General features: G+C 46.3%; 2 protein-coding genes across 3 annotated transcripts; one reads left to right on the plus strand and one right to left on the minus strand.

Moving 5' to 3' along the window:
* The first annotated feature begins 33,764 nt into the window (after positions 1-33,764).
* LOC139276926 (ETS domain-containing protein Elk-1-like) lies at positions 33,765-115,675 on the plus strand. Of its 2 annotated transcripts, none has more exons than XM_070894923.1 (5): positions 33,765-33,834; positions 104,076-104,330; positions 108,139-108,849; positions 113,556-113,657; positions 115,337-115,675. In XM_070894923.1, exons 2-5 carry the CDS (start codon positions 104,127-104,129, stop codon positions 115,433-115,435), a joined length of 1,116 nt encoding a protein of 371 aa, XP_070751024.1. In that variant the 5' UTR covers positions 33,765-33,834; positions 104,076-104,126; the 3' UTR covers positions 115,436-115,675. The 2 variants fall into 2 exon arrangements, with proteins under 2 accessions (XP_070751024.1, XP_070751025.1); XM_070894924.1 differs by having other exon boundaries at positions 33,769-33,834; positions 104,120-104,330.
* An 11,734-nt stretch (positions 115,676-127,409) lies between these two features.
* On the minus strand, positions 127,410-137,876 carry tlr9 (toll-like receptor 9). The gene is made up of 2 exons (XM_070894779.1): positions 137,748-137,876; positions 127,410-130,705 (listed from the first exon to the last, which is right to left on the minus strand). Exons 1-2 carry the CDS (start codon positions 137,874-137,876, stop codon positions 127,553-127,555), a joined length of 3,282 nt encoding a protein of 1,093 aa, XP_070750880.1. The 3' UTR covers positions 127,410-127,552.
* Positions 137,877-144,179: the final 6,303 nt, after the last annotated feature.

The raw sequence follows: 144,179 nt of genomic DNA on the forward strand, positions 1-144,179 counted from the left end.
CAGTATCGAAACCACTATACTATTGCACTCTAATTCTAATAATCATTCCTGTTACCTTCATTGGTAACTGTGATCATATAACCAGGGGGCATAGATGTAAAGTAATTGGTAGGAGTATAAAAGCAGGGAAGTCTTGCTGCAGTTATACAGGGTATTGGTGAGGTCACATCTGGAATACTTTGTACAGTTTTGGTTTCCATATTTACAAAAGGATATACTCGCTTTGGAGGCAATTCAGAGAAGGTTCACAAGGTTGATTCCAGAGATGAGGGGGTTGACTTATGAGGTAAGATTGAGTAGGTTGGGCCTCTACTCATTGGAATTCAGAAGAATGAGAGGTGATCTTATCGAAACGTATAAGATTATGAGGGGGCTTGACAAGGTGGATGCAGAGAGTATGTTTCCACTGATGGGGAGACTAGAACTAGAGGACACGATCTTAGAATAAGGGGCTGCCCATTTAAAACAGAGATGAGGAGGAATTTCTTCTCTGAGGGTTGTAAATCTGTGGAATTCGCTGCCTCAGAGAGCTGAGGAAGCTGGGATATTGAATAAATTTAAGACAGAGATAAACAGCTTCTTAACTGATAAGGGATTAAGGGATTATGGGGAGCGGGCAGGGAAGTGGACCTGAGTCCATGATTGGATCAGCCATGATCATATTAAATGGAAAAACAGGCTCGAGGGGCCATACGGCCTACTCCTGCTCCTATTTCTTATATTCTTATGTGTAGAGGAGCAGAGGGACCTTGGTGTGTATGTCCACAGATTCCTGAAGGTAGATAAGATGGTTAAGAAAGCCAAGGCATAGAATATAAGAGTAGGGAGTTATGCTTGAACTGTATAAAATACTAGTTAGGCCACAGCTAGAGTACTGCGTGTAGTTCTGGTCACCACGTTACAGGAAAGATGTGATTGCACTAGAGAGGGTACAAAGGAGATTTCCAAGGATATTGCCTGACTGGAGAATTTTAGCTATGAGGAAAGATTGGATAGACTGGGGTTGTTTTCTTTGGAACAGAGGAAGCTGAGGGGAGATATAATTGAGGTGTATAAAATTATGAGGGGCCTAGATAGAGTGGATAGGAAAGACCTATTCTCCTTAGTAGAGGGGTCAATCACCAGGGGGCTTGGATTTTAAATAAGTGGTAGGAGATTTAGAGTGGATTTGAGGAGAAATGTTTTCACCCAGAGGGTGGTGCGGGTCTGGAACTCACTGCCTGAAAGTGTGGTAGAGGCAGAAACCCTCATAGTTTTGAAAAGTACTTGGATATGCACTTGAAGTGCTGTAAACTACAAGGCTCCGAACCAAGAGCTGGAAAGTGGGATTAGGCTGGATAGCTCTTTGTTGACCGGCGCGGATATGATGGGCTGAATGGCCTTCTGTGCTGTAAATTTCTATGATTTTCTATAGCTGATAGCATAGAAAGTCACGTATCCAAATTTACCGATGACACAAAGATAGGTGGCATTGTAGGCAGTGTAGATGAAAGCATAACATTCCAAAGGAATATTGCTAGATTAATTGAATGGGCAAAACTGTGGCTTATGGATTTCTATGTAAGCAAATGTGAGGCCATCCACTTTGGACCTAAAAAGGTTAGAACAGGATACTTTCTAATTGGTGAAAAGAGACTTGGGGGTCCAGGTATATAGATCATTAAAATGTCATGAACAGGTACAAAAAATAATCAAAAAGGCTAATGGAATGCTGGCCTTTATATCTGGAGGACTAGAATACAAGGGAGTAGAAGTTATGCTGCAGCTATACAAAACTCTGGTTAGACCACACCTGGACTACTGTTAACAATTCTGAGCACCACATCTTCGGAATGATATATTGGCCTTGGAGGGAGGGCTGGGTAGGTTTACCAGAATGAAACCCAGACTTCAAGGGTTAAGTTACGAGGAGTGATTACACAAATTAGCATTGTCATCCCTAGAATTTAGAAGGTTAAGGGGTGATCTGATCGAAGTTTTTGAAGATATTAAGGAGAACAGATAGGGTAGATAGAGAGAAACTATTCCCGCTGGTTGGGGATTCTAGAACTAGGGGGCATAATCTCAAAACTGGAGCCAGACCTTTCAGGAAACATTTCTATACACCAAAGGTTGTAGAATTTTGGAACTCTCATCTGCAAACGGCAATTAATGCTGGATCAGTTGTTAATTTTAAATCTGAGATTGATAACTTTTTGTTAACCAAAGGTAGTAAGGGATATGAGCCAAAGGTGGGTGGGTATACTGCGATATGTGCCCACACTGTGATATGTGTGCGCACTAGGTCCGTGCAGCAGAGCAGGTCTCCAGTCGTCCTGGTTAACCCTTGCCACTGGATAAAGGCCTAGCTCTGTCAAGCCCGTGTGGTGGCTGATGTGCAATGGTCACCATACGTTAAAAAAATCCACGCACAGGCATCTTCCACCCCCTCAATTGGAGTTCAGGACTGGAACATCGGGTCCTTCATTGAAACATCTGTAAACTCATGTTTGTGGAAGCAAGTCATCCTCGTTCGAGGGACCGCCTATGATGATGATGATGAGAGGGGATTTGAGGAGAATGTTTTTCACCAGAGGATGGTGGGGGTCTGGAACTCACTGACTGAAAAGGTGGTAGAGGCAGAAACCCTCATCACATTTAAAAAGTGCTTGGATATGCACTTGATGTGCCGTAACCTACAGGGCTACGGACTGAGAGCTGGAAAGTGAGATTAGGCTGGATAGCACTTTGTCGGCCGGCACGAACATGATGGGCCGAATGGCCTCCTTCTGTGCTGTAAATTTCTGTGATTCTATGATTTCCCAAAGTGCAAAACACAGTCACAGCGAAAAGAACAGTTGCATATTACAAACTCAGATTTATGAAATTTAGCATTTGATATTTTTGAAGATTTTTTTTTAATGCTTTGTTTGAGGAACACACTCGGCTCAGCTATGATGCCTCTGTGGTTGAACAGCATGCCAACACTTTGTGTCGAGGCCCCCACCTTTGTTCGGGGGTATCCACAGTGCTGCTGACGCCCCTTGAACTGCACCTCAGCAAGACATTACGCCTTTGGGAAAGGAGGGGACAGAAAAATAAAAGAAACCATCCTCCCAGGTAGGTGTTCCACACTTTTCATGTCAGGCTCAAATGTCAGCGATGACGCATGACATTTGTTAAGGGCCCAGAGGATAATTTAGAAAATGATTGCTCTTGTACAATTATTTTTGTTTCAGAAAAGTGCTTTGGAAGGTTGTGTGGGGGCAGTAGATGTGTTTATTCAGCAGCGAATTTCCAGAAATGCCTTTCCCTCCAGTTCTTTATTGCTCAAAAGTCAGGAAGTACAGTTCGTTCGCTGTCACTTTAAACCACAAGCTTTTATGATTGTGAAATAAGGGAGAGGTGAAATTGTAAACTGGAGAACAGCAGAGAGAGAGAGAGGGGTCAGTGTACACAGCAGCTGTTACTGGAAATTCTCCACTTCCTGGATATGGCTAAGATTATCTTTCCTGTTGAACACTGGACTGATTGTATGAGTCCCGGTGTTTTCATTCATTGCTGTTCTTGAACTCTGGTAAGTTGGGTTGTTTATCATCATTAACAACAACAAAAATTCTCAAGAAAATCCTGGAATAATTCTGCAGTTAGCCAACCAGGCAATGTTCCTGTGTGATCTTGATTGCATAAAATCCTTTCCTAGCTTACGTTTTCAGATGTTTCCTTCAAAGCCTGTGCGTTTCTAAATCGAATCTTTAAGAGCTGTGGAGACATGTCTAATCTGAGACACTGATCTGACTGACTGACTATTTACTTGTTCAACAAAACTGCCTTTGTTATTTGGTGTGACTTGATACTTTCAGTGCTTGATTTAAGCACTGCCTCGCTCTTTTTTTTAAAAAAAAGTAAGTCCTCCTTGGCATTGACTTAATAGACTGCAGTATATTGAAAGTGTCTTATCATGTCATTGAAATGTCCCAAAGTGCTTCAGTTTGCATAGTGACTGTTATGTAGGTAAATGCAGCAATCAGTCTGCGCCAACAACATCCCATAAACAGCCATCAGATAAATGGTTTGCTAATCTTTGCTTTATGGGGTTGAGGAAGGAATGTTGGCCAGGACACTGGAAGAGCTCTTTAGCTTCTTGGTGTCGTGCCATGCGATCTTTAACATGCAATCGAACAGGCAGCTGGGACCTCGGTTTTATCCTTTGCAGGGCAGCACCTCAGACATTGCTGCACCCCCTCAGTACTGCACACGGAGTATCGTCCAAGATTGGCGGCATATAGTGACACCATAGGTCCAGTAAGATGATTGGGTAATTCGCCCGTCAATCACGCCTGGATACCTCACTGCTGTAAGTAACTGGGATTGATTTTACGCACATAATTTTGTATGGTTCACTAAACTTGTTCCTGGGATGAGGGGATTGCCCTATGAGGAGAGATTGAGTAGACTAGACCTATATTCTCTGGAGTTTAGAAGAATGCGAGGTAATCTAATTGAACCATATACAATTCTTAAGGGGCTTGACAGGGTTAATGCTGAGAAAATGTTTCCCCTGGCCGGGGAATCTAGAACACTGGGTCACAGTCTCAGAATAAGGGGTCAACTATTTAAGACTGAGATGAGGAGAAATTTCTTCACTCAAAGGGTTGTGAATCTTTGGAATTCTCTGCCTCAGAGGGCTGTGGATGCTCAGTCGTTGAGTATATTCAAGTCAGAGTTCAATAAACTTTGGGGAATTAAGAGATATAGGGATAGTACAGGAAAGTGGAGTTGAGGTCGAAGATCAGCCATGATCTTGTATGGTGGAGCAGGCTCGAGGGGCCGAATGGCCTATTCCAGTTCCTATTTCTTATGTGACTATGTTCCATTCGCTGCATTTTGCTGGAGAAATAATCCGGCTGTACACAGGAGACTCCGTTTGCTGTACTTTTGGTCATGAGTTCAGAGACTCTGTAAATTAAAACCACAAGTCCTGCCCTGCCTCCGACTAATCGGCTGACACATTGGTGTCAATATTCACACCCGCCTAGGTTATGTGCTCATCCTTGCTCGAGAAATAAAATTAGTGTTTGACACAATGCGTGCAGCCATGTCAGAGAACGGGTTTTATACCCACAATGATACCAAGGATGATAAATTATAGTGACTTCAGATACAGTGACTGCTTCCACTAGAGCAGAGAAGGATAAGCCAAAGTTTATTAGAGATTTTGAAAATTCCCTATCTATGTAATCTCCTCCAGCCCCACAACCACCCTGAGATATCTGCACTTCTCTAATTCTGCCCTCTTGAGCATCCCCAATTTCAATTGCTCCACCATTGGTGGCTGCGCCTTCAGCTACCAAGGCCCTACACTCTGGAATTCCCTCCCTAAACCTCACTGCCTCTAACTCACTTTCCTCCTTTAAGACGCTCCTTAAAACATATCTCTTTGTCCAAACTTTTGGCCATCTGCCCTAATATCTCCTAATGTGGGTTAATATCAAATTTTGCTTTATAATGCTCCTGTAAAGTGACTTGGGACATTTAACTATGTCAAAGATGCTATAAACAGCGCAGAAAGAGGCCATTTCAATCCATCGTGTCCGTGCCGGCCGACAAAGAACCACACGGCCCTCGGTCAGCAGCCCTGACGGTTACATATAAATCTATGAACAATGAACAATGGCAGACAGGTAAAGAGCATCCGGCCCATCCAGTCCGCCCAACACAATTGTTCATACCCTATGTAGCACAACATTTTACACTCCACCCCATCCAGAGCCATGCAATCTCCTGGGAGAGGCAAAAACACAGGTAAAAACCCAGGCCAAATGGGGGAAAAAATCCTCTCTGACCCATCCAGGCAATCGAAACTAGTCCAGGAGATCACTCTGGCCGTATTAGATTCCATGATGTATTTACCATCGTGTCTGCGCTAGCCAACAAGAGGTTATCCATCTAATCCCACTTACCAGCTCTAGATCTGTAACCCTGCAAGTTATGGCACATCCTTCAAGTGCACATCCAAGCACCTTTTAAATGTGGTGAGGGTTTCTGCCTCCACCACCCTTCCAGGCAGTGAGTTCCAGACCCCCACAACTCTGTGCATGAAGAAGCTTCCCCTCAAAACCCATCTGAACTTTCCACCAACCATCTTAAACCTATGTCCGCTCATAATTGACCCCTCCACCAAGAGAAATAGGCTCTTACTATCCACTATATTCAGGTCTCTCAAAATGTTATGCACCTCAATGAGATCTCCCCTCAGCCTTCTCTGTTCCAAGGAGAACAAATTCAGCCTATCCAATCTGTCCTCACAACTAAGATTCTCCAGTCCAGGCAACATCCTTGTAAATCTCCTTTGCACCCTCTCCAGTGCAATCATGTCCTTCCTATAATACGGCGACTAGAACTGCACGTAATATTCCAGCTGTGGCCTAACCAGAGTATTATCCAATTTAAGCATAACCTCCCTGCTTTTGTATTCTATGCCTTCTTAACCACCTTGTCCACCTGGCCTGCTACTTTCAGGGATCTGTAGACAAGCACTCCAAGATCCATTTGTTCATCTACACTTTTAAGTGGCCTACTGCTTAATGTGTATACGCTTTCCTTATTAGCCCTCCCCAAGGTGCATTACCTCACACTTCTCCGAATTAAATTCCATTTGCCACTGTTCTGCGCACCTGACCAGTAGATTGATAGCCTCCTGCTTTCCTCTTCATTATTAACCACACAGCCAATTTTAGTGTCATCTGCAAACTTTTTAATCATACCCCCTATATTCAAATCTAGATCCATTGATGTATACCACAAAAAGCAAGGGACCCAGTATTGAGCCCTGCAGAACCCCACTGGAAACATCTTTACAGTCACAAAGACATCCATCAACCATTACCCGTTGCTTCCTACCTCTAAGCCAATTTTGGATCCAACTTGCCATTTTGCCCTGGATCCCATGGGCTTTTACCTTCGTGACCAGTCTGCCATGTTGGATCTTATCATAAGCTTTGCTAAGGTCCATATACATTACATCTTACGCACTATCCTCATCGACGCTCCTGGTTACCTTCTCGAAAAATTCAATCAGATTAGTCAAATACGATCTTCCCTTAACAAATCCATGCTGACTTTCCCTGATTAATCCTTGCCTTTCCAAATGTAGATTTATCCTGTCTTTCAGGACTTTTTCAAATAATTTTTTCACCACTGAGGTTAGGATGACAGGCCTGTAATTACTCAGTCTATCCCTTTCTCCCTTCTTAAACAAGGGTACCACATTAGCAGTCTTCCAGTCCTCTGGCACCATGCCTGAATCCAAAGAGGACTGGTAAATGATGGTCAAAGCCTCTGCTATTTCCCCTCTTGCTTCGCTTAACAGCCTGGGATGCATTTCATCCGGGCCTGGGGACTTATCCACTTTCAAATCTGCCAGACCCCCCAATACCTCCTCTCTCACTATGTTTATTTTGTCCAGAATTTTACACTCTTCCTCAATAGCAGTATCTACATTGCCCCTTTCCTTTGTGAAAACAGATGCAAAGTATTCATTAAGTAGCATACCCACATCTTCCGCCTCCATATAAAGATTACCCTGATGTTCTTTAATAGGCCCTATCTTTTATTTAGTTATCCTCTTGCTCTTAATATATTTATAGAACATCTTTGGGTTTTCCTTAATTTTACTTGCCAAGAATTTTTCATGCTCTCTCTTAGCATTCCTAATATCCTTTTTAGTTTCACGTCTGAACTTCCTCCAGAGATTTAGCCGTTGGTATATGACATAAGCTTCCATTTTTTTCTTTATCCTCCTTTGTAAGTCCCTCGACATCCATGGGGCTCTAGAATTGTTATTCCCACCCTTTTTCTTTAAGGGCATATGTTTGGCCTGAGCCCTCCGGATCTCCTCCTTGAATGCCTCCCACTGTTCCGACACTGATTTACCTTCAAGTAGCTGCTTCCGGTCATTTCTCAACTTATCAAAGTTAGCTTTTCCCCAATTTGGGACTTTTATTCCTGGTCTATCCTTGTCCATATCCATAACAGCCTTGAATCTGACTGAATTCTGGTCACTGGCACCCAAGTGCTCTCCCACTGATACCTCTTCCATCTGCCCAGCTTTATTCCCCAAAACGAAATCCAAAACCATCCCCTCCCGTGTTGGACTTGTTACATACTGACTAAAAAAGTTCTCTTGAATGCATTTTAGGAATTCCGCACCCTCTATACCCATCACACTATATTTGTCTCAATCAATATTAGGATAGTTGAAATCCCCTACTATTACTACCCTATCGTTTTTGCACTTCACAGAAATTTGCCGACATGTTTGCTCTTCTATCTCCCTCCCACTGTTTGGGGGTCTATAATACATACCCAGCAGTGTGATCACCCCTTTTTTATTTTTCAGTTCGACAAATATGACCTCATTTGATGATCCCTGTAACATATCATCCCTGATCACAATGGTAATAGTTTCTTGAATCAATACCGTGACCCACCCCCACCATTTTAACCCCCTCTCTGTCCTGTCTAAAAATCATGTAACCAGGAATATTGAGCTGCCAAACCTGCCCCTCTTTCAGCCATGTCTTTGTAATGGCTATAATGTCATACTTCCAAGTGTCTATCTTTGCTCTCAGCTCATCCGCCTTATTCACTATACGCCTTGCATTGAAGTATATACCAGTTAGCAGAGGAAAACCTCCTTGATTACTACTTATTAACCCTTGTTTCCTTTGTCTTACAAATTCACTTTCTACATTCTTGCTTTGCAATTTCAGCTTTACTTCCTTTCCTATTGAATTTATTCTCAGCTTCCCATCCCCCTGCCAAGCTAGTTTAAACTCTCCCCAACAGCACTAGCAAAACTCCCCGTGAGGATATTGGTCCCGGCGCTGTTGAGGTGCAACCCGTCCAGTTCGTACAGGTCCCATCTCCCCAGAAGCGGTCCCAATACCTCAGGAATTTAAAGCCCTCCCTTCTGCACCAACTCTCCAGCCACACGTTCATCCTCTCTATCCTTCTATTCTTGTACTCATTAGCATGTGGCACCGGTAGTAACCCGAAGATTACTATCTTTGAGGTCCAACCCTTAAATTTTTCTCCTAGCTCCCTAAATTCTGCCTGTAGGACCTCATCCGTCTTTCTACCTATGTCATTGGTCCTGATATGGACCATGACCTCTAGTGTAAATAATAAGTTGTTGTTTTGATAGGGTGAATAGTGAAATTCGATGGAGAGTTGGTAACAAGGGCTCATCAATTTAACATTTCACTAAGAGTGAAGAGCAAAGTGAGATTAGCAGAAATGTCTTTATACAGACAATTGTTTGAGATTGGAATGCTAATCATAGAATGATACAGCACAGAAGGGGGCCATTTGGCCCATTGTTCCTGTGCCGGCTCTTTGAAAGCACTATCCAATTAGTCCCACTCCCCTGCTCTTTCCCCATACCCCAGCAAATTTTCCCCTTGAATTATTTTTCTCATTCCCTTTTGAAAGTTACTATTGAATCTGCTTCCACCACCCTTTCAGGCAGCACATTCCAGATCACAACTTGCTGTGTAATTATTTTTTCCTCATCTCGCCTCTGGTTCTTTTGCCAATAAATCTGAATCCTTTGGTTACCGACCCTTCTGCTTGTCATAGGGGATAGGTGAGGTCGACACCATTGCCTCTTTTAAGGGAAAAGGAGATGAATGTTTTTGAGCAGTGGACAATACAAGGTGATTAGGAGAGAGCTGGGCCGTAGGGTTACTTTGGGATAGCTCTAACAAATTACTGGCACAGCCACCAAGGGTCAATTGGCCTCCTTTTGTGTTGTAAACCTCTATGGATTTACATTTTCACCGTGTAATGAGTTCCTGAGGTCTGCAATACTTTCTGGAGCAAATTGAAGGCTAGGCTGTTGTCCCACAAGAAGGATGGGGAAACTGGATGAAGAGGTGGTAGTGACTAGTGAGCAGAAGCAATAGAGGAGCATTAATAGAAAGTACCCTGTTGTTGAATGTGGAATTTATACATAAAATGGAGAATTGCTTGCAACGGGTTTCCAGGAAGAGCAGAAAAATGGAATTAACACATTTATGATTGCATGGCATTTATGGCAGAATCATCACGTCATAGGCGGTCCCTTGAACGAGGATGACTTACTTCCTCATGAGTTCACAGATGTTTCAATGAAGGACCTGATGTTCCAGTCCTGAACTCCAATGGAGGGGGTGGAAGATGCCTGTGCATGGATTTTTTTAATGTGTGGTGACCATTGCACATCAGCCACCACATGGGCTTGACAAAGCTAGGCCTTTATCCAGTGGCAAAGGTTAACCAAGATGACTGGAGACCTGCACTGCTGCACAGACCTAGTGCGCACACATATCGCAGTGTGGGCTGGTCCGTGCTGCCCCTGGGCCCTCGGCTCTTCTGGGCCCCGTACGCTCATTCGCCACACCTCCGCCACGATCTCGCGCTGCTGCTCCGCCACAAACATTCGCCGCACCTCCGCCACGATCTCTCGCCGCTAACATTACATTACTCGCACCATTTCTCAAAAAAATATTTTTTTGGTTTTGACAAGCAAGTGCTAATCCGTGAAGCAAAAAGTGGAGTTCGGTCATGAAGTAACTTTCCCTACACTTCACATGAAGCTAAGCTGAGGTAGCCGAGACGTGGACTCTGATCCCGTGAGTTTGCTGAGGAGATGAAACAAACACTCGGTTCCATCCGAACCACAGACTCCTGCATCCCAATGTAAAATGGGTGTGCATTTCCTGACCTCACAGCTATACATATGTAAGTTGTAGATACCATAGTAACAGGCTCTACCCCATCCAAAACCTAGTTGGGGGCGGGGGGGAGGAGGTGCGGTGGTAGGTGGTGGAGGGTATAACAAGTAGTTCTGCTCTTTTGAATCCATTCCCTTCTTTGTAACTGTACTCAAAAGCTCAAGAATATAAGTGGGATGAATAGATTATCCAGCAATTGCGCTCTCTAATTGGATTCACATGTAGACTAAGACAAAGGTCCTCCACCAATCTGTCCCCACCGCACAGCACTGCCCCCCAGTCATCAAGATCCACGGCGCGGCTCTGGACAACGTGAACCATTTCCCATATCTCGGGAGCCTCTTATCAACAACGGCAGAAATTGACAACGAGCTTCAACACCGCCTCCAGTGCGCCAGTGCAGCCTTCAGCCTCCTGAGGAAAAGAGTGTTCGAAGACCAGGCCCTCAAATCTGCGACCAAGCTCATGGTCTACATGGTCACTGGAGAAATATCACCAACGATGTCGCCGTAAGATCCTGTAAAGACTAGACCTAGTAGAGGTTGGCTGATTCCGCTCTCTGAACAGCATTAGTAAAACCAGAAGGGTTTTTGCAACACTCAAGTAGCTTTCATAGTCACTTTTTCCAATACCAGTTCCTACCATTTTGGTAGGAAGAAAAGGGAGGTCACTTATTACTTGTGATGTGTGACTCTAGGTGGGGTAGAGGAGCAAAGGGATCTCGGAGTACTCCAATCGCTAAAAGTTGCGCCACAGGTTAGCAAGACCATTAAAAAAGAAAACCAAGCACTATGGTTTATTTCTAAAGGGATAGAATTGGAAAGTATGAAAGTTATGCAAAACCTGTATCGAACCTTGATTAGACCACACTTAGAGCACTGCGTGCAGTTCTGGTCGCCATATTATAAAAAGGATATAGAGTCACTGGAGAGGGTGCAGAGAAGATTTACAAGAATGATACCAGAAATGCGAGGGTATACATATCCGGAAAGGATGAACAGGCTGGATCTGTTTTCTCTTGAAAAAAGAAGGCTGAGGGGTGACCTAATAGAGGTCTTTAAAAGATTTTGATTGAATGAATACAGAGAGAATGTTTCCACTTTTGGGGAAGAGCATAACTAGAGGCCATCAATATAAGATAGTCACCAAGAAACCAAGAAATCCAATAGGGAATTCAGAAGAAACGTCTTTGCCGAGAGTGTGGTGAGAATGTGGAACTCGCTACCACAGGGAGTGGTTGAAGCAAATAGTATAGATGCATTTAAGGGGAGGCTAGACAAGCATATGAGGGAGAAGGGAATAGAGGATTATGCTGATATATTTAGATGAGGAAAGACAGGAGGAGGCTCGAGTGGAGCATAAACGCTGGCATGGACCGGTTGAGCCAAATGGCCTGTTTCTGTGCCGTATATCCGATGTAATCCTCTGTAATAGTCTCAAAATGACCAGATTTCAGTATCACAACTTGTCATGGTGGGATCTAAACTCACAATCCCTAGGTTGCTAACAATGTTCCCTTTAAGCTGCGAGGCCGAGCAGCGCTCTGGAGCTCCCGTGCGGGCGGCTCAACGGTTTTTAAAATGGAAAGAAACGCGCATGTGCAGAATTTTGAATGGGCCGTGGGGCCCAACAAAAATGAGAGGGAAAACTGATTTACGAGTCAGGTTCCGTAACCTCTACACTACTGTATTCACATGCATGTGCAGTTGTGCATTTTCTATTTCTAAGTATGGTTAGCGTAACAAAAATTGCATCTTTGGCCATGGTTTTTACTCAGTGTTAAATAGCAGTTTTAACTAACACAGCCGAAACCTTCATTAAAAATCGGCGTGTTTGCTCAGAGAAGAGAGGTATGATTTTCTGACTGCAAACTTCTGACAGGTCGCCTCAGCCACCAACAGTGCACATCCAGACATTTAGACGTTCAACTTACTAACAGAGTCCCTCTTTGAAGGAGCCACTGTGCTTTGACGCGCTCATGTTTTGATTGCAGTTAAAAGTTGATATACCGATTTGTAAAGAATCTATTCTTTGTGATCTCGTTGGGATGAGCGGATTGGAATGACTTCCAAGCAAACTGCTCTTAGATCAAAGTGGACATAAATGTTACAGAACTGCCAACTATAATTCAGTTGGAGTTTGACTTGCTATGACACACAATGGGGGAGGGGGGGGAGTTGGAGGGCGAGGACTGTGTGAATTAAGTTCAGTCAGATTTGCTTATATAATTCATACAAAGACTGTATTCATGAGTACACTATCACATTATGCTAAAGTTTGCTCATTTTTAGTGTATAGGTTGCGCTTATCAAGGTAAGGGTTGTCACCAAGAGAGAGCGGAAAACATTTTTACTCATTACCCCCACCAGCACCTAATGTCCCCAGATCATGTCTCGCATGAGTTGGATGCACAATAAGGGTCACCATGCCCTGTCCCAATACTGCTTCAACCCCGCCCTCAAAAGAGGACCCTCACCCGCACCAATGTGAATCTTTTGTTCTGTCGAATGCCAGCATCTTTCTTGCTATTTTTTGAGTGAGCCTGGTGCAGAATATTGGGCGGTCCCTGGAAAAGAAAAGTGGGCGTAGTGTAAACTAGGCAGCCGATTCACTGTCACCTGGTATGCGCTGCTGCCCAGGACAGATTTCACCTCCGTAGACTCTTCCACCTTGAACAAAGGCGCAAGAAAGGTTTCCTTATAGAAGACCTCTTGACTCGACTCATCCAACGCACTCCTGGCCGGCCTCCCACGTTTTACCCTCCATAAACTTAAGCTCATCCCAAACTCTGCTGCCCGTGTCCTAACTCGCACCAAGTCCCGTTCACCCATCGCCTCTGTGCTCGCTGACCTACGTTGGCTCCCGGTTAAGCAATCCCACAATTTTAAAATTCTCATTGTCATGTATCTCACATTACTGTATATAACTGTATCTTACCATGCTATACATGACTGTAACTGGATATGACCTGTAACAATAAGCATATCTTACCACCACGAGTGCACTTGCAGGAGACACTCCATACCTGTCCCACTGTGGTATGTAAAGGGAGGTCTCAGGCAAGTGCAGCACTGGAGAGCTGGAATTAAAGGTGCAGGTCCTGAGTGACCTTGACTTCAGCATGTGTCTCGTGTAAGTCAGTACATTAGAGTCAGGACTGAATAGTGGCGACGAGTTACGGGATCACAGAATCCACAGAATGGCTACCAACAGCTCAGATGAGAAATACAATGCTGGAGACAATTGCGATGACTTTATAGAAAGGCTCCAGCAAAGCTTTGTGACCAAAGACTGGCTGGGCGACGATAAGGCAGACAAGAGAAGAGCCCATCTCTTGACCAGCTGTGGCTCAAAAACATACGCTTTAATGAAAGACCTGCTGGCACCCGAGAAACCAGCAAGCAAGTCGTTTGAGGAGTTGAGCACACTGGTGAGAGACCACCTGAAGCCAGCGAGCAGCCTACACATGGCCAGACACACCCAACTTCGTGGCGGAACTTCGGAGGCTGGCTAGTTCATGTGAGTTCCCCGATGAACTAAGGAGAGAAGTACTGAGAGACTTTTTTATTGAAGGAGTAGGCCACGCAGACATATTCCGAAAGCTTATAGAGACTAAGAACTTGACTCTAGAGGCAGCAGCACTGGTCGCACAGACGTTCTTGGCAGGCGCAGAAGAAACAAGGCTGATCTATACTTCGGGTACGACAACCAACGAGGCATTGGGACAAGGGGTTCACATTGTGAAACAAACCGCTACCCCCCACACACAGACAAAGGCAGGAGAGCAGGCCTTCAACAGCAGACAGTGGCTCCAGAAGCCATCAAAATCAAGGGCCACATGAACGGCCGATCACACCTCATCAACCCACAATGCGAGCAATCAACAACAGATTGAGAGAAGCTCAAGGGAGATCAGCCAGACGCAGCTCATCCTTCGGAAACAATGGAAATGGTCTCTGTTGGAGATGTGGGGGAAGGCACTCAACCAGAGTGTGTCGATTTCAGCATGCCGTTTGCAGAAACTGCGACTACACAGGGCATCTGGCTCGCACGTGCAGAAAAACAGCAGCTCGGCTGGTATACGAATCGGAAGGGTCGGAAAGCGGACCAAAAGACGGTTGGAACAGTGCACGGGACGCCAAGGTACAGCGGGTTAACGCGATCAATGTCCACTGTTCTTCCACCAAGACGCCTCCAATTATGATGAGGCTTCTACTCAAAGGGATACCCGTCAACATGGAACTGGACACGGGGGCCAGTCAGTCCCTCAAAGATGCGTTTTAACCGGTGACTGGGAAGAGGCTCGCGATGCCTGCCCCGAGGAGGTCAAACCCTTCCATAGGTGCATGCATGAACTCTCACTACAGGCAGACTGCCTGATGTGGGGCAGCCGAGTAGTTATGCCCTTACGAGGCAGGGAGACATTTGTCCGGGAGCTCTATCGTGAGCACCCGGGGATCGTCCTTATGAAGGCCATAGCCAGATCTCAGGTCTGGTGGCCTGGCATTGACGCGGACTTGGAGCTCTGCACCATTTGTGCCCAACTCAGTAATGCCCCCAGGGAGGACCCCCTAAGCCCCTGGCCCTGGCCCACCAAACCGTGGTCGCGGGTGCATGTAGACTATGCGGGCCCATTCATGGGCAAAATGTTCCTCGTAGTCGTTGATGCATTTTCAAAATGGATCGAGTGCACCATTTTAAACTCGAGCACCACCTCCACCACTGTGGAGAGCCTTAGAACCATGTTTGCAACGCACGGCATTCCTGACATATTGGTCAGTGATAATGGTCCGTGCTTCACCAGTGCAGAATTTCACGATTTTATAGTTGACCACGGTATAAATCACGTTAAGACGGCACCTTTCAAGCCGGCCTCAAATGGCCAGACGGAGCGAGCAGTGCAGATCATTAAACAAGGCATGCTCAGAATCCAAGATCCCACGCTGCAGAGCCGCCTGCTGCGACTGCTGCTGGCATACAGATCTCGTCCGGATTCGTTGACTGGGGTTCCCCCCGCGCAACTATTGATGAAACGAACCTTAAAGACCAGGCTCTCGTTAATTCTCCCAGACATGCATGAAATTGTTGAGGCTAAGCGTCAAAAACTAACTGAGCACCATGACCGAAATTCGAGGGGGAGGTGGAATGAGATAGGGGACAAAGTGTTTGTGCTAAACTATGGCCGGGGTCCCAAATGGCTTGCAGGGACAGTAACAGACAAAAAGGGAAACAGGCTACTGGTTGTACAAATGGACAATGGCCAAACCTGCCGGAGACATGTAGACCAAGTAAAAAGTAGATTTACTGATAACACTGAAGAACCAGAGGCAGACTACAATGTGGAACTCACACCACACCTGGTGGACAGACAGAGGGAACAACCTGAGGAAAGGGCAGTCTCAACAGACAGCCCAGGCGAGATACCAGTAATCACACCGAACGAAACAGACAGCCCAGGTGAGATACCAGCAATCACGCCGACCGAAAAACAGGCACCAAGGCAAACAACTGAACCACAATTAAGACACTCCACGCGACCACCTGAGAGACTGAATCTATAAAGGCAATAAGACCTTGGGGGAGGGTGATGTCATGTACCTCACATTACTGTATATAACTGTATCTTACCATGCTATACATGACTGTAACTGGATATGACCTGTAACAATAAGCATACCTTACCACCAGGGGTGCACTTGCAGGAGACATTCCATACCTGTCCCACTGAAGTATATAAAGGGAGGTCTCAGGCAAGTGCAGCACTGGAGAGCGGGAATTAAAGGTGCAGGTCCTGAGTGACCTTGACTTCAGCATATGTCTCGTGTAAGTCAGTACATTAGAGTCAGGACTTAACATTCATCACTTGTTTTCAAATCCCTCCAACCTCACAACCCCCCTAAGATATCTGCGCTCCTCTCATTCTGGTCTCTTGAACATCCCTGATTATAATCGCTGAACACTAAGCTCTGGAAATCCCTGCCTAAACCTCTTTGCCTCTCTACCTCTCTTTCCTCCTTTAAGACGTTCCTTAGGTCATCTGCCCTAATATCTCCTTATGTGGCTCGGTGTCAAATTTTGATTTGTAATGCTCCAGTAAAGCACATTGGGAAGTTTTATATGTTAAAGGCGCTATATAAATGCACGTTGTTGTATATAATATGCAGAATAGCAAAGGGAAATCTGGAAAACTTTTATGTTAAACTTGCCTTTATTAGTCGAGGCATGGAATACAAGCGCAAGGCGGTTATGCTTGAACTGTATAAAACACTGGTTAGGCCGCAGCTGGAGTACTGAGTGCAGTTCTGGTCACCACATTACAGGAAAGATGTGATTGCACTGGAAAGGGTGCAGAGGAGATTTACAAGAATGTTGCCTGGACTGAAGAAGTTTGACCATGAGGAAAGATTGGAGATGCTGGGTCTGTTTTTTTTGGAAATGAGGAGGCTAAGGGGAGACCAGATTGAGGTGTATAAAATTATGAGCAGCCTGGTTAGAGTGGATAGGAAGGACCTATTTCCCTTGGCAGACGGATCAACAACCAGGGGGCATAGATTTAAAGTAATTGGGGGGAGGTTTAGAGGAGATATGAGGTGAAATGTCTTCATCCAAAGTGTGGTAAGGGTCTGGAACTCACTGCCTGAAAGGGTGATAGAGGCAGGAACCCTCACCACATTTAAAATATACTTGGATGTGCACTTGCTGCTGTAACCTACAGGGCTGTGGACCAAGAGCTGGAAAGTGGGATTAGGCTGGATGGCTCTTGGTCGGCCGTTGCAGACACGTTGGGCCGAAATGGCCTCCTTCCGTGCTGTAAATTTCTATGATTTTATGAACTGTAGGATAAGGGTAAAAACTGTTAAAAGGCAAGTTTTTTTTGTTCATGGGATGTGGTTTTGCTGCCAAGGCCAGCATTTTGGAAAGTTCTTACTCTACAGTATGAAACCACACAAGGCACATTCTGGGGACAAGGTCACTCTGTGACCTTAACTCTTTATTCATAGGACTCCGAAGACGATGACCTTGCGTGGGACCTCCCTTTTTATACCTGTGTGATCAGGTAAGGAGTATCTCCCACAAGTTCACCCCTTGTGGTCAAGGTGTGCATCTAGGTTGAGTGTATATAGTAATACAGTGGTGTTACATTGTGGTTACATACATGACATCACCTCCACCCCAAAGTCTTATTGGGATCATAGGTTTAGTCTTTCAGGTGGTCTATGCTCCCTCGTGGCGTGAATGTCCATTCAGCCTGCCATTGTCTCTGTTGAAGTCCTACTCTGGAGTCTATTGCTGCCTGGGGAGTGTCGGACTGCCCCTGCCTGCCTGCGGGGCTCTGAGCCGCATTGATGATGTTGACTTCCTGATTCATCGCCACGTTAGAGGCAGAATTGTGTGCGTATATTATTTTCGTCTCTTCCTCCCCCTCCATGAAAGTTTGAGCTATCAATGCCGCCGCTTCCAAGGTCAATTAATTTGCGGAAAATTCCTGCATGACCGATGCCCTCGATAAAGAAGTCCCTTAGCATCTCCCCCCTGCAGGCGTCTGTGAACTTACTGAGGCTGGCCAAACGCCGGAGGTCCGCTACGAAATCCGGTATGCTCTGTCCTTCACGACGTCGGTGGGTGTAGAATCTGTGTCGGGCCATATGTATGCTACTCGCTGGTTTGAGGTGCTCCCCGATCAATTTGCTAAGTTCTTCAAAGGTTTTGTCCGCCGGCTTTTCGGGTGCTAGTAAGTCCTTCATGAGCGCGCAAGTCTTTGGTCCGCAGCTGGTCAAAAGATGAGCCCTTCGCTTGTCGGCCGCTGCATCCCCCAGCCATTCTTTCATAACGAAGCTTTGCTGAAGCCTCTTGACAAAATCGTCCCAGTCTTCCCCAACACAGTACCGTTCCTCTGTGCTACCGGTGGCCATTCTCGTGGGTCGTGAATTCCCATTTCTCGTCGCCAATGTAAAGTCCTTACTCTACAGCATGAAACCACACGAAGCACATTCTGGGGACAAGGTCACTCTGTGACCTTAACTCTTTATTCACAGGATTCCGAAGACGATGACTCTGCGTGGGACCTCCCTTTTTATACCTGTGAGATCAGGTAAGTAGTGTCTCCAACAAGTTCACCCCTTGTGGTCAAGGTGTGCATCTAGGTTGAGTGTATACAGTAATACAGTGGTGTTACATTGTGGTTACATACATGACACATTTATTGTCCATCCCTAATTGCTCTTGAGAAGGTGGTGGTGAGCCATCGTCTTGAACTGTAGTGGGCAGTTAAGAGTCACCCACATTGCTGTGGGGCCTGAGTTACATATAGGCCAGACCAGGTAAAGACGGCAGATTTTCTTCCTCAAATGACATTAAAGATAGAAAGACTTGCATTTATATAGCACCTTTCATGACCACCAGGCATCACAAAGCGCTTCACAGCCAATGAAGTACTTTTGAAGTGTAGTCACTGTTGTAATGTGGGAAACACGGCAGCCAATTTGTGCACAGCAAGCTCCTAGAAACAGCAATATGATAATGACCAGATCATCTGTTTTTGTTATGTTGATTGAGGGATAAATATTGGCCAGGACACCAGGGATAACTTCCCTGCTCTTCTTCGAAATAGTGCCATGGGATAATTTATGTCTACCTGAGAGAGCAGACAGGGCCTCGGTTGAACGTCTCATCCTAAAATACGGCATCTCCAACAGTACAGTACTCCCTCAGTACTGCACAAAGAATGATCAGCACCTGGAATAGTCTTGGTTGGATGGTGGAGCAAAAAAACAACATCTGGAATCATTCAAGAGGCAATTAGATGCTGTAATGGGGAACCATTGACTTCTGTGTAAGGATAAATCACATGGGCTGAATCATGTCCCTTCCCTTGGCTGCACCTCAACTCCATTTACTCGACTTAGCTCCACATCCCTTGATACCCTCACCTACAAAAAAAAACATTGCTCTCAGTCTTGAAAGCTTCAATTGTCCCAGCATCAACAGCCTTTTGGGGGAGAGAATTCCAGCTTTCCACTACCCTTTGTGTGGAAAAAGTCTTTCCTGATTTCCCTCCTAAATGGCATAGCTCTAATTTTAATATTATGTCTCTGTTTTATTCATAACAGATCATTCTGTTTTCTAGTTTTGACGTAACACGTCCTTAGTAAGATAAAGAATTGACATTGTGGGCTATATTACTTAGAATAACCATGCAGATTAGTAAGTGGACGCATAGATAAAGAATACCTCCGTGAAGATATGAAGCACTTTCTTTTTTTTGCTTGCACATACAGCCCCTTCCCTTTTGAACTGGAACAAGATTAACCCTTTAATCAGCAAACGCTGGAATATACAGAAAGGTCCACCAGTATCTGGAAAGAGAAAAGACAGGTTAACGCTTGAGCTACGGACGCTTCATCAGAATTTAGTTTTTTTTATTCGTTCCTGGGATGTGGGCGTCGCTGGCAAGGCCGGCATTTATTGCCATCCCTAATTGCCCTTGAGAAGGTGGTGGTGAGCCAACCGCTGCAGTCCGTGTGGTGAAGGTACTCCCACACTGCTGTTAGGGAGGGAGTTCCAGGATTTTGACCCAGCAACGATGAAGGAACGGCCGATATAATTCCAAGTCAGAATGGTGTGTGACTTGGAAGGGTACTTGGAGGTGGTGGTGTTCCCACGTACCTGCTGCCCTTGACCTTCTAGGTGGTAGAGGTCGCGGGTTTGTGAGGTGCTGCCGAAGAAGCCTTGGCGAGTTGCTGCAGTGCATATTGTAGATGGTACACACTGCAGCCACGGTGCACCGGTGGTGGAGGGAGTGAATGTTGAAGGTGGTGGATGGGGTGCCAGTCAAACAGGCTGCTTTGTCCTGGATGGTGTCGAGCTTCTTGAGTGTTGTTGGAGCCGCACTCATCCAGGTAAGTGGAGAGTATTCCATCACACTCCTGACTTATGTCTCATAGATGGTGGAAAGGCTTTGGGGAATCAGAAAGGGCTAGCATCTGAAATGTTACCCTCTCTTTCCTCTTTTCAATAGCGGACAGAAGTACAGGGTAATTCCAGCGTTTTCTGTGATTATTTCCAGCATTTGCAGATTTTTTCTCTCTCTCTCTCTTTATCGTGATTGGCAGTCAGGAGGTTGCCTGCATTCATAGGGAGATTATTTTGTAGTTTGCAATGACTCACAATGTCAAGCAAGCATCTACTGAACAAAAAAGAGTGGGGTGGGGGGAGGGGTCATTCACATTGTTCCGCTGTTAATGACTGACCTGAGTCTGGTGCACGGGGATATATTACTTCTAAATTGCACACGGTTAAGAAAATAAACCCAGCAATCCCCAGAAAAGTGGCTGTCTTAAAGAAAAGCTGCAGCAAGGTTTATCAGAAGTTACCAGTCAGGCCAACTCGACACCCGAGTGTTAGAGCTTACAAAATATCTTGCTGGTAAATGGAACGAATACTCAGAGATTTATCATTTGGTTTGATGCGAACTAAAACTCCTTTACTTGACCCCCCCTCAGGCACCTACCTCCAACTTCAGAAGAGCAGCCTTTAATGCACTATTGTCCAATAGAAATCGCTGACGAGCCGCAGCTGTTGCTATGGCGACATTGTTTTAGCCACGTACGGTAATTTTAGTGGAAAACACACAACAACAACAACTTATATTTATATAGTGCCTTTAACGTAGTGAAACGTCCCAAGGTGCTTCTCAGGAGTATTATGAGATAAAAAATTTGACACCGAGCCGGATAAGGAGAAATTAGCGCAGGTGACCAAAAGCTTGAGGTAGGTTTTAAGGAGCACCTTGAAGGAGGAAAGAGAGGTAGAGAGGCGGAGAGGTTTAGGAAGGGAGTTCCAGAGCTTGGGGTCGAGGTAACAGAAGGCACGGCCACCAATGGTTGAGTGATTATAATTAGGGCTGCACAAGAGGGCAGAATTAGAGGGGCACAGATATCACCGGGGGTTGTGGGGCTGGCAGAGATTACAGAGATAGGGAGTGGTGAGACCATGGAGAGATTTGAAAACAAGGATGAGAATTTTGAAATCAAGGCGTTGCTTAACTGAGAGCCAATGTAGGTCAGCGAGCACAGGGGAAGATAGGTGAATGGGACTTGGTGTGAGTTAGGACACGGGCAGCTGAGTTTTGGATCACCTCCAGTTTACATAGCATAGAATGTAGGAGGCCAGCCAGGAATGCATTGGAATAGTCAAGTCCAGAGGCAACAAATGCATGGAGGAGGACTTCAGCAGCGGATTAGCTGAGGCAAGGACGGTGACGGGCGATGTTATGGAGGTGGAAATAGGTGGTCTTAGTTTTGGCACGGATATGTGGTCGAAAGCTAATTTCAAATATGACACGAAGGTTGCGAACAGTCTGGTTCCCTTACATTGACTCACACAATACCGTGAAAAATACCTTGCATTGTGTGAGAAACATCTACCACCGTTCAGTGCAGTAATTTGGTATCGCCCTGTTTGGGGCACTAATGATTCCTCGCGTTTTTCTAAATTTGGCGTTAGCACTCCAGGAAGGAAGTGGAGTGTTAAATCAAGTGCTCCACTTCCTTCCTGGAGCGCGAGAGGACGCAGGCAGTGGTGCAGCACTGCCGTGATCCGCTCCTTCCTTCCCATAAAGGGGAGGGCCGTTGCTGCAGTCTCTGCATTGGGACCAGTGAACTGGTCCCTGACAGCAGTCACGATCCAGCCCGATCAGCCCCATGCAGCACAGCAGAGTGCTGGGCCGATCAGCCCCACGCACCACAGCAGAGTGCTGGGCCGATCAGCCCCACGCACCACAGCAGAGGGCTGGGCCGATCAGCCCCACGCACCACAGCAAAGCACGGCCCAATCAGCCCCATGCACCGCAGCAGAGCGTTGGGCTGATTGATGCCCGGGAAGAATTTTAAAAAAGCGCATTATGAAAATTTTTTTCTCCCCGCACCAACTCCCCCTTTAACTCCTCTTCCCAAGCTCCCAGCCTCCCAAACAACACCTCCTGCAGCTATCGGTGTTGTCACCTGGCAATGCTGCAGGAGGGCAGAACTGAAGTTTGGGTCCGGGGCGCTACCGGGGGCGATGCGCACGGCAATGAGTCGTTCATCTCTCCGTGCTTAGTCGGTAAGTCGTTAACGCCCTGTCATCGACCCCCCTCCCCCCCTCCCCAGAGGCGATAATGGGAGGCACTAAGGACGCCAATTCCTAGGCCTTTCTCTTTCACCAAAGTTTGGAATTCTGTCATGAATTAATTAGACACAGCACATCCTAGTGCAGCTTTTAGTTTGTCATCCAGCGGTCGTGAACGGTGTTTTGGCTTCAGCAGAGTGATTGCTGAGATATTTGACTCGCCCAACCAAGTGGAGCCAAATGTGGAATAGGTGTTTTAAAGGGGGCATGGTAGCATAGCGGTTATGTTACTGGACTAATAATCCAGAGACGTGAGTTCAAATCCCACCATGGCAGCTGGGGAATTTAAAATCAGTTCATTGCATAAATTTGGAATTAAAAAGCTAGTATCAGTAATGATGACCATAATGGTTGGAAAAACCCATCTGGTTCACTAATGTCCTTTAGTGAAGGAAATCTGCTGCCCTTACCTGGTCTGGCCTATATGTGACTCCAGACCCACAGCAATGTGGTTGGCTCTCAACTGCCCTCTGAAATGGCTGAGCGAGCTATTCAGTTGTACCCAGCCGCTACGACAAAGTCCGCACTGTGGGAGTACCGTCACCATAAGGACTGCAACAGTTCAAGAAGGCATCTCAAGTGCAATTAGGGATGGGCAATAAATGCTGGCCTTGACAGGGATGCCCACATCCCGTGAATGAATAAATAGAATAAAAAATATATATTTTCAGCTTCCAATGCTCTCCCCCCAACTAATTCAAGTGTTTCCTACATTGCAACGATGACTACATGTCCAGTGCTTTGGGACGTCGCGAGGTCGTGAAATGTGCGATATAAATGCAAGTTCTTTCTTCCCATTATTTGCTGAGCGACTTTCCAAACATTTCTTGCAGTAATTATCAATCAGTGCGGCTTATGAAAGCCACACAGCTTCCCAGTAGTGCCAGGGAGAAGGAGGGGGGACTGGTGTCATTATTTAAAGAAAGACTTGCATTTATATAGCACCTGTCACAACCTCAGGACGTCGCTTTACAGCCAATGACGCACTTTTTGAAGTGTACTGTAGGAAACGTGGCAGCTAATTTGCGCACAGCAAAATTCCACAAACCGCAATGACCAGATAATCTGTTTTGTTAGTGATGTTTCTTGAGGGATAAATATTGACCAGGACACCTGGCAGAACTCCCCTGCTCTTCTTCAAAATAGTGCCGTGGTTATTTTACGCAATGGGAGTGTCAGCTCAGATTTTTGTGCTCAAGTATCCGGAATGGGGCTTGAACCCACAAACCTTTGACACTGAGGCAAGAGTGCTCCCCACTGAGCCACGGCTGGGATGGGAATACAGAGAAGTGGATTGCCGCTGCACTGAAATGAGGGGATGTTATTTTGAAGGTGAGGGTTCAGCTGCATTGTTGGGTCAGTGTAAACTCTGCCTTTAATTCATGCTGTGGCTGACTTAGGAGTTCTTCCTGTTGATAGTGGGTGACCGACGTGTAAAAACATTTCAATTATCATGGCAGTCCCTCACAACAGATTTGATATTAAAAAAAACACAATTGTTAGAAAGACCGAGATGTGAAAGGTTAAAAAACACCTCTCGGTTCAGTCGGACTCAGCCGTCCTTCTTCCGTAGTCAGCCACACAAGCAGACAACTTTTGTCCTTGATTACACAACTTACCAGTAAAGAGATAGGCGGTAAAATAACATTGTGTTATGCCTGCATTCCAGGGCGAGCCAGTGCATTAAACTAGCTGTGGCAAGAGGCCATCAATTGTACATTTAATCAAACAAGCTGTAACCAATTCAAGTTACATCCCAAAACACAACTGGAGTATTTTATTTTGTTGACCCTCCTCGCATTATAAAACTCAAGCTTCCATTTTAAAGCTGCTTTTGAATTTAAAGGGGCAGTACGCTCTATTGTGTCATAATTTTCACCCCCATTTCTGCCCTCCTCTCCTGAAGACTTTGGGGTAGATCTTGATAACGTGCGACAGTGTAACAGGGGTGATAGCAAGTCAGCAGCCCGTTTTACATCTCCCCCGCTTTTTATTTCCATTGGAGTTGCCCGAGCGATAACTCGTTTTACACAAAGTCAGGATCTAAATCTATCAGCAAACCCTCTATTCCTTTCTCCCTCATATGCTTGTGCAGCCTCCCCTTAAATGCATTTACACTATTCACCTCAACCACTCCCTGTGGTAACGAGTTCCACATTCTCACCACTCTTTGGGGAAAGAATTTTCTTCTGAATTCCCTATTGAATTTCTTAGTGACTATCTTATATTGATGGCCTCTAGTTATGCTTTTCCCCACTTCTGGAAACATTCTCTCTGTATCCATTCTATCAAACACTTTCAAAATTTGCAAATGACACAAAACTTGGAAATGCAGTGAACAGTGAGGAGAAGAGAGACTTCAGGAAACATAGACAGGCTGGTGAAATGGGCGAACGCGTGGCAGATGAAGTTTAACACAGAAAAGTGTGAAGTGATGCATTTTTGTAGAAAGAATAAGGAGAGGACATATAAACTAAATGCTACAAACCTAAAAGGGGTGCACGAAGAGAGAGACCTGAGGATATGTGTGCGCAAATCATTGAAGGTTGGGCAGGTTGAGAAAGCAGCTTAAAAAGCTTATGCAATCCTGGGCTTCATAAATAGAGGTATAGAGTACAAAAGTGTGGGAATTATGATGAACCTGTATAAAACACTGGTTCAGCCCCAACTGGTGTCAATTCTGGGCACCACACTTTAGGAAGGATGTGAAGGCCTTAGAGAGGGTGCAGAAAAGATTTCCGAGAATGATTCCAGGAATGAGGGACTTCAGTTACGTGGATAGACTAGAGAAGCTGGGGTTGTTCTCCTTGGAGCAGAGAAGATTGAGAGGATTGAGAGAATGGCCTTCTTCCGTGCTGTAACCATTCTATGATTTGAGGGGCTAAAAATTCACCTACTGTGCGCTGGTTTTTTTTGTGATATTTTGATGTTTTTGACGAAAAACGGTGAACCTGGAAATTCGGAGGCATTTTTTAAGTATTGTTGGGGAGAGGACCGCTGGTGTGCAAGACTCGAAATAGCGCTTTTACCAAAAATTTGGCTCACAGCGCACCCGTAGATAGGACAAAAAAAATGCCCAGGAAAAATCTGCGTAGCAGCCCTTGGAACAGCAGTAGGTATGGAGACCTGCAAAAAAGGTAAGTTAAAGTTTTAATATTTTAATTATTTTGCAGCGATTCGATAGTTAAGTGTCTTGTGACTGTTTTGTGATTTTTAAAATTTTTTGGTGTTTTCCACCCTCCCAAGGCCTCTCTCGCAGCCGGAGCAGCCTCGGAGAAAAGTTGCAGAAAATTTGCGGTTTGCGCCACGAATCCTCGTGCAATGCCGTTTTTTGCCGCTGAGCGAACTGAAGCTTGAATTTTAGGCCTCGTAGTGGTAGCGAAGTCATAGCAGTAAAAAATACCGCTATCACCAAAAGTGGAATTTCTAGCCCGAGGAATTTGTTGCAGTCCTCCTCAGTATTGACTAGACTACCAACCCTTCCCCCCCACTCCCCAACACACACACAATTTGGTGTCATCCACAAATTTAGAAATTGTGTTTTTGATTCCGAAGTCTAAATTGTTAAAATAAATTGTGAACAACAGTGGTCCCAGCGCTGATCCTTGTGGAACACCACGACCCAGATTCTGCCACTGTGAATAGCTACCCTCTACGCCTACTCTCTGCTTTCTGTCTTGAAGCCAGCTAGCTATCCAATCTACTACTTGTCCCCTGACTCCGCATTTCCTGACCTTATTCATTAGAATGTTTAAGGTGTGCTCGTGTCAACCTCTCTCCTCTGTTTTCTGCCTTTCATTATATTTCTACATGTTTCTCTCTGTATCAACATGTCTGAGTCTCATTTTGACTTTTCTTTTTCTCTCTTTGCCAGCACTCGTCATTTGTATGAACTTCACAATTTTCCAGTGTTGAGATTCTCTGATTTCTGTGTACCCATATTATTAACCCTATGTTTCACTTAAATTGAACCTATTTGCATGAAATATAACAATAGGTTTATGACTATTTTCTCAACTCAGAATCTGAGTATGTACATTACCTAGTAACTACTCAGAGGCTAGTTTATTTGCCATACAGTAAAAGGAACATCATAGAATCATAGAAATTTACTGCACAGAAGGAGGCCATTTGGCCCATCGTGTCCATGTCTGCCGACCAAGAGCTATCCGGCCTAATCCCACTTTCCAGCTCTTGGTCCAAGGCCTTGCAGGTTACGGCACTTCAAGTTCACATCCAAGTACTTTTTCAATGCAATGTGGATTTCTGCCTCTACCACCCTTTCAGGCAATGAGTTCCAGATCCCCACCACCCTCTGGGTGAAAAAGATTCTCCTCAACTTCCCATTAATCCTTATACCAATTACTTTAAATCTATGCCCCCTGGTTATTGACCCTTCTGCTAGAGGAAATAGGTCCTTCCTATCCATTCTATCTAGGCCCCTCATAATTTGATCCAACTCCATTAAGTTTCCCCTCAGCCTCCTCTGTTATAAAGAAAACAACTCCAGCCTATCCAATCTTTCCTCATAGCTACAATCCTCAGTCCTGACAATATCCTCGTAAATCTCCTCTGTACCCTCTCTAGTGCAATCACATCTTTCCTGTAATGTGGTGACCAGAACTGTATGCAAGATCCTGCAAATCCCCTGGGAGGACAGACACACCAACGTTAGCGTCCTCCATCAGGCCAACATCCCCATCATCGAAGCACTGACCACACTCGACCAGCTCTGTTGGGCGGGCCACATTGTTTCCATGCCTGACACAAGACTCCCAAAGCAAGCGCTCTACTCGGAGCTCTACACGGCAGGCAAGCCCCAGGTGGGCAGAGGTAACGTTTCAAGGACACCCTCAAAGCCTCCTTGATAAAATGCAACATCCCCACCAACACCTGGGAGTCCCTGGCCAAAGACCACTCTAAGTGGAGGAAGAGCATCCGGGAGGGCGCTGAGCACCTCGAGTCTCGTCGCCGAGAGCATGCAGAAATCAAGCTCAGGCAGCGGAAGGAGCGTGCGGCAAACCAGATTCCCCACCCACCTTTTCCTTCAATGACTGTCTGGCCCACCTGTGAGACTGTAATTCCTGTATTGGACTGTTCAGTCACCTAAGAACTCACTTTTAGAGTGGAAGCAAGTCTTCCTCGATTTCGAGGGACTGCCTATGATGATGACGCAGTACTCTAGCTGTGGCCTAACTAGTGTTTTATGCAGTTCTAGCATAACCCCCTTGCTCTTATATTCTATACCTCGGCTAATAAAGGCAAGTATTCCATATGCCTTCTTAACCATCTTATCTACCTGTCCTGCTATCTTCAGGGATCTGAGGACATGCACTCCAAGGTTCCTATGTTCCTCTACACTTTTCAGTGATGTACCATTTAATGTGTATTCCTTTGCCTTGTTAGACCTCCCCAAATGTATTACCTCACACTTATTTGGATTGAATTCACTTTGCCACTTTTCTGTCCACCTGAGCAGTCCATCGATATTTTCCTGCAGTCTACAGTTTTCTTCCTCACTGTCAACCACACGGGCAAATATATAATCAATAATTGAGTTTGTTAAAATTCGTCACCAAATATGTTTGGTTCAGATATGCTTGAAGTTGTACCACATCACGGAAACCTGTGAATAATCCACAGACTTTGTTTAAGGCAGATGCAATGTTGTTATATTTTGCGGTTACTTGTATAAAGTAAATGTCAGGAAAGTCCAGAACGAATTGATATTCTCTGTCTGTTTGTCACTCGCCCTGTTTTTCTCTGTATTACTCTGACTCTGTGTTTGATCTCACTGTGGTTTCTCTCTCTCATTATCTGTATTACACTCACTTCTGTTTTCCCTCATTCCTCTCTCTCTCTCTCTCCATCTTGCTCTAAAAGACAAACGCAGCTGGAATTTCCGCCGGGCTTCTTCAAATTGCCCACCGATGCTTGGGCAGAAGATTGGCGGAAATCCTCTAGAAACAGCGTTAATTGCTGCTTGCACCCACGGGTGGGGTAGATTTTGGCCTGTGGCTGGCTAGCCCATTCCGGCGGTAAGAGGAGCCCCTCATCATTTTGAGACTCCGGCCTCCTTTAAATTTGGCAGGGATCTCTAAACAGGTGGATCGATGCAGCTCGTAAGAACATAAGAATCAGGAGCAGGAGTAGGCCACATGACCCCTCACGCCTGCTCCGCCATTCAATAAGATCACGGCTGATCTTCGGCCTCAACTCCACTTTCCCACCCGATCCCCATAATCCCTTGATTTCCTCTAGAGTCCAAAAATACTCAATGATTCAGCATCCACAACCCTTTGGGGTAGAAAATTCCAAAGATTCACAACCCTCTGAGCGAAGAAATTCCTTCACATCTCAGTCTTAAATGGCCTGAGATTGCGCCCTCTAGTTCTAGACTCTCCAGCCAGGGGGAACAACCTCTTCGCATCTAACCTGTCAATCCCCTTCAGAATCTTATATGTTTCAATGAGTTCGCCTCTCATTCTACTAAACTCCAGAGAGCACAGGCCCAATTTACTCAATCTAAGCTCGCCAGACACAAGCCTGAATATCGGGCTGGGGCAGTCGCCAGCAAGGTGCGCAGGTCTGTCACCATGTTGACAAGTGCAGCAGATGTATCTATATTGAACATTTTCCATTGCATCTCTCCTTTCTCTTGTTGACATGCTGGGGTAAAGCTCCTCTGGTCCCTGTCACCCTCCTGTACTTTGCTCAAGTGCCTACTACTCTATAGAGTGAGAGGCAGCAGGTTCTCAATCCTCGTGCCTGTCACAGCTAAGTCCGATCCTTCACCAAATGCTTGGTCAAAGAGGTAGGCTTTGAGCAGGGTCTTTTTTTATTATTTGTTCCTGGGATGTGTACGTCACTGGCAAGGCCAGCATTTATTGTCCATTTCTAATTGCCCTCGAGAAGGTGGTGGTGAACCTCCTTCTTGAACCGCTGCAGTCCGTGTGGTGAAGGTACTCCCACAGTGCTGTTAGGGAGTTCCAGGATTTTGACCCAGCGACGATGAAGGAATGGTGATATATTTCCAAGTCAGGATGGTGTGTGACTTGGAGGGCAACTTGGAGGTGGTGGTGCTCCAATGCGCCTGCTCCCCTTGTCTTTCTAGGTGATAGAGGTTGTGGGTGTCATGTATTCAACTATCATTGTAACCCATGTATAAGCTGACCTAAGTTGTACACCTTGAGAACATTGACCACAAGGGGTGAACTTGTGGGAGACACTCCTAACCTGGACTTTCAGGTATAAAAGGGGAAGCTCCACCCACCTTCATCACTTGAGGTCTTGCCAATAAAGGTAACTGGTCACAGAGTGACCTTCTCTCAAGTATGGGCCTTGTGTGCATTAATACTGTATAGCAAGGACATATCATTGGCGACGAGAAACTGGGATTTAAATCACGTGAACATGGCCACTAGCAGCACAGAAGAGAGGTACTGTGTTGGTGATGATTGTGAAGGACAATAAATCTCTGGCCCTCGGCATACCTGCAAATCTCAAAGGTTGACTGAAGAATGGTAGCACAGGACTTGAAACAAGCTGCTTGTCGATACCCTGGGCTTGGAATACAAAGAAGAAAAGAAAGAAAAGCTTGCATTTATATAACACCTTTCACGATCACCGGACATCCCAAAGCGCTTTACAGCCAATGAAGTACTTTTGAAGTACAGTCACTGTTGTAATGTGGGAAACGCGACATCCAATTTGTGGCACAAGCAAGCTCCCACAAACAGCAATGTGATAATGACCAGATAATCCGTTTTAGTGATGTTGATTGAGGGATAAATATTGGCCAAGACACCAGGGATAACTCCCCTGCTCTTCTTCAAAATAGTGCCATGGAATCTTTTACATCAACCTGAGAGAGCAGACTCGGTTTAACGTCTCATGTGAAAGACAGCACCTCTGACAGCGCAGCGCTCCCTCAGTACTGCACTGGAGTGTCAGCCTAGATTTTTGTGCTCAAGTCTCTGGAGTGGGACTTGAACCCACAACTTTCTGAAGCAGAGATGAGTGTGCTACCTACTGAGCCTGCTATCTTGCCCTACTTCAAATGGTTATCTAGTTTTCCCTTAAAGGAGACAACAGCCTTTACCTCAACTGCTTCTTATGGCGAAGCCGTCCTGTGTCCCAACAACTCGCTTGCATTAAAAAAAACAAATTAACTGTGTTTTGGAAGAAACTTTACCTTGGGTCCTGCCACTTTGCAAAGGTTTGGCCTTCGTGACTGTGATGTATTTATTTCATGGGTTCTTTGCTTAAGAATTCATAGCAAGACATTGCTATTAAGAACTAATTGGTTTATTAGCAAAGGTTTAACAATCACACTACACATTACCAGTTCATCCACTCGGCTCACAACCACCTGCCTCATCATGGATCACCCGAACCCAACTGGTTGGGGTTTTATTGAGTTTTGTGAACATCGTATGATTGGCTAAGCTACTCCCAACTCAACAGCTCTACAACTATTTTAATTAGCAGAAAACCTGAGTGCCCCCTTATTTCAGGAACACTAAAACCCACAAATTACCAAATAAACTTTAAAGGAACCTCTCCGATCAAATTAAAATTTGGTTGTCAGGCTCCCGAGGGAGGTTCAACAGCTCTAAAACTCTTTTGTTAGAAAACTAAAATAAACAGTTAAATCAAGTGCCCCCTGATCTGGGGGACATTCCAAACATTTTTCCAGGCCCTTTTTTGTCTTTTTTGGGGGTTTTTTGTACTTTTCTTTTGGGCACTAAAACCGTAATTTCCAAGTGCTCCCTATAAAAGGGGAGGGGGACACTAAAACCCGGCAATTAAAACAAATTAAACTTTAAAACATATAAAATCAAATTAAAATTTGGTTGCCGGGGGTGATGATGCACTCCAGTCCCTCCGGTGCCCATCTCTCGCGGAAGGCCGCAAGCGTACCGGTGGACACCGTGTGCTCCATCTCCAGGGATACCCTGGCTTGGATGTAACTGCGGAAGAGAGGCAGGCAGTCAGGCTGAACGACCCCCTCGACCGCCCGCTGCCTGGACCGGCTGATGGCCCCCTTGGCCGTGCCCAGGAGCAGTCCTACGAGGAGGCCTTCGGACCTACCCACTCCCCTCCGCACAGGGTGCCCAAAGATCAGGAGTGTGGGACTGAAGTGCAGCCAGAATTTGAGGAGCAGCCCCTTTAAATAGTGGACTAGGGGCTGCAACCTCACACATTCAATAAAAACATGGAACACGGACTCTTCCAGACCGCAGAAATTGCAGGCGGCCTGGGAGCCCGTGAACCGGCTTAAAAATTTATTTCACGGGACTGCTCTGTGTACCACCCTCCAGGCCAAGTCCCCAATAAATAACAGGAGGACTCCCATGTAGAGAGCACTCCATTGGGGACCCCCGCCCCTCCTCTGGATGGCAAGATGGTGCTCCATGGCGTGTCCGGATGGCAGACGAGGACGGCAAAGTGGAGCGTGTGCAAGAGCAGCCCGTATAGGAAACCCCTCTGCGCAGAACTGAAAGGCATGGATGGGATTTCCCCGAGGAGGCTCAAGTTATGAGGCGCCAGCTCCCGAGGGAGGTTCAACAGCTCTACAAACCTGTGAGCATGCTCACAGGTGCATACGTTACAGTGACAAAAATGCATGGCATTTTTTTGTTGTTTTTATGAAATAGAAAAGCCAGAAGAAATAAAATTGGACAATATTGGAAATACACAGCAGGTACACCAGTTTCTGTTGGAGATATGGGTTCAGTCCGAGCCGGAGGGGCCATCCATCATGTTCCCCACAGTGCTCTCCTACAAGTGACAGTCCGATGGCCTTGAAATCACCCTGTGGGCTGCCGGCGTACGACTGTCTTAATGCATTTATCTGAAATTCCTCTCTGCTATTTGAGTGGAGACTTTGTGTTGTTTGCAGTTAAATGGATTAATGTCTGTGCTAAGATTTTAAAAATAAGCGGAGACAGGAATTTCAGACCAGTGCGTTATTCGCATGTCAGTATCCCTCAAATGTCGACATGTTTCAAAGCAATTTCTACATTTACACGGTTGGTTGACGCCAAGAAATAAATAGCTGATCAAACACCTTTTTTCAGCAGGGCAGGGGCCCCCTTAAATAGCCCCCTAGCTATTCAGAAACTTTACAAAATAATAGATAGCCCACAAAAAACTCCCACAAACAACCAAACCATTAAATGAACATTAATGACCATTAATTATGGAGTTTGTGAGGTCTTGCTGACTGCTGTACACGTAAATAGCCTAGCCCAGCCCCGGATCAGGAACGCCTCAACCCTGTTACATTCCTACTCCCCTTGTGTATAAATTTTGTAACATGGCATTTATAATTTTACCCCTCCCCCCTCCTTACACGTGCATATGATCAAGAAATCCCTTCAGTTAGCACTAACTATAATTAGCGCCAAAGTTCCAGAGAATGGAGTAAAATAAGTTTAGAAATGATCCTTCTGGGGAAATCCCTCCTTGGAGTGAAACTGATTTGTCCTCGTTACATTATATCCAGTGGAGATGGCGGATTGTGTGTATGTGTGAGTGTTTAAAAAAATCATTTGCCTCTCTCGACTCTCAAAGTAATTGAAGCCAATGTTTTTTGTTGCTTGTGTGTGTGTGTGTGTGTGCGGGGTTAGGAGGCGTGTCGGTGACAGTGTCTGAGAACCTCATACACCAGGAATGATGAGCGATAGAGGAGGAGCTCAGGCCAAGTTTTTTTTCAAGGCTTGAAACCGACACACACGGTTCAATGTCGCTGGGATTTCAGGCCATGTGCTGAAGACACCGCTCGCCAACTTTCTCTTCGCTGGGATCGAGTTAAAAAAAGGGACAGAAAGGAGGAGGAAAAGGCAAGCTTACTGCCATGTCTCCGTAAGGGAAGGGACGGGCTCTATCCGCCAGGATTACCGAGGTAACAGCCGATACAGTAACATTGGGTTTTACTGTAACATGATTGACATCTGTGTTCTTTCGAGACGTCGGGCGCGCTTTGGTTGAATGTTGTTCTGGGGGTGGTGTTAATATTTTTATTCCAGATTTCTGCAGTTTTTTTGCTTTTTTGTGTATTTTTCTTTCTGTAAATAAAGGTGTATGATCTTTGGAGGTTGGGGAGGGGGTGGGTCGACCCAAGGTTGATGATGTCTGGTAGAAAGCGAAACTTTTAAAAGTTTTTTTTTGGGGGAAAATGTATATTATCTGCCGTTCTGCTGGCTGTCCTCCAAACTGACAGAAAGTGCCAAAGCCAGGGCTGTTTTCTAAACGCTTCCGTCTTCAGCTCATATTTCCACCCTGCTTTTCAGCCTTGGCATTTATCCCGGGGTTTGACTGTGACCGTGTGTGTGTGTGTGTAATCTGTCAACTGAACACTGTTTCTGTAACAGTGACATCAAAAGCTTTCGTATTTTGCTGCCAGTGGCACACCTCCCCAAGGGCGAGGAGAGTATGTTGTGAAAGGATAGATAACCCCCCTGGAGTGACTGGGAGTGGGTATAATCTCATAGAGGGCCAATGGGTGCAATTGTATACACGGCTGAAAATACACAGCATCTATCTTCCTTCAGCTCGATTCCAGCCTGCAACTCACTCCCCCGTCCCAGAGAGTGATTTAAGTCATTACAACTCTTCCAGCCTGATCTCCCCAGGTCAAGGGGACTGATATCTAAAGGCTAAAGGCTGGAGCTGTGAAAGGAGAAAAATAAAGACTTGCATTTATAGAGCGCCTTTCACAGCCACCGGACGTCTCAAAGCGTTTTACAGCCAATTAAGTACTTTTGGATTGTAGTCACTGTTGTAATGTAGAAAATGCGGCAGCCAATTTGCACACAGCAAGCTCCCACAAACAGTAATATGAGAATGACCAGATAATCTGGTTTTGTTATGTTGATTAAAGGATAAATATTGGCCAGGACACCGGGGATAACTCCCCTGCTCTTCTTCGAAATAGTGCCCTGGGATCTTTTACCCACCTGAGAGGGTAGACAGGGCCTCAGTTTAATGTCACATACAAAAGACAACACCTTTGACAGTGCAGCACTCCCTCAGTACTGTACTGGAGTGTCAGCCTCGGTCTTTGTGCTTAAGTTCCTGTAATGGGACTTGAACCCACAATCTTCTGACTCAGACGAGAGTACTACCCACTGAGCCACAGTGGACATATAAAGTGTATATGTTACAGGATAAACACCAAAGCTATGAAAGAAAGCAACTGAGAAGATGGTCTCATAGAAGAAGGTAGAAAGACTTGCATTTATATAGCGCCTTTCACATCAACAGAGAGATACTGCAGGTCTCTTGTCAGTTGCAATCCTATAATATGAAAGAAAGACTTGCATTTCTATAGCGTTTTTTATAAACTCAGGAGGTCCCAAAGTGCTTTTCAGCCAATGAAATACTTTTTGAAGTGCAGTCGCTATTGTAATGTGGGAAATGCGGGCTGCTAATTTGCGCACAGCAAGCTCCCACAAACAGCAATGTGATAATGACCAGATAATCTTTTTTTTAAGTGATATTGATTGAGGGATAAATATTGGCCAAGGACACTGGGGATAACTCCTCTGCTCTTCTTCAAAATTAGTGCCATGGGATCTCATACATAAAGCTATATAAGGTGGTGAAAGATTAGCAAAAGTAAGAGGCGAATAGCATGGACACATTTAAGGAGATGCTAAATAAGCACACGAGGAAGGAGGCTGGTGTGCAACATAAACACTGGCACAGACCAGTTGGGCCGAATGGCCTGTTTCTGTGTTATAAATTCTATGTAAATTCTGTGTTGTAAATTCTATGGGTTAGAAAGAAGAAAAATCAGCCAGGGTTCCTGCTCCTGATCACTGTCCAGTGACCCTTGGGTCAGAGAGAGAGGAATTCAGCCAGGGTCCCTGCTCCTGATCACTGTCCAGTGACCCTTGGGTTAGAGAGAGAGGAATTCAGCCAGGATTCCTGCTCCTGATCGCTGTCCAGTGACCCTTGGGTTAGAGAGAGAGGAAATCATCCAAGGTATCTGCTCCTGATCACTGTCCAGTGACCCTTGGGTTAGAGAGAGAGGAAATCAGCCAGGGCACCTGCTCCTGATCACTGTCCAGTGACCCTTGGGTTAGAGAGAGAGGAAATCAGCCAGGGTTCTTGCTCCTGATCACTGTCCAGTGACCCTTGGGTTAGAGAGAGAGGAAATCAGCCAGGGTTCTTGCTCCTGATCACTGTGAGCATGCCGGTGAGTGAGTGCATGAGCATGAGAGAGAGAGAGAGAGCTCTCTGTGTTACAGTACAGGATGGGAGCAGGAACTGAGGCCATTAAAGCACATTCATGCAAATATTGGTACAAAAGGCACTGTCTGCAATTTCGGTGAGAGACACCATTTCTTGCCCAGCATTTACCAGGGAACACGGTTGGGGATTCGAGTAGAATCGGAGTGAGGTGGTGAAACTGCGATCCATCACCATGAGGGATTGGCTTTCCCTGGTGTTGCTCTGTGTCTGTGTTACTGGGAGCGCCTTTCGATATTCCTATTCCTCCCGTGTGTGATAGTGGAATGAAAGTATAGAGCCTCTGCCATTCAGGGAGTGCAGCGAAGGTTCACCAGACTGATTCCTGGGATGGCAGGACTGTCGTATGAGGAGAGATTGGGTCGACTAGGCCTGTATTCACTAGAGTTTAGAAGAATGAGAGGGGATCTCATTGAAATGTATAAAATTCTGACTGGGTTGGATAGACTGAATGCGGGGAAGATGTTTCCCCTTGGCTGGGGAGTCTAGAACAAGGGGTGACAGTCTCAGGATATGGGGTAGGAAATTTAGGACCGAGATGAGGAGAAATTTTTTCACTCAGAGGGTGGTGAACCTGTGGAATTCTCTACCACAGAAGGCTGTGGAGGCCAAGTCACTGAATATATTTAAGAAGGAGATGGATAGATTTATAGAAACAAAAGGCATCAAGGGGTATGGGGAAAAAGCGGTAATATGGTGTTGAGATAGAGGATCAGCCATGATTCTATTGAATGGCGGTGCAGGCTCGAAGGCCTACTACTGCTCCTATTTTCTATGTTTCGATGTAAACCCAGAATATTACTCAAATTAAACCATGATTGTGGAGCTATGAAGGGAGGGCAAGTAAAAGGCCAATTTTGGACTATGGACAAGAGGTTCTACACACAGAATAGACCATCACGTGAAACAGACTTCTGGTAGATCAGTTGTAGAGGCAAAACCCTGCAATCTTTTAAGAAACAGTTGGGCCTATTTTGATGGCCCAATAAGGGTGACACTGAGATGCCTCCAGTGTCATAAGAACATAAGAAATAGGAGCAGGAGTAGATCATTTGGCCCCTCAAACCTGCTCCGCCTTTCAATAAAATCATGGTTCATCTGATCTTGGTCTCAACTCCACTTTCCTGTTTGTTCCCCATAACCCTTGACTCCCTTATCGTTCAAGAATCTGTCTATCTCAGCCTTGAATATATTCAATGACCCAGCCTCCCTAGCTCTCTGGAGTAGAGAATTTCAAAGATTCACGATCCCCTGAGAGAAGAAATTCCTCCTTATCTCTGTCTTAAATGGGCAACCACTTATTCTGAAACTATGTCCCTTAATTCTAGGTTCCCCCACGAGGGGAAACAACCTCTCTGCATCTAACCTGTCAAGCCCCCTCAGAATCTTAAATGTTTCAATAAGATCACCTCTCATTCTTCTAAACTCCAGGCCCAACCTGCTCAACCTTTCATCAGAAGACAACCCTTTCATCTCAGGAATTGATCTCGTAAACCTTCATCTAACAAGAATCATCACAACAATTGCCCCTTTTAAGGGCACCACTAATATAATAAGCAAATGTATCATCCAATCGAACAAAAAGATGCCAAAATAAGCCACTAATTGCCAACAAAACCAAAAAGAACCATACCAAATAAATTCTAATGTTGTAATAAATGCCAGTAAGACACTTTACTCCCTGCGGTGTCCACTGGTCATGGAAGGCCTCAACCGGTCTGGCGGACACTGCATACTCCCTCTCCGGGGCCATGCAGGCACAGGAGTGCTGGGGAAGAGAGACAGGCAGCCAGGGTGGCCTTCCCCCGCGTCCCCCACCCGCTACAGCTGGGTGCTGAGATTGTGGTGTGTAGCGTTTATTTCTGGGGGAGTGAGCCGTGTTGGGTTGAATGGCTTTCCTCATCCATAATTACATTGTGATCTTCACTAACAACTTACTCCCAGCTATCCATTATTCTGTATATAAACCATCTGAAGCCCTCGATTAGATTCCAACCTGTAACTCGCTCCCAGGTATTGGTTATTTTCTATATATTGAAAAGGGTTTTTTAGTGCTTGTTGAATATGATGCTATTTGTTATTTTCACTTTCAGAATCCTCCTCAAAGCCTATCTCCTCAGCTATGTCTTTGTCACCTCTCCTAACCCTCGTCCCAAATCCCCGTTGGGTGCTCAGTCTCCCCCTTTTGTAAAGTGATGTGGGATGTTTCACTACATCGAAAGTACTATAGAGGGGCAAGACATTGTCTGTTCGTGATATTCTTTGGTTACAAAGTTTGTGTGCCTTTCTTGGCTGCGATGCATTTATTCTCTGACTTGCGGCCACTTTGGCATCAGCGGCTTGTGCTCAATGTTTATCCTTGTCATTCAAAGATGTCACAAGTTGCCGGTGGTTCCCGGCAGCGGAGGTCACAGCTGCTCTGCAGCTTTCAGTTAACGCTATCCATCTGCGAATGTCAGAACTCTGGGAGAAGGCACCCAACGAAGGTTCCTCGTAGCCAGGCCCAAGAACCCTCACTGAGGCTGTGCACTGAGAGTTTGATCGTATTGCTATGAAAGAAACAAGAAAGAACTTGCATTCACTTAGTGCCTTTCACAAGCTCAGGACTGTAAGGATGCTGCTGCTGGTGTTGGGAGAAAAAATGCAGTTTGGGAAAAAAAAATCGAAGTTGACTAAAAGCAGATGAAAGGTGGAAATTTCCAGTGGGTCTTTCAGCACCTGGAAAGATCAAAAAAAGAAAGACTTGTATTTATATAGCGCCTTTCACAACCACTGGACGTCTCAAAGCGCTTTACAGCCAATGAAGTACTTTTGGAGTGTAGTCACTGTTGTAAGGGAGATAGTGATGCTTCGTCAGACATTAAAGGAAAAAATCAGAACCTGTGAGTTTGACCCATGGACAAGTCACTGCTTGAGATTGAGTTAACGAATACTTCTGATTATGAAATGGATTGACTTTTGGATGAGTCGTTAAACCGAGGCCAAATCTGTTCTCTCAGGTGGACGTACAAGATCCCATGGCACTATTTCGAAGAAGAGCAGGGGAGTCATCTCCCGTGTCCTGGCCAATATTTATCCATCAATCAACATCACTAAAAAGCAGATCATCTGGTCATTACCACATTGCTGTTTATGGGAGCTTGCTGTGCGCAAATTGGCTGCCGTGTTTCCTACATTACAACAGTGACTTCAATTCAAAAAGGGCTTCATTGGCTGTAAAGCGCTTTGGGAGATCCTGAGGCCGTGAAAGATGCTATATTAATGCAAATCTTTCTTTCATATTATAGGACTGCAGCTGACAAGAGACACGTAGGTATCTCTCTACTGACTGCATTCTATAGTTATAGATGGCTCCAGACTAGGAGAATTGATGTTGTAGATCCAAGAAATGTGGGTTTACAAAAATGCTGTCGAGTTAAAGGAGCCATTTGCATGAAAGTGAATGTGGGCTGTCGGCCCCCTGACGTTGTCACTGATTTGGTAAGTTAGTCTCCGCAGGGTGTTCCCCCATCCTAACCCACAGCCCCCGACCGTACATAAAGAGGGAAAAGTGTTGCAAAGAAGTCACTCCCTCTCGAAAATAAGGCACCTATATGATGTTCAGCTTGCTAAAAACCAGGAGAAAGCTTTCTTTTAATGGAACACTATGCCACATCAAAATGAACCCGGCTGTCAACGGCATTAGAAAAGATGGCATAAAGCTTAAATCAAGAGATAAAGTGAAACATGCCAGTGACTCAGTCGCACCAATAGTAACACCATCAGCAAAACCCACAGCCTGTTTAATGTTCCGATTTTACACATGCTCTGCTCCTCTATATAACCTAACGGCCAGAGCTCTTGCCTTATGATACTATTACTGCACAGCCAGAATGTGCAACTATGAATAATTCTAAACTACTTCAAACAACAATAAACTATTAATTATATTCAATACTAATTACAGGATACAGTAGCAGAGTGGTTATGTTACTGGGCTAGCAATCCAGAAACTTAGACAAATGATCTAGCGACGTGAGTTCAAATCCCACTGCGTCAACTGGGGAATTTAAATTCAGTTAATTAAATAAATGTGGAATTAAAAGGGTAGTATCAGTAATGGTTACCATGAAACTACCATATTGCTGTAAAAACCCATCTGGTTCACTAATGTCCTTTGGGGAAGGAAATCTGCCATCCTTACCCAGTCTGGCCTATATGTGACTCCAGACCCACAGGTAGACTCTTAAGTGGCCGAGCAAAGCAACTTAGTTGTACCAAACCACTCTGAAAAGAGACCTTCATCACACGGACTGCAGTTTAAGAAGGCTCACCATCTTCTCAAGGGTGGCAGTTAGGGATGGGTAATAAATGCTGGCCTTGCAGCGACGCCCACATCCCGTCCTGTGAATGAATAAAAAAGAAATGTCACATGCGATTGAGGACCAACTTGGCTCAGTTGGTATCTTGAGATGTGTCAGGAGGTTGTAGAGTTAAACATCACTGTGGAACTTGAACACAGAATCTAGGCTGACGCTCCAGTGCATTACTGAAGGAATGCTGCATTGTTGAAAGTGCTTCTTGAGAGATGAAGTCAAGGACTGCCTGGTGCTACCGAGGAGGCTGAAGATCCTATTCTGAATGAAAGAGGGGGGCAGGGAGTTCTCTTGGCTAACATTAGTCCCTGAGCAGATCCAGAAATGGATTAGTGGGTCGTCCATCCATCTCATTACTGTTTGTGGGATCTTGCTGTGCAGAGGATGACTGCTCTGTTTGCCTGCGTGAGAACTGTCACTGCAATACATTATAGGCGGAAGGTTTCAGGGCTTTGGGGGTGGGGGCGGGGGGGAAGAGTGTTCAAACAGCCACCCCCTACAAATACCTATGTTTTGTTTTTAATCGGACCACTCCTTCCTCTTCAATTGACTTTAATGGAAAGAAAAATTGAGTAGGGTGTATAACGTACAGACAATCTGCCTTACTCTGTTTTGTACTCCCTCCCCCCCCCCCCCGGCTCCACACCAAAGTTGATTTTCACCCCCAAATGGATTTGCCTGCTTACCGCAGTCTGCAAATTAGAATTTATTAATACTCAAGAAGGCACTGCCTCAGACATGGTGTTAGATTGTGGCACAATTCACTTCTGATTCCAGGAAACAGTATAAACAAGGAAGACCATCGAGGACTTGCGATGCTTAATTGAAATGTAGTTGAACTAGTAGAGTGTTATGCAATCGCCTCTGAAACAGAGCCAATCAAAATGTTTTAAAGACACAACTACTCTGTAGCCAGTGTTTAAGTCACATTACTGTGTCTACCTAAAGCCAGGAGTGTTTTGGAATACTCTGCACTTGCCTGGATGAGCGCAGCTCCAGTAACAGTCAATATGCTCGACACCATCCAGGACAAAGTGGCCCGCTTGATTGGCACCCCATCCACCACCTTCAACATTCACTTCCTCCACCACCGGTGCACCGTGGCTGCAGTGTGTACCATCTACAAATTGCACTGCAGCAACTCGCCAAGGCTTCTTCAGCGGCGCCTCCCAAACCCGCGACCTCTACCACCTAGAAGGACAAGGGCAGCAGGCGCATGGGTACACCATCACCTCCAAGTTCCCCTCCAAGTCACACACCATTCTGACTTGGAAATATAACGCCGTTCCTTCATCGTCGCTGGGTCAAAATCCTGGAACTCCCTCCCTAACAGCACTGTGGGAGAACCTTCACCACATGGACTGCAGCGGTTCAAGAAGGCGGCTCACCACCACCTTCTCAAGGGCAATTAGGTTTGGGCAATAAATGCTGGCCTTGCCAGCGACGCCCACATCCCAGGAACGAAAATAAAAAAGTAATGTTACAAATTTCCCCTATTTGGTACGTGTTACAATCATACCGCACAGAAGGAGGCCATTCAGCCCATCATGCCTGTGCCAGCTCTTTGAAAAGAGCCATCCAATTGTTCCCCACTCTGCTGCCCTTTTCCGTAGCATGCATCACACGTGGTTCCAGATGGGGTTACTGGATAGCAATTAGGGGGGTGAGAAACACGACTAATTATTCCCTCCCTCACCCAGATATGCCGGATCCTTGCTGGGATCAGCTAGCTCAACAAGGGGCAGGATCAAACGAGTGATGTATCTGGTCTGTATTGCTCAGTACTACACCGTGCAGTGCATCTACCCACTAAGCAAATGGGGACGGTGAAGGGTGGGTGGTGGCGGGGGAACGGAGGAGGGGTGGGAGGGGTGGGGGGGGGAATCTTACGGATTGTAATGTATTTCTTTAATGTCTCCTGCAATGCTTCAAGGCGAACCAGGGTCTATGCTGCACAGCAGGAAGGATCGTAGATGATGAAGCATCTGTTGTAGCAATGAGTAATTCAGCCACTAAATTCCAATATATCTTATCATTTCCTATTCCCACACTCTTTGGGAAATTCTAAGAACAGATTTGTGGCATTAATCTTCATTAAGAACATGTATGTAGTAATTACTTACAGTCAGGACCCTGGTCCATGCTTAACCCTTATGTAATTTTATGAAAAAGGACTATTATACGTATGTGTATTTTTTTTGGATGCATTTTCAGCACCAGATATCGGGAATGGAATATTTTTCCATTTTTCAGAGCCAGGTGAGTTAAGAACCCCCAGATGTAAGACAGTTAGCTTTTTTTAATTCGTTCATGGCATGTGGGTGTCGCTGGCAAGGCTGGCATTTATTGCCCATCCTTATTTGACCTTGAGAAGTTGATGGTGAGAAACACCTCGATTTTAAAATTTTCATCCTTATTTTCAAACCCCTCCATGGTCTCGGCTCTCCCTGTCTCTGTGACCTCCTCCAGCCCCACAACCCTCCCGAACTCTCTGCGCTCCTCCAATTCTGGCTTCTTGTGCAGTCCCGATTTTAACTGTTCCACCATTGGCGGCCTGCCTTCAGCTGCCTTCGCCCTAAGCTCTGGAATTCCCTCCCTAAATCTCTCCGCCTCTCTACCTCTCCTTTCTACATTAAGATGCTTCTTAAAACCATCCTCTGTGACCATCTATCCAATATCTTCTTGTGTAGCTCGGTGTCAAATTCTGTCTGATAACGCTCCTGTGAAGCACCTTGGGACGTTTTACTACGGTGAAGGCACTAAATAAATAGCAGTACAGTAGTAATAGTCTTATTATTAATATAGAAACAAAGAACTTGCCTTTGGCCTTCTGAAAGCACTTTTCACCAATAAAGTACTTTTGAAGTGTAGTCACTTGAAATGTAGGAAAACACAGCAGTCAATATGTGCGGTGGCCCAGCCCGGAAATCGTTGCGGTCCCGGCCTGCAAGACCATCAGCGGGCCGGGGCCATTAGAGGGAGCAACGTGCGGTGGCATACCACTGCAGAGAGCAACGCGTGCTTCTGCAGGAATGCGACGGCTGCAAAGAGGCGACTGGATTTGACATCACCCAAATCCAGGCCGCTGATTGGAGTGCGGGCAGGTGCAGCTGGAGCGACAAGGTCAGGGTGGGGGAGTGGCGAGAGTTCGTAGAGGGACGTGACTGGGGCCCAGGAGAGGCGTGAGTTCAGGGTCCAGAAGAGCCGAAGGCCCAGGGGCAGCACGGGCCAGCCCACACTGCGATATGTGTACGTGCTAGGTCCGTGCAGAAGAGCTGGTCTCCAGTCGTCCTTGCCACTGGACCAAGACCTAGCTCTGTCAAGCCCATGTGGTGGCTGGTGTGCAACGGCCACCACACGTAAAAAATTTCCACGCACAGGCATCTTCCACCCTTCAAGATGTAGTTCGGGATCTGGAATATTAGGTCCTTCATTGAAACACCTGTGAACTCAGCCTTTTTTGGCATGGAAGCAAGTCATCCTTGATATGAAGGACTGCCAATGATGATGATGGTGGTGAGCTACCTTCTTGAACTGCTGCAGTCCGTGTAGTGAAGGTACTCCCAAAATGCTGCTAGGGAGGGAGTTCCAGGATTTTAACCCAGTGATGATGAAGGAACGGTGATATATTTCCAAGTCAGTATGGTGTGTAACTTGGAGGGCAACTTGGAGGTGATGGTGTTCCCATGTGCCTGCTGCCCTTGTCCTTCTAGGTGGTAGTGGTTGGTCGCGGGTTTGGGAGGTGCTGCCGAAGAAGCCTCGGCGAGTTGCTGCAGTGCGTTTTGTAGATGGTACACACTGCACTGTTTAGTTACACTGAAAGGCATGGGGATTTGGGCTTGCTATAGCTTAAGCTGCAGGTATGCCCAACAGTCCATAGACGATTTTGCGGAAAAATAGCAAGAGTACATAAAAATGGATTGCAGCAACAGTGAAGGGGATGAAGGCACCATGGGATTCCGGGGGCACGTCCTTCCTGAAAATTTTGATTTTTGACAGTTTGGTGAATTTCCCAGTGTTTTGAAAGAAAGAAAGACTTGCATTTATATAGCACCTTTCATGATCTCGGGATGTCCCAAAACGCTTTACAGTCAATGAAGTACTATTTTTTTGATGCAAGGGCACCAGTTTCTCTGACATGCTCAGACGGTTAACCTTCCCATTATTTACACATGGGTCAAAATGAAAGAAGGAATGGGTGTTGCTATATACAGCACACAGCTCTGTTAATGTTGGCCAGTGTCTCAATTCCCAAACCAACCCAGACCAAAGTTAGCACTGGTTAATGTGTAAGATTATTTGCCGTCTCCTATCACACTGGACTTCCTTCTTTCGTCCATCCATTTTATAGAAAAGAAAGAAAGACTTGCAATTATATAGCGCCTTTCACAACCGTAGGACATTCCAAAGCGCTTTACAGCCAATGAAGCACTTTTGAAGTGTAGTCACTGTTGTAATGTGGGAAATACGTCAGCCAATCTGCACACAGTGAGCTTCCACAAACAGCAATGTGATAATGACCAGATAATCTGTTTTAGTTATGCTGTTTGAGGGATAAATATTGGCCCAGGACACCGGGAATAACTCCCCTGCTCTTCTTCGAAATAGTGCTATGGTATCTTTTACGTCCACCTGAGAGAGCAGACGGGGCCTCGGTTTAATGTCTCATCCGAAAGACGCCACCACCGACAATGCAGCACTCCCTCAGCACTGCACTGGTGTGTCAGCCGAGATTTTTGTGCTCAAGTCCCTCGAGTGGAGATGGTAGAACTTGATATGTATATAGCAGCTTATCATGTCCTAGATGCCCCAAAGCACTTTGCCCAATGGTCACAGTTGCTATGTAGGTGAACACAGCAACTGATTTATGCAAAATCCCACAAACAGCAAATGACTACGGAATCTGTTTTTTGATGGTGTTGATTGAGGGGGGAATGTTGGACAAGACTCTGTGAGAACCCCCTGCTCTTTTCCTAATAGCGCCATCAGATCTCATACAACCATTCCGTCTGGTGCTCAGGGTCACTCGATTTAACATCTCATTCGAAAGAGAGAGCCACCGACAATGCAGCCCCATTTAGTTCGCTGGTTGATATAGTGGAATATACAGCTGTTTTATATAACAACATAGATAGGAACATACCAATGCAGTCGGTTTTTGCCACATTTTGTCAAATATTGTCAAACTCTGAAAGACAGTGTCAGATCCCCAAAGGAAAACAGGGCAGTCATTGCAGAAAGGGGTTCTTATTGGTGCAGAGAAGGGATGTCCAAGTTTTTTGTCTTTGTGGGCTATGTGCATCACAGAGCCTCAGATGCCAAAAATAAAGTTTAAATCCATGTTCTCATTAATCTGTATATAATAACAGATCTTGCTGACGCAACAATAACAACTTGCATTTATAAAGTGCCTTTAACGTAGTAAAATATCCCAAGGCATGTTATCAAACAAAATTTGACAGCGAGCCACATAAGGAGGTATTAGGACAGTTGACTAAAAGCTTGGTCAAAGAGGTCGGTTTTAAGGAGCGTCTTAAAGGAGAAGCGGAGAGGTTTGGGCAGAGAATTCCAGAGTTTAGGGCGTTAGACAGCTGAAGGCACAGCCGCCAATGGTGGAGCGATTAAATTTGGGGATGCTCAAGAGGCCAGACACAAACAGATGTTGGCAACAGATGTTGGTGCTCTGACTTAGGATTTATCCACCAAATACAGCAAGAGGCAAAATAACTCGTTCTAATTCTCCACGCCCACATAATTCAAACAGGACAAACCAGTGAGTAAGAAATATAAGCACAAATAGGATTGACTTGACTGGGCTTTGAAACTCGAGTTGCCAGGCTCGATGATTGCCCATGGCCCTGAAAGGAAGATGTGATTTTATATAGCACCTTTCACGACCACCGGACAGCCAAAGTGCTTTACAGCCAATGAAGTACTTTTTGAAGTGTAGTCACTGTTGTAATGTAGGAAACACGGCAGTCAATTTGTGCACAGCAAGCTCTCACGAATGTGATAATGACCAGATAATTTGTTTTTGTTATGTTGATTGAGGGATAAATATTGGCCAGGACACTGGGGGATAACTCCCCTGCTCTTCTTCAAAATAGCGCCGTGGGATCTTTTACGTCCAAATGAGAGAGTAGACGGGACCTCGGTTTAACGTCTCATCCAAAAGGCGGCACCTCCGACAGTGCAGCGCTCCTTTGGATTGTCAGCCTAGATTATTGTGCTCAAGTCTCTGGAGTGGGACTTGAACCCACAACCTTCTGACTCAGAGGTGAGTGTGCTACCCACTGAGCCAAAATGATCCCCTTTGTCCTTATTTATGTAACCTATGATCCCACAGGCATTTTATTACCTCAGTGTCCTGGGATTGTTAATTGGAAACCTACGCACTAATTAGCACCCATGCTCCTATTCACTCGTAAACTCAACTCAGTTCGGTGGTTGTGAAAGGCGCTATATAAATGCAAGGCTTTCTTTTCTTTCATACCCACATTCTCACTCATCGGTTCAATCTCTAGATACCCATCCATGTTGGTCATTACACAAACTTTCCAGAAACATATCTATTTTTCAGTTGATTTTGGTCCATTTAAAAACACACATGACAATGGGGTATGTTAGTGTTTCGATTGGAACACTTTCCACTTCAGGCACCCAGTATCAGCACCAAGCATTCCCAGGTTAGGCATAGTGCAACTAGATGCGGAGTCAAGCTCCCTGTATTCGGTCCCAAAAAGGTTCCATCACCCTCAAGCTAAGATGAGTGCCCACTACTGCACCAATGTGATATTTTGCAATTGGACCGGACTGCTGCCAACAAAGCAGACAGGACATCTCATTCAAAAGACAGCACCTCCAGCAGTGCAGCACTCCCTCAGTACTGCACTGGGAATGTCCGCCAAGATTTTTGTGCTCAAGTCTCTGGAGTGGGACCTGAACCCATAACCTTCTGACTCAGAGGCAAGTGTGCTACTCACTGAGCCACAGCTGACACAGAAGGTGATGTGACAAAGTCACTGTGTTTCTGTTTGTGTCACTGACCACAAGACCGTTAGCCAGGGTGACGATGCCACATTGACCTATAATATTATTGTTTTTATCATGGAGGAATCTAGAACTAGGGGGCATAGTTTCAAAATAAGGGGTCGCCCATTTAAAACAGAGATGAGGAGGGATTTCTTCTCTCAAAAGGTCGTGAATCTTTGGAATTCTCTATCCCAGAGAGCTGTGGAGGCTGGATCATTGAATATATGGCCCTTCGAGCCTGCTCTGCCATTCAATAAGACCATGGGTGATCCTCTACATTAAATCTACTATCCCCAATTCCCTTAGTTCCCAAAAATGTATCGATCTGTGTCTTGAATATACTCAACGACTGAACCTCCACAGCCCTCTGGGATAGAGAGTTCCAAAGATTCACCACTCTCTGAGCGAAGAAATTTCTCCTCATCTCAGTCCTAAATGGCCGACCCCTTATCCTAAGACTGTGACCCCCCAGCCAGGGGAAACATTTTCTATGCATCTACCCTGTCAAACCCCGTAAGAATTTTGTATGTTTCAATGAGATCACCTCTCATTCTTCTAAACTCTAGGGCATATAGGCCTATTCCTTACGTCCATATTCACAGTGCCTCACCTTCCCACGGCCAATCGGAAAGTGAACAGACTATTCGATACTGAGTCAAACAACCTTTCTTCCCTAGCTCCAATATTTTTAATAACTAATAAATAAAAGTGTTCAAAGAGAATGATAAAAACACAATTTAATAAATATATTGTAATTTTTTTTCCCAAGTTGCTCTAGGCGGGCTCCAGGAGATTCATTTTCAATTCCTGGAGCGCCCACGTCAAACCTGGAGGGTTGGGAACACTACATGGTGACAGTGCCACTTTAACGCATTAACTCATTTTTTTTTTCTCAGGTGGGGAGGATTTATATTCCCTCTTTTATATTGTGTTTGGCTGCTGCTGCCCAGACTCTCTCCATTTACATTACGGGGTGGAGACACAGTGCCACAGTGCAAGGCAAGTGTGTGTGAGCAATCATGAGCATCATCATCATAGGCAGTCCCTCGGAATCGAGGAAGACTTGCTTCCACTCTTAAAATGAGTCCTTTGGTGGCTGAACAGTCCAATACGAGAGCCACCGATCCTGTCACAGGTGGGACAGACATTTGTCGGGGGAAGGGGTGGGTGGGACATCTTCATTTGCCGCACGCTCCTTCCGCTGCCTGCGCCTGATCTCTTCACGCTCGTGGCGTTGAGATTCCAAAAGCTCAACGCCCTCCCGGATGCACTTTCTCCACCTCGGGCGGTCTTCGGCCAGGAACTCCCAGGTGTCAGTGGTGATGTTGCACTTTACCAGGGAGGCTTTGAGGGTGTCCTTGTAACGTTTCTGCTGCCCACCTTTGGCTTGTTTGCCATGAAGGAGCTCCGCATAGAGCAATTGCTTAGGGAGTCTCTTGTCTGGCATGCGAACTATGTGGCCTGCCCAGCGAAGCTGATCGTGTGGTCAGTGCTTCCATGGTGGGGATGTTGGCCTGGGCGAGGACACTGATGCTGGTGCGCCTGTCCTCCCAGGGAATCTTGCAGAGACATCATTGGTGATATATCTCCACACAGTGCCATCATTGGTGATATATCTCCACACAGTGCCACAGTGCAAGGCAACTGTGTGTGAGCAATCGTGAGCAGAACCAGCTCGATTCCATCGAGGGTCCGTCTTTGCTGGGCTGTTTACTGAGGGCTCCACTTGTGGTAGATCAAAATGGTGTCTAAAACTGTTGCTGTTTGGGCATTGTTTCGAAAAGCTCCTCAGATGCCCATCCCTTATGTTGTGGATCTCAGTGCCTCCAGAGACACAGCTACAATAAACGTGGGAAATTAGATGTGGGGGCTGAAATTACCCCATATCTGAATTCCGTTAATGCTGCCGGTAGGCGCTAACGGGGCGCAAACCCCTTTTTTGCCCGGGGCGGGCGGCTGTGGGCGCCTCGACTGAAATTTACCCGTGGATTTTGGGGGCAATTGGCAGTTGCCATGATTAACATCGCCGTGTGTGCCGACCCCTCATCATCCTGCGCTAACCCCTCTACGTCCCGCGGGGGAAATTGCCCTGTGGGTTGGTAGGCTGGCACCGGGCCGATGTCAGTGCCAGCTTCACGGGGCGCCCCTTAAAGGGGAGGGCGTGTGCGTCCCAGGCCGCCATGTTTTATTGTCGGCCTGATAATAGCACCCCTCGTTTCGGCCGGGCTGCCATCATGCAGCCTAGCACGCACTGCGTTTTGTGTGCCAGGCCGTTGGCCCGGATGACAATGCCCCTGGTAACCCAGTGGTGGCCACCAAAGGGGCTGCAGAGTCCGCAGCGGCCTTCCCCTTTAATTGAAGGGAAGGGATGTTGTGGCGCATCAGTGCTATGCTACCGCCCCAAAGGGGCAATTTCATGCCAGGGCAGGACCTCCGCCCGGGCGTTAACTGACCTGGGCCGGGAAGGTTAGCGCCCCCTGGATGGGCCACGGGACAATTTCACCCCCGTGGTGTCCTGCGAAGGATTTAGTACTTCCAGGATGTTCCCTTTTGGATGGCTGACAATTCTTCCCGCACAACCCCATTGAAAGGCTCATTACTATTCCCAATAGTGAGACTTTCTAGTTTTTTTTCTTCTTGACTGCGGTAGAACTTAAAATCAGGCGCAGTGCAGGGGTGGATTAACCATGGGGGCAGATGGGGCTGCAGCCCCAGGCCCACCAAACAAATGTAGGAAAAAAAACTATAAGGCCTCCCAAATAGGCTGAATAGAATAGACAATAATAAAGGAAAAAGAAGACCGAGGAAAATAGATTCACTTGTTTATACCTATATACCGATGTACCAATATACTCTAATGTACCTATATACAGAAGTATCTATGTACACTAATGTACCTATATACAGAACAGAATATGTACTAGCCTGTTTTATTTCACATGTTATTGAGAGAACTTTGCATATGTGCATAGGAATCTAGTATTGCAATGTTACAGGAACCAGAATATATACCTACTTGATACAGAATATATGCTTCATTGTTGAATATACTGGCCTATATTTTCATACTCAGAATCAGACTCAGACACGTAATGTAATGAACATGAACAAACATAACTATAGGCCCATTTGGGTCAGTTTGCCCCAGGCCCATCAGGCCCTTAATCCGGCCCTGCGTACAGCGTATACCGCCCGTTTTACGCCATCGCCCGAGGCAAATTTCTGGGCCTCTGTGTTTTCCCCTCAAGAGTTCAAAGCCCCGGCCCTGAAGGACGAGCCCAAGTGGCTCGGGAACCATGAGATAGAACACTCTCCTCCGTGTTGGAAACCAGAACAGAAATGTGTGCCGGTGATGTTGGCGTTCCTGTGTAACAGGTTTTCTCTCCTTCAGATGTGACAGCTGAATGAGGGGAGGATTTCCAAAGTCTTTGTGCTGGAGATGAAAAACCAATTCAATACTTTCCCTTTTTACTCTCTTGCTTTGTGTGTGGATAAGGGCTGCACTGTGTTCGGGAATAAAACCCATTGTGTTTGGAATACAGTTGTCTTTTCATCTCCGTACGTGTCACAAAGGAAGTTCTGTCAGTCAGGTCCGTTCTACTGATTCACGCTGTTGCACTGTACTTCAAGGCAAGGCTCACTCGATCTGCTCTGCAAGTATTTGCTAGTTATTATGTTCCAGCCCTAAACTGATGACATTTCACTCACAGGAAACATAATTTTCATCTTTGACATACTGGCCCAGGGACTCAGCCAATCCAAGGCCAGCGAATTTTCATTTCCCAACAGTGTAAACATGAAGGAGCTAGGACTTTGCACAATGCAAGTGGGAGGGGTGGCCTTTTGGGAGGGCTGCCTGTTATGTTTTTTTTTAGTTCCCATTTTGTGTCGACACAATGCTGAACATGGGTCAGTTGGTTTACCATCAGTCCAATGCTGCAAACTTTTCGAATAGAAATATTCCAGAATGGAAAGTTTTTTTTTAACAGACTGGGGAAGAAACTGTTTCCAGTGGCAGGAGGGTCGGTAACCAGAGGTCACAGATTTAAGATAATTCGGAAAAAAAACAGGGAGATATAAATTTCAAAAGGGGAATTGGATGTATACTTTGTGTTTGAAGATAAAGAAAGACTTGCATTTATATAGCGCCTTTCACGACCAACAGACGTCTCAAAGCGCTTTACAGCCAATGAAGTACTTTTTGAAGTGTAGCCACTGTTGTAATGTAGGAAAACAAATTCAATTCCATAAAACAAGATGGGGCTATAGGGAAAGAGCAGGAGTGTGGGACTTTCAGACAGCTGGTACAGGTATGATGGGCCGAATGGCCTCCTTCTGTGCTGTATGATTCTCTGTTTATGTGGCTATTAATGAGCATGGCCGCCATGTTCATATAATCTTATCTCCTTCATCCATCTGGCCAGCAACCTCTGCCGCTGACAGGGTGGGAACCATGGCCTGTTCCTGGGCTGCCAGGTGGCATCATGATCTACCCTTGGCATTGCTCCCTCTCCTACCGTTTTCCTTCTCCTGCCTCCCTTCCCCTCCCCTCTCCTCCTCAGGCATATGTCACAGCTCGGCGTTCAACAATATGCAGATTGGGCCTACAGAGCAGAGTACGACCTGAACGCCTGTGTCTGCCCCTATTCTGTGGCACTGAGCATTAGTGCTGTCATACAGAGCCCCACACCATCCTATTAGCACAACATAGCAAGAGCACATTGTACGGCTGTGCCATTGGGTCTCCTGTGTCAGCTGTGGCTCAGTGGGTGGCGCTCTCACCTCTGAGTCAGAAGGTTGTGGGTTCAAGTCCCACCCCAGGACTTGAGCACATAAATCAAGTATGACATTCCCAGTGCTGCACTGTCGGAGGTGTCGTCTTTCCGATGAGATGTTAAACCGAGACCCTGTCTGCTCTCTCAGGTGGACATAAAAGATCCCGTGGCACTATTTCAAAAAAGAGCAGGGGAGTTATCCCTGGTGTCCTGGCCAATATTTATCCCTCAATCAAAATAACAAAAACTGTTTGTTGGAGCTTGCTGTGCACAAATTCACTGCTATGTTACAACAGTGACTAAATTCCAAAAGAACTTCATTGGCTGTAAAGCACTTTGAGATATCCAGTGGTTGTGAAAGGCGCTATATAAATGCAAGTCTTTCTTTCTTCTCCACACAATGAAAGTGTTGATGCACAGACAGGTTAGGCAATGTGTACCAATGTAATTGTTTGACATTTCTAATTACTGTTCCAACGAAGAAAGACTTGCATTTCTATAGCGCCTTTCACAACCGCAGGACGTCCCAAAAGCACTTTACATCCAATGAAGTACTTTGGAAATGTAGTTACTGTTGTATATGAGTAGGACGGTTGATGGCATGGGCCAAGTCAGGGGTGTGATGGGATACTCTCCACTTGCCTGGATGAGTGCAGCTCCAACAACACTCAAGGAGCTCGACACCATCCAGGACAAAGTGGCCTGCTTGATTGGCACCCATCCACCATCTTCAACATTCACTCCCTCCACCACCGGCGCAATGAACAAGATGCACTGCAGCAACTCGCCAAGGCGTCTTCAGCAGCACCTCCCAGACCCGTGACCTCTACCACCTAGAGGGACAAGAGCAGCAGGGGCATGAGAACACCATCACCTGCAAGTTCCCCTCTAAGTTACACACCATCCTGACTTGGAAATATATTGCCGTTCCTTCATTGTCATTGGGTCAAAATCCTGGAACTCCCTCCCAAACATAAAAAATAGAAACATAGAAAATAGGTGCAGGAGTAGGCCATTCGGACCTTCGAGCCTGCACCGCCATTCAATAAGATCATGGCTGATCATTCCTTCAGTACCCCTTTCCTGCTTTCTCTCCATACCCCTTGATCCCCTTAACTGTAGGGACCATATCTAACTCCCTCTTGAATATATCCAATGAACTGGCATCAACAAATCTCTGTGGCAGGGAATTCCACAGGTCAACAACTCTCTGAGTGAAGAAGTTTCTCCTCATCTCAGTCCTAAATGGCCTACCCCTTATCCTAAGACTAAGTCCTATGTCCCATGGTTCTGGACTTCCCCAACATCGAGAACATTCTTCCCGTATCTAACCTGTCCAGTCCCGTCAGAATATTATATGTTTCAATGAGATCCCCTCTCATCCTTCTAAACTCCAGTGAATAAAGGCCCAGTTGATCCAGTCTCTCCTCATATGACAGCCCAGCCATCCCTGGAATCAGTCTGGTGAACCTTCGCTGCACTCCCTCAATAGCAAGAACATCCTTCCTCAGACTAGGAGACCAAAACTGAACACAATATTCCAGGTGAGGCCTCACTAAGGCCCTGTATAACTGCAGTAAGACCTCCCTGCTCCTATATTCAAATCCCCTAGCTATGAAGGCCAACATACCATTTGCCTTCTTTACTGCCTGCTGTACCTGTGTGCCCACTTTCAGTGACTGATTAACCATGACACTCAGGTCTCGTTGCACCCCCCCTTTTTCTAGTCTGCTGCCATTCAGATAATATTCTGCCTTCGTGTATTTGCCCTCAAAATGGATAACCTCACATTTATCCACATTATACTGCATCTGCCATGTATTTGCCCACTCACCTAATCTGCCCAAGTCACCCTGCAACCTCTTAGCGTCCTCTTCACAGCTCACACTGCCACCCAGTTGAGTGTCATCCGCAAACTTGGAGATATTACACTCTATTCCTTCATCCAAATCGTTAATGTATATTGTAAATAGCTGGGGTCCCAGCACTGAGCCCTGTGGCACCCCACTAGTAACTGCCTGCCATTCTGAAAAGGACCTGTTTATCGTGACTCTCTGTTTCCTGTCTGCCAACCAGTTCTCTATCCATGTCAATACATTACCCCCAACACCATGCGCTTTGATTTTGTACACCCAGCATTGTGGGAATACCTTCACCACACGGACTGCAGCGGTTCAAGAAGGCAGCGCACCACCATCTTCTCAAGGGCAATTAGGGATGGGCAATAAATGCTTGCCTTGCCAGCGATGCCCACATCCCAGGAAAACATTTTTTAAAAGTACTAGCTAATTATGGAATACACTTCTTTTGCTATGGCCAGTATGAATTAGGATAGTCAACAGTACTGAACAATGACAGGGTTGTTTTTGTTCAGACAGACATTTTTATTAGCGAGAGAGCCAGAAGAAACAAGGTGAGCCTGACAGAGCCTGCAGCAGGGTTTCACTGCAGCCCTAGAGCACCGAGCCTGCAGACGCAGCAACTGCCGGAGGGTGCACTTCAAAAACAGGCACAGGTTGCAGGTGCTGCTTGTTTCCAACACCCTTTGATCGCGTTTGGCCCTGAATGGAATCTGTGGTGGCAGCGCAGGGAGATAGTCACCATCATTTTTCCGTTGCGTGTTGACCACATCCTATTTTTACCTCAGTCGTGGTTGGCGACAGTGACGTCGATGTGCTCGTCTGTCAAACGCTCTCGCGCTCAGCGCACGACCACAAATTCACTCAAGGTCACCTAAGCAATGAAGGAAGTCTTTTTTTAACCTTTAGGTTTCCTTCCTGAGGTACAAATTCCACGCAGCCTACCTTGTCCATTATTCAAGTGTGAATCTCGACATTACATAGACCTTATAGCACAGAAACATAGAAACATAGAAAATAGAAGCAGTAGTAGGCCATTTGGCCCTTCGAGTTTGCACTGCCATTCAATATGATCATGGCTGATCCTCTATCCCAACACCATATTCCCGCTTTTCCCCCATACCCCTTGATGCCTTTTGTTTTGAGAAATCTATCTACCTCCCTCTTAAATATATTCAGTGACTATAAAAACAGGCTATTCGGCCCAACCCAGGAGGTCGCAAAGTGGTTTAAAAAAGAAAGAAAAACTTACATTTATATGGTGCCTTTCACGACCACTAGACGTCTCAGGGCGCTTAGTTCTTTTGAAGTGTAGTCACAGTTGCAATGTAGGAAATGCGGCAACCAACTTGCGCACAGGAAACTCCCACAAACAGCAAAGTGATAATGACCAGATAATCGGTTTTAGTGATCTTGATTGAGAGATAAATATTGGCCAGGACACCGGGGATAATCCCTACTCTTCTTTGAAATAGGGTCGTGGGATCTTTTACATCCACCTGGGTCTTGGTTTAACATCTCATCTGAAAGACGGCACCTCCGACAGTGCGTTCGCTCAGCACTGCACTGGAGTGTCAGCCTAGATTTTTTGTGCTCAAGTTCCTGGAGTGAGACTTGAACCCACAATCTTCTGACTCGGGGCAAGGTGCTACCCACTGAATCACAGCTGACACTCCAATTTACAGCCAATGAAGTACTTTTGAAATGTCGTCACTGCTCTAATGTGTATGCTCCGGCCTGCGAGCACCATCGGAGCAGGCCGGGGAGCGGAAGGAGTGGTGTGGCGGTGTACCACATGCTGGAGCAGGAGAGCAATGGCAGTGAAAAGGGACGTCATCAAGGTCCAGGTCGTTGATTGGAGCGTGGGCAGGTACAGCAGGGGCGGCGTAGTTGGGGCGAACGAGCGGCGAGAGATTGTAGAAGGACGTGATCGGGGCCCAGGAGAGGCATGAGTTCGGGGCAAAGGAGAGGCCAGGGCCCAGGGACAGCATGGGCCAGCCAACACTGCGATATGTGTGACCACTAGGTCCGTGCAGCAGAGTTGGTCTCCAGTCGTCTTGGTTAATCCTTCCCACTGGACCAAGACCTAACTCTGTCAAGCCCGTGTGGTGGCTGGTGTGCAACGGCCACCACATGTTAAAAAAAATCCATGCTCAGGCATCTTCCACCCTTCAAGATTTAATTCGGGACCTGGAATTTTAAGTCCTTCATTGAAACACCTGTGAACTTTTTGACGTGGAAGCAAGTCGCCCTCGATTCGAGGGACTGCCTATGATGATGATGATGATGATGATGATGCTGGTATATCAATAGGATCGTTGGGGGCGTGAGATAAGTACCGGCTAATAATGGAGAGCTTTTTCTTGCTATGGTCAGTATGAATTAGGATAATCGACAGTACTGAACAAAGACAGGGTGTTTTCTCTCATTTAGATTTTAAGTAAGTGTAGTTATTTCTAAGAAGACACAATGGCGTAGCCATGCATTGTGCTATGATGGTGTTTATGCTCCACACGAGCCTACTCCCACCCTACTTCATAGAAACACAGAAGGAGGCCATTTTGGCTCACCGTGTCTCCACCGACTGAAAAATAGTTATCCAGCTTAATCCTGCTTCACAGCACAGGGTCCGTAGCCCTGCAGGTTACGGCACTTCAAGTGCCTATCCAAGTACTTTTTAAATGTGATGAGGGTTTCTGCCTCTGTCACCCTTTCAGGCAGTGAGTTCTAGACTCCCACCACCCTCTGGGTGATACAAGTTCTCAACATCCGTCTAATCCTTCTACCAGTTACTTTAAATCTATGCTCCCTGGTTATTGACCTCGCTGCTAAGGGAAATATGTCCTTCCTATCCACTCTGTTTAGGCCCCTCATAATTTTATGCTTCCCACATTGCAACACTGACTACATTCCAAAAGTACTTCATTGGCTGTAAAGCGCTTTGAGACGTCCGGTGGTTGTGAAAGGTGCTATATAAATCCAAGTCTTTCTTTCAATTAAGTCTCCCCTCAGCCTCCTCTGTTCCAAAGAAAACAGCCCCAGCCTATTCAATCTTTCCTCATAGCTACAATTCTCCAGTCTGGGCAACAGCCTCGTAAATCTATATAACCCTTCAGCATCACCTTCTATTCCTTTCTCATGTGCTTATTGAGCTTTCCCTAAAATGCAGCTCTGCCATTCACCACAAAGCCTAGATTTTCAGATCACTCGTTAATCAGCTACAAGTAAACGCGACCCTGTCCTCACACAGCCGGGGCCACTGGAGCAGGAGCAGGAACCGCTCCATAGCCCAGGGCTGGTGAAGCCAAATGTAGTACTTGCACTGTCGCTGAGGGTGAGCTCAGTTATTTAAAACAAGTGGGGAAATCCTGCTGCCCTGGCCAACGCACATTCCTCAACCATTCCTCAACACGTGACAGAGAGCATTAACGCAGAAAAGCGCGAAGTGACACATTTTGGTAGGAAGAACGAGGAAAGGCAATATAAAGTAAAACGTACAATCCTAAAGGGGGGGCAGGAACAGAGAGACCTGGGGGCATAGGCGCAGAAATTGTCGAAGGTGGCAGGGAAGGTTGAGAAAGTGGTTAAGAAAGCACACGGGATCCTGAGCTTCATAAATAGAGGCATGGGGGAGAGATTCCCCAGCGGTACCTGGATCGGGGAGGGACTTCCTGCACCTGGCACGGTCGTCCCTCCCTGCTTTAGGAAGGATGTGAAGGCTTCAGAGAGGGTGCAGAAAAGATTTATGAGAATAATACCAGGGATGAGGGACTTCAGTTACGTGGATAGACTGGAGAAGCTGGGTTTGTTCTCCTTAGAGCAGAGAAGGTTGAGAGGAGATTTGATCGAGGTGTTCAAAATCATGAGGGGTCTGGACAGAGTAGATAGAGAGAAACTGTTCCCATTGGCGGAAGGGTCGGGAACCAGAGGACACAGATTTAAGGTGATCCAAAGACGACATGAGGAAAAACTTTCTTACGCAGCGAGTGGTTATGATCTGGAATGTACTACCTGATAGAGTGGTGGAGGCAGATTCAATTGTAGCTTTCAAAAGGGAATTGGATAAGTACCCGAAGGAAAAATATTTACAGGACTGCAGGGAAAAGGCGGGGGAGTGGGACTCACTGAGGTGCTCTTGCAGAGAGCCGACACGGACTCAACGGGGTGAATGGCCTCCTTCTGTGCAGTAATCATTCTATGATTCTATGATTGTAATACCTGATCATTTATTCATTGTTTAGGGGGATCTTGCTGTATGCAAATTGGCTGGGGCATTACAAACATAACAACAGCGACTGTCCTTCAAAAGTAATTCATTGGAGGCAAAGTGCATTGGGATGACCTGAGGATGGGATAAGGTGCTTTACAACTGCACCTTCTTCCTTTATTACACAGCTAAAGTCTGCTATTGTCCTGTAACTAAACTGCAGCTGAAGCTGTCATTGTATAAGTCTGTGGTGCAGTGGGTAGCACTCTCTAGCTCTGAGTCAGAAGGCTGAGGGTTCAAGTCCCACTCCAGGGACTTGAACACATAAATCTAGGCTGACACTCCAGTGCTGCACTGTTGGAGGTGTTATTTTTCGGATGAGGCTTAAACCAGGCCCCGATTTGCTCGCTCAGGTGGATATAAAATATTGAAGAGCAGGGGAGTTATCCCCGGTGTCCTGGCCAATATTTATCCCTCAATCAACATCACAAAAAATGGTTATCCTGTCATTATCACATTGCTGTTTGTGGGAGCTTGCTATGCACAAGTTGGCTGCTGCGTTTCCCACATTACAACAGTGACTACACTCCAAAAGTACTTCATTGGCTGTAAAGTGCTTTGAGACGTCCGGTGGTCGTGAAAGGTGCTATATAAATCCAAGTCTTTCTTTCTGTTGCTGGCTGCTGTGCTATTTGGGGGGTGGGGGGATGGGGGGGAGCTTCTGTGGGAGTTCTCCCGCTCATCCCTCATAGCTTTGGCAGAAGAGCCTCGGAATTCCTGGAAAAATGGCGTTCACCCCTTGAAGCTTCAGGCAAAAAAGCATCCTGTCAAAAAACACAACTACACCCGATTCAGAATTTCCGCCTGTTTACCCACTTTTATAGAAAGGTGGCCTGTGTTAGAAGGATATAAACACGTCTCACGGTGAAGATAATAATACTGTAAAACTCAAGTGTTATCAAACTTAATGAACTATGTACGTTTTATCAGCCTTACTTGAACCTTAACATGGGTCACATGCTTGGAACACACACAGACAATGTGTTATTAAGTATCAAATAGCAACATTGAAGCCCATGGGATAAAAAGGGCAGTACATGGATACAAAATTGGCAAAGGGATAGAAAACAGAGAGAGTTGTAGTTGAGACTGAAGAGAGGTATGCAGTGGTGTTCCCCAGGGTTCAGTACTAGGACCATTGCTGTTTTTGATATACATTAATAACTTGGACTTCAAGGTACAGAGAACAAATTTGAAAGTTGCAGATGACACAAAACTTGGAAGTGTAGTAAACACTGAGGAAGATGGTAATAGACTTCAAGAGGCCATAGACAGGCTTGTGGAATGGGCGGACACGTGGCAGATAAAAATCAATGCAGAAAAGTGACAGGTGATATATTTTGGTAGGAAGAATGAGAAAAGACCGAACATACTAAATGGTACAATTTTAAAGGGGGTGCAAGAACAGAGACCCGGGGGTATTTGTGCACAAGTCTTTGAAAGTGGCATAAAATCATAGAATTATAGAAGTTTACGGCACAGATGGAGGCCATTCAGCCCATTGTTTTTCTGCTGGCCGATAAAGAACTATTCAGCCTAATCCCACCTTCCAGCACTAGGTCCGTAACGCTGTAGGTTATGGCACTTCAAGTACACATCCAAGTACCTTTTAACTGCGATGAGGGTTTCTGCCTCTACCATCCTTTCAGGCAGCGAGTTCCAGACCCCCACCACCCTCTGGATGAAGAAATGTTTCCTCATCTCCCCTCTAATCCTTCTACCAATGACTTTAAATCTATGCCCCCTGGTTATTGACATCTCCATTAAGGGAAATAAGTGCTTCCTATCCACTCCATCTGGGCCACTCATAATTTTATACACCTCAATTAAATCTCCCCTCAGCCTCCTCTGATCCAAAGAAAACGAACCCCAGCCTATCCAATCTTTTCTCATAGCCAAAATTCTCCAGTCCAGGCAACATCCTCGTAAATCTCCTCTGTACCCTCTCTAGCGCAATCACATCTTTCCTGTAATGTGGTGACCAAAACTGCACGCAGTACTCAAGCTGTGGCCAAACCTGTGTTTTATACAGTTCTAGCATAACCCCCCTGCTCTTGTATTCTGTGCCTCAGCTAATAAAGGCAAGTACCCCGTATGCCTTCTCTTTCCAGTGGCTGAAGGGTTAATAACAATAGGGCACAAATTTAAGGTGATTAGCAAAAAAACAGAGGTGATATGAGGAAAACCCTTCACATAACGAGTGGTTAGGATTTGGAATACACTGCCGGATAAGGTGGTGGAAGCAAATTCAATAGTAACCTTTAAAAGGGAATTGGATAAATACTTGAAGGAGAAAAAATTGCAGGGATATGGGGAAAGAGTGGCGGGAGTGGGACTAACTGGATTGCTCTTCGAAAGAGCCGGTGCAGACTCGATGGGCCGAATGGCCTCCTTCTGTGTGATATGTTTCTATGGGGGAGAAATCCTGTTGCGTTCCGTTTGGGGGCAGTAACACTTGCGAGGCACGAGACTTTGAGCCAGGCACAGAAGTCTCGCCGCTCACGAGAAATTGGGGTTACCACCCCCGAGAGGACGTGGAGCACAAATTAACGCGCTTCACCTCCGTTCTGGGGCGGTAGTGAGGCGGACATGTTGGGCGCAGCACTATGCGATCGACTGCGTAGGAGGGGCTCAAGCTGCAAACTCTGCAGTAATGAAAGGGGCCTCCCTGGACCACCGCGGAGCGGGGGTACCGTGCCAACAGCTCGGCATTCAATCAGAGTGCCGGGCTGACCGATTGCGGCGCGGAAATGGGGCGCAGGACAAAATCAGCATGATTTTTTTTTCAAGACCCACACCTCCCCTTTAACCCGTGAGCGGGTGGCCACCCTGAAACTGTTGCTAGCATTGCCCCGGCACAGTTTCAGGGGGCGATACCCAATTTAGGGTCCAGGGCGCTGCGCATGGTGATGACATCATCATCGCTGGCGCAGCGGAGCCTCATGCGGCGGGTTACCGCCACTGCTAAACTCCCGCTGAATTTAGCGTCAGTCGTTATTGGTACCGCGCCCGGGCAAAAAGTCATTTGTGCCCTGTTAGCGCCCCCCTGAGGGTGTTAACGGGAGGTGCAAACAACCCAAATTTCTAGGCCTCTGTTTGTATGATCTTCTACGTACAGGACTACTATATCTCTGTAACACATGCACATGTTATATCTGTAAGGCATACAAGAATCAATGGGAGTCATTTTGACTTTGTGTGACAGTGTAAAATAGCTGATTGCGAATCAGCCGCCCGTTTTACATCTCTCCCGATTTTTATTTCCATTGTCAACATCTCACCCTGTTGAATTTTACAGCACAGAAGGAGGCCATTTTCCTATCACACCTGTGGCAGTGCTGTGAAAGAGCTATCCAATTTGTCCCATTTCGCTGCCTGTTCCCCATACCTTTTTGAATTACAACAAACATTCTTTTAACCTCCCCCTCTTTTTGATGAAGGTTTTACATGTATGCCCTCTAGTTACTGACTCACTGAGCAGTGGGAAGTTCTCTCCTATTTACAGGGTACAGTAGCATAGTGGTTATGTTATGGGATTAGTAATCCAGAAACCTGAACTAATGAGCCTGAGATATGAGTTCAAATCCCATGGCCGCTGGAGAATTTGAATCCAGTTAATTAAATAAATCTGAAATGAAAAACTAGTATCAGTAATGGTGACCATGAAACTAGCAGACTGCTGTAAAAACCTATCTTGTTCACTAATGTCCTAAGGGAAGGAAATCTGCTGTCCTTACCTGGTCTTGCCTATATTTGACACCAGACCCACAACAAGGAGGTTGACTCTTAACTGCCCTCTGAGGTTCAAGAAGGTGGCTCACCACCACCTTCTCTGGGCAATTAGGGATGGATAATAAATGCTGGCCTTGCCAGCGATGCCCACATCCTATGAACAAATTTTTAAAAACCGTAGCAAAATACTCTCATCATTTTGATCATCTCTATCTAATCTCCTCTTAACCTTCTCAGTTCTAAAGAGCTCTAACCACTCTACCACCAACCGTGATATTATGACCCCTTCTGTGTGTTCATTCTTCATTATCTGACCTTGTGTCGTGAATGAACCAGGAGCTGGCGATTTGCAATGGGTCCATTTCACACTACTCGCGCAGACCATTTCACCCCCCAACCTCTCATACCCTTTCCCCTGCCTTTAGCTGCCTCCCTCCTGGGTTGAACCCATTGGCACACCACCTCGTGTTGTACCGACCCTGAGTTTCAAACCCCAATAAGATTGCAAACTTTCACTTCTGCAATACAGCCCGCCTCCGCCCCTTACCTCAGGTGAAGATAGACAGATTTTTGAACGATAAGGGAGTCAAGGGTTATGGGGAGCGGGCAGGGAAGTGGAGTTGAGGCCAAGATCAGATCAGCCATGATCTTATTGAATGGCAGAGCAGGCTCGAGGGGCCAAATGGCCTACTCCTGTTCCTATTTCTTATGTTCTTACCTCACTACCTACATTACAGCAGTGACTACACTTCAAAAATACTTCATTGGCTGTAAAGTGCTTGGGGGATGTCCTAAGGTTGTGAAAGGTGCCAGAGAAATGAAAGTTTTTCTTTTTTCTTTCCTTTTTCCATTGAAACCCTTATTGACGTGTTCATTACTTCAAGACTCGATGTTTCCATTGCTCCATTTGCCAGCCTCCTGACCTCCAGCCTACATAAGCTCCAATTCATCAGAACTTCTTCCAAATGTCTCCTACTTGACCATAATGCCCACCCATGTCGATTGCCAGTATCCCCAACAGCAAATTCAACGTCCTTGTCCATACATATAAATCCTTTTGCTGTCTTCCTCCCCCCAGACCTTAACTCCACCAGCCCCACAACCAGCTGATGCACTTGTTTGCTCTGACACTGGTCTCCTGTGCATCCCTACCCTTCTGGAGCTCAGCCCAGTAGCGGAGGTTTGTGTTGTCATGGCCTTGCTCACTGGAACATCCTCTCTACCCTCTTCTGCTAACTTGCTGTTTCTCTCCCCGCCTTTAAAAGCCTCGTCAACACTTATCATCGGGACTGTTTTTTAAAATTAGTTCCTGGGATGTGGGCGTCGCTGGCAAGGCCAGCATTTATTGCCCATCCTTAATTGCCCTTGAGAAGGTGGTGGTGAGCCACTTTCTTGAACCTCTGCAGTCCGTGTGGTGAAGGAACTCCCACAGTGCTGTTAGGGAGGGAGTTCCAGGATGTTGACCCAGCGACGCTGAAGGAACGGCCGATATATTTCCAAGTCAGGATGGTGTGTGTGACTTGGAGGGGAACTTGCAGGTGGTGGTGTTCTCATGCACCTGCTGCTCTTGTCCTTCTAGGCGGTAGAGGTCACGGGTTTGTGAGGTGCTGTTGAAGAAGCCTTGGCGAGTTGCTGCAGTGCATCTTGTAGATGGTACACACTGTAGCCATGGTGCACCGGTGGTGGAGGGAGTGAATGTTTAAGGTGGTGGATGGAGTGCCAATCTAGCGGGCTGGATGGTGTCGAGCTTCTTGAGTGTTGTTGGAGCTGCGCTCATCCAGGCAAGTGGAGAGTATTCCATCACACTCCTGACTTGTGCCTTGTAGATTTGGCTTTGGGGAGTCAGGAGGTGAGACACTCGTTACAGAATACCCAGCCTCTGACCTGCTCTTGTTGCCACTGTGTTTATGTGGCTGGTCCAGTTAAGTTTCTGTGCATTCGGCAAACTCTTCAAGCTCTTAAAGTTCTTGCACTGCCATCTGCTTTGTGCTCTCCTCTGTGAGGACCCTTGAACCATTTTATTACGTGAAATGAACTACACAGATCCAAATTATTGTTATTGTTTAGGCTGACGGTCATGACAATGCTATTGATAGTTTTCACTGGCTGGAGACAATGTCTTGCCTTTTAGGGTGCCATGAAGTCACTATATTCTTAAGCTGTGGTAAACCTGCCTCTTTTTCAGCCCCGTTTCTGACTTGTTCTATGTTGTACTTTTTGTACTTATCTCTTTTCTTGACTTTGATTGATTGCCTAAGCAAGTCCAGGAGAAATTTCCCAGAGCTTTTCCTAAAATTTACCACAATTCTTTCCCCCCTTATTTCCAGGAATTAGCATTACAAGTGATTGGGAGGATGGTGCATCTGGACCATTATGCAACTATTAGGGTGTGCATTGATGAGTTTTTCTCATCCTTGTTGTATGTACCTACTAGGACAGAGGATGTGAGACTTCTCTACCAGTACAGAGCCTTGTTAGATGTGAGCGTGGGTCGGAGATAAGACTCCAACATTGTAGTCCCGATTCTGTGCCTCGTGCTTGCTCCAGCGAGGCTGCACACTGACAGCAGAGCCTCACAACTTTTGGCCCATGGTCTCGACTCTCAATTTAACTAAAAAAAAGTGAAACTCTGACATAAACAGCTCGGTAGATGTTCCTTTAATAAGTTTTACTTGCTGCAAGGAAAAGCTTCAATAAGTCAAAGGCTTAGCGAAGACTTCCACAGAGGTTCAAAAACACATTATCTTTATACAGAAGAACAAACAAAGAAATTATGGTTCCATCACGTGTATCAGTTCTGCCCTTGTGGTCAGCAACTACAGATAAGGAGTTCTTTAATCACTTAATTAACATTACATCCTTGTTTTAATTCTCTACATATCTATACAGCCTTTATCTAATACTTCTAAGGTTTAGCACAGCAACAGTTATTAGCGGGGAGTATAATTCTAACAGGACAGGGAGGGTAAATTCAAGGTTCCCTCGCTCACACAGATGGCCCCTGCTTTTCTAAATTAGTTGGCTATCAGTCAAGGTTAGTGTGTTTATGCAGAAGCAAACTGTCTGCTGCAGGGGCTTCTGGGAGAACTGAAATTCCATTTTGTTTTATTACAAAGAGTACATTTAACAGAAATTGTAACTTCTAAAGTAATTTTCCACAGGTTTGAACAGCAAACATGTCTGGGACATCCAATAAATCTAAACAGGAATTCAGGAGAAGCTTCTTTATCTAGAGAGTGGTTAGAATGTGGAACTCACTACCACCAGGAGCAGCGAATAGTATAGATGCATTTAAAGGAAAGCTAGGTAAACACAAGATGGAGAAAGGAATAGAAGGATATGTTGATGGGGTTACATGAAGAGGGGTGGGAGGAGGCTCGTGTGGAGCATAAACTCCGGCGTGGACCTGTTGGGTCGAATGGTCGGGTTCTGTCCTGTAAATACTTTGTGATACTCCTGTGGTTATGAGTTGGTCATTTTTATTTTTAACACATTCCTTTTGTATCTTAATTCTGAGATTTACTAAAGGTGTTGAAAATTATGAAGGGTTTTGATAGAGTAGATAAGGCGAACCTGTTGTAACTGGCAAGATGGTCGGTAACCAGAGGACACAGATTAAAGATAATTGGCAAAAGAAATAGTGGGGAGATGAGGAGAATTTTTCAATAACGCAGCGAGTTGTTGTGATGTGGACTGCACTGCCTGAACTCGGCGGTGGAAGCAAATTCAGTAGTAACTTTCAAAAGGGAATTGGATAATGTGGCACAGTGGGTAAACACCTCTGAGTCAGAAAGTTGTAGGTTCAAGTCCCACTCCAGAGACTTGAGTACAAAATCTAGGCTGAGGGATAATTGGAGGCGCTGGAGACATTCAACCGAGGCCCTCTCAAGTTGACGTAAAAATCCCATAGCAGTATTTAGAAGAAGAACTAGGGAGTTCTTCCCGGTGTCGTGACGGATGTTTATCTCTCATCCAGCATCACTTAAATAGATCATCTGCATTACAACAGTGACTACACTTCAAAAGTACTTCATTGGCGGTAAAGCACTTTGGGTCACTTTGAGGTCATGAAAGGTGCTATATAAATGCAAGGCTTTCTTCTAATATGGCTCAGAAGAACCTTCCTGACTGACCTACTGGTTTGTTTGAGGAAGTTACATCCCAAGTGGATTGTGAAAAGTCCTGATATCAAGGGGTAGAGATTGCCCTCCGCGGGAAACGGGGCGCACCTACCATTTCAGATCATCCATGATCTTATTGAATGGCAGCACAAGCACGATGGGCCGAATGGCCTCCTTCTGTGCTGTAAGATGCTATGCTTCCTTTTGGGGCAAGTTTCTCCTTTCTATCTGGTCTTTTGCCGCTGCAGTCAAGAAATGGGGCACGTGATCTTATTCTGGTCTACCACTAATGTGCCTGCCCACCAAGCGGTACCAGAAACCGCACAGGCATGATGTAACTTCCCTCCTCCAGTTTGGCCCACCTTGACAAGCACTCGGCTTGGAAACTGAGCCGGGCCGGACCAGGGTCCACCCGCACTCTGCACACTGACCCTCACTTGCCCAACGTCTGCTTGTTTGCTAAACATCATAATCCAATGGGCCCCAGTGTGCACCTTCTGTGTGCCAGATACACAAAACCGATGTCTGCCGAGGGTTTCGGACTATGGCGCTCAGGGGCGGATTAACCATGGGGGCGGATGGGGCTGCAGTCCTGGGCCACCAAAGACCATGGGCTCACCAAATAAATGTAGGAAAAAAAATATAAGGCCTCTCAAATAGGCTGAATAAAACAAGACTGAGGAAAATATTGTTTATTGGTCTGACGTGAACATACCTATTTTTGCAGAGACTTTTAGGGCCCGAACTTGGTCCAAGCCAAGGCCCGCCCAAGTGCCACCCAAAGGACCGCCGATGGCCGGCGAGAGACCGGGCGGTATTTTGCCAGGAAGATTCCTCTAAAAGAGGTGGCAGTACGGCCCGCCGGCAAAATAACGGCTTACGCCGTCAATCTGGGCGGCAGCGGGCGGGAGCTCTCAATCTCGGCGGCAAATGCGATCGTCGCCAAAGTGTCGCCGAGGATTGAGTCGGGCCCAGGGAGGGGGGAAGACCTAAAAATAAAAATCTTAAAAAAAAAACAAAAACACTGGAACACCATACAGATAAATCATTGAGGGAAAATTTTTTAAAAGAAGTTCACTAACCTTTTTTTGCAGGTCTTCATACTAACCGTCGGGGGTTAGACCTGCCTCCACGCAGCAGTCCTTCTCCCTGCTGCCGCTGACTCCCGCCTGGAGGAATCTGTCAGTTCGGCGGGCGGGAGGACATTTACGCGACTTGGCCATCAGCGGGCGGTTCCCGGTGGCCTGCCCCTCCCGTCACCGTGGGGAGACCGCCGAAAAAACTCAGCGGCAGCTGGCGGCAGTGGGCGGTAAGGCCACCAAATTCAGGCCCAAGATCTTTACTATTTATCTGTGTTATTATTTAATTGTGTTATTATATAATACAGTTAATATATAAAATATATGTTGCTATATAATATATTATATTGATATATTGATATATTATATTAATATATTATAGTATAAGTCCACCATAGTAATTTGTTATTATATATATGCATTTGATATATATGTTTTCATTGTTGAATATACTGGTCGATGTTTTCATCCTCAGAATCAGAATCATATACATAATGCAATGAACATGGACAAACATAACTATAGGCCCATTTGGATCAGTTTGCCCCAGGCCCATCATTCCCTTAATTCGGCCCTGATGATGTTCAGAGCATCAGTTAAAGTTAGTCCTGAAAGTTAACATGCAGGTATAGCAAGTAATTAAGAAAGCAAATGGTATGCTGGCCTTTATTACAAGAGGATTTGAGTATAAGAGTAAAGACATCTTACTGCAATTATATCATCATCATCATAATAGGTAGTCCCTCGAATTGAGGATGACTTGCTTCCACGTCAAAAAGTTCACAGGTGTTTCAATGAAGGAGCTAAAATTCCAGGACCGAACTAAATCTTGAAGTGTGGAAGATGCCTGTGCGTGGATTTTTTAAACCTGTGATGACCGTTGCACACCAGCCACCACACGGGGTTGACAGAGTTAGGTCTTGGCCCAGTAGCAAGGGTTAACCAAGACGACTGGAGACCAGCTCTGCTGCACGGACCTAGTGTGCACACATATCGCAGTATGGGCTGGCCCGTGCTGCCCCTGGGCCCTCGCCCCTTCTGGGCCCCAAACTCACGCCTCTCCTGGGCCCCAATCACGTCCCTCTACAATCTCTCGCCGCTCCTTTGCCCTGACCTTGCCGCTCCTTCGCCCCGACCTCGCCGCTCCTGCTGTACCTGCGCACGCTCCAATCACCAACCTGGACCTTGATGACGTCCCTTTTCACTGCCGTTGCTCTCCTGCTCCAGCACGTGCTGCTCCCTGGAGTGGTATGCCGCCATGCTGCTTCTTTCGCTCCCAGCTTGCTTATATAGGGCCCTGGTGAGACCACACATGGAGTATTGTGTCCAGTTTTGGTCTCCTTACCTAAGGAAGGATATACTTGCCATTGAGGGAGTGCAACGAAGGTTCACCAGACTGATTCCTGGGATGGAGGGATTGTCCTATGAGGAGAGATTGAGCAGGTTAGGCCTATATTCTCCAGAGTTTAGAAGAATGAGAGATGATCTCATTGAAACATACAACATTCTTACAGGATTTGACAGGGTAGATGCAGGGAGGATGTTTCCCCTGGCTGGGGAGTCTAGAACCAGGGGTCACAGTCTCAGAATAAAAGGCCATTTAGGACTGAGAAGAGGAGAAACTTCTTCACTCAGAGGGTGGTGAATCTTTGGAATTCTTCACAGCGAGCTGTGGAAGCTGGGTCATTGAATATATTCAAGACTGAGATTGATAGATTTTTGAATATTAAGGGAATCAAGGGATATGGGGATAGTGCAGGAAAATGGAGTTGAGGTAGAAGATCAGCCATGATCTCATTGAATGGCGGAGCAAGCTCGAGGGGCCGAATGGCTGACTCATGTTCCTATTTCTTATGTTCTTATGTTCTTAATGTGGCTACTGTTGCCAGAGTTAATTGGCTGAAACAAAAATGCACTTTGTGTCTGGATTGAAATCATTCATTGGGTTGTTGCCAACTTCTAGGCCAGCAAGCCTTTCTGATGAGACGTGAAGCAGACTTGCGGCACAGATGGGAAACGGAACTTTAAAATAAAACTGCTGCAACTCAACAAGCATTGCCACAGAAAGAAAACTGGGCCAGACATACCGAAATACTTTTCAAAGCAATAACTTGCAAAATATTTCTTTTTTTTTGTTGAATTTCATTGGAGGGTGTCACAGGGCAAGCGCAGCCTCCATTCACAAACAAAGGCAGCTTTAATTGACTGCTTCCGATTTGTGTGCTTGGCAGATCCGTTTTCTTTCCTGGACACTCTGTACACTAATCCTCAGTTGATCAGAACCACTGATAGTTTGACTTGGCCTGACGTTTTCATATTTTCTGTCCGTATTTGTAATATTTTTGTTAGAATATTTTTTTCCCTTTTTTTTCCACTTCTGTCTCTCTTTCGGATTCTGTCCATCTTACGGATGAGACATTGAACTGAGGCCCCGTCTGCTCTCTCAGGTGGGCGTAAAAGATCCCATGGCCGCTATTTTGAAGAAGAGCGGGGGAGTTAACCCCGGTGTCCTGGGCCAATATTTATTCCTCAGTCAACATAACAAAATAAACCAGATTATCTGGTCATTATCACATTGCTGTTTGTGGGAGCTTGCTGTGCGCAAATTGGCTGCCACATTTCCCTCATTACTACACTCCAAAAGTACTTCATTGGTTGTAAAGCGCTTTGAGGCATCCGGTGGTCGTGAAAGGCGCTATATAAATGCAAGACTTTCTTTCTTTCGTTCTTTCTTTCTCTCTTTCTCTCTTTCTTTCTCTCTCTCGTTCTTTCTCGCTCTCTCTTTGAGCTCCCGCCCCAAACTAATTCGAACATATGAAAAAGATAGACTGGAAAAGACCAGCTGGTCCATCGAAACTGCCCCATTTAGTCACGTTGCAACTAAACATCGTGATGACCCCTCCTCACTGCTCCCTACCAATGAGCAGCCATGTAATCTTCTAGCAGAGGCAAAATGGAAAACATAGGCCAATTCAGGGGGAGAAAATTCTCATAAATTCCTCTTCAGCAATTATAAATTAATTTCAGGAGATAACCCTGACAACCGGCTACATCGCCCAACATTCCACCTACAAGCTACTCGCTATCTGAGGTCGGAATGGTGACCTGTTCCCTATTAGTGGAGAGAAAGCAGAGTTAACGTTTCGGGTCGATGACCCTTCATCAGAACTGACGAAGGGTCATGGACCTGAAACGTTAACTCTGCTTTCTCTCCACAGATGCTGCCTGACCGCTGAGATTTCCAGCATTTTCTGTTTATATTCCAGATTCCAGAATCCGCAGTACTTTGCTTTTGTTCCTTATTGGTCTTGGCTAAGGCCACCAGGAGACATCTGAGAAACATGGGTCAGATTCCCTTCTCATTTATCCTCCTCATTTGAGGAATCCTATTCTTATGTGTCAAGTATTCTTACAGGGCTAGACAGGGTAGATGCAGGGAGGATGTTTCCCCTGGCTGGCAAGTTTACAACCAGGGGTCACAGTCGCAGAATAAGGCCCATTTAGGACTGAGATGAGGAGAAATTTCTTCACTCAGAGGGTGGTAAATCTTTGGAACTCTCTACCCCAGAGGGCTGTGGAGGCTCAGTCATTGAGTATATTCAAGACAGAGATCGATAGATTTTTGAATATTAAGGGAATTAAGGGATATGGGGTTAGTGCAGGAAAATGGAGTTGAGGTAGAAGATCATCCATGATCTTATTGAATGGTGGAGCAGGCTCGAGGGGCCGAATGGTCTACTTCTGCTCCTAATTTTTATGTGTCACACACAGCGATGGACGCATAAACCTTGCTGAGTGGATATGCAATCTGGTCTCTGGCCAGTGTCAATGATGCACTTGAGCCAGCTAGCTCGGAGGTAAATGCGGGTTGGGTAGTGAACGGGTCTTCCAGTTTTCTCTTCCTTCACATGGAGAAGCAAAGCAATAGGCCTCGTTCATTCTTGGTGTCAGCCGTGGCTCAGTTGATAGCACCGTTGCCTGTGAGTCAGAAGGTTGTGGGTTGAAACCCTACTCCAGGGACTTGAGCACAAAAATCTAGGCTGACACTCCAGGGGATTGTTGCACTGTCGGAGGTGCTGTTTTTCCGATAAGACGTTAAACCGAGGCCCCGTCTGCCCTCTCAGGTGGATGTAAAAGATCCCATGGCACTATTTTGAAGATGAGCATCGGAGTTATCTCCGGTGTTCTGGTCAATATTTATCCTTCGATCAACATAACAAAAACAAATGACCTGGTCATTATCACGTTGCTGTTTGTGGGAGCTTGCTGTGCGCAATTGACTGCCACAATTGCTTACATTACGACAGAGAGTACTTTGTTGTCTATAAAGAGCTTTGGGACGTCCAGTGGTCGTGAAAGGCGCTATAGAAATGCAGGTCTTTCTTTAGATCAGAACTTAGATATAGAGGATCTCATAGAGTTGCTATCCAATTTGATTTTGGCTGAGAGCAAATCAGCAAACACATGTTTTTAATATTTTTATTTAGTTGCAAATAAATGTATTAATTGCTCTAGTTTGTAAAAACTCCAGTCCATGGCTCCAGGTGGGGTGCAGTGTAGAATGTTTCGGTGTAAGGGGTGTTGCAGTTGTGTGGGGTGGACTGGTTGGGCTGGGTGCTCTTTACCATTCCGTTATTGTTCATTGTTCATAGATTTATGTGTAACCTTCAGGACTGCTGACTGAGGGCCATGCGGCTATTTGTCGGGATCACACTGATCGTCAGCAGCCGGGCGCTATTGGTTTACGCCCCCAGTGAGTCTCTAATGAATTTTCGGTCGGGGTGCTAAGCGCTGCGCTCCCGGTCGGTAACCTCTTGCACTCCCTCCGGCCGCTAACTGTGGTGTTAGACAACCGAAAATCCAGCCCTTAGAGTGATCCAGCGAGGAACCCTCCAGTTTTTAATGGATGTTTGTGTTTGCAATGTAGCCGTCTCATCCTTGTGCTGCTCTTCAGGTAGCTTTTGTTACAGTGGCCCAAAATCTTCACTAGTGACAGTCACCACATTAGTAAGCGTGCTGCTGTTTATTCAGCAGGGTAAAGGTTAAGAGCTGAGTGCATCATAAGTGCAATGTTACATTCTACCTGCCAATTACATCTGGAGCCAGGCAAGCCACCCCACTTCCTTCCTCACACAGGACTGGGAGAAAGACGGGCTCATTGAAGTTGCAGTGGAGATGGTTGGTGTGCAGTACTTCAGGCACTGCCACTCTCCTACATCCCTTGTACATTACTTACTGCCCCGATTCACACCACTAAAAGAAAGAAAGACTTGCATTTATATAGCGCCTTTCACGACCACCGGACCCTAGCCCTTTACAGCCAATGAAGTACTTTTTTGGAGTGTGGTCACTGCTGTAATGTAGGAAACACGGCAGCCAATTTGCGCAAAGCAAGCTCCCACAAACAGCTATGTGGTAATGACCAGATAATCGATAAGCTCCCACAAATACAATAAAAGCTGGCCTTGCCAGCGACGCCCACATCGCGTGAACGAATTGGAAAAAAACAGCAATGTGATAATGTCCAGATAATCTTTTTTTTTAAATGATCTTGACTGAGGGATAAATATTGGCCCAGGACCGTGGATAGCTCTTCTTCGAAATAGTGGCCGTGTGATCTTTTACGTCCACCTGAGAGAGTAGATGGGGTCTCGGTTTAACGTATCAGCCAAAGGACGGCACCTTCGACTGGGAGTGTCAGCCTAGATTTTTGTGCTCTGGAGTGGGATTATGAACACACAACCTTCTGACTCAGGGGAAAGTGTGCTACCCACTCACTGAGCCTCAGCTGACACAATGAACTCGCATACAGTTTGACCGAATGCTCGAACGGGAGGACCTCTTACCCATGTGCTTCAGTGTCAGTATCATTCCCTTCTTTAGTTTTTCTAATTTCCACTCCTCCTCCCGAAGGTGCTAACGATTGCCAGTGTACAGTGCCAGCAGCACTGGAATCTCACCCAACTGGCAACTCTTCATATGCTGGCATGGGCAGTGCGTGCCAGCAATCTACTCAACTATCACAGCTCAGCCTGATTCTGTTTCACTCAACTTGCCCACACATTAAGAATCACTGGAGAGCGATCAGAACAGGGTTCATTCCCCCACCCACTCACTCTCTAGCTCAGAAGCACCTCTCTGGCTGAGGTCAGGTAGCTTAGCACACATTGGGAGTTGAACCTCTCGTTCTGTGTAACACCTCAGGGCTTCTCCATCCCCTCTCCCCCACCCACCCCTCGGTGTCCATCCAGAGGCTTCCCGACGATCTTCCGCTGAAGATACGCCGGTCGTTGGAGAGAACTCCCGAGGAAATTCCCGACGCGCATACTTTAAAGCGTAGTGACTGCGTCACGTAGGCAAACGCTGCAGCCATTTTGTGCACAGCAACATCCCAGAGACAGCAATGAGATGAGCGACCAGTTAATTCACTTTTGGTTATTTTGGTTGAGGGCGAAATGTTTGACCAATTTACCTGCGTTGTTTTCAGTAGTGTCAGCAGTGGCTCAGTGGGTAGCACTCTTGCCTCTGAGTCAGTAGATTGTGGGTTCAAATCCCACTCCAGGGACTTGACTGTATAAATCTAGGCTGACACTCCAATGGAGTGCTGCACTGTTGGAAGTGCTGTCTTTCGGATAAGGTGTTAAACCAAGGCAGGTGGATGTAAAAGATCCCATGGCACTATTTTGAAGAAGAGCAGGGGAGTTATCCCTGGTGTCCTGGCCAATATTTATCCCTCAATCAATCTAACAAAAACAGATTATCTGGTCATTATCACACTGCTGTGCGCACATTACAACAGTGACTACACTCCAAAAGTACTTCATTGGTTGTAAGATGCTTTGAGACATCTGGTGATTGTGAAAGGCGCTATATAAATGCAAGTCTTTCTTTCAATGGGATCTTTAGTGTCTACCTAAACCAATGGAGTAAGCAGGTGGGACCTCAGGTTAATGCCCAATAGCTTCAACACTGCAGCAATCTTTCTTTCCACAGTGAACTGGAATGTAAAGTCTTAGCTATGAGCTCAAGTCCTGGCTTAAACCCACAAGCTTGTGACTCAGAGGTGAGTGTACTACCAATTGAGCCAAGCTGATACTCGAGAAGAAAAATTCCAGGGCCTAAACTGTGCTGACTAAAAAGCCCATATTTCTGTGCCAGTAACCATTTGTTTTATTCGTTCCTGGGATGTGGGCGTCACTGGCAAAGCCAGCATTTATTGCCCATCCCTAATTGCTCTTGAGAAGGTGGTGGTGAGCTGCCTTCTTGAACCGCTGCAGTCCGTGTGGTGAAGATACTCTCACAGTGCTGTTACGGAGGGAGTTCCAATATTTAGTCTCAGCGATGAAGGAACAGCAATATATTTCCAAGTCAGGATGGTGTGTAACTTGAAGAGGAACTTGGAGGTGATGGTGTTCCCATCCGGTTGCTGCCCTTGTCCTTCTAGGTGGTAGAGGTCGCGAGTTTGGGAGGTGCTGCCGAAGTCTGCTCAGTAAAAGATCCCCTGGCATTATTCAAAGAAGAGCAGGGGAGTTCTCCCCGGTGCCCAGGCTAATATTTATTCCTCAACCAACATCACTAAAACAGATTATCTGGTTATTTATCTCATTGCTGTTTGTGGGATCTTGCTGTGCACCGATTGGTTGCCGCGTTACCAATATTACAACAGTGACTACACTTGTCAAGTACTTCAAATGGACGTGCAGCATTTTGGGACGCCTTGAGGTTGTGACAGGCGCTATAGAAATGCTGGTCCTTTATCTCTTCATAAAGCAGACCGATCCAACTCCCTACTGTATTTGCTCTGACTTGAGGATAGCCCATTTGTGGAGATATCGCTGTTGCGGCTGCGGTAATGGAATACTTATCATTAATCGGTGAGACTGGGCTGATGCTGACCAAGGACATGTGGTTTAGAGATGCTGCTGACGCTATCAGTCTGTCCTCACTATCTCGCACCATTGCTAAACCATGGAATAAGATTTGTTTTAGACTCAGGTTGAAGTTTCTAGTCAATAGGCGGACTTGACATTTTCACGTTGCCGCACTCGTGAGTACAGCAGGAGTGCCTGCGTAGGGAGGAAAGAGTGTGGCGAGTTAAAGTGTATCCAAATCTCACTTTTTTTGGGGGGGAATATACAGTGTGTGTGCGAATGACTCAAAGCGTGCAAATTCGACCCACACTCGTGTAAAGGTTAATAGTTGAGTCGAGCTGCAGGTGGTGGGACTTTCACTGGGGATTTCCAGATCTCAGCTAATGGTTACCTTCAAAGCCCAAGCATGTAAATGTGAAAACCCACTGTCGTAGAATTTGACTCGCAACGAGCGGTTAAAAAAATAATAATGAAAACCTCATCCCCAGCCAGCGATGGCTGGGTTGAGCCGTTGCTCTGACTGCATACCTGAATCCTCCAGGTGCTGTCCTTGGGCTGTATTTGCAAGTCGCTGGGGAGGGAAAGTGGTGCTGAGGTCGAAGATCAGCCACGATCTTGTTGAATGGTGGAGTAGGCTCGAGTGGCTGTATGGCCGACTCCTGCTCCTAATGCTTCTCTTCTTGACTCCGTGATGCAAGAGTGGATTGGATGCCAGGTGTAATGAATGCCCCTGTGAGTATGCTCACAGGTTTGTAGAGCTGTTGAGTTGTGAGTGGCTTAGCCAGTCACGTGATGTTCACAAGACTCAATAAAACCCCAGCCAGTTGGGTTCGGGCGATCCACGATGAGGCAGGTGGTTGTGAGCCTGGTGGATGAACTGGTAATGTGTAGTGCGATTGTTAAACCTTTGCTAATAAACCAACTAGTTCTTAATAGCAATGTGTTGCTAAAAATGCTTAAGCAAAGAACCCATGAAGCAAATACATTACACCAGGGGACTGGAAAATCAGGCTCCGATCCATGCAGTAGGATCTGCATCACCTTAGTGTCAAATGTGACCTCAAATCGGGGCTTTTAAACTGGGCTTTACTGATCTTGTAGAAAATGAACCAATATTACAAAACATTTTAATGAAATCTTGCATCATTTTCCTGCTGTTTAAGGTGCTTCCTCTGCTTATCAGGCGTGGGCCGAAGGCTGATGGTGCTCAGAGAGTAACAACTTTCTTTAATTTTCCAGTTTTATCAGACTTTTTATGCACTGGGTTTTGTTACTCATTTTGTTGTTGCTGTTTAGTGTCAGCCGTGACTCAGTGGGTAGCACTCTCGCCTCTGAGTCAGCCGGTTGTGGGTTCAAGTCCCACTCCAGAGACTTGAGCACAAAAAGTTAGGCTGATACATTCCCGTTCGGACTCAAGGGCTACGGGGATTGGGCGGGGACGTAGAGTTGAGGTCGAAGATCAGTCATAATCTTATTGAATGGTGGAGCAGGTTCGAGGGGCCATAAGGGAAATTAAAACTAGGGGACATAATCTCAGACTGAGGCTGCCTATTTAAAATTAAAATAAGGAGGAATTTCTTCTCTCAGAGGGTCGTGAATCTATGGAATTCTGATCCCCAGAGAACTGTGCAGGCTGGGCCATTGAATATATTTAAGGTGGAGATAGACAGATTTTTGAGCGATAAGGGAGTAAAGAGTTATGGGGAGCGGACAGGGAAGTGGAGCTGAACCCATGATCAGATCAGCCATGATCTTATTAAATGGCGGAGCAGGCTCGAGGGGTCAAATGGCCTAATCCTGCTCCTATTTCTTATGTTCTTAAGTTCTTAAATGTCCTGCTCCTATTTCTTATGTTCTAAAGGCGCTATACAAATGCAAGTTGTTGTTGTTGATGAATAGTCTGCCAACATGCACTGATCCACACTCACCAATGAAGAATAATTGCTTGGGTGAAGACTGGTGTGATCTACGTGAGCATTTCCCACCATCACTTCATCCTTCAGGAGGAAAGGGGAAAAATACTCATCTGGATAGTGAGCTCTTTACTTTGACTTGAGCATATCAAAGGGTGATTTAGTGTAACTGGGAGTAAAGACTCTCCATATTACCCCTCTAGCCCAGGCTGACACTCCAGTGTGGTACTGAAAGGAGTGCTGACTTATTGGCAGTGCCATCCTCCAGGGGAGATGTTGAACTAAGGGCCCCATCGGTTTGTCGGTGGTTGTTCAAAATCCCACGGCACGAGTCAAAGGAGAGAGAGGAGTTCAGCTGGTGTTGTGACCAACATTTCTTCCTCAACCTGCACCACTAAAACGGTGTTAACCTCTTTATTCATCTCAATGCTGTTTGCGGGATGTTACTGTGTTCAAGATGGCTGCGTTCATCGCGGTGACAGGAGTCACTGTATTTTGAAGTCATTCATTGTACGCTGAAGCGTCTGAGAAACATAATGGGGGCAATTTTAACCTCACCAGCCCGTCGGTGAATTGATGGGGTCGGGTGCAACGCTGCTTTACGTCCCACCCCATTTTACGCTTGAAATCGAATATTGAATCTTGAATATTGGGAGTGGTGTAAAACCGGCTTTTCACCCGATCCTGTGGGTTCCCACCCAGCCAGTTTGGTTTGAATTACCCCCAATGAGTGCACTATATAAATACAAGTCTTTCTTTGGCTGGAAACACTTTGTAAATGGCGGAGTTGAACCGTTAAATCTTGTGCTTTGCATTTATCAAATCTGCAATCCTAATAACGTATATAAGTTGCAATACGTAGACTAGGGTTGATGGCAGAGTGAGATTTCAAACATGGCAGTGGATGCGCACATCATTATTTTCATCATGCGTACAGGAGTAAAGATAACGGGGGGGGGGGGAATTCAGTTGCGCCTCTGTTGCGGCGTTAATCCAGGTGGAGCGGTAGATTTTGCGTTGGCAAACGGTTCGCGTCTTCTGCCGCGACATTCACCAGCTGGGCTCTGAGTGTGGAGTGGAGCGCCAAGGGAGGCGTTACACACCTCTTTTAGGGCGCTAGGCCGGCTGATCATGGAAAAATCCCGCGCTAAACAGCCTGAAAAAAAATATTCCCAATAAATAACTCATGCCACCACAACATCATTTGCAAAGGGAAATAAATCAATCACACTTACCTCAGGTCAGCATTACTGACCTCACAGCGGCCACTACAGCTCAGACCGCCAGCTTCCACGGGCGTTCCCACCAAGGCGCGGTACGGAGCGCTACGGGTTGGGTGCGATCCAAATATCGAGCCGGTGTCACAACCAGGGGTGTTGCACACCGGCTCGCCACTTCTGGGCGGTAATGCTCCACGCCTCCAATGCAACCGACACCAAATGTCTCGGCAGGGCGCTGGAAGCTGCTCGCCCACCTGCAAATGCTTACCGCCACCAATGCCGCCCCTCCCGGCCGCTAACAGGGATGGTAGAAGACCAAAAATCTATTCCGTTTTAACCTAGAGTGATAAATGCAACACCGAAAGTGGCGTAATGCTGCATAAATTCAGACTGCACTGAGCAGAACCACAGCATGTTGGTAAGCAGATACGAGCCCTACACAACCTCAGTTGGGATATTGGGGGGAAAGCGGGCAGGAGGAGTAGGAAGGGGATAAAATCAAGTCTGGTGTATTCCGGCACGGGTTCGACGGGCCGAATGGCCTTCTTCCATAATCATTCTATGATTCTGTGATTTCCTCATGGCCATTTGGAGGGTGGGAATGACGGAGTCACTCGCAACTGGACTGATTTCCTCTATTGAGGATCAAGAACGGATTTATTTCTCTACCCGAGCCTCTCCATTCCATCACTGTCGGCATCGTGCCTGGTTTGGGGCACTGGGTAATTTAGGGCCCAGTCCATTTGGAGGTAAGGCCCGTTCTCACGGCGCTTGCAGTTGGGGGCAGTTGGGAGATAGCAGGGCCTTATAAATATCTGTTTCAAGATGAGAAGAGTGTTGGACTGAAATGACTGCATTTCTCTTTCTGACACAGTGAGGTGTGAGGGATAGTCTCCAAATTCTCATCAACAACCAGGGGGCATAGATTTAAAGTAGTTGGTAGAAGGATTAGAGGGAGATGAGGAAACATTTTTTCACCCAGAGGGTGGCGGGGGTCTGGAACTCACTGCCTGAAAGGGTGGTAGAGGCAGAAACCCTCATCACATTTAAAAAGTATGTGGCCTACAGGGCTATGGACCTAGTGCTGGAAGGTGGGATTATCTGGGGAGCTCTTTTTCGACCGGCACGGACACGATAGGTCGAATGACGGAGTTTTTCTATGATTCTATGGGTGATAACCTGGCAGACCAGATCATCCGTCCTTTATAAATCCCGCCTGCTTTTCATTCAAATGATTTCAGTGCGTGGCTAGGCAGCGATGTTGGAAATCACCTCTGTGGTGTCTGACGTGTGATTGGGGGGGAATGTGGTGTGGTGTTGCCAACTCTCCAGGATTGCCCTGGAGCCTCCAGGAATGAAAGATTAATCTCCATTGTGAGCAAAAACCCGGGAGAAAAATCATTAAAAAAACCTGTGCGGCTTTTTTCATTTTCTTTGAACACATGAGTTTATTAGCGATAAAGAATATTGGAGTCGAGACAAAAGGGCTGTTTGATTTGGTGGGGCAATCGGAGGCAGGAGATTAGGTGATGAAACCTCCAGGTATAGGTCCACCCAGAGTTGGCAACCCTCGTGTGTGCTGGATGCAAGACTTTCATCTATATATATATTGATCTTGTGAAATTTATGTCGGATTTAATTGTGTTTGAGAATAGACAGCAGCTCTCGGGTTGGACACCATTGCCCAGCACTGTCAGCTTGGCTCCGTTGCTACCAGTCTTGTCTCTGAGAAATAAAGACTTGCATTTATATAACGCCTTTCATAACCACCAGACGTCTCAAAGCGCTTTACAGCCAATGAAGTACTTTTTGGAGTGTAGTCACTGTTGTAATGTGGGAAATGCAGCAAAGCTCCCACAAACAGCAATGTGATAATGACCAGATAATCTGTTTCTTTTAGTGATGTTGAATGAGGTATAAATATTGGCCAGGACACCAGGGATAACTCCCCTGCTCTTCTTTGAAATAATGTCATGAGACCTTTTACATCCACTTGAGAGACCTCGGTTTAATGTCTCATCTGAAAGACAGCATCTCCAACAGTGATGCACTCCCTCAGCACTGCACTGGAGTGTCAGCCTAGATTTATGTGCTCAAGTCCCTGAAGCGGGACTTGAACCCACAACCTTCTGACTCAGATGCAAGAGTGCTACCCACTGACACCAGTAGCTGGTTGGCTGTGAGTTGCTATTCTAGGCTGACAACTCAGGTACAAGTCTGAGGGAATGCCTACATTGGTGGAGGTGTTTTCATTTGACTCGATGGTTGAAAAGGGATCCATGGTGCTGCGCCAACAGTAGTGCTCAAGCTGACATTTCTCCCTCAACTTGGCTCCCATCGAGATAGCAAACTAACTGGTCCTTCATCTCACTGATGGCCATGCGTCTCGTGGCTGCTTATATAATCGTTATTGCACTCAAAGGAAGTAACCCATTGTGGGAAGCCCTTTGGCAGTGTGCTAAGGTGCAACCTAACTGCATTTATTTTAAACATTCTATGCATGCCCTTGAATCACACTGACAGGTTGCAGCATCTTTGTTGCAGTTTTGCTGCTGAAACCCTCATCCAAGCCTTTGTTACTTCTAGATTTGACTATTCCAACACACTGCTGGCTGGCCTCCCATATTCTACCTTATGTAAACTTGAGGTCATCCAAAACTTGGCTGCACATGTCCTAACTCGCACCAAGTCCTGCTCACCCATCACCCCTGTGCTCGCTGACCTACATTGGCTCCTGGTTTAGCAACGCCTCAATTTCAAAATTCTCATCCTTGTTTACAAATCCCTTCCTATCTCTGTAATCTCCTCCAGCCCCACAATCCCCCGAGATATCTGCGCTCCTCTAATTCTGTCCTCTTGAGCATCCCAGATTGCAACTGCTCAACCATTGGTGGCCATGCCTTCTGTTGCCTAGGCCCCAAGCTCTGGAACTCCCTCCCTTAACCTCTCCACCTCTCGACCTCTCTTTCCTCCTTCAAGACGCTCATTATAACCTACCTCTTTGACTAAGCTTTTGGTCATCTGCCGTAATTTCTTCTTATTGTCAGCTTTGGCTCAGTGGGTAGCACCCTTGCCTCTGGGTCAGAAGGTTGTGGGTTCAAGCCCCACTCCAGAAACTTGAGCACATAAATCCAGGCTGACACTCCAGTGCAATACTGAGGGAGTGCTGCACTGTCAGAGGTGCCGTCTTTCGGATGAGACGTTAAACCGAGGCCCCTTCTGCTTGCTCAGGTGGATGTAAAAGATCCCATGGCCTGTATTTCAAAGAAGAGCAGGGGAGTTATCCCCGGTGTCCTGGCCAATATTTATCCCTCAATCAATATAACAAAAACAAACGATCTGGTCTTTATGACATGGTTGTTTGTGGGAACTTGCTGTGCGCAAGTTGGCTGCTGCGTTTCCTACATCACAACAGTGACTACACTTCTAAAGTACTTCATTGGCTGTAAAGTGCTTTGAGACGTCCGGTGGTCGTGAAAGGCGCTATATAAATGCAAATCTTTCTTTATGTGGCTCGGTGTCAATTTTTTTTTGTCTTAATGCACTCCTGTGAAGCGTCTTGGGACGTTTTACTAGTTAAAGGCGCTATATAAATACAAATTGTTGTTTACTGGGGGGAATAACAGGTAATTGACTATTGAGGAATGCACCAAACTGGACCCCTTTTCTAGTGCAACTCTAAATAGAAAAATGTTTGTTCTGTCGGACAATCAAGGCAAGTGGTATTGAATTTGCAGTGTTTTGTGCATTGCCAGAGCAAAGGTGCAAAGAGCTACTTCACACCATGGACTTCCTGCTGTAGGAACGGTTAATAAAGGGCAAAGCTTTATTTCTACCTCCCCATTTGCAGCTTTTGCACGGCTGCACATGTCATTCGCCAAGCTGAGGATGCTCGGTGCAGAGCTGAGCAAAAGAAATAAGCCTGCGTTCCTTTTTAAGGCCTTTAGATATTAGCAGGCCACATTTGCCACAACAGCATTAGCGAAGACTTGCAAATCCATCAGCCACTCGGCAGAGACCCTTGCTTTTTTCCTCTGCGTAAAAATAGAAGAAGAAGAATTTGGGTCCCCTCGATGGCAAACGCAGTGCCTGTGAGGGCGCCTGGCGAGGTACCAGAACAAGGTCCTTGCTTGGGTCTGGCCCCAGTAGGTCAGCGCTAATTGGCCACCGAGCCTTAAGTCTCGGGGGCCAAAATTGCCCACCGCCCGAAACAAGGCGCACGTACCGTTATCGAATTCTAGGGAATTTAGGGCAATTCCCACTGACCCGTGGCCGCTGCTTTCAGGCAGCTAGAGGCCTTACAGAAAGGGCCAAGTTCGGCCCCTCGGACTCTGCAATCGGCGGGGGGAGGGGGGAACCAAAATCAATCAGTAGGTGCAGCGTAGATTCGCCAGAATGATACCGGGGCTAAAAGGGTTAAATAAGGTTGCATAAACCAGGCTTGTATATAGAAGATTAAAGGGGCAATTTAATTGAGGTGCTTAAGCTGGGTGGCAGAGTGAGCTGTGAGGAGGATGCTAAGAGGCTGCAGGGTGACTCGGACAGGTTAGGTGAGTGGGCAAATGCATGGCAGATGCGGTATAATATGGATAAATGTGAAGTTAGCCATTTTGGTGGTAAAAACAGGAGGGCTGATTATTATCTGAATGGTGACAGATTGGTAAAGGGGGAGGTGCAGCGAGATCTGGGTGTCATGGTACACCAGTCATTGAAGGTTGGCACACAGGTGCAGTAGGAGATGAAGAAGGCAAATGGCATGTTGGCCCTCATAGCGAGGGGATTCGAGTATAGGAACAGGGAGGTCTTACTACAGTTGTACAGGGCCTTGGTGAGGCCACACCTTGAATATTGTGTACAGTTTTGGTCTCCTAATCTGAGGAAGGACATTCTTGCTATTCAGGGAGTGCAGCAAAGGTTCACCAGACTGATTCCCGGGATGACAGGACTGACATATGAAGACAAACTGGATCGACTAGGCTTGTATTCAATGGAATTTAGATGAATGAGAGGGGATCTCATAGAAACATATAAAATTCGACTGGATTGGACAGGGAAGAATGTTCCCAATGTTGAGGAAGTCCAGAACCAGAGGTCACAGTCTATGGATAAGGGGTAAGCCATTTAGGACCGAGATGAAGAGAAACTTCTTCACTCAGAGAGTTATGTGCATGTGGAATTCTCTACCACAGAAAGTTGTTGGGGCCAGTTCGTTAGATATATTCAAAAGGGAGTTAGATGTGGCCCTCACAGCTAAAGGAATCAAATTGTATGGAGAGAAAGCAGGAATAGGGTACTGAAAAGCATGATCAGCCATGATCATATTGAATGGTGGTGCAGGCTCGAAGGGCCGAATGGCCTACTCCTGCATCTATTTTCGATGTTTCTATGTTTCTAAGCCAATGGAAGGTGTTGATAGGGCAGAAACTCTATTTCCTCTGGTGGGGGAGTCCAGAACAAAGGTGCTTTGCCTTAAAATGAGAGCCAGGCCTTTCAAGAGGGATATCAGAAAGCACACACAAAGGGTAGTGAAAATCTATAACTCTCTCCCCCCAAAAAGCTGTTGAGGCTGAGGGCTGAATTGAAAATTTCAAAACAGAGATTGAACAATTTTTGTTAGAGAAGGGCAGCAAACGATATGGAGCAAAGGTGGGTACATGGAGCTAGGATACAGATCAGCCATGATCTAAGTGAATGGTGGAATAGGCTTGAGGGGCTGAGTGGCCTCCTCTTGTTCCTGTGCTTCTTCCTTCCTACAGCTTCCGGCTCCTGCTGTCCAGTGAGTTGCTGCAAAATGCATGCATTTGAGGGTCAGATAAGAACAAGATTGGGCTTGACTCTGATGCCCCTTGTCTGGGTTAAACACATGAAGAATGACCAACTGGTTGCAGTAACAGAGGGTTCCCAGTAGAATTGTACAGCACAGAAGGAGCCCATTCGGCCCATCGACTCTGTGCCGGCTCTTTCGAAGAGTAATCCAGTTAGTCCCACTCTCCCCGCTCTTTCCCCATATCCCTGACATTTGTTCTCCTTCAAGTATTCATCCAATTCCCTTTGAAGGCTACTATTGAATCTGTTTCTAGTACTCTTTCAGGTAGTGCATTCTAAATCCTAACCACTTGTTGCATAAAAAAGATTTTCCTCATGTCGTCCCTGGTTCTTTTGCTTATCACCTTAAATCTGTGCCCTCTAGTAATCGACCCTTCCGCCATTGGAGACTGTTTCTCTTTATTTACTCTATCTAAACCCCTCATGATTTTAATCACCTCTATCAAATTTTCTCTTAGCCTTCTGTGCTCCAAGGAGAACAACCCCAGTTTCTCCAGTCTATCCACATAACTGTAACCTCTAATCCCTGGAATCGTTCTAGTAAATCTCCTCTGTACCCTCTCCAAAGCCTTCGTGTCCTTCCTAAAGTGTGGTGCCCAGAATGACACACAGTACTCCTGCTGGGACCGAACTAGTGTTTTATATGGGTTCAGCTTAACTTCCTGAGAAGCAGACCCCGCCAAAAGTCCATGCATTCATAAGAAGAGAAGAGATGAGGAAAGAAGATTTTGGGTGGGGGCGAAATCCAAACAGTGATGAGGGTTACTAATCTGAGTTTCAATAGCTTCATAAGAACATAAGAAATAGGAGCAGGAGTAGGCCATTTGGCCCCTTGAGCCTGCTCCACCATTTAATAAGATCATGGCTGATCTGATCTTGGGCTCAGCTCCACTTCCCTGCCCGCTCCCCACAACTCTTCACTTCCTTCCTTCTACATTGTGCGACTGCAATGGCTAACAGAGAAAGCAGGGGCCTCTTAACTATCAACAATTCATAAAAGCAAGTGTTCAGACTCATGGACATAATCTGTTGGCTACAAGAACGGCCTGCTTGTTGGGTGAGGGAACTGCTGGCTTTTCCAGCCAGAGGACAATTATAGGGAGCATTCCAACTCTTGGCGGAAAGCCAGTGGGCCAGCAGCCCAGGAGCTGCAGTGGGAAGCCCAGCCTTATTAACATTGTTCTGGCTAACAGCTCTTCCAGAATGAGCATTCAGAGGCTTTGGGCCTGTGACAATAGGGGACGGACCCGGGGGGGCGGGGGCAGTCGGGGTATGTCATGGAAGGGGAACTCGGGAGGCTTTTGTGGGTGTCAAGAGATAGGCCAGGGCGGCAGCGGCTCAGACTTTCATTGTGGGTCCTGGAGGACCACTCCTTCTCCTCCTGACCCCACACAAGGGAAGGGCCTCTGCTGGCTTATCTGGCAGGTTTTACTTAGTGAGTGGGTGCTCCGTTAAAATTGCATCGGTTTAACGTCCGAAAGACGGCACCTCCGACAACGCAGCTCTCCCACAGCACTGCACTGGAGTGTCGGCCTAGATTTTGTGCTCAAGTTTCTGTGGTGGGGCTTGAAACCCACAACCTTCTGACTCAGAGAGTGTTACCCAATGAGCCACAGCTGACACCTGATGAGGGTACATTTTGTGGCATGTATACTTGGGGCTGTTATTTAGCGTGAGAACCATCACTGTATCCTCCTTACTTTGACAGCTTTCCTGCCGACCTGATCCTCTGGGTCTTACAAACACCATTGATCCTATCTGCAAACAGCTGGCAATCGTCCTGAACCAACTGCTTTCAAGGCGGTACCAGTCTATGCTGCGCAGGATCAGCCATGGCTCAGTGGTTAACATTCTCTGCCTCTGAGTCAGAAGGTTGTGGGTTCAAGTCCCCTTACACAGGCCTGAGCATAAAATCTAGGCTAACACTCCCAGTGCAGTGCTGAGGGAGTGCTGCACTGTTGGAGGTGCCGTCTTTCGGATGAGATGTTAAACCGAGGCCCCGTCTGCCCTTGCAAGTGGATGTAAAAGATCCCATGGCACTATTTTGAAGAGGACAGGGGAATTAACCCCGTGTCCTGGTCAATATTTATCCCTCAATCAACATCACTAAAACAGATTATCTGGTCATTATAACACTACTGTTTGTGGGAGCTTGTTGTTCACAATAGGCTGCAGCGTTTTGTACATTACAGCAGTGACTACACTTCAAAAGTACATCATTGGCTGTAAAGCACTTTGGGATGTCCCGAGGACGTGACAGGTGCCGTATAAATGCAAGTTTTTCTTTTTACAAGGTAACTCTCCTTTCCAAGGCTTGATTCTAAAATCAAATGAATTTTGCTCAAGTGGTGCTCACCCCTGACCAACCTTGGCCCACAAGAGTTTAAGTGGCAGATTAAAATGCTGCTTGGGCGCCGAAGGAGTCTTCACCCGCCACTGAGCAGCCCGCTGTTTGGTGAAGAGATCGCACATAGGAATATCAGGGTTAACTGGCGGGCGAGCTTTCTCCCGACAATCTAACCTTCCAATAACTCACCAACAGCAATGTCTAGGCTTAGCTAACAAACCTGGTCGAAATAGTTAAAAAAAAATAGTAACTTTTGAAAGGGAATTGGATTTTCTGCTTGAAAAGGAATAATTTGTAGGGCTTTGGTGAATGAGACTAATTGGATAGCTTTTTCAAAGAGCTGGCATAGACATGAAGGGCCGAATGGCCTCCTTTTTGTGCGGCATATGATTTCTAATTTCAAAGGCTTGGACAGCAACTGTAATCCATGCAGTGCCACCTGAACCCTTTGATTGGATTACCGGCTTATGATCATTCCAGATATCACCGTTCCCTGTGCAAACAATCTGATTCAGATTATTCACATTATTAAATCTGAACCATAGTCTGTCCAGCCTTTTTTGTTTATTTGTTCACGGGATGTGGGCATCGCTGGCATTTATTGCCCATCCCTAATGGCCCTCGAGAAGGTCGTGGTGAGCCGCCTTCTTGAACCGCAGAGGGTCAGTTAAGCATCAACCACATTGCTGTGGGTCTGGAGTAACATATAGGCCAGATTGGGTAAAGATGGCAGATTTCCTTCCCTAAAGGACATTAGTGAGTCAGGTGGATTTTTATGACGAAATGGTAGTTTCACAGTCATCATTATTGATACTAGCTTTTTAATTTCAGATTTATTTAAATGACTGAATTTAAATTCCCCAGCTGCCGTGATAGGATTTTGAACTCGTGACTCCAGATCATTAGTCCAGTCCTCTGGATTACTCGTTCAGTATCCAATAACATTTCTGTAAAGTCCTGACCCTGCAGTACAGACTTACACGAGGCACATCTTGAAGTCAAGGTCACTCAGGACCTGCACCTTTATTTCACAGCTCTGGAATGCCACACTTGCCTGAGACCTGCCTTTATATACCTGTGTGGGACAGATGTGCAGTGTCTCCTGCAAGTGCACCCCTGGTGGTAAGGTATGCTTGTGGTTACAGGTCATATCTAGTTACAGTCATGTATAACATGGTAAGATACAGTTATATACAGTGGTGTGAGATACCTGACATCACCCTCCCCCAAGATCTTATTGTCTTTGTAGATTCAGTCTCTCAGGTGGTCTACGCTCTCGTGTGGAGCGTCTTAGTTGTGGTTCAGTTGTTTGCCTTGGTGCCTGTTTTTCTTTCGGTGTGATTGCTGGTATCTCGCCTGGGCTGTCTGTTTCGTTCAGTATGATTGCTGGTATCTCGCCTGGGCTGTCTGTTGAGACTGCCCTTTCCTCAGGTTGTTCCCTCTGTCTGTCCACCAGGTGTGGTGTGAGTTCCACATTATAGTCTGCCTCTGGTTCTGCAGTGTTGTTGGTGAATCTACTTTTTACTTGGTCTACATGCCTCCAGCAGGTTTGGTCATTGTCCATTTGTACAACCAGTAGCCTGTTTCCTTCCTTGCCTGTTACTGTCCCTGCAAGCCATTTGGGACCCCTGCAGTAGTTTAGCAAAAATTCTTTGTCCCCTTTCTCATTCCACCTCCCCCTCGAATTTCGGTCATGGTACTCAGTTAGCTTCCGGCACTTTGCCTCAACAATTTCATGCATGTCTGGGAGGATTAACAAGAGCCTAGTCTTTAAGGTCCGTTTCATCAATAGTTGCGCAGGGGGAACCCCAGCCAACGAATGCGGACGAGATCTGTATGCCTGCAGCAGTCGCGACAGGCGGCTCTGCAGCGTGGGACCTTGGATTTTAAGCATGCCTTGTTTAATGATTTGCACTGCTTGCTCTGCCTGGCCATTGGAGGCCAGCTTGAACGGTGCAGTCTTAACGTGATTTATGCCGTGGTCAACTATAAAATCTTGAAATTCTGCGCTGGTGAAGCACGGACCATTATCACTGACCAATATGTCAGGAATTCCGTGCATTGCAAACATGGTTCTAAGGCTCTCCACAGTGGTGGAGGTGGTGCTCGAGTTTAAAATGGTGCATTCGATCCACTTTGAAAATGCATCGACGACTACGAGGAACATTTTGCCCATGAATGGGCCCACATAGTCTACGTGCACCTGTGACCATGGTTTGGTGGGCCAGGGGCTCAGGGGGGCCTCCCTGGGGCATTGCTGAGTTGGGCACAAATGGTGCACCGTCGGACGCAGAGCTCCAAGTCCGCGTCAATGCCAGGCCACCAGACGTGGGATCTGGCTATGGCCTTCATGAGAATGATCCCCGGGTGCTCGCGGTGGAGCTCTCGGACAAATGCCTCTCTGCCTCACAAAGGCATGACTACTCGGCTGCCCCACATCAGGCAGTCTGCCTGTAGTGATAGTTCGTGCATGCACCTATGGAAAGATTTGATCTCCTCGGGGCAGGCATCGCGAGCCTCTGCCTAGTCACCAGTTAAAACACATCTTTTGACTAAGGATAACGTGGGGTCGCTGGCCACCCAGGCTCTGATTTGGCGAACCGTCATGGGTGAACCTGTGGACTCAAAGGCATTGATTGCCATGACCATCTCAGTCCTGTTCGTCGGACCCTTCCGTGGTCGCCAGGGGTAGCCTGCTAAGCGCGTCGGCGCTGTTGTCTGTGCCTGGTCTGTGCCTTATTGTGTAGTCGTAAGATGCCAGCATGAGTGCCCACCGTTGAATGCGCGCCGAGGCGTTGGCATTTATTGCCTTGCTCTCGGATAGCAGGGACGTGAGGGGTTTGTGGTCGGTTTCTAACGCGAACTTGGCCCCGAAAAGGTATTGGTGCATCTTTTTGACACCGTACACGCACGTGAGCGCCTCCTTCTCCACCATACCGTACCCGCGCTCCGCCTGCGAAAGTGACCTGGAGGCATAAGCAATGGGTTGTAATTTACATGCAACAAAACGCACCCGACCCTGTACCTGACGCATCACATGTAAGAACTAGCTTTTTACCTGGGTCAAAAAAAGTCAAAACACTGTTGGAACAGAGAAGGTTGCGTGCCGATTGAAGGCGCGTTCTTGGGCGTACCCCGCAAAACCAATCGCACCCCTTTCTGAGTAGCACGTGGAGAGGCTCCAGCAGCGTGCTCAAGTTCTGCATAAAGTTCCCAAAGTAATTGAGTAGTCCGAGAAAGGCGCGCAGTTACGAGACATTCCGGGGCCTGGGTGCCAGGTGAATTGCTTCGGTTTTGGATTCTGTTGGGCGGATTCCATCAGCGGCAATCCTTCTGCCCAAATATTCAACCTTGGGCGCGAGAAACAGACATTTGGATTTCTTAACTCTTAGGCCTACCCGATCGAATCGCTTTAGTACTTCCTCCAAATTGCGGAGATGGGAGTCGATGTCCCTGCCCATGATGAGTATGTCGTCTTGAAACACAACCGTCCCCGGGATGGACTTGAGCAGACTCTCCATGTTGCGCTGGAATATAGCAGCTGCCGACCTGATGCCGAATGGGCATCGATTGTACATAAAAAAGCCTCGATGTGTGTTGATGGTGGTGAGTAGCTTAGACTCTTTGGTCAGTTCTTGCGTCATATACGCAGATGTGAGATCTAGTTTCGAGAAAAGTTTTCCTCCAGCCAATATGGCAAATAGGTCCTCCGCCCTGGGCAGCGGGTATTGGTCCTGTAGGGAGACTCTGTTTATGGTAGATTTGTAATCCATTCATACGGATTCGTAAGGCTTCATGACGGGACAATGGGACTTGCCCAGTCGCTAAATTCCACGGGTGAGATAATGCCTTCCCGCAGAAGCCGGTCCAGTTCATGTTCAATCTTTTCCCTCATCACATAAGGCACAGCTCTAGCCTTGTGATGGACCGGTCTAGCATCCTGTGTGATGTAGATTTTAACTTTAGCCCCTTTGAAGGTGCCTACACCTGGCTGAAAGAGATGTTCAAATCGACTTAGAACTGTTGAGCAGGAGGTCCGTTCCTCTGACGACATAGCGTGAACATCATCCCATTTCCAATTTAGTTTTGCCAGCCAGCTTCTCCACAACAGTGCTGGGAGATCTCCGGGGACAATCCACAGGGGAGTCGGTTCACCGTCCCTTTGTGTGTGACTGAGAGCATGGCGCTGACAAGGACTGGGACGATTTCTTTGGTATAGGTCCTTAGTTTGGTGTCGACCCTTGTGAGTTTTGGTCTGTTGCTTTTGTGCGGCCACAGCTGTTCAAATTGTTGGACGCTCATGAGAGATTGACTCGCTCCCGTGTCCAATTCCATGTTGACAGGTATCCTGTTGAGTAGGACCCTCATCATTATTGGAGGCGTCTTGTTGTAAGAACAGTGGATATTGATTGTGTTGACCCGCTGTACCTCGGTATCCCGGGCACTGTCCCCACCATCTTCTGGTCCGCTTTCCAACCCTCCCGATTCGTATACCAGCCGAGCTGCTGTTTTTCTGCACATGCGGGCCAGATGCCCTGTATAGTTGCATGTTTCTGCAAACAGCTGGTCAAGAGATAGGCTCTTCTCATGTCTGCCTTATCGTCGCCCAACCAGTCTTAGGTTACAAAGCTTTGCTGGAGCCTTTCTATATCTCCAGCTTTGTATTTCTCATCTGAGCCATTGCTAGCCATTCTGTGGATTCCGTGATCCCGTAACTCTTCGCCACTGTAAAGTCCTGACTCTGCAGTACAGACTTACACGAGGCACATCTTGAAGTCAAGGTCACTCAGGTCCTGCACCTTTATTTCACAGCTCTGGAATGCCACACTTTCCTGAGACCTGCCTTTATATACCTGTGTGGGACAGGTGTGCAGTGTCTCCTGCAAGTGCACCCCTGGTGGTAAGGTATGCTTGTGGTTACAGGTCATATCTAGTTACAGTCATGTATAGCATGGTAAGATACTGTTATATACAGTGGTGTGAGATACATGTCATTAACCACTATGCTACCGTACCCATGGTGCCACCATGCTCTGATGCTTCAGGACACCACATGACCGTTAATTTCTCTGACGTGTGTTTTATTTTATTATATAGTAAGTCTTTTGCGCGCCCCCCACCCCCCGGGTCTGTACCATGCAGCTTCCCCTGGCTGGAGAGGCTGCTTCCGGGAGTCAGGCGATGCCCCAGTTTTAGCCCAAAGTGCGAGGCCTCAGCTTTGCGACTTCCTACGAAAGCACAGAGGAGCTTAACCTTTTGATTCATTGTTAAGTAAGGACTCACGGGCTGCAATCCGCAATCTACCACCCGTGGTGCAGTGGGGTGCAGCACCTCAATACACAACATGAAACTAACATTAAAAGGGAAATCGGACTCCCACAGCACAACACACACACGCAAGTCATATCGCAACAGATTTGCAGCAGATACAGCAATGAGTGCAGCATTGGGGAATGTGATTGGGGGGTTTCACAGTGTCGGCTGATCCTCGCTGTTACCAGCCTTACATCCTGGGAGGAGAAAAGCAAAAGCTCGACCAATGCAATTCTCCGCGTTTTTCCCCCCGTGGTTTAATTGACGGCAGTTGTGGAATGATGGTCCTGCTGTTTGTTTTGAAAGCTGTGAAAGGCACTGGCCGAGACTTAGTGCAAGGCGTGGGTGCGGTTTCCAGATCTGGTTGTCAGTCACAGTTCGAATGTTGTGCGCACTGGGGCCGCCCCATTGGAAACTTCCTTCGGCTTGTGTTTTCTACACCCTCCCTCACCCTGCCTGTGTTTACAGTCACCGCGGCACTGGTAACACTTTGAGCCACCTACTTGCTCTGCAGCACAACTGTTCAGTCTTTTAAAAAATATTAATTCATGGGATGTGGGCCTCACTGACAAGTCCAGCATTTATTGCCCATCCCTAATTGCCCTTGAGAAGGTGGTGGTGAGCTGCCTTCTTGAATCGCTGCAGTCCGAGTGGTGAAGGAACTCCCGCAGTGCTGTTAAGGAGGGAGTTCCAGGATTTTGACCCAGCGACGATGAAGGAACAACGATATATTTCCAAGTCAGGATGGTTTGGAACTTGGAGGGGAACTTGGCGTTGATGGTGTTCCCATGCGCCTGCTGCCCTTGTCCTTCTAGGTGGTAGAGGTCACGGGTTTGGGAGGTGCTGCCGAAGAAGCCTTGGCAAGTTACTGCAGTGCATCTTGTCGATGGTACACACTGCAGCCACGGTGCGCCGGTGGTGGAGGGAGTGAATGTTGAAGGTGGTGGATGGGGTGCCAACGAAACAGGCTGCTTTGTCCTGGATGGTGTTGAGCTTCTTGAGTGTTGTTAGAGCTGCACACATCCAGGCAAGTGGAGAGTATTCCATCATACTCCTGACTTGTGTCTTGTAGATGGTGGAAAGGCTTTGGGGAGTCAGGAGGTGAGACACTCGTCACAGAATACCCAGCCTCTGACCTGCTCTTGTTGCCACCGTATTTATGTTGCTGGTCCAGTTAAGTTTCTGGTCAATGGTGACCCTCAGGATGTTGGTGGTGGGGGATTTGGCGATGGTAATGCCATTGAATATCAAGTGACGGTGGTTAGACTCTCGCTATGTTAAGACCAAGTAATCGGCTTCTACCCACCACCCCCATCCCCGCTAACACATGATCAGTAGTTCTGCCATCATGAAGATGACTGGTCAAAAGCTATTTGTTTTCTGTGGACCCACTCGCGGCTGTGCAGCACAGTCGTGAGGCATAGGGCTTCCTGTCGCGCGCGTGCAACCGTCCTGCTTCGTTCCTTGGGCTCTAGTGTCATTGCTGTAGATGTTGTTTCAGCACCAATGCAGTTGAAATCCCTGCAGTTCCAAGTTGTCCACTTTGTGTCAGAGTATTGACTGAACTGCTACAGGGATCTGCCAGGTGTCTGTGTGAATGTCACTAGAGGTAAACTAGAAGTGATCCAAAACTCGGCTGCCCATGTCCTAACTCGCACCAAGTCCCGCTCACCCATCATCCCTGTGCTCGCTGACCTACAGAGTCTTTCGATTTCAAAATTTTCATCCTTGTTTTCAAACCCCTCCATGGCTTCGCCCCTCCCTATCTCTGTAATCTCCTCCAGCTCCACAACCCCCCGAGATATCTGCGCTCCTCTAATTCTGCCACCTTGAGCATCCCTGATTATAATCACTCAACCATTGGTGGCCGTGCCTTCTGTAGCCTAGGCCCCAAGCTCTGGAACTCCCTGCCTAAATCTCTCCGCCTCTCTACCTCTCTTTGCTCTTTCAAGACACTCCTTAAAACATTACCTCTTTGACCAAGCTTTTGGTCACATGCGCTAATTTGTACTTATGCAGCTCGGTGTCAAATTTTCTACTCATAATCCTCCTGTGAAGCACCTTGGGACGTTGAAGGCACTATATAAATGCAAGTTGTTGTTGTTGTCATGGGAGTTCAGGCAGTGCTTCAACACATCCTTAAAGCTATTGCTCTCTCCATCCCTCAAAAGATGCTCCGGCTCGCTCTGCAGAGCACGCTTGAGAAGACTTGCTGTCATTCGTTGAACAACACCCAATAGAACTCTGCTCCAGCAGCATCGCCTCAATGCTGTTTGCTTCTTCCCGTTTCAGTTATAACATTTAAAAAAAATAATCATTCACAGGATGTGGGCGTCACTGGCAAGGCCAGCATTTATTGCCCATCCCTAATTGCCAAGACAACTGAGTGGTTTGCTAGGCCATTTCAGAGGTCAAAGGGAAGTTAAGATTCAACCACATTGCTGTGGGTCTGCAGTGACATATAGGCCAGACCAGGTAAGGACAGCAGATTTTCTTCCTTAAAGGACATTAGTGAACCAGATGGGTTTTTAAACAACAATCAGTATAGTTTCATAGTCACCATTACTGACATTAGCTTTTTAATTCCAGATTTATGTAATTAAGTGAATTTAAATTCCCCAGCTGCCATGGTGGGATTTGAACTCACGTCTCAAGATCATTAGTCTCCTGATTACTAGTCCAGTAACAATACCACTAGGCTACAGTACCTATAGTCATGACCTCGCAGTTGGTGATGCAGTTGCCGTTTGGTGGCTCTGAGATGGCACAGGTGAAACATGTTGGGACATGATATGACAGCATGTTGCGTGTCACAATGAGAGAGGAGAGTTCATAGGTTCAGTTTATAGTTTTCAGTTTGCCATCACTCTATACAGGGGATTGCATAGTGTGAAGGGATGGAAGTTAACTGCAAAATAAATTGTCCCTTCATTACTAATGGAAATGGTGGTGAATGTATCTTTAGGGGGCAGTGTTGCTTTGGTAAAATCTGCAACTCAATTTACCTAGTTTATACACAGAGCAGGGTATATCGTGATCAGCGATGGACCTTATGGTCACTTGAATGGCAAAACACTGTTACTAATTATTATCTTTTTCACCTTGCCTTAAACACTCACTCCCTCCATCACCGGTGCACCGTGGCTGCAGTGTGTACCATCTCTAAGATGCACTGCAGCAACTCGCCAAGGCTTCTTCGGCAGCACCTCCCAAACCCGCGACCTCTGCCGCCTAGAAGGAGAGGTGCAGCTGACCTCCATCACCTGCAGGTTCCCCTCCAGATCACACACCATCCTGACTTGGAAATATATCGACCACTCCTTCATCATCGCTGGGTCAAAATCCTGAACTCCCTCCCAAGCAGCACTGTGGGAGTTCCTTCACCACATGGACTGCAGTGGTTCAAAAAGGCGACTCACCACCACCTTCTTGAGGGCAATTAGGGATGGGCAATAAATGCTGGCCTTGCCAGTGACGCCCACATCCCGTGAATGAATACATTTCAAAAAATGCCCTGCTGGCTATGCTTCTCTACAGTGGGGGTGGTGATGGAGTGCGGGTTGTGGTGAGGGAAGAGACAATGGGCCCAATTTTGGCCATGACTTGCACCAATTTTTTTGGAGTAAGTTGGTTTTTCTGACGTAAACCCCATTTTCCCCAATAAACTTGCTCCAAAGTAACTTAGTTAGGTACGATTTTTTTTTAGTTCAGTTTTTTTTTCAAAGGGGGCGTTCCCAGACAATTACGCCAATTTTTGCCATTTATGCCACTTTGGCCAGCTAACACTTACACCAAATCGACTTAGGTCAGCGTATGTGGCCAGCTGTGAAAAACATTGCGGGCAGTTAAGAAATCGGCGCAGGTTAGTAAGTAAAGACCTGCACCCAAGCACCAAGCAGCAAACATTCCAAACAGAAGTTAAAATAACTAAATAAAAATAAAGAACTCAGGTAAACAACTGATTAACAGTTAAATATTTGAAGTAAATCCTACCTTGGGCCGGGGAAAGCAGCGAGCCGGCCTGTACGGGAGGCCATTCAGCGTGGGATAGGGGCGGCCGGCAAAGACTCATCGGTAGGCGGGGGGGTGGGGGGGGGAGGGGGGGGGAGGGAAAGGAAAGACAGGGCTCGGCAGCATCTCGGGTAGGGTTCTGGCAGCCTGGGCTGCACTCCGACATGGGCGACCATTCGGTCACGGCTAGGGGCGGCGAACATCGGGTCCTGCTGACAGCTTGCAGGACCCGCTGGGAGGGCGAGGAGCTTGCGTGCAGACTCCACTGCACATGCGACAGCTGCCGGCAGTATTTTCAGCTCCGCCCCCCCCCCTCCCCCCAACTCCACCATGGATGCCGCGCCTGGACCCGGGACACTCGGCAGAGGGGCCAGGATACTCAGAAGGTTTTTTGGCACCCTTTCCAACACACGAAGTCGGCGCATATTAAGTCAGTGCGCAAAAGAAATGGGTTGGCCAAAATTGGGCCCAATCTGAGGGAATGGTTAGATGCCGATAGGTAGGAAACAGGCTCGCGCAGTGCTCATTTCCAAATATACCGACAAAACAAGCTCAGTCAATGAGCACATTATCGATCTTACATCAATACCAAGTTAAATAATGTAATGGGTTAGCACGAGGAAACTTGCTAGACTTTCCACTTCATATCACCCATCTATGGCGCATCTATCGCCCAAAACGGACCTCTATCGCCCATTTTGAGCAAAAAGTGGAAACTAGGCCCAAAACATCACCGGAAAAACAGGTGCCTAAGCTTCCACTTTGATCGCCGAGATGATGGCCCAAATGATCGGCTACACAAGGTCCATCCCAAGTTTCGGCACCTAGCATGCACTTTGCTGGGCCGATGCAAGGCCCAAAAGAGTGCTGAAAAATAGTTGCTTTTTCAGGGCCTAAGAGAAGGAAATGGGCACTACGGACCCCATTTTGAACTTCGGAGGAAGGGTGGAGAATTAGTTGTGAGTCATTTAGAGAGTAAATTTGAAGAAAATTGTACTCAGCAATTTGGGACAGGGAATATAAATAGGTATTATCAACTTATTTATGCTAAATAGATCTCATATATTGGAATTATTTTATAAATAGCTTTTACATAGTGAAGTTATTTAATGATATTGTTGGGGCCTATCAAACTGACTGGTATACAGCTTAGAGAGTACAGAGAGTGCAGAGTACAGTGATTAGAGAGTAAAGAGTAGAGAGATTATTAAAATTAGTGAAAGTAATTATCGATAGTGATGGGGCCCATGCTTTCCCTGCCTTTAATTGTAACTGCTCACACACTGGTTACTGAAAGAATCAATCAAAGAGGTGGCACAATAATGCGTAGACGGAGACGAAGACAGAGGAGGAGACCGTACAGCCAACGAAGGTACTTGGAGAAGCAATCCTACCTGAACTTGTCTGAAAATGCTTGTCTTAGGAGGCTGCGATTCCGGAAGGAGGTCATCGATGAGATATGTCAACTCGTCAAGGATGATCTGCAGCCTTCCAGCACCATCAGAACCGCATTGTCCGTTGAGGTGAAGGTTACTGCTGCCCTAGCCTTTTACGCATCGGGATCTTTTCAGTCTTCAGCTGGCGACATCTGCCATATCTCTCAGCACGCTACACACTGCTGCATTCGACAGGTGACTGAAGCCCTTTACGCTCGCGGGATGGACTTCATAAGCTTCCCAATGACCAGGGAGGCACAGACCGAGAGGGCTTTGGGGTTCTCGATAATAGCAGACTTCCCCAAGGTGCAGGGAGCAATAGACTGCATGCACATTGTCCTGAAAGCACCCTTAAAAAACGCAGAGGTGTTTTGTAACAGAAAGGGGTTCCACTCACTAAATGTGCAGCTTGTTGTCGACCACAATCAAACAATTCTGACAGTAAATGCTACATTTCCATGATGCGCACATCTTACGTGAAAGTGATATCCCTGACCTATTTGCCAATCAGCCAGAAGGTCACGGTTGGATGCTGGGAGATAAAGGATATGGACTTGCCAGTTGGTTCATGACCCCTCTGCGTAATCCTGTCACTGAAGCACAGAGACGGTATAATGAAAGTCACATAGCGACTCGCAACATCATTGAAAAGACAATTGGAGTCCTAAAGAAGTGCTTCAGATGCCTGGATCATTCTGGAGGCAGCCTCCAGTACCACCCTGATCAGGTAGCAGAGTTTATTGTAGTGTGTTGCATGCTGCATAACCGAGCTGTAAAGAGAGGACAAATAATGCCAGATCATGCTGCAGGTCCACCTCCAGAAGGAGATGAGACAGAAGAGGCAGCCGACGAGGATGAAGAGGAGGAACAGGCGGGAGAGGACGCGGGCGAGGACATAGAGGAGCTTAATGACCATGGCGATCTAGCACCGGTATCACACACCTTTCCCAAAGACCAGTACCCAGCGGCAGTTACACGGCCGCTCAGCTTTTGCGCCAGCAGCTCATTAATGAACACTTCGCATGAACTATTGTTGTTGATTTTCAAACGTTCAATTACAGTTACGGTTAATCAAAAGTTTCATTTCCGTGGGGAAACAGAATAAACAAACAAATATGCATGAAAACTGTACGTTGTAAAACTTATGTAACTAAGAGAGAAGGTACAAAAGTTGTAGAAAAACGTTATTTTTATTAAGAAACAAATTTTTTTCCAGAACTAATGAACAACACCCTCCCTCCAACCCCCCACACCCTGCACTAACCCACCCTTCCCTCAAAATCCCCAAAATGTTAGAAGAAGAAGAAATTAAACATTTAAGTATTAATAACAAGTGGCCATTTCAGTGATGATAACAAATGACCATTTTAGTAAGAATGACAAGTGAACAGTTAAGTATTGATAACAAGTGCCCAATTTAGTAAGAATAACAAGAAAATAATAAAGTGATAATAACAAGTGAACATTTTGGAAACAAGTGAACTATTGAGAAGCACTCCCCCCTCCCTACCTGCGGCCACGTTTCCCTCCAGATCTTGTCCCACCCCATGTCCGTACCCCACCCGCCCGTTTTGGTCTACACAGACCGACACCAAGACGGTGTGCAGAGAGTGGGACGGCAAGACTTCCTGCCGAGGTGGAGGTAACGGAGCAGAAGCAGAAGCCTCAGGCTCTACTTCCGAGTCAGGAGGAGCTGTGTCCTCTGTACTCGCTTGTGTGCTTGGGGTCTCGCTGCGAGTGGACACGACACCTTGGGGTGCAGCACGTGTCCAGCCAGCAATGCATGCCGTAGGGCATTTGTTGCGGCTGTCTGCTCCCTGATCGCCTCCATCATCACCGAGCAGTCTGTGACTGCTCAGAAGACCAGCTGGAGAAGCGCGAGCAGAGCTCGCTCCAGGTTGTGGAGAACTGGCTCCAATTGTTTGAGAAACTCGCGAACCCCTGGATAAGGTCGCAACCGATCGCGGCTGTCTCCCTGCACAGGGAAAGTAAGCTCTCCGTCTGGTCCTCCGTGGCAGGTGAGTGTATATCACGCTGACCGGACCGCCGTGGGGTCGGCGTCTGCAATGTCACGCGCCTTGGCGTCACCACCTGCACACCGCTTGGTCCCGGTGCCTCATCTGTCTCAAAAGAGATGGCCGCAGGTTGTTCCCCCCCCCCGCCCGCCACAAAAAAAATCTCCTCCTCCTCCTCCTCCACCTCCTCCTCCTCCTCCTCCTCCTCCTCCTCCTCCACCTCCTCCACCTCCTCCTCCTCCTCCTCCTCCTCACGCACAGCCGCAGCAGGAGTCTGCACTGGTTCCTCCTCTGGCTCTTCCTCCTGGGAGTTTCCCGATTGGTCAGTGGACGTGTCTGCTGACTCCAGTAATACTTGTTGACCGTTGAAAGACAAATGGAAGTTATAAACAACGTTTTACAATTCAAATCAATTCATCTCAATTTTTCAAAAACTCAAAACATTACCATTAGCCCATATGCACAAGCGGTCACCAGGCCTAACATGACCTCATTTGAAGATCAATAGTACATCTCAATAGTATAACTCAATTATATATCAAATTAAAGTATCATTGCACAGGATTACCTGCATAATAAATATTTACTATTGATTCACACATTGCACAATGCACAGTTCTCATTACTCATGTGACTCTGGGGTGGGTTCGGCCACACCACGGGTTGTGACTGAAAGGCTTTCTGGCCCCACCAAGGCCACTGCAAGCTCCTCATAGATGGTGAGCGACTGCAGCATGGCACAGCCCCCGCCCATCCTGCGTTGCTCCCGCTGGTTGATGGATATCTTCTTCTGTAATAGATAAGGTAACATTGCACGGCATAAGCAGATGGATTTGGCAATAAACATTTAAGACTGACAGATTTATAAGTTCAATTACAAGTTTGCACTACATTGCATAGGAATAAGATATTTCATATTGTAACATTCAAATTTATGTTGCGGTGCATAAATTTAATCATAATTTAATCCTAATTTAGTTATTTAGTCATGCTTAAAGATTACGAGATAACATTGCAGATTCTAATTAGAATTTCCATTCAACATTAAATAATAAATATGGAAGATTTCAAATATAAACTTCAACTTACTCTTGCAGCCGCCAGTAGACTGTTCCATCATTTCCTGCACTGGTCCGGTGTCTGGGCTTCATTTGATGCTGATGTGACCACGTCGGCAATCTCTGCCCAAATCCTCCGATATACACGGGGTGGAGGATTCCCATGCCCACCCCGTGTCAGATCCTCCCACCTCGCGCTAACACTGTTCACTAGGGCCTCATTGGCCTCCTCGCTGAAGGGCTTGGCCCTTCGCCTTTCTACTGATCCCTCCATTCTTTAAATTGATATGAATTAAGGCTTTGTCAAATACCTGCTTCCTTTCTCCTCTTGCTCTCTCTCTCTCTCCCAGACCCACACAGAGCTTCTGAGCATGTGTGAAGACCCCTGACCTCTCAAAACGCGGGAAAGAGCATTAACCTGAAAAAAAAATCAACCTGTACATGTGCAGTAATGCATTGCTAGGGAAGCTTTGTTTTTCATTTACTTCCGTTTTCTTTGGGCGATCGTGAGATCGCCGAGAAATGACATCGCCCATTTGACATCGCTGGGCTAAGGCCGAGTGGAAAATCGCAAAAAAAAAATGGGCCTTGAGTTGGCGATCAGCACGGGCGATAGGTCCCGAATTGCTGGAACAAGGCCCATTTTTTTCGGCCTTAGCCACCAAGTGGAAAGTCTAGCCCTTGAGGATTAGAATAATAGAAACATAGAAAATAGGTGCAGGAGTAGGCTTTCCGGCCTTTCGAGCCTGCACCGCTATTCAATATGATCATGGCTGATCATGCAACTTCAGTACCCCTTTCCTGCTTTCTCTCCATGCCCCTTGATCCCTTTAGCTGTAAGGGCCACATCTAACTCCCCTTTGGATATATCTAACAAACTGGCCTCAACAACTTTCTGTGGTAGAGAATTCCACAGGTTTTCTGAGTGAAGAAGTTTCTCCTCATCTCTGTCCGAAATGGCTTACCCCGTATCCTTAGATTGTGACCCCGGGTTCTGGACTTCCCCAACATCGGGAACATTCTTCCTGCATCTAACCTGTCCAATCTCATCAGAATTTTATATGTTTCTATGAGATCCCCTCTCATTCTTCTAAATTCCAGTGAATATAAGCCTAGTCGATCCAGTCTTTCTTCATATGTCAGTCCTGCCATCCCGGGAATCAATCTGGTGAACCTACGTTGCACTCCCTCAATAGCAAGAATGTCCTTCCTCAGATTAGGAGACCAAAACTGTACACAATATTCAAGGTGTGGCCTCACCAAGGCCCTGTACAACTGCAGTACGACCTCCCTGCTCCTATACTCAAATCCTCTCGCTATGAAGGCCAACATGCCATTTGCCTTCTTCACCGCCTGCTGTACCTGCATGCCAACTTTCAATGACTGATGTACCATGACACCCAGGTCTCGTTGCCTGCTATGGTTCCAGGGATGAGGGACTTCAGTTACGTGGATAGACTGGATAAGCTGGGGTTGTTCTCCTTAGAGCAGAGAAGGTTGAGAGGAGATTTGATAGAGGTATTCAAATTTGTGGGGGGTCTAGACAGAGTAGATAGAGAGAAACTGTTCCCATTGGCGGAAGGGTGGAGAACCAGAGGACATAGATTTAAGGTGATTGGCAGAAGAACCAAAGGCGACATGAGGAAAAACCTTTTTATGCAGCGAGTGGTTAGGATCTGGAATGCACTGCCTGAAAGGGTGGTGGAGGCAGATTCAATTGTGGCTTTCAAAAAGGAATTAGAGAAGTACCAGAAGGAAAAAAATTGTCAGGGATATGGCAAAAGGACGGCAAGTGGGACCAGCTGAAGTGCTCACGCAGTGAGCCGACACGGGCTTTATTGGCTGAAACATAGAATCATAGAAATTTACAGCACGGAAGGAGGACATTCGATCCATTGTGTCCGCGCCTGTCAACAAAGAGCTACCCAACCTGACCTCTTCACGCTCGCAGCATTGAGATTTGAAGAGCTCAATGCCCTCCCGGATGCACTTCCTCCACCTAGGGCCGTCTTCGGCCAGGGACTCCCAGGTGTCAGTGGTGGTGTCACACTTCATCAGGGAGGCTTTGAGGGTGTCCTTGTAACGTTTCCGCTGCCCACCTTTGGCTTGTTTGCCATGAAGGAGCTCCATGTGAAGCAATTGCTTTGGGAGTCTCGTGTCTGACATGCGAACCATGTGGCCTGCCCAGCAAATCTGTTCGAGTGAGGTGAGTGCTTCAATGCTGGGGATGTTAGCCTGGGCAAGGACACTGATGTTGGTGCGCTTGTCCTCCCAGGGGATTTGCAGGATCTTGCGGAGACATCATTGGTGATATATCTCCAGCGACGCGAAGTGCCTTCTGTGCATCTGCCATGCCTCTGATCCATACAGCAGGGCGGGTATTACTACAGCCCTGTAGATCATGAGCTTGGTGGTAGATTTCAGGGCCTGGTCTTCGAACACTCTTTTCTTCAGGTGGCCGAAGGCTGTGCTGGCGCACTGGAGGCGATGTCTGCCTTTGTTGACAAGAGGCTCCCGAGGTATGGGAAGTGGTCCACTTTGTCGAAGGCCGCGCCGTGAATCTTGATGACTGGGGGGCAGTGCTGTGCGGCGAGAGCAGGCTGGTGGAGGACCTTTGTCTTACGGATGTTAAGCGTAAGACCCATGTTTTCATATGCCTCGGTGAATACATCGACTATATCCTGGAGTTTAGCCTCAGAATGTGCGCAGACACAGGTGTTGTCCATGTACTGCAGTTCAACGACAGAGGTTGGGGTGGTCTTGGACCTGGCCTGGAGGTGTCGTAGGTTAAACAGCTTCCCACTGGTTCTGTAGTTTAGTTCCACTACAGCGGGGAGCTTGTTGACAGTGAGGCGGTGCATGGCAACGAGGAAGATTGAGAAGAGGGTTGGAGCGATGACGCAGCCCTGTTTGACCCCGGTCCGGATGTGTAATTGGTCTGCAATGGATCCGCTTGTCCGCTTGCTTCCACGCAAAAAAGAGATAAGTTCACAGATGTTTCAATGAAGGGCCTAATATTACAGATCCCGAACTACATCTTGAAGGGTGGAAGATGCCTGTGCATGTCATCCCAAAGCACTTTACAGTCAATTAAGTGCTTTTGGAGTGTAGTCACTGTTGTAATGTAGGAAACGCAGCAGCCAATTTGTGCACAGCAAGCTCCCACAAACAGCAATGCGATAACGACCATTAATCTGTGTTAGTGATGTTGATTGAAGGATAAATATTGTCCAGGACATCGGGGATAACTCCCCCGCTCTTCTTCGCAATAGTGCCGTGGGATCTTTTACATCCATCCGAGAGAGCACACGAGTCCTCGGTTTAATGTCTCATCTGAAAGACGGCACCTCTGACAGTGCAGCGCTCCCTCAACACTGCACTGGGAGTGTCAGCCTAGATTTTTGTGCTCAAGTCTCTGAACCCACAATCTTCTGACTCAGAGTTGAGGGTGCTACCCACTGAGCCACAACTGACACAAGAAGGGCCAAAATTGAACCACCATTTTCGTTTTTGAGTCAACTGGCAGGAGCGTGACATGTTTACATAGGTAATTTCCATTCTAAATGTTGACATAGGAGTTTATCATGAGAAAACGTTGATCCAAAAGAGTAACTACAGAAAGCAAGGTTTTGCAGATGTAATTTTTGTTTTTGCTTACAGCTCATATGGAATCTCTGGTTTCACCGATTGGTTCTCTCCTGCAGCTCAGCGATGGACAACTCGATAACTCTGTGGCAATTCCTGCGGCAGCTCTTGGACGAGAACAAGAACGACCTCATTTGCTGGACATCCAAGGACGGGGAGTTCAAGCTACGCAACGCGGAGGAGGTGGCGAGACTGTGGGGCATGCGCAAGAACAAAACCAACATGAACTACGACAAGCTGAGTCGGGCGCTTAGGTACTACTACGACAAGGTGAGAGCAATCAGCATGTAGAGTTGGTTTAAATCCAGACACGGGCCACAGCAGACAATCATAGAATCAGCGAACGGTATAGCGCAGATTCAGTACATTCATTTAGTGCAGGTTTTTCTCTATGGTGATCTGGGCGTCACTGGCAAGGCCAGCATTTATTGCACATAAAGAAAGACTTGCATTTTTGTAGCGCCCTTCATGACCAGCGGACATCTCAAAGCGCTTTTGAGAAAGTGGTGGTGAGCCTCCTACTCAAACTGCCGCAGTCCGTGTGGTGAAGGTACTCCCACAGTGCTGTTAGGGAGGGAGTTCCAGGATTTTGACCCAGCGACGATGATGGAACAGCCGATGAATTTTCCAAGTCAGGATGGTGTGTAACTTGGAGGGGAACGTGGAGGTGAAGGTGTTTCCATGCGCCTGCTGCCCTTGTCCTTCTAGGTGGTAGAGGTCGCGGGTTTGGGAGGTGCTGCCGAAGAAGCCTTGGCGAGTTGCTGCAGTGCATCTTGTAGATGGTACACACTGCAGCCATGGTGCACCGGTGATGGAGGGAGTGAATGTTTAAGGTGGTGGATGGGGTGCCGATCAAGCGGGCTGCTTTGTCCTGGATGGTGTCGAGCTTCTTAAGTGTTGTTGGAGCTGCACTCATCCAGGTAAGTGGAGAGTATTCCATCACACTCCTGACTTCATCATGTGAGCTACCTAGTTTAATCTCCTTTTTAAAATAAATCATGAACTCTGCTTCAATAATGATTTGTTCCAGAGAATTCCACATTCTCGACATACTCTGCGAAAATAATTATTTTCTGTCCCTTTAATTATTATCTTGAATCAGCGGATTCTTGTTATCATCTTACCAACCAGTGGGGACAGTCTATTTCTGGTGCACGGTCAGCTGTGGCACAGTGGACAGCACTCTCGCCTTGGAGACATGGTTGTGGGCTCTAGTCCCACTCCAGAGACTTGTAGAATAGTACAACACAGAAGACTTGAGCACAAAATCTAGGCTGACACACACTTCTTCTTCAGTCCCCCGGAGTCGAGGATGATTTGCTTCCACACTAAAAATGAGTTCTCAGATGACTAATGAGTTCAATGCGGGATCTACAGTCTCTGTCACAGGTGGGGCAGACGCTGGTTGAAGGAACGGGTGGGTGGAGTGCTTGATTTGTCGTGCGCTCCTTCCGCTGTTTGCGCTTGGCTTCCGCTTGCTCCCGGCGGAGAGACTCGAGATATTCGGCGCCTTCCCGGATGCTTCTTCTCCACTTTGGGCGGTCTTGGGCCAGGGATTCCCAGGTGTCGATGGGGATGTTGCACTTTTTCCAAGGAGGCTTTGAGGGTGTCCTTGAAGCGTTTCCTCTGCCCACCTGGGGCTCGCTTGCTGTGTCAGAGCTCTGAGTAGAGCGCTTGCTTTGGGAGTCTTGTGTCAGGCATGCGGACGACGTGGCCATCGGAGCTGATCGAGCGTGGTCAATGCATCGGTGCTGGGGATGTTGACTTGAGTGAGAACACTGACGTTGGTGCGCCTATCCTGCCAATGGATTTGCAGGATTTTGCGGAGGCAGCACTGATGGTAACTTCTCCAGTGCTTTGAGATGCCTGCTATACATAGTCCATGTCTCCGAAGCATATAGGAGGGCAGGTATCACTACTGCTCTGTAGACCATGAGCTTGGTGCCGGGTTTAAGGTCCTGGTCTTCAAACACTCTCTTCCTCAGGCGACCGAAGGCTGCACTGACACACTGAAGGTGGTGTTGGGCTTCGTCATCGATATCTGCCCTTGTTGACAGTAGGCTCCTGAGGTATGGAAAATGGTCCACGTTGTCCGAGGCCTCGTCGTGGATTTTGATAATTGGGAGGCAATACTGTGTGGCTGACATACTAGTGGGCAGTACTGAGGGAGTGCTGCGCTGTCAGAGGTGCCTTCTTTCAATAACAACTTGTATTTTTATAGCGCCTTTAACATAGTAAAATATCCCAAGGCACTTCGCAGGAGTGTTATAAGACAAAACAAATAAATTTGACACCGGGCCACCTAAGGAGAAATTACGGCAGGTGTGGCCAAAGAGGTAGGTTTTAAGGAGCATCTTAAAGGAGGAAAGAGAGGTAGAGAGGCGGAGAGGTTTAGGGAGGGAGTTCCAGAGCTTGGGGCTGAGGCAGCTGAAGGCACGGCCACCGATGGTTGAGCGATTATAATCAGGGATGCTCAAGAGGGCAGAATTAGAGGAGCGCAGACATCTCGGGGGGTTGTGGGGCTGAAGGAGATTACAGAGATAGGGAGGGGCGAGGCCATGGAGGAATTTGAAGATAAGGATGAGAATTTTGAAATTGAGGCGTCGCTTAACCGGAAGCCAATATAGGTCAGCGATGGGTGAACGGGACTTGTTGCGAGTTTCAGGTGAGAAGTTAAACTATCTCCTATCTCAGGCAACAAGGTGAGCACAATCTGTAGAATTAGCTTCACTTAAAACCAGACATGCCCCATGGCACACAATCATCGAATCACTGAACATTACAGCACAGATTCAGTACTTCATTTTTTACAGGTTTTTCTGCATGGGGATATGGGTGTCGCTGGCAAGGCCAGCATTTATTGGCCATCCCCACTTGGCCTTGGGAAGGAGGTGGTGAGCCTCCTTTTTGAACCGCTGCAGTCCGTGTGGTGAAGGTACTCACACAGTTCTGTTAGGGAGGGAGTTCCAGGATTTTGACCCAGGGCATATTTGATTCCATCTCACTATTTCGAAGAAGAGCAGGCGAGTTATCCCTGGTGTCCTGGCCAATATTTATCCCTCAATCAACATAAGTAAAACAGATTATCTGGTCATTATCACATTGCTGTTTGTGAGAGCTTGCTGTGTGCATATTGGCTGCTGCGTTTCCTACATTACAACAGTGACCACACCTCAAAAGTAGATTTGGGATGTCCTGAAGTCAGGAAAGGAGTTATAGAAATGCAAGTCGTTCTTTTCTCACATAACCTTTCATAAACTTGAAAATGGCTCTCCGATCACTGCTTTACCAGATAACAGCTCTCGTCACTGTGGATAATGTAACTCCAAGCTAAAAACAGCGACTTCTATTGAAATATTACATTTAAAAACATTTTTAAATGGCTGTTTAAATAGCTTTTGATGGACAGTCCTGCCTCTCAAAGCAGCCAGCATCGGCCTCACCTTGCGCTCGATTTTAGAAGTCTCCTGTTGCTGCCTGCTCAAGTTCGCTTCTCGGCTGATGAATGGACAGCAATCTACAGAAGAACATGACATAAAAAGAAAGACTTGGATTTATACAGCGCCTTTCACGACCATCAGTCATCTCAAAGCGCTTTACAGCCAATGAAGTACTTTTGGAGTGTAGTCACTGTTGTAATGTGGGAAACGCGGCAGCCAATTTGCGCACAGCAAGCTCCCACAAACAGCAGTGTGATAATGACCAGATAATCTGTTCTTTTTTGTTATGTTGATTGAGGGATAAATATTGGCCAGATCACTGGGAATAACTCCCCTGCTCTTCTTCGAAATAGTGCCATGGGATCTTTTTACGTTACACCTGAGATGGCAGACAGGGCCTCGGTTTAACATCTGATCCGAAAAATGGCACCTCCGACAGTGCAGCGCTCCCTCAGCACCGCACTGGGAGTGTCAGCCTAGATTTATGTGCTCAAGTCCCTGGAGTGGGACTTAAACCCACAACTTTCTGACTCAGAGGCGAGGGTACTGCCCACTGAGCTGTGGTTGACTCAGATAAGGATATAAGAAATAGCAGCAGCCTTGCAGGTTATCCCATAACCAACTCTTTTGTTTTCCAGAACATCATCAAGAAGGTGAACGGGCAGAAGTTTGTATACAAGTTTGTGTCCTTGCCGGATAGTCTGGGGATGGAGTCGGACAAGTACGATGCGGCCGAGAGTGAGTGGGCCGTCAGCAGGCCAAAGGAAGAAGGCCTTGCTTTGCAAAGGCAGCTGAAGCCCACCACGAGGATCTCGTCCCGGAACGAGTACATGCGCTCCGGGCTTTACTCCACCTTTACCATCCAGTCGCTGCAGAGCACCAACCACCGATCCAGGGAGGCCAGCACGGAGACGGCCGAACTCGAGGGGAAGGCCCAGGAGCTCGAGAGGCCTCCCGAGGAGTCCGAGGCAAAGGGCCGAGACGAGGAGCTGCCGCGGCAGCAGGTTGGCAGTGACCCTCCGACGGATACGTCTGGGGAGACGCTCCACCAGGGGGACTTCAAGGTGAAGATGGAGGCGATTGAAGAGTTGGAATGTGTGATCCTTGAGGCCACACCTGCCGATGATGATATACCTCAGGCGCCAAGTCCCAATCAGGAACGGTTAGAAACCAACGGCAACCTTCAGCCACCCAAACCCAAGAAGCCGAAGGATCTGGAGCTTCCAGCCACACTACTCATTGCCCGGAATAGTCCTCCTCCGGATAGAAGCAACCCTGGAGTTCTGAACACGGTGATCTTCCCTACCTCCAGTGCGGTCACCCCTACACTGATTACCCAGCATGTTCAGGTATGCTGTTCTACTGCCTTCATTTAACACCATTCACACAGAGTAGGGATGTGATTCATCCCATCTTAACTCACCCACCCTGCAAGGAAAAAAGTTACAGGCTACCCGCCCCCCCACCACACCCGCAACCTTATCACACCATCTCACTGGATTCTGAGTGAACCTAAAAGATGCTTTTTAATTGTGTTGACTGTGGCTCAGAGGGCAGCACTCTCACCTCTGAGTCAGAAGGTCCTACTCCAGACACCTGAGCACAAAATCTAGGCCGGCACTCCAGTGCCGTACTGACGGAGTGCCGGGTTTCGGATGAGACATTAAACCGAGGCTCTAACTGGCCTCTCAGATGGACATAAAATTCAAAGGCACTATTTCAAAGAGCAACGGAGTTAACCCCGGTGTCCTGTGCAATATTTAATCCTAAACCAACATCACTACAAACACACTTGTTATCTGCTCATTATTGGGTATGGTAACATACTGGTTATGTTACTGGTTGAGTAATCTAGAGGCCTGGACTAATGATTTGGAGACATGAGTTCAAATACCACCACGGCAGCTGGGGAATTTAAATTAAATTAAAAATAAATCTGGAATAATAAACTAGTATCAGTAATGGTGACCGTGAAACTACTGGATTGCCATAAAAACCCCATCTGGTTCACTAATGTCCTTTAGGGAAGGAAATCTGCTGTCCTTACCCGGTCTGGCCAAAAGTGACTCCAGACCCACAGCAATGTGGTTGATTCTTAACTGCCCCCTGAGGTGGCTTAGCAAGCGACTCAGTTGTATTCAAGAAGATGGCTCACCACCTTCTCAAGGACAATTAGGATCATCCACATCCTGTAAATGAATTGAAAACAAATCATATTGCTGTTTGTGGGAGCTTGCCGTGTGAAAATTCGCTGCCGTGTTTCCTACATTACAACAGTGGTTGCACTTTAAAAAGTATCCCAAATTCTTTTAACCTAGACCTTGCCTGAATTTTGGCTAAAACCTGTACCAATTTACCATAGCTCCATAATACCAGGGATACTTCATTTTTAAAGGGGTGCAGGACAAAGAGGCATACATAAATCTTTGAAGTGGCGGGAAAAGTTGATAAAGTTGGTTAAAAAACAGCCTACAGGATTCTTGGCTTTATAGATAGAGGCAGAGAGGACAACAGCAAGGAAATGATGGTAAACCTTTATAAATCAATTGTTACCTCAGCTGGAGTATTGTGTCCAATTCTGGGCACCACACCTTCAGAAGGATGTCAAGGACCTTGGAGAGGGTGCAGAGGAGATTTACTAGAATGGTACTAGAATTGAGGGGCTTCAGTTATGCGGAGAGACTAGAAAAGCTGAGATTACTCTCCTTTGAGCAGAGAAGGTTAAGGGGGGATTTAATGGTGTTCAAACTTATGAAGGATTTCGAGAGAGTAAATAGGAGAAATTGTTTCCAGTGGCAGAAGGGTCGGTAACCGAAGGACACAGATTTAAGATAATTGACAAAAGAATCAGAGGTGCGCAGCGAGTTGCTATGATCGGGAACGCACTGCCTGAAAGGGCGGTGGAAGCAGATTCAATAGTAACTTTCAGAAGGGAATTGGATAAATACTTGAAGGGGAGAACATTGCAGGGCTGTGGGGAAAGAGCAGGGGGAGTGGGACTAATTGGATAGTTCTTTCCAAGAGGCAGGGTGGGCTGAATGGCCTCCTTCTGCGCATCATTCTATGAAATTGTTTCTGGTGAAAATCATTATAGTGCCCTTTGATAAATGCAGCAGATCTCTGCAGTGATTATCTTCCCCACAAGGTGGCGGTAAAGCTATTTTAATGGAAAGTTCACACAAATGCTCAAACTGTTTGTTAAAGATCTGGGTGGACGGATCAGGAAAAGCCGATTTCCTCCCAAATTTCAGAAGAAGGAAAGAAAAAAATTCTTGAAATTTCCCTTTGTTTCCTTACCAAAAAAATCCGATCGGGAGATGCATGTGCGTCATATCTGTAACATTAGTACATAAACTGCTCACGTGGTGCTGATTCCACAGCTATGATGTGTGCGCACTCTGAGCCTAATTCTTGTCAGGACATTTGTTTTTTGTTCCTAAGGAGAGCTTGATCTTCTTTAGCTGTTGTCGTGAGTCTTTCGTTACAAGTTAGGTATACCAACCTCAGGGCCTCCCAAAATGCTTCACAACCAATTAAATACTTTTGAAGCGTAGTCACTGTAGGAAACGCGGTGGCCAATTTGCGCACAGCAAGCTCCTTCTCAAGGGCAATTAGGGACGGGCAATAAATAACTTGATTATGCCCAGATAATCTGTTTTAATGATGTTGATTGAGAGATAAATATTGACCCAGGACAGCAGGGATAACACCTCTGCTCAACTTCATTGGATGTGGGCATCACTGGCAAGGCTAGCATTTATTGCCCATCCCAAGTTGCTTTTGAGCCACCTTCTTGAACCACTGAAGGTGCTCCCACAGTAACTTTGTTGTAGCCCTTTGGTACAACTGAGTAGCTTGCGTGGCTATTTAATAGTCAACCACATTGGATGGAAGATTTCCTTCCCTAAAGGACATCAGTGGGCTTTTACAATAATCCAGTAGTTTCATAGTCACCATTACTGACACTAGCTTTTTAATTCCAAATTTATTTAATTAACTGAATTTAAATTCCCCAGCTGCCGTGGTGGGATTTGAACTCACGTTTCTGGAGTGTTAGTCCAGGCCTTTAGATTACTAGTCTAGTAACATCACCACTATGCTGTGCTCGTCTTCAAAATAGTGCAATTAAATCTTTTACATCCACCTGAGTGGACAGATAGGGCCTCGGTTTAACAGCTCATCCGAAAGACTGTGCCTCTGACAATGCAGCACTCCCTCAGCACTGCACTGGAATGTCAGTCTGGATTTTGTGGTTCAAGTTGCTGGAGTGAGAACTGACGTTATAACCTTCTTACTCAAAGACGAGAGTGCTACTCACTAAGCCATGGCTCAGATATGGAGCAAGGACTTCAATGGACCGATACAGTCACCATACTGATAGCCCTCTGACGATTGATGTCATCAAACAAATGCTAACTCAGGTTACATAGCAAGACATTGTTCTTTAAAAGCAAGATCACAGTTATCCTCCAGGGCATAACTTTAAGATGATTAATGGATTTGACAGGGTAGATAGGGAGAAACTATTTCCTTTGGTGGGAGGAGTCCAGAACAAGATGGCGTAACCTTAAAATTAGAACGAGGCTGTTCAGGGGTGATGTCAGGAAGCACTTCTGTACACAAAGGATAGTGGAAATCTGGAACTCTCTTCCCCCAAAAACTGTAGAGGCTGGGGGTCAATTGAAAATTTCAAAACTGAGATTGATAGATTTTTGTTAGGCAAGGGTGTTAAGTGTTACAGAACCAAGGCGGTAGATGGAATTAAGATAAAGATGAGCCGTGATCTAATTGAATGGCGGAACAGGCTTGAGGAGCTGAATGACCGATTCCTGTTCCAATGTTTCAACAATTTTTATTATCCCACCATCATAGTGACAAATAGGTGGATTGAGCCACAGCGGTAAACACAGGGGTCCTGCAATTGCATAGGATGGCTGGTTGATGAAAGGGAACTATTACACCGATGTAGCAGAGGCTTTCTTTGGAGCCTGGAGTTAAGGGCCCGTAATTTGCGGCCCCTGTGGGCACGTACGAGGTACACACACGCCCATAAAGGTCGCGCAAGTTACGGGTTTTCGTGTGCGAAGCGCATGTGCGAAAAGTCGGAACTTACGATCTGTCAAGAATCTTCTTGACAGATTGCACGCATCGCCGGGAACGGGGCCTCCGCGGGCGGAGAGTTGGGCCCCTTTCTGCCCAACATCTGCCCAGCGAATGCCCGTGAAATTCTTACGCCAGGCATAAGGCCTGCTTTTACCAGCGTAAGAATTTTAAAAAACATTAAAATATTTTTTTTTCAATAATTTATACCTTAAAAATCCTGTGCAATAAGGTAAGTTCATTTTTAGCCCCTTTAAAACATGTACATTTATTTTTCAAAAATTTAATTTTGATTTTGAATATTTAATTCAATGGCATCTTAATTAAATTTTAATATGTGATGGTTATTTATTTATTTCATGTGTAGATGTATTTTTTGGATATTCACATTCATGCATATGGGATGTCTGTACAAACCCCCATAAGCAAGAATGGGAATCCCCTTATTAGCATTGGTTGGGTCAGCCCACGTAATCCCAGGAGCGCTCGCGATCCACCTGCTCCCCTGAGATACGCGGCCTCTATCCGCTGGTACCCGGAGAGGCCCAGGACCATGAGTCTCCGTACCTCCCGGACTTACTGTGGCCATGCCTTCTGTTGTCTAGGCCCCAAGCTCTGGAACTCCCTGCCTAAACCTCTCCGCCTCTCTCCCTCCCTTTCCTCCTTTAAGACACTCCTTAAAACATACCTCTTTGACCAAGCTTTTGGTCATCTGCCCTACTTTCTCCTTATGCAACTTGGTGTCAGTTTATTTTGTCTCATAACACTTTGGTGAAGTGCCTTGGGACGTTTCACCACATTAAAGGCGCTATAGAAATATAAGTTGTTGTGTTGTTGTTGCTGCATTTGGCCGAATGTGCACCTGAGCTGGGGGCGCATGATTCCTTCACTGGTGCCAAAACAAAGATGGCTGCTTTTAATTTTGCCCTGCTTCCCTCTTCTCTTTCTGTTACAGACTCCAATTATGCTGACACCAAACACTTTACCTTCCACCATTCACTTCTGGAGCACACTGAGCCCGATAGCACCAATGAGCCCCGCCAAGCTCTCATTTCAGGTAAGATTCAGCTCCAAACTCTCTATACAGGATAATATTTACACAGGACTCTGGGGCAACTCCACCGCAAGATTGGCGGAACTGCGGAGAGACGGTGCAGAAACGGCTGTCAAAGTTACGACTGGGGCGATCGGGAGCAGCCCTGTACAAATCCTACCCGCAAGACTTTGAACTCTTGCACCGATCTTTCGCATCAACATCTTTCGCGGAGGGTGTGGAGGAGGGGAGTAATCTACATCTTTACAGGTTTAGTAATGTACTGCGCTGCTGATACCCAGTCAGCTCCAGCCATATTCTACCTGTCCACTTCAGGTTGTCCAGGGTCAAGCACCGTGGGGCCTGAATCTGGCACCATGGGGTCGAACATTCGTCCCATCTGGAGTTGGCGCTGCCACAGTGCCCGCGGGCATGTACTGCCACGGCATACAACAGGGAGAGTGTGCCCCCCGCCACATTTCTCACCCAACGCCGCTGTGTGGCATGTGTGTATCTCAGTGTCAGAGCCTGTACAGGTAGACTTAGGACTCCCTCACACACTGAGCTCTCGATCTCTGCCATCTCATCACGGGAGGGCGGCAGGTTCATGCAAAGGCACTTTAACCACCAGCAATAAAGGAAAATCAACGGGCAAGTCTCTCCGAGCTAGTTTTGTGCATTAGCCGTGGCTCAGTGGGTCGCACCCTCTGAGTCAGAAGGTTGTGGGTTCAAATCCCACTCCAGAGACTTGAGCACATAAATCTAGGCTGCTCCGCCATTCAATAAGATCATGGCTGATCTTCTACCTCAACTTCACTTTCCTGCTTTATCCCCATATCCCTTAATATCCGAAAATCTATTGCTCTCCGTCTTGAATATACTCAACGCCTGAGCTTCCACAGCCCTCTGAATTCCAAAGATTCACCACCCTCTGAGAGAAGAAATTTCTCCTCATCTCGGTCCCAAATTGCTGACCAAGATACAGACCAGCCATGATCTCATTGAATGGCGGAACAGGCTTGAGGGGCTGATTGGCCGACTCCTGCTCCTATGGGCTGGAATTTGATCAAAAATCACCACCACCCGGATTGCCACCGAAGAAACCCGCTGCGATTATTTAATTAAGATCGGCGGAAAATTATTCAACAAAAAATCTGTCCGGTGGGAAAAATTGGTGTTCCACGTGGATTTTTGGTGGAAAACACGATCCTGGTCAAATTCAGTCATATCTTAGTAAAATTTAGTCTGAGGTTGCAAGTTGGGCCTAGGGAGGGGGAGGAGAACACAAAAAATATTTTTCAAAAAATAAACAATCGGAAAACATTCAGAGGAGCCTTTTCCACTGAATCGCTGCAAAAGAATTAAAAAAAAAACTTTAACTTACCTTTTTGTGCAGATTTCATACCTGCCGCCGATCGGAGGGTTGTTCCGGCTGGTAGCTCCTGGGCGTTTTTTCTCTCCTCTACTACGGGTCACCGCTACCACCAAAACTCAGGCGGAAGTGGTTTTTCCGGTGTTGCACGCCGGTGGTCCTCTCCCCAGCGGTATTTCAAAACCGCCGGCGGAACACTTTGATCAAACTCGCACCGGGTGATTTACCATCGAAATATATGAAGACCGTCAAAAAAACACGGCGGAAATGCTGATCAAATTCAGCCCATAATTCCTGAAGTAAACATAATTAATGCATTCTTCTCTTTCAGTTTCCTTCAGCCGGGAATACTCAGATCCATATTCCCGTCGCCAGTATGGATGGACTATCAACGCCAGTCCTTTCATCGCCAGCTCTTCAGAAACCTTGAACGAGCTCAGCTCGAAGAGAAAGCCAACAGAAGCTATACAGCTGTCAACGACGGGCAGGTTGGATGTATTCTAAATGAAATCGGTCTCCAGGGCGAACGATGAGTTGTCAGAATGGGTCGAATAGACTCGAACTTCCAGACGGAGTCCCCTCTCAGCACAAACCTCTTCGCGCAGGACCGACTGATGGAGGGAGGTTACCCATCCCATCATCAAGTGATGTTGCCGAAGCTTATGGGGAGGGGGGGGGAGGGGGTGGGGGGGTGGCGGGGGTGCAGTTGGGTGGACGTTGTATGACCTCTGTCGTGTGTCGCTGTATTGCAGCACTGCCAGACTGTGTACAGTGTACGCGTGACCCTTCATCTTCAGCTAGCGTGTGTATCGCAGTACCAGATCCTGTGCGCACTCTATAAACTGGGTAACTGTACACCACCATTGCATTGGAACTTGTACTTTGAGGTTATTGTTCACGGGATGTGGGTGTTGCTGGCAAGACCAGTATTTATTGCCCATCCCTAGCTGCCCTTGAGAAGGTGGTGGTGAGCCACCTTCTTGAACCGCTGCAGTCCGTGTGGTGAAGGTACTCCCACAGTGCTGTTAGGGAGGGAATTCCAGGATTTTGACCCAGCGACGATGAAGGAACGGCGATACATTTCCAAGTCGGGATGGTGTGTGACTTGAGTGGGAACGTGGAGATAATGGTGTTCCCATGAGCCTGCTGCCCTGGTCCTTCTAGGTGGTAGAGGTCCCGGGTTTGGGAGGTGCTGCCGAACACTCTGAGGTGAAGTGCTGAAGGAGAGTTTGAATCCAAGCTCCCAGCAGCTGTGATATTTACTGCGAGTACACAAAGACCACATAGCTCCCATCTCATATGTGCGATTATGCACATAGACACAGAATTTGTGCATGTGTGTGGATAGAGGTGTCTCTGAGAGTTTCTGTGCATTAGTTACAGGGCACGTATGTACATGCTCCAAAAAAATATCCATTCCAAACAATTCTGCACCGCTCGGGGGGAGACAGTCACGAGAGAGCACGCATTTTAGATGATCAGAAATAGGATTAAAGAGGACATAAAAAAAAAAGAGACATTTCTTTACCTAGAGAGTGGCTGGAATGTGGAATTAGCTGTCAGACTGTTGTTAACGCAGGGTCAGAATTCTTCAAAAGGGAATTGGAAAGCTGCTTGTAAAAGATAAAAGTTAAAAGACATGACAGCAAGCAGAGGAGTGGGGCGAGACTAGTTGGAGAAACAACACAGGTGCAGATTTAATGGACTGAGTGGCCTGTTCCAGTGCGGTAACACTCCGTGCTTCTAAGTCAGAGTACTTTAGTTTTCTGATGCCATTTGGCTACATACAGGATGTATGAATGACATTGTTAAGCAATGTGTGCGGAAAACATTTCTATTTATATAGCGGAGGTTCACCAACAGTAGCTGGTACCAGTGACATGCTTCACCACAGGTTTGGCAGTGATGGTGTCTGTGGTTTTGTAATCGCAGACAGCGACATAAGAACATACTGAACAGTCAAGGATGGAAAAAGCCATTCAGTCCCGTCAAAGTCTATCCCTCCCGTAATCCCAACAAAGCCTCCAGTAGTCCAAATTACCCGGCCTAGTACACAGCTACAGATCGAATGTCTTTGATTCCACTATTTAACTTGGCCGATGATTCCAAATAATGACTCATTTGTAAATTTATTATTCATTCATTTAAATGTCTGCCCTTTCATACTATTGGCCATTAACTTTGACTATTATTCAGGGTTCACCTTTTAAAAAAAATGTATTTATTCGTTCACGGGATGTGGGAGTCGCTGGCAAGGCCGGCATTTATTGCCCTTGAGAAGGTGGTGGTGAGCCACCTTCTTGAACCGCTGCAGTCCACATGGTGAAGTTACTCCTACAGTGCTGACTTTGTCACAACTGAGTGGCTAGCCAGGCCACCTCAGAGGGCAGTTAAGAGTCAACCATGTTGTTTTGGATCTGGAGTCACCTATAGGCCAGGCCGGGTAAGGACAGCAGATTTCCTTCCCTAAAGGACATTAGTGAACCAGATGGGTTTTTACAACAATCCAGTCGTTTCATGGTTACCATTACTGATACTAGTTTTTTTATTCCAGATCTATTTGATTAACATAGTGGGATTTGAACTCATGTCTGTGGATCATTAGTCCATGTCTCTGGATTACTAGTCCAGTAACATAACCATTATGCTATTGTATCCCTACCCTTCTGCTATTTGGAAGGACAAACCCAAAGCCTCCCTGATAAAGTGCAACATCGTCGCTGAGAGCATGCAGAAAGCAAGCGTAGACAGCGAAAGGAGCGTGCAGCAAACCAGATTCCCCACCCACCCTTTCCTTCAGCGACTGTCTGTCCCACCTGTGACAGAGACTGTAATTCCTGCATTGGACTGTACAGTCACCTGAGAAGTCACTTGTAGAGTGGAAGCAAGTCTTCCTCGATTTCGAAGGACTGCCTATGATGAAGATGATCTCCGTTATTTAATACTTTATATAAGTTCGCATGGGACACCCATTTAACCTTTTTCCAATCTAGACTTGGAGGGCCGATTTTAAACCCGACAGTGAAAATCACCTGTGGGACTAACCCATTCTGATCCTGTTCTCAACCCGCTCTCTTCCCGCTCTCGTCTAAGCAGGTAAGATGGACAACTGCCCAAAATCAGCGGGGTCCTTCTTAAAATATGCAGGTCAGGCTCTGGTGACATCATTGGGGCCTGACCTGCCATTTTAACCTGAGGTCTAAGTCAGAAGGCGGGAAGAACCCCACTCAGGCCAGCCCAGCCAGGAACAGCAGCCAGAGCCGGAAAAGGCCCAGCGGGGTAAGATTTGAAAGAAATTTTATTTTGTTTCCTTGTGAGCCATGACAGCAGGACACGGGAGCATAGGCTCAAACTGGTGAAAGGCAGACATTTGTTGGGAAGGTTGTCTTGATGCAATAGTCTTCGATACTCAGAATAGGCTTTTGCTCGGGTGGTAGAGACAAAAACGTTGCAACTGCGGAGGTGTAGCAAAAGCCCGGAGTAGCACTCCTGCTCGAGGCGTTCAAAATCATGAGGGGTCTGGACAGAGTAGATAGAGAGAACCTGTTCCCATTGGCAGAAGGGTCGAGAACCAGAGGACACAGATTTAAGGTGATTGGCAGAAGAAAAGCAGAAGACATGAGGAAAAGCTTTTTTACGCAGCGGGTGGTCAGGCACTGCCTAAAAGGGTGGCAGATTCAATAGTGGCATTCAAAAGGGAATTGGATAAATACATTGCAGGGCTACGGGGAAAGGGCGGGGGAGGGGGACTAGCTGTACTGCTGCTGCAGAGAGCATGGGCTCGAAGGGCCGAATGGCCTCCCTCTGTGCTGTAATCCTTTTATGATTCTATGGCCCCCACAAACAGGATTTCAACTGTACCCCTTTCTAAGGGCCCCTTCCGCTGTGCTGCCGGTAAAACTGGTCGGAGGCGTGCACGCCGCAACCTGTGCTCAGTTTCGACCGAAAATGGCAGTCGGGGGGTCCCTCGTATGCCATAAGACCCTGTGTTACATATTAAAAGGACCCACTGCCTGAAACAGGCAAGTGTGATGACCCCCAACAGCAGATCCTTTAAAGATGGCGGCAGTCGGAGCGACAGCGCTCACGGGACGATGAGACTGTGGGCCCCATTTTGAGGCCGTTTTGGCCAAGTTAAAATTAGCCCCAATTGATGCTTCTGGAATGCAATGGAAAACGAGCCACCAACACCCCATAAACAGCAACAAGATAAATGACAAATTAGCCTGATTTCTGGTGGTATTTTTGAGGAGTGGGGGGCGGTATGGAGGGGTGGGCAGGTGGTGGTTGTGAGAAAGGGACATTGCCTGGACACAGGAGAGCTCCTTGCTCTTCAAGTCAGGCAGTGTTGTCTTTAATATCCACCTGAACATGAAGAGGGACCTTCATTTAATACCTCCAAGAATGCAGTGGTGCAGTGCAGTATCACTCTAACCGACACACTCGAGTCTTGGTGGGGAGCCCGGACTCTACCAGCAGAACGCAACTGAGCCAAGCTCATCTGCTAATCTTCACTACGTTGCAGGCCTGCTCGGCAAGGCTGCAGAGTGGCTGGTGTGGGAGATGGTTGGGCCGAATGGCCTCTTCCTATGCAGTATATCCTGTGTAAACATACAGGGGTGTCCTTTTTGAGGGACTGAGGTGCATTGTTAAAGAAGAATCAAAGGAACTGGCCTCCTCGTCTAACCATGCTATGCCTGACTTGGGAGTGAGCGATGCTGACATTGCGGGGGAGGTGGGGGTGTCCGTCCCCCGCATTGATGGCTCTGATTGTGATGAGATCAGCCATGGCATCTTTGAATGCTGGAACAGGCTCGAGGGGCTGAATGGCCTACTCCTGTTCCTGTGTTCTTGTAATAATTCATACACTCACCAAAAAAATCAAATGAACTGTAGAATGATATACTTTACTGCATTGTTTCTTAAATATACTGACATATTTCGTGATGTTGTTCTCCTCTACTGCTATGTAAATATATCTTTCATAACTCTTTCCAAACCCCCCAAAAATCACCTTTATACAAATAGATTTATTTTTTACAATGTTGTTTATGTTCCTGTAATAAAATGGAGTCAATAGATTCTCAGTCATAGACTACAAGCTGCTACAGAGGTAAATTGAATAGCAATGTCCAACTGTCAACACCCTATTCACATGGTGACTTGTTGCCATTGTTCCCTTTATTAAGGGCTGCTGAGGTGCCTTTTTGTGGACTTTGAAAATGTGTTGTGATACATTCTATAAAATCACGCATGAAACCAATTGGATTGGCCATGATCTAACTGAATGATGGAGCGGGCTCCTCTGGAAGGCCTCATTGGAGCCAGATGGAAGTCCTGGCATTAACTCAGTTTTTCAGGGAACCGCATTGAAAATACTCTGAGAGTCTGTGTGGCCATTCCTCCTCAGATCCACATGCACCTGGGACCACGGCTGAATGGCCGACTCCTGTCCCTATGTTCATATGCAAATGGTTGAATGCTGACCATTCTCGTGCTCAAGAGGCAGGCTGCTCACGGACCTCGCCTTGCACCGCTCTCCACCTGAGGAGAAACTGGAGTGCTTTGTTTATTGATCGCCATTGTTTAATTGCTGTCCTGTTTGTTTTCCGTCCCCCCTCCTCCCCTTTCCCTCCAATCATGCCACACCCCAGCTGTCAGGGTGATCATGCAGTCTAATTCCAGCCTTCTACCACTGCCACTTTTTAACCAGGAGCTCGTAGGATGACCTGGGGTGAATTGTCCATCTCCCCACCCACCATCCTCCTCACCTCCACTGTGCAAGTCCTAAACCCTGAGATCAGAAACTTCCTCTGTGAGGAGCTGTGGGTGTCAACACATCCTAAGGTTCTTGGGATGCAGCATATCAGTCACTTGAGACGGGGCGTGTGGCAAGTGTCGCAATGCTTTGGAAGGAACACGTAACTTTGGACCTAAGCTGTCCAGCACTTGTTTTTTTTCCCCTTGCGTCATGTCTGGTCCATTGTGGATTAATTGATAGCGATCGATTGCTACGATTAGTTACCAACTCCATTATTGTTGTATTGTGCAACTACTGGGATGGTAGAAGGCGAACTAGATGTGCCATGGTCTTTCTTCGTCCGGCGATTCCTAGGCTCTCTGTGGTGCAAGACGTGCATCGCTGCCCCAACACACTACTCACCTGATCACGCCAGTCAGTGCCACTTCCAGACACACAGACATGTTGGCGGCAACGGAGATTTTTAGTTCTATGTTTGTAATGTATGCACCTGTGAGTATGCTCACAGGTTTGTAGAGCTGTTGAGTTGGGAGTGGCTTAGCCAACCACGTGATGTTCACAAGACCTCAATAAAACTGCAGTCAGTTGGGTTCGGGGGATCCACGACGAGGCAGGTGTTTGTGAGCCTGGTGGATGAACTGGTAATGTGTAGTGTGATTGTTAAACCTTTGCTAATAAACCAACTAGTTCTTAATAGCAATGTGTTGCTATGAATTCTTAAGCAAAGAACCCATGAAGCAAATGTATTATAATGTTGTATGATGGTCTGCTGGAATAGCGATAATGCACTCTGGAGTATATGGGAGCGGGTTTGTTTGAGGACAAGGCATTAGATGGAAGGATCTGTCTTCAGGATTGACCAGCATACGTGTGACTCCTCTTGCAATACCCAGGCATTATTAGATAAGTATTTACTGTGTAAAACCGATGAGCAGATTAAAGGGATTTTGTGCCAACCTTACCGTCACTGGAGTAAAATCCAAAACTTAAAAATGATGCCGTGCACTATTACACAGCGAACTCTGAGCATGCTCGGGTCACATGGCTGCGCCCTTCATTTTAGAAGAATGCATTAACCCATTCGTTTTAAATGGGTTAACCCCTCCCTTAAAATAGTTGGCAAACGAAGTATTCGACGGACGTTTAAGTCTCCCCGGAATAGCATCGCAAAGCACAATTTCTGGACTCGAGATTGTTTGAAGGTGGCAGTGTCTTGCTACTGGGAGAGAGGGGGTGGTTGCAGGTGGGATTGGGACAGATTCCATTCCTGGAGCAGCTTGGGAACAGCTGTATCACAACTTGCCAGATTAAACATTGAATTATCACAGAACTGACGTGTAAAGGCTGCACGGGCTGCAATATAATGGTATTAAAATGTAAAGCAGACACTGATTTTTGTATCTGATCCTGTATCTTTTTTTAAAACTTGTACGTCTTCTACATGTTTCTTGATGTTATTAATTCAATACTCTGGAAAGGAACAACCTGTCAAATTAGTGGTTCTGTCAAATTTGAAGTTTAATGTATTTTTTTTTGCCTTCAGTGTCTTTATTCACAACTAAAATAAAATATATTTTTTATTAGTCCATTGTTTTTTTGTGGATCTGTTGAAATAATTATGATCTTGACAGCAGAAGGTAGGACTGGAACCGTGACATACCCTGGGGGAGTTCCCTATCTCGGCTGGGCTTGCCGGGGGTATTTCATGCTCAGAGGCCAAGTGGTTTCGTCCCCGGGGACCAAATATAAAGGTGTATGGCACCATGGGGGATGAATTTCTGAAGAGGTTCTCCCAGCCGCCCCACCCCTACTTTAGTCACAATGCGCTCCTCCTATTCTGGCCTCTTGTGCGTCGCTGATTTCTCTCGCTACATCATTGGTGGCCGTGCCTTCAGCTGCCTAGGCCCCAAAGTTCAGGAATTCATTTCCTGAACCTCTCCGCCTCTCTCTCCTCCTTTAAGATGCTCCTTAAAACCAACCTCTTTGACCAAGCTTTTGATCACCTGTTCTAATAGCTCCTTATATGGCTCGGTACCTTGGTACCTTTTATTACTTTTAAGGGGCGGATTTTTGGCTCCTCTCTGCTCCGTTTTTTGTCGCGGAGCGGCGGCAATGGCGGCAAGGGTATTAATGGTTATGGAACCAAGCCATGTCGGTGGAGTGAAGATACAGATCAGCCATGATCTAATTAGATGGTGGAGCAGGCTCGAGGGGCTGAATGGACTATTCCTGTTCTTATGGCACCGGCGGGCTCGATTCCGGCACAACCGGCGGGATTGCAGCCCCTGAAATGTCAGGGCCTCGGCCTTGACACGACCATTCAATTCTGCAGCTTGACATGTCAACAAGATGGTCGGAAACCTATCTGGCGAACAGAGGGTAACAAAAATCAGACAGCGGGTTGATTTAATTTTACACATCCCAGAAGGAGTACAAAAAAGGATGAAAAGAATGCCAAAGAAAACCATCTTTGGATATAAACTCAGCAAAGCAAGAAAGCTCTACTTTACTGAAAAATAGAATCTGAACAGAAATAATCCATGATTACAACTCACTCGGGATTCCTACTGTGGTCCCTGTGATATATTCACACAGCACAGCACACACAGCTTCTAACAGGGCAGGCAGCTCTGTCGGAAGCCTCCGGAATCTGCCTGGTTCTGTTTAATTATTAACTCTGCAGTTGCAGTACACAATACGTCCACATCCACAGTGTGGAGCTACAAACATTACAAGCTTACAGACATTACACTTCTCCCTCCCTAATGAAGAAGTTATTATAACAAACATCATACATAACTTTCATGTTTATACATAAGACAGGATATAAACTTATTTTTTTCCATATTTACAAATTTAACTTTACCACTTGTTTTCTGTTTCGAAGAGGATACCGTCACTCTCGAACAGAACCTTCCAAACATGGTGTCGAATTCACACTCATTCGAGACTCATATTAGGAACATTTTCCTCCACGGAATTTCCTTGATTTTCATTTGAACTCACTCTAACTTCAGGCTCTTTGTTTTCCTGACTCGGACTCAGGCTTTCATTTTGATTCTCTCCTGGATTTGTTTCCAGTACATTGGATTTAGGCTTTGCTACTGGTGTATCAAAACTATCTGATGAGTCAGAAATAATTGAATCATTCCCACCTTCAACTCCTTCCATATCTGGACATAAACTATGATCAATATGAACAAACCTAACCTGTCCATTATCAAACATCTTTACCAAATATGTGCGAGGACCACATATCTTCACCACTCTTTCTGGTAACCACTTTACCCATTTATGGTGATGGTTCTTCACTCTCATATTCTGGTTTAATTTCACACTTCTCTCTTTTACTCTACCTCTATGATTCTCTTTCTGTCTTAATTGTGTCTCTTGTGCCAAATTTGGTTTTAACAACGAGAATCTTGTTCGTGGCTGTCGTTTGAGAAACAACTCTGCTGGTGTTCTACCAGTAGTTGTATGAGGAGTATTTCGATATGTAATCAAAAAATTAGCCTATTTGTGATCCAATGACAACTGTCGTTTCCTTGGATTTGGATCTAACATTTGTTTTATGAGGGCACGTTTTACAATTTGTAGAGTGCGCTCTGCTGCATCATTCGAAGCAGGATGGTATGGTGGAACCTTGGTATGTTTCACACCATTTTTGCTCGTGAATTGTGCAAATTCTTCTGAACGAAATTGTGGTCCATTATCCGAAACAATCTCTTCGGGAAGGCCAAATGAAGAAAATAATTTTTGCAAAATGTCCAATGTTTTACTTGTTGTTATTTTCCACATTGGAAACACCTCAACCCACTTCGAATGGCTATCAATCACAATGAACAATTGTTATCCTTCTAACTCAGCAAAATCAATATGTAGCCTTTGTCACACCCTGGGAGGCCATTTCCATGGCTGTAATGGTACTGGTGGTGGTTGCTTGCTTACCGATTGACATGTCGTACACTGACTCACGATGTACTCTATATCTTTATCAAGACATGGCCACCATAAATAACTGTGTGCAAAACTCCTGGTCAAGCACATTCCCAGGTGCTGGTCATGGAGGTCTCCTAATAATTTGGACCTAAATTTATTTGGTATAACCACTCTTGCACCCCACATGATACAATCTTTATTGACTGATAATTCATTCCTACGAATGAAGAATGGATGAATATCTTTGTCTGCTACCTGGTTTGGCCATCCATTTACAATATACTCATACACCTTTGACATCACTGGGTCACGTTTGGTTGCTCTACCAATCTCTTCAGCCGTGACTGGCAGTTCATCAATGTATGAAAAATAAAACACTTCTTCCCTATCGGGTGTAACTTGTGATGGGGAAGGCAATCTAGACATTGCATCAGCATTACTGTGATCAGCTCATCGTCTGTATTCAATATCATATGTATCTGAAAAATCCAATCCTCGTCGCCAAATGTGATATGTTCGCAGAGCACAGCACACACAGCTTCTAACATGGCAGGCAGCTCTGCCGGAAACCTCTGGAATCTGCCTGGTTCTGTTTAATTATTAACTCTGCAGTTGCAGTACACAATACATCCTCATCCACAGTGTGGAGCTACAAACATTACAAGCTTACAGACATTACAGTTCCTTAAGGAGCCAATGCATCTCACCTGTGGTGATTCCTCTGTAAATCTATGTTGATGATGTCAATGAGATACATTCAGCCACGAACCGTTACCAGAGAATATTTACTCCATGTCCATTCCAAGTTTATTTTATTCGTTCATGGGCATCACTGGCAAGGCCAGCGTTTATTGCCTATCCCTAATTGCCCTCGAGAAGGTGATGGTGAGCTGCCTTCTTGAACCGCTGCAGTCCGTGTGGTGAAGATGCTCCCACAGTGCTATTAGGGAGGGAGTTCCAGGATTTTGACCCAGTGACGATGAAGGAACGGCCGATATATTTCCGAGTCAGGATAGTGTGTGACCTGGAGGGGAAATTGGAGGCGATGGTGCTCCCATGCGCCTGCTGCTCTTGTTCTGGGTGGTAGAGGCCGTGGGTTTGGGAGGTGCTGCCGAAGAAGCTGTGGTGAGTTGCTGCAGTGCATCTTGTAGAATTTCTAGGGGCCTAGAAGTGAGACATTCAACTGACAATAGGAGGGGTCTATTCAAAATCAAATGCAACTGCATACGTCAAGAGATGAGTCTGCTACACCTGTAGCACTCCCCCCTCCCTCGAGTACTGTTTAACATAGCATTAATGCTGTGAGGTGCTGGTATAATCTAACAGAGGCCAAAATCAAACTGGCATAACAATTAACACAGAAAACAGAAGGTGACAGAATAAACTACAAACGATGAATACAAACTATTTTGTAAGATTACAGCAAACACGAAACACTTTCCAGAGCAGCTTGGGATGTATTGCGGGGAGATAGGACAAGCAGGGGGAGGTGGTAAACAAAGGCAAGGTTATTGACAGATAGGGTGCAGTTTTGATTTTGGGTGATGTTGTAAAATGGGCGATACTGATTTGGCTGCCCATTGTCCACTTTTCCCGACGTTCCTTTCCATTGGAGTCAATGGGACGATCACCCAAAGTCAAAATGACCCCCATAGTCCTTTGTGCGACACATGGTTTAAAGAAAGAAAGAAAGACTTGCATTTATACAGCGCCTTTCACGACCACCAGACATCTCAAAGCGTTTTACAGCCAATGTAGCATTTTTGGTGTGCACTCACTGTTGTAATGTGGGAAATGCAGCAGCCAATTTGCGCACAGCAAGCTCCCACAAAAAGAAATGTGATAATGACCAGATAATCTGTTTTTGTTATGTTGATTGAGGGATAAATATTGGCCAGGGCACCGGGGATAACTCCCCTGCTCTTCTTCGAGATAGTGCCATGGGATCTTTTACATTCACTTGCGAGAGCAGATGGGGCTTCGGTTTAACATCTCATCCAAAAGACAGCACCTCCGACAGCGCAACACTCCCTCAGTACTGCACTGGAATGTCAGCCTAGACTTTTGTGCTTAAGTCTCTTGGATGGGACTTGAACCCGCAACCTTCTAACTCTAAGGCGAAAGTACCACTCACTGAGCCACTGGTCAAGTTGCCCCTTGATTGATGACTAAGGGGGGAAATACCTCCTGTTGATAGTTTGAACTAAAACAGTTGGAATGAATATTAATTTTACTTTCTCAGTAAAGTTATTGACAGGATGAATTTGATTCCCCCCTCCCATATCTATAGAATTCTAGCCTCGCCTTTTCTTAAGTTCTCTGTGCAACAGTTGGGTATTGAAACAAACCTCATTGCAGCAATTCAGTTACTCTGATTCAGCAGTAGCTTTAGAAATTTCATACTAAACCTTTGCTACAAAATCAGCATGAAAATAATGTTAAATATAATATGTTTTGAACAATGTATTTCTCATCGGGTCTTCTCTTTTGTTCTCCTTCACATATTTTTCTTTTCCCCGTTCGCATTCCTAGTTTTGTTACTGTAATTGTATATCCAACAAAATTTATTTTAACATTTCCATAACTTTTTTCCTTGACCAATGCAGCCCTTGGGGCTATACAGGAAGTGAATGAGTGGCCCATGTCACCTTGGGAGGTAGACAGGAAGTGACCTATTGGCTTATGTTGCTTTGGTAGGTATACAGGAAGTGACTTATTAACTTATTCTGTCTTAGTAGCTTCTCGTGACGTTTATCCATTAACCTGGGCACGACTGAAGGAGTAAACTTATGAGTCAAGAATTACTGGATTAGGGGTTAACAAGGTACTCTGCCCTTGCTCTTCAGATTAAAGCTTTTGCCACAGGATGCTTTGCAAGCTATATTCAAAGGGTAAAAAACTCTCACTGAAATTTGGATCATACTGCAACCAGTTGTCCCTGGTCAATATTTTCTGCAATTTGAGCCAGAAATAGGGTTCTGCATGTGGATTGTGGGGCCAACTTAAGACAGAGGCTTTGCACAGTCGCTTGCGTAACTGCAGATACTTTGATTTCCTTAAAGATTGATCCAAAAGAACCAAGATAATGACGTCCACCTTCTCATCCAATAGCCGCTGGTGTGCGATGAAGAAGGTCTGCCTTAACTGTCCGCTTACGAAATAAGTGCTGGTCAGTATAAAGATTGTTTTCCTACTTTGGTAGATAGCATCGTACAAGTTCTCTATTGATGACTTGCCCGGAATCCAGTCTCTCTCCTCGAGGCATAGCCTGAAACTGCATTGTCCTTTCTTCTCAAGGTTGGCCACAAGTTCTTGATAGACCCAATCGGCGACAGCTTTACAGGTGGTGTCGAAAGCTATGAATGCATCGTATTGCAAACTTTCTGAGGGGATTGTTGCATTGCATGTTAACTTGGCAGCAAAAATGTGGAAAGCGTACCAAAAGTCCCAACCAAATAGCTTATTTAATATCGGGAGGGCCGTGAAGGTTATCGTTACCAGAAAGGACAAGACAAAACTGATCCTTCCGTAAATCTTCTGGCAGGAAAGGGGATCTGTCAACAGAATGCTCTTGCCTTCTTCTGACTCTGGAAACTCACATTTCCAACTGGTGGTGAGGTGTGCCAACGACATGTTGGTACCTTTGAGGAAATGAATAAACCAGTCAGAATCACAGGTACATCTGAAAGGGTTGTCGCCCAGAGCAAGTGCCTCCAAACTCCCCAGTAACTGAGAGGGGAAACTATTCTCGTGTAATATTTTGATATAGTTGTGGCTTAAGTCAAGATAACGCAATGCTTTGACGGTGGAGAAAAACTTGCTGGGAAATGTTGTTATTTTGTTGTTTTGCAGGACAAGTTTGGAAAATGTTTTGGGAAACTGGCACGGTTTTGCAGGCAGCCTCTGAAGTAAATTGTGGCTTAAGTCTAGAGTTTCCAGCTTTCCCAGCCCTGTCAGATGGTCCCAGGTGAAAAAGTCAATCTGGTTGTTGTTGATGTAAAGCTCTTTCAGATTAGGTGGGAATCGAATCATGGCCCCTGGCGGCACCGTCTTCAGCATGTTGTTTGAGATGTCCAAGGATGTTAAATTGTGAAGGTTGTAGAAGAAATTCAAGTATGTATTTGTCCCACTTTCCCACATGATGCTCAGCATGTTTCCAGCAAAGTTTAAGATGTTCAAAGAGTTGCTGTGCAGCTCACTTGAGACCCTTTTTGCGATTTGGTTATTTGCTAGACTTAAGCACCTCAGAGAAGGGAGGTGCTCGATGAATTGGAAATGATGCCCCATGCCTTTCATTTGAAAAGTATAACTGTTGTAACTGAGATCTAAAACCTCGAGCGTTGGGATTTCAGAAAACGCCTCCTTAAAGTAGAAATCAATTCTATTGTGTGCAAGGTCTAAATACTTCAGTTTTTTCAATCTGTTGAATTGATGGCCATTCAGGGTTTGTGTCATGTAATTGCAAGACATCAGTAGGCATTCAATGTCCTCCAGCCCTTCGAAATTTTCTGGTTTGATATCTGCAATGTTATTGGACGACAAGTCAAAGATCTTCCCAAAAGAACATCTGGGAAAGTAAAAGTGGGGAGACAGCTTAACTTCAGTTCCGGTCTCCTCAATATTCTCGTATTCACCTCTTCTTTCAGGGATCCGTCCCTCTTGACGGCTGGTGACAGTGGCGTCCTCATTAATTCCGCTATTTTCACACCCATACCGACAGGAGTCTCGCAGCGAAAAGGTCACTTTGTTCTCGGACAGCCCGATATATTTCAATGATGTCATATTTTCAAAGAGCTTCAGGTCAATATTCTGTATAAAATTCATTCGGAAGTTGACAGACGCAAGGTTGGGAAGGCTGAGCAACGAGTGTATGCCACCTTTATCCAACGTGTGGAAGAAATACCCATCAATCTGAAATTTCCTCAAAGAAGTCAGATTCCCGAAAGAAGGAGGCAGGACAAGACTAGCAAAGGTTTTAAAACGTTCGTAGTTGTACATTAAGTTGAGATTTTCCAACTTGGTCAAGTTTGCAAAAAATGTGGCGTTTTGAATTTCGCGGGCAAGAAAGTTGTCTGATAGATCTAAGGAGGTTAAGCTCCCCAGAGACTGGAATAACCGATTTTCTAGGTGCCTAAGGGAGTTGCCCCTGAGCACCAGTTCCTTCAGTTTGTGAAGGTGGAGGAAGGCTTCAGGGGACAGCTCAATGGATTTGTTGTTTTTGCAAGGGAAGCAGGGTTGGGCAGCGTGATCACATCGTTGGCAGTTCCATGCCAGGAAAAGCTGTTCCAAATGAATGAGGTTTCTAAAATCCTCTGAGGAAATGTGCGAGATTTTATTCTCAGAGAGGCTCAGTGATCTCAAAGATCTCGGAAGGCCCCTGGGCACAGCAGTGATGTTATTGAAGCTCATCACCAGTACATGCAGCCTAGGCATGTTCCTAAAGGTGTCCTCCTCAAAGCTAAATGAAGTGTTGCACGGATTTTGGTAAAAACAGTTTTTACTGATGTTCAGAACCTCCAGCTTTACCAGATTGGAGACATTGCTAAATTGCAGGTGGACTATGTTGTTGAGCACCAAGTTCAACTGAGTGAGGGTAGCGGGCAACGGTGGGATACTTGTTAAACTGTTTCCTGTAAGGTCGATCTTTCTTAACCTGCGAAGGTCAAGGAAGGCTCTGGACTCGATGGTCAATTTGCATTCTTGGCCAGGCAAGCGGAGTTTCCCAGGGCAACAGTTGTGACTCAGGTCAATCACCTCAAGGCTCGGGACACCAGAGAAAGCTTGGTTTTTGATCTCTTGTAGTGAATTGCCATTCAGCAGTAGGATGGTTGCATCTTCCGACCTGATTGTTGGCACTGACTTTAAATCCCTATTGCTGCAGTTAATCTTTCTGTCCATCCTGACGCTATCACAAGGCAGGTAGATCGGAAAACGACACCAGGCAAGGTTGCAATTGAAAAGAAGGAGCAGTAGTACTCTCAAGCAAATCTTCCAAGTATCCTGTTAAGTAATGTGAGAGTATTATAGTTTAAAAAAAAATCCTTTACCTTATAAAACAACCTTTCTCTTGGGCTTGTTTCTCCTTGTCAGCCGTGGCTCAGTGGGTAGCACTCTCACCTCTGATTCAGAAGGCTGATGGTTCAAGTCCCATTCTAGGGCCTTGAGCACATAATCTAGGCTGACATTCCAGTCCAATACTGAGGGAGTGCTGCACTGTTGGAGGGGACCAAGGTTTTTTCGAGCATACAAATATCTTCACTTACTCCATTCTAAGTTAGTTTGGAATAAGTTTTCACTCATGAAACTTTGAAACCAGGTGTAAGTGGCCGGACACGCTCCCTTTTGAAAAAAAATTTCTGTTCCAAAGTGAAACTGTTCTAACTGACTAGAACTGGAGCAAACTAAATGATGAGAATTCAGATTTCCGTTCTACACCAGTTACTCCTAAAAATCAGGAGCAAATCATGTGGAAACTTGGGGCCTATCTGTGCAGATAATTGGTGGGTGCTTTGCAAATGGTGGAAAGAGGTTCTGCAGAATCATTGCTGTTACTTGCAGCCTCCCAATGCAGCACACAAGGGCTGCTTTCAATGCTGCTATTGGTGACAGAGATGCCATTTGAAACTTAAAAGGCCAAAAGGTCTTTGTAATTGACAGCCAGTTTAAAAAAAAAACATTTCTCCTCTCCCCACTTTAAAGGGCAACACATTGGCATTGTCCATGGTATGCTGTGGTAGAGAGGGTACATACGAACATAAGAAATAGGAACAGGAGTCGGCCATTTGGCCCCTCGAGCCTGCTCCGTCATTCAGTAAGATCATGGCTGATCTGATCATGGACTCAGCTCCACTTCCCTGCCCGCTCCCCATAACCCTTCACTCCCTTACCGCTCAAAAATCTGTCTATCTCTGCCTTAAATATATTCAATGGCTCAGCCTCCACAGCTCTCTGAGGCAGAGAATTCCATAGATTTACAACCCTCTGAGAGAAGAAATTCCTCCTCATCTCAGTTTTAAATGGGCGACCCCTTATTCTGAAACTATGCCCCCTAGTTCTAGATTCCCCCAAAAGGAGAAACATCCTCTCTGCATCTACCTTGTCGAGCCCCCTCAGTATCTTATATGTTTCAATAAGATCACTTCTCATTCTTCTGAACGATGAGTATAGGTCCAACCTGCTCATAAGTCAACCCCTCCATCTCAGGAATCAACCTAGTGAACCTTCTCTGAACTGCCTCCAGTGCAAGTATATCCCTCCTTAAATAAGACCAAAACTGTACACAGTACTCTAGGTGTGGCCTCACCAATACCCTATACAGTTGTAGCAGGACTTCCCTACTTTTATACCCTATTCCCTTGCAATAAAGACCAACATTCCACTTGCCTTCCTGATTACTTGCTATACCTGCTTACTAACTTTTTGTGTTTCATGCACAAGGACCCCAAGGTCCCACTGTACTATAACAATTTGTAATTTCTCTCCATTTAAACAATAATTTGCTTTTTAAATTTTCCTGCCAAAGTGGATAACCTCACACTTTCCCACATTATACTCCATCTGCCAAATGTTTGCCCACTCACGTAGCCTATCTATATCCCTTTTTGTGTTCTCCTCACAACTTGCTTTCCGACCCATCTTTGTATCATCAGCAAACTTGGCTACATTACACTCGGTCCCTTTATCCAAGTCATTAATATAGATTGTAAATAGTTGAGGCCTCAGCTCCGATTCTTGTGACACCCCACTATTTACCGTTTGTCAACCGGAAAACTATCCATTTATCCCGACTCTCTGTTTTCTGTTAGTTAGCCAATCCTCTATCCATGCTAATATATTACCACCAATCCCGTGAGCTTTTATCTTGTGCAGTAGCCTTTTATTTGGCACCTTATCGAATGCCTTCTGGAAATCCAAATACACTACATCCGCTGGTTCTCCCTTATCCATCCTGCTCGTTATATCTTCAAAGAACTCCAGTAAATTTGTCAAATATGATTTCCTTTCATAAAACCATGCTGACTGTGCTTGACTGTGTTATGTTTTTCCAAATGTCCTGCAACTGCTTCCTTAATAATGGACTCCAGCATTTTCCTAATGACAGATGTTAGGCTAACTGGTCTATAATTTCCTGCTTTCTGTCTGCCTCCTTTTTTAAATAGGGCCGCTACATTTGCAGTTTTCCAATCCAGAATCCAGGGAATTTTGGTAGATTACAACCATTGCATCCACTATCTCTGCAGCCACTTCTTTTAAGACCCTAGGATGCAAGCCATCCTAGGGTAGATAGAGATAAACTATTTCCTCTGGTGGAGGAGCCTAGAACATAAGAATATAAGAATTAGGAGCAGGAGGAGGCCATTCGGCCCCTCGAGCCTGCTCTGCCATTCAATGAGATCATGGCTGATCTTCTACCTCAACTCTATTTTCTTGCACTATCCCCATATCCCTTGATTCCCTTAATATTCAAAAATCTATCGATCTCTGTCTTGAACATAGGCAAAGACTGAGCCTCCACAACCCTCTGGGGTAGAGAATTCCGAAGATTCACCACCCTCTGAATGAAGACGTTTCTCCTCATCTTAGTCCTAAATGGCCGACCCCTTATTCTGAGACTGTGATCCCTGGTTCTAGACTCCCCAACCAGGGGAAAAATCCTCCCTGCATCTACCCTGTCAAGCCTTCTAAGAATTTTGTATGTTTCAATGAGATCACCGCTCATTCTTCTAAACTCTAGAGAATATAGGCCTAGTCTACTCAATCTCTCCTCATAGGACAATCCCCCCATCCCAGGAATCGGTCTGGTGAACCTTTGTTGTACTCCCTCTGTGGCAAGTATGGCAAAAACAAGGGGGCATAACCTTAAAATTAGAGCTAGGCCATTCAAGGGTGAGGGGAAGAGGGATATCCAAACCCAAAATCTCTCTCCAGCTCTACTCCTTTTTAAATGTTAGCGTACATCATATATCGTCTCCGTATTCTTCTTCCCAAAATATATCACCTCACATTTCAGAGCAATTGTCCTAATACTGACCCCCTGGGGATACTCCTATTTACTGCCATCCTGTCCAAAGAACTATTACTTTAGCTGCTATATTAAACACAGTTGACCACACCATTCTCCTCCAACTCTCTCCACTGTCATCCTGCTGGGTGGGACTGCACTCGCCTGGTTCCATTCTTATCTATCCCGTTGTAGCCAGAGAATCACCTGCAACGGCTTCTCTTCCTGCTCCCGCATCATTACCTCTGGTGTCCCCCAAGGATCTATCCTTAGCCCACCCGCCTATTTCTCATCTACATGTTGCCCCTTGGCGACATCATCCGAAAACACAGTGTCAGGTTCTGTATGTACGCTGACGACACCTCACGACTACCTCTCTTGATCCCTCCATTGTCTCTAAATTGTCAGACTGCTTGCCCGATATCCAGTACTGGATGAGCAGAACATTCCTCCAACGAAATATTGGGAAGACCGGAGCCATTGTCTTCGGTCCCGACTACAAAATCCCTAGTCAGCAAATCCATCCCTCTCCCTGTGTGAGGCTAAACCAAATTGTTCACAACCCTGGTTTTGTATTTGACCCCGAGATGTGCTCCTGACCACATATCCGCGCCATCACTAAGACCGCCTACTTCAACCCTCGTAACATTGCCCGACTCTGCCCCTGCCTCAGCTTATCTGCTGCTGGAACTCTCATCCATGCCTTGGTTACCTCTAATCTTGACTATTCCATTCACACGTTCCACCCTCCATAAACCTATATTAATCCAAAACTCTGTCCACATCCTAACTCGCACCAAATCCCTTTCACCCATCAATCCTGTGCTCGCTGACCTACACTGATTCCTGGTTGAACAATGCCTCAGTGAAAAAAATCTCATCCTTGTTTTCAAATTCCTCCATGGCCTCGCCCCCTCCCTATTTCCTTAATCTCCTCTAACCCCACAACCCCCCCGAGATCTCTGCACTCCTCTAATTCTGGCCACTTGTGCATCCCCGATTTTAATTGCTCCACCATTGGCGGCTGTGCCTTCAGCTGCCAAGGACCTAAGCTCTGGAATGCCCTTCTTAACCGCTTTGCCGCCCTACCCCTCTTTCCTCCTTCAAGACGCTCCTTAATACCCAGCTCTTTGACCAAGCTTTTGGTCATCTGCCCTAATATCTCCTTATGTGGCCTGGTGTCAAATTTTGTTTGATGACGCTCCTGTGAAGCGCCTTGGGATGTTTTACAATGATAAAGGTGCTATATAAATGCAAATTGTTGTTATTACTCTCATTTTGCATCCTTTAAGCAATTTCCTAACCGTGCTACAACAGGCCAGAGAGGGGAAGTTAAACACAGCCCAGGGACATAGAATTATAAAATGGTTACAGCACAGAAGGAGGCTATTTGGCCCGTCAAGCCCATGCTGGCTCTCTGCAAGAGCACTTCAGCCAGTCCCACTCTCCCGCCCTTTCCTTCAGGTACTTATCCAATTCCCTCAGGTCCTTATCCAAGTCCCATAAGTGGAGGACAAACCGCTATGACTGGTTGGAGATGGATAACTAAACATGCACACGTTATTGTGCATTGGAACATTGAAACAGAGTGAGCCAGAGAGTGACAGGATGCAGAGACCCTCTAATATTGGGCGCAATGGAAAACTGGAAGACAGACCAGCTGTAAACCACCCTGGTACACCTGCCAGGCCCCGGTTACGGAGCTGAAGAAGACAGAAACTGTACGCTAAATAGAGAGGAGGGAAGGGGGCGAGAAAGCAAAATCATAAATACATAAACTCAATTCATTTGTCAATTTTGATTTAGATTTTTTGAAGCTGAGTCAAAGCTGGAAAGCCATTGTGTCTGCTAGTGGAATTTTTCAGAGCTGTAGAAATTAATAAGTTTACAAAAGTACCCTACCCTAACCGGAAGGGGAGTGACTGTAATGATGAAAGCTTAAGTGCACTTACCATCTTATCAGTATCACTCACAAATGCGAACTGGTCATTATAAGAGTTCTCCGGTATTACTCCACAGATATTGGAATCACCTCACTTGTTCTTCTCCCTCTGAACTCGATGCTATTGTTTGCTTGGGTGAGCTTGTCTGCGGACCGCTGTATTTCCTGTGTGGAACTGACTACGAACGTTAACTCATTTCTGCAGTTTCATTTCTCCTCTGCTTTAGAAGTAGCCGTAAAAGCATTCAAAGGAACTTTTTTTAGTCAGTATGTAACAAGCCCAACACGAGAGGGGGCGGTTCTGGATTTAGTTTTGAGGAATGAAGCTGGGCAGGTGGAAGGGGTATCAGTGGGAGAGCACTTGGGTGCCAGTAGCCATAATTCAGTCAGATTCAAGTTAGTTATGGATAAGGACAAGGATAGACCAGGAGTAAAAGTCCCAAATTAGGGAAAAGCTAACTTTGCTAAGTTGAGGAGTGATTTGGCCACAGTGGACTGGAAACAGCTACTTGTGGGTAAATCAGTGTCGGAACAGTGGGAGGCATTCAAGGAGGAGATCCGGAGGACTCAGGCCAAACACGTGCCCTTAAAGAAAAAAGGTGTGAATAACAATTCTAGAGCCCCCTGGATGTTACAGGGAAGGATAAAGAAAAAAAGGGAAGCTTATGTCATAGATCGATAGCTAAATACTATAGAATCTTTGGAGGAATATAGAAAGTTAAGAGGTAAAATTAAAAAGGATATTAGGAATGCTAAGAGAGAGCATGAAACATTCTTGGCTAGTAAAATTAAGGAAAACCCAAAGATGTTCCATAAATATATTAAGAGCAAGAGGATAACTAAAGAAAGGGTAGGGCCTTTTAGAGACCATGAGGATTATCTTTGTGTGGAGGTGGAAGATGTTGGTGTGGTTCTTAATGAATACCTTGTGTCTGTTTTCACAAAGGAAAGTGGCAAGGCAAATACTGCTTTCGAGGAAGAGTGTGAGATTCTGGATGAAACAAACATAGTGAGAGAGGAGGTATTAAGGGATTTAGCAGCTTTGAAAGTAGATAAGTCCCCAGGCCCAGATGAAATATATCCCAGGCTGTTGAGCGAAGTAAAAGAGGAAATAGCAGAGGCCTTGACCATCATTTTCCAGTCCTCTTTGGATTTGGGCATGGTGCCGGAGGACTGGAGGACTGTTAATGTGGTACCCTTGTTTAAGAAGGGAGAAAGGGATAGGCCGAGTAATTACAGGCCTGTCAACCTAACATCAGTGGTGGGAAAATTATTGGAAAAAATCCTGAAGCAGGTGAGGCCTTTCGAAGATTCCACCAGCTTCTGCGTCACGTAGGCCGAGGTCAGGTCCAACTTGGTGAACATCTTCCCTCCTGCCAGCGTCGCAAATAGGTCGTCTGCCTTGGATAGCAGGTACTGGTCCTGCAGCGAAAAACGGTTAATCATTACTTTATAGTCCCCACAAATTCTGACCGTGCCATTGTCCTTGAGAATCGAAACAATCAGACTGGCCACTCATTGAACTCAACCGGTGCAATGATGCCCTCTTGTTGCAGCCTGTCCAGCTTGATCTCCACTTTCTCTTGCATCATGTATGGCACCGCACGTGCCTTGTGATGGATGGGTCGTGTACTTGGAACCAAGTGGATCTGCACCTTCGCCCCAGAGAAATTTCCGATGCCTGGCTCAAACAACGACGGGAACTTGCTCAGAACCTGGGTACATGAGGCGTCGTCGACCGACGAAAGCGCTCGGATGTCGTCCCAGTTCCAGCGGATTTTTCCCAGCCAGCTTCTGCCGAACAGTGTGGAGCCATCTCCTGGTACAATCCATAGTGGTAGTTCGTGCACCGCTCCATCATTGGAGACTTTTACTGCTTCGCTGCCAATTAAAGGGATCAGCTTTTTAGAGTAAGTTCTCAGCTTGGTATGAATAGGGCTCAGCTTGGGCCTTTGTGCCTTGTTGCACCACAGCCTGTCGAAGGCCTTTTTGCTCATGATAGACTGACTCGCACCAGTGTCCAATTCCATGGATACTGGAATTCCGTTCAGTTCAACTTTTAACATGATCGGTGGACATTTCGTGGTGAAGGTGTGTACCCGGTACACTTCTGCCTCCTTGGTTCGAATCTCTAGTTCAGCCTGATCCACCATGGATCGCTCTTCCTCCGCAAAGTGGTGGTTTGCAGGGTTTGCAGCTCGTCTGCACATTCGCTGGAGGTGTCCCATTGTTCCACAACCTTTGCACGCATAGTGTTTGAAGCGGCATTGATGGGCTCGATGATCACCTCCGCAGCATCAACAAGGCGTTAATTGCCTCGCATTCGCACATGATGGTGGACTCTGAGTCATCTGAGGTCGTGTAGCTGCAAACGTGTTCATTCTGCCATATGCATTCTTGCCTGAAAACAACGTTACTTTGTGTACAACTTGCCGATGCATCTTTATGCTGCAAAATTTGTTTGGTGTTATCGCTGGTGGACATAAATGCCTGGGCTATCGTTATGGCTTTGCTCAGGTTCGGTGTTTCAACAGTCAATAGTTTGTGAAGGATAACCTCATGGCCAATGCCAAGCACAAAAAAGTTTCTTAGCATTTGCTCCAGGAATCCATCAAATTCGCAATGTCCTGCAAGGTGCCTTAGTTCTGCGACGTAGCTCGCCACTTCCTGGCCTTCAGACTGTTGACACGTATAAAATCAATACCTTGCCCTCAGAACGCTCTCCTTCAGATTTAGATGCTCCTGGACCAGCGTACACAGTTCTTCATACGATTTGGTTGTTGGTTTCACCGGAGCAAGAAGATTCTTCATGAGGCCATAGGTTGTTGCCCTGCAGACGGTGACGAGGATCGCCCTTCGTTTGGCAGCGTTCTGATTCCCTTCCAGCTCGTTGGCCACGAAGTATTGGTTGAGTTGCTCCACGAAGGCTTCCCAATCGTCACCTGAGAATTTCTCCAGCATACCAACAGTTCTCTGCATTTTCGTGTGATGGTTCGTTATCTATTACTCGTCGTCAGTTGTTATGTCTCAAATAAAGCAATGTGACTGAGTACTGCAGGCTTGAGTAAGTGTGACCTTAGTCTCTTTATTCTGACTCCAGAGTGCGGGCACAGCATGGGAGGCCTGCTTATATGCAGTGCTCCCAAGGGATGCTGGGATCCCTTGGGACTCCAACAAATGCGCCCTCAGGTGGCAGTAGAATGCTGGCTACAAGGTGTTGCATATATAACAGCATGCATGATGACTGATGATAATTTGAGGCAGATATCATCAAAGAGTTGGAGCTCCACGGCAGGTACTGTAAACAAGATTGTGTCATCTTCTGGTAGTGCTATTTATGGCAGGGCCTACTCGACTGCTTATGTGAAACCTATAGCTGCTCAGAGTCCGCCAACTGGTATGAATCTGATTTCACCCTGTTGGCGTTGTGGGGGCCATCATTGGCCTCATCAGTTTCGGTTTAAACATTACGCCTGTAATGGCTGTTCGCAAGTGGAGCATCTTCAGCGAATGTGCCTACAACTGAGCAAGCTCATTACATTGTTGATGATGACCAGTCCAGTGCTGGCCCGGATACACAACCCAGGGAGGAAGTGTATAGTCTGCATTCATTCTTGGGAAAGATCCAGCCGATAATCGTTAATGTAAATCTGAATGGCGTGCCTATATCAATGGAGCTGGACACGGGTACGAGTCAGTCGATAATGAGCCAAAGGACATTCAACAAGCTGTGGGACACTGAGGCTGTGAAGCCTAAGCTGAATCCCATCAATGCCAAGTTGTGTACTTACACTAAGGAATTCATACTGGTGATTGGCAGTGCAGTAGTCAAAGTCTCATATGATGGTGTGGTTCACGATCTACCATTATGGATCGTCCTAGATAATAGTCCAATGCTGTTCAGCAGGAATTGGCTTGAGAAAATCAAGTGGAACTGGAATGATGTCAAAGCGTTGTCCTCAATGGATGACACTTCGTGTGCTCAAGTGTTGATGAAGTTTCCTTCTTTGTTTGAACCGGGCATTGGTAATTTTACTGGAGCCAAGGTGCAAATTCACCTGGATTCTGATGCAAGACCTATCTATCATAAAGCTCGGTCTGTTCCTTACATGATGAGGGAGAAGGTTGAAATTGAGCTTGACAGACTCCAACGTGAAGGGATCATATCAATCGAGTTTAATGAGTGGGCTAGTCCCATTGTTCCTGTCTTGAAGAGTGATGGCACTGTCAGGATTGTGGAGACTACAAGGTTACGATTAACCGATTTTTGAAACAGGATCAGTATCCGTTACCGAAGGCTGATGACCTGTTCGCCATGCTAGCTGGTGGAAAGTCGTTCACTAAACTAGATCTGACATCGGCCTTTATGACACAGGAGCTTGTCGGCACTTCGAAGAAACTCACCTGCATCAACACCCATAAAGGACTGTTTGTCTACAACAGGTGTCCTTTTGGAATTCGTTCGGCTGCAGCCATATTTCAGAGGAATATGGAGAGTCTACTGAAGTCCATTTCTAGAACTGTCATGTTTCAAGATGACATTCTGGTCACAGGGTCGCGACACTGTTGAATATCTGAACAATCTTGAAAAAGTCCTACATCGTCTGGACAAAGTGGGACTCAGACTGAAACGTTTGAAGTGTGTCTTCATGGCACCTGAAGTTAAATTCCTGGGGAGGAAGATTGCTGCTGATGGCATCAGGCCCACTGATTCGAAAACCGAGGGGCTATCAAAAATGCACCCAGGCCTCAGAATGTGACAGAGTTGCGTTCGTTACTTGGGCTACTCAACTACTTCGGCAATTTCTTACCCAGGTTGAGCACTTTATTAGAGCCACTGCACGTGCTACTCAGAAAAGGCGACAATTGGGTCTGAGGTTTGTCTCAAGAGAGAGCCTTTGAGAAAGCTAAGAATCTGCTCTGTTCAAACAAGTTGCTTATTCTTTATGATCTGTGTAAGCGTCTTGTATTGACCTGTGATGCTTTATCGTATGGGGTTGGCTGTGTACTCCAACAAGCAAATGAGTCGGGTAAGCTACAACCTGTTGCGTATGCTTCGAGAAGTTTGTCAAAGGTGGAAAGAGCTTACAGTGTGGTAGAAAAAGAAGCTTTGGCCTGTGTGTATGGGGTCAAAAAGATGCATCAGTTCCTGTTTAGTCTTCGTTTTGAGCTCGAAACGGATCACAAGCCGCTCATTTACTGTTTTCGGAAAACAAAGGTATTAATACCAATGCATCGTCCCGTATCCAGAAGTGGGTATTGACATTGTCTGCCTATGAATACGTTATTCGTCATAGACCGGGCACTGAGAATTGTGCCGATGCACTGAGTCGTCTGCCTTTGTCCACACCTGATATGGAGACGCCTCAACCTGTAGATCTACTGTTAGTAATGGATGTTTTTGAGAGTGAAGTAACTCCTGTCACTGTTCAACAAGTTAGGATCTGGACCAGCCATGACTCTATTTTATTGGTTGTGAAACGTTGTGTCCTCAGTGGTCATTGGTCTGCAATACCTATGGAAATGTGTGATGAGACCAAACCTTACAACCGTCGCAAAAATGAGCTGTCCATTCAGATTGTTTACTGTGGGGCAATCGTGTCATCATGCCTAAGAAAGGTAGAGAAACATTTGTACGTGAACTACATAGCACTCATCCCGGTATTGTCATGATGAAAGCCATTGCCAGGTCTCATGTATGGTGGCCTGGAATTGACTCTGATCTGGAATCATGTGTGCATCAGTGCAATAATTGCATGCAGCTAAGTAAAGTATCAGTGGAATCTCCGCTGAGTCTTTAGTCGTCGCCATCCAAACCATGGTCGAGGCTCCACATCGATTTTGCGGACCCTTTCATGGAAAATATATTTTTGTTGTGGTGGATGCATATTCAAAGTGGATAGAGTGTATCATTACGTCATCCAGTATATCTACAGCCACTATTGAGAGCCTTCGTGTCATGTTTGCTACTCATGGTTTACCTGACATTGTTGTGAGCGACAACAGATTGTGCTTCACAAATCTTGAGTTTCAGGAGTTCATGAAACTCAATGGTATTAGACATGTGAGGTCAGCTCCATTCAAACCTGCTTCTAATGGTCAGGCAGAGCGTGCTGTTCAAATGGTCAAGCAGAGTATGAAACGTGTAACTCAGGGTTCACTGCAGACTTGTATATTGTTCAGTTACAGGATAAGACCTCATATGCTTACTGGGGTCTCCCCTGCTGAACTACTGATGAAGAGAAATCTCAAGACCAAGCTCTCTCTTGTTCATCCTGATCTGAATGATCATGTTGAAAACAGACGTCAAAGTCAGCAATGGTATCATGATCATGTTGACATCTCTGTCAACGGTCCGGTTTATGTACTGAACTATGGCCAAGGTCCAAAGTGGATCGCTGGCACTGTTACAGCCAAGGAGAGTAACAGAGTGTTTATTGTCGTGCTCAAGAATGGGCAAACATGCAGGAAACATGTTGATCAGATAAAACTGCGGCACACGGATGAACTGGAACCATTTGAGGAAGATGCAGTCAGTGACCAACCAAACAATGTTCATTCATCAGAGGACTTTGCTGTCATTTCTGAACCTGGACCTCCAGTCTCTGATGTGGTCATTACCACTCCCATCAGATCGATTACTCAGCCTTCAGTCGCAACTGACTCAGAACACTTGCCGAGAACTGAAGTTGAACTGAGACGATCAACTCGTGAGAGGAAAGTCTCAGATCGTCTTAATTTGTAAAGAGACTGATATTAAAATCTTGAAAGGGGATGTTATGTATTGATGCTTGGGGTCACCAGACACCAGGGGGCACCACTGTTGGAGGTCATCAGGCTGTACACGCGTGTGCGCGGTCACTGGTATATAAGCGCGGGTACTTTGGGCGCGGATAAAGTTGGATCAGGTTTACACCTGAGGCAGTTTACAGTAACAAGACTCTTGAGTCATTACATATACATTACCCCAAATAAAGTTAAATCGCAAAAAAAAACCAAATATCAATCACATTTACCTCATGCAGTCATTCCCTCCCTTAGTGGCCCGAGACAGCTCTGCATGCCAGCTTTCTCTGGCGGTGTTACTAGGGGGCGCTATGGGCTTAGCTCAAATCAATTGTATCCGTGGCGATACCGGGGACGTTGCTCACCAGCGTGATGCTCCCGGGTGATACTTCTCTGTGCCGCCGGTACCGACACACTGAATTTGCCGAGCGGCGCGAATGCCGGTGTTTTAGCGCCCCTATTCAGAACCTCGCGAAGGGCACCATCCAAATGAATTTCTAGCCCTTAATGTTTCCGCTAAGCCGCGCAGGCGTGCAGTCACCATGCAAGGCACCGCGTAGGCAGCTCACCAATTTGTACAGTAAAGATACCGCGCACACGCAGAGATTTGAATGGTCCTCGCATTGAGGGAGGCAGCACAGCTTACGGGGGACCTTACATTTCATCCCACAACTATCGGCAGATGTACTACTCACACGTGGGTTAAGAAATTGCAGAAGTAAAATCAACTTCTAAGAAATCATGAGTTACTTGAGTTCGGGGGCTGGGAGCTCGTTATAAAGCAGAACCCTTCACACTAATTAGCAGTTTCAGTTCATCATGTGCTTTGAGATTGAGGAAGTCTGTGTTCAAAGCCTGCAATAAGGGACGTTAATCTCTCGTGTGTAAGAACACACGGGCAGATTCTGCAGTACTGTGAACTGGAGGAGCAGCTGCGTCACAAGTGCAGGAGAGTCACTTAGCACGGAGCGTCATCTTGGTGCTGCCCTTCCACACCCTACTGCACATTGGGCATCTATTTTGTCCCTCAACTTCATTAAAACCCTTCATTTTATGCAATGATATTTCTTAGTGATTTGTCCCGGATTTCCTTGCCCACTTATTTCGAATAAGCCAGCTGCGCGAGCGAAGGAACGTGGCACAAGACATTTTCTTTCTGGTGGTCATCTGGCCATGCTGCTCATAACCTGAGGCAAAACCCTGGCTAGGCCGCAGCTGGACTGTTGTGTCCAATTCTGGGCACTGCAATTTAGGAAGGATGTCGAGGCCCTGGAGAGGGTGCAGATGAGATTTACTAGAATGGTACCAGGGATGAGGGTCTTCATTTTAGATGGAGAGACTGGAGACGCTGGGGTTGTTCCCCTTGGAGCAGAGACGGTTAGGAGAAGATTCGATAGAGGTGTTCAAAATTCTGAGGCGTTTTACAACAACAGCAACTTGTATTTATATAGCGCCATTAATGTAGTAAAATGTCCCAAGGCGCTGCGCAGGTGTATTATGGGATAAAAATTTGACACCGAATCGCATAAGTCGAAATTAGCGCAGGTCAAAGAGGTAGGTTTTAAGGAGCGTCTTGAAGGAGGAAAGAGAGGTAGAGAGGCGGAGAGTTCTAGGCAAGGATTTCCTGCACTTGGGACTTATGTTCTTATGTTTATGTTCTTATGGACCGAGGCAACAGAAGGCACGGCCTCCAATGGTTGAGCGATTATAATCCGGGATGCTCAAGAGGGCAGAATTAGAGGAGC

The sequence above is a fragment of the Pristiophorus japonicus genome, chromosome 12 (assembly GCF_044704955.1).
Source record: "Pristiophorus japonicus isolate sPriJap1 chromosome 12, sPriJap1.hap1, whole genome shotgun sequence".
Taxonomy (NCBI): domain Eukaryota; kingdom Metazoa; phylum Chordata; class Chondrichthyes; family Pristiophoridae; genus Pristiophorus; species Pristiophorus japonicus.

Excerpts from the sequence above, each read along its gene's own strand:
- LOC139276926 (XM_070894923.1), top strand. The coding sequence starts at position 104,127 with ATGGACAACTCGATAACTCTGTGGCAATTCCTGCGGCAGCTCTTGGAC. Across the intron at positions 104,331-108,138 it reads TTAGGTACTACTACGACAAG|AACATCATCAAGAAGGTGAA; the intron begins GTGAGAGCAATC and ends TTTGTTTTCCAG. Across the intron at positions 108,850-113,555 it reads TGATTACCCAGCATGTTCAG|ACTCCAATTATGCTGACACC; the intron begins GTATGCTGTTCT and ends TTTCTGTTACAG.
- tlr9 (XM_070894779.1), bottom strand. The coding sequence starts at position 137,876 with ATGGGACACCTCCAGCGAATGTGCAGACGAGCTGCAAACCCTGCAAAC. Across the intron at positions 130,706-137,747 it reads AGGAGGCAGAAGTGTACCGG|GATACTTGGAAGATTTGCTT; the intron begins GTACACACCTTC and ends ATTACTTAACAG.